Source organism: Dreissena polymorpha, chromosome 3 (genome assembly GCF_020536995.1).
Source record: "Dreissena polymorpha isolate Duluth1 chromosome 3, UMN_Dpol_1.0, whole genome shotgun sequence".
NCBI classification, from domain to species: domain Eukaryota; kingdom Metazoa; phylum Mollusca; class Bivalvia; order Myida; family Dreissenidae; genus Dreissena; species Dreissena polymorpha.
In genome coordinates, this window is record NC_068357.1 from 97,781,464 (window position 1) to 97,925,642 (window position 144,179).

The 144,179-nt window shown below is 35.4% G+C and overlaps 6 protein-coding genes across 9 annotated transcripts in view; 4 read left to right on the plus strand and 2 right to left on the minus strand.

Annotated features, from left to right (window-relative positions):
• Positions 1-2,446: 2,446 nt before the first annotated feature.
• Positions 2,447-3,772, minus strand: LOC127873542 (uncharacterized). Its single transcript, XM_052417424.1, has 2 exons — positions 3,498-3,772; positions 2,447-3,217 (listed from the first exon to the last, which is right to left on the minus strand). Exons 1-2 carry the CDS (start codon positions 3,694-3,696, stop codon positions 2,601-2,603), a joined length of 816 nt encoding a protein of 271 aa, XP_052273384.1. The 5' UTR covers positions 3,697-3,772; the 3' UTR covers positions 2,447-2,600.
• Positions 3,773-10,680: 6,908 nt separating this feature from the next.
• On the plus strand, positions 10,681-22,730 carry LOC127875457 (calmodulin-A-like). The gene is made up of 6 exons (XM_052420519.1): positions 10,681-10,846; positions 15,881-15,908; positions 18,339-18,482; positions 19,072-19,217; positions 19,916-20,012; positions 20,822-22,730. The coding sequence occupies exons 1-6, from the start codon at positions 10,844-10,846 to the stop codon at positions 20,851-20,853; spliced, it is 450 nt and encodes a 149-aa protein (XP_052276479.1). The 5' UTR covers positions 10,681-10,843; the 3' UTR covers positions 20,854-22,730.
• A 2,474-nt stretch (positions 22,731-25,204) lies between these two features.
• Positions 25,205-49,703, plus strand: LOC127875455 (uncharacterized). 3 transcript variants are annotated; one of them, XM_052420514.1, is made up of 14 exons: positions 25,205-26,119; positions 30,569-30,673; positions 32,696-32,806; positions 38,108-38,224; positions 38,873-38,977; positions 39,385-39,492; positions 40,003-40,110; positions 41,810-41,920; positions 43,710-43,826; positions 44,222-44,347; positions 44,734-44,846; positions 47,467-47,569; positions 48,579-48,909; positions 49,298-49,703. In XM_052420514.1, exons 1-13 carry the CDS (start codon positions 25,904-25,906, stop codon positions 48,879-48,881), a joined length of 1,743 nt encoding a protein of 580 aa, XP_052276474.1. In that variant the 5' UTR covers positions 25,205-25,903; the 3' UTR covers positions 48,882-48,909; positions 49,298-49,703. The 3 variants fall into 3 exon arrangements, with proteins under 3 accessions (XP_052276474.1, XP_052276475.1, XP_052276476.1); XM_052420515.1 differs by lacking the exons at positions 25,205-26,119; positions 49,298-49,703 and adding an exon at positions 29,255-30,181 and having other exon boundaries at positions 48,579-49,268; XM_052420516.1 differs by lacking the exons at positions 25,205-26,119; positions 30,569-30,673; positions 32,696-32,806; positions 49,298-49,703 and adding an exon at positions 34,784-34,917 and having other exon boundaries at positions 48,579-49,270.
• A 4,736-nt stretch (positions 49,704-54,439) lies between these two features.
• Positions 54,440-61,844, plus strand: LOC127875456 (neo-calmodulin-like). 2 transcript variants are annotated; one of them, XM_052420517.1, is made up of 5 exons: positions 54,440-54,740; positions 58,135-58,214; positions 58,657-58,803; positions 59,552-59,809; positions 60,502-61,844. In XM_052420517.1, exons 2-5 carry the CDS (start codon positions 58,148-58,150, stop codon positions 60,540-60,542), a joined length of 513 nt encoding a protein of 170 aa, XP_052276477.1. In that variant the 5' UTR covers positions 54,440-54,740; positions 58,135-58,147; the 3' UTR covers positions 60,543-61,844. The 2 variants fall into 2 exon arrangements, with proteins under 2 accessions (XP_052276477.1, XP_052276478.1); XM_052420518.1 differs by having other exon boundaries at positions 54,447-54,740; positions 58,135-58,156.
• A 2,116-nt stretch (positions 61,845-63,960) lies between these two features.
• On the minus strand, positions 63,961-71,120 carry LOC127872435 (uncharacterized). The gene is made up of 6 exons (XM_052415766.1): positions 70,944-71,120; positions 68,603-68,702; positions 67,928-68,074; positions 67,009-67,099; positions 65,008-65,156; positions 63,961-64,260 (listed from the first exon to the last, which is right to left on the minus strand). Exons 1-6 carry the CDS (start codon positions 71,118-71,120, stop codon positions 64,238-64,240), a joined length of 687 nt encoding a protein of 228 aa, XP_052271726.1. The 3' UTR covers positions 63,961-64,237.
• Positions 71,121-102,324: 31,204 nt separating this feature from the next.
• The window catches only part of LOC127872436 (isoaspartyl peptidase/L-asparaginase-like), a gene marked incomplete at its 5' end in the record, with an annotated part of 53,830 nt that continues 11,975 nt past the window's right edge, over positions 102,325-144,179 (plus strand). The window contains 5 exons of the mRNA XM_052415767.1: positions 102,325-102,435; positions 125,527-125,636; positions 125,758-125,957; positions 135,010-135,150; positions 135,344-135,477. Coding sequence (XP_052271727.1) covers positions 102,325-102,435; positions 125,527-125,636; positions 125,758-125,957; positions 135,010-135,150; positions 135,344-135,477 — 696 coding nt within the window. The remainder of the gene's footprint in view (positions 102,436-125,526; positions 125,637-125,757; positions 125,958-135,009; positions 135,151-135,343; positions 135,478-144,179) is intronic.

Below are 144,179 nucleotides of genomic sequence, written 5' to 3' on the forward strand. Positions count from 1 at the left end.
CTTGTCGCGTTCAAGATCGCAATGTAATTTAAGTGCAAACACCAATGTTGCAGTATAGACGTACACGACAAGCTAAGTACGTAGTGTGGATGCATGACGTCACCAAAGATTTATGCTTGAATGCCGAAAGATTGCAATACACAAACTTGGGACGTAGTGAAAGGCTGTGTACGTCAGATTGCAGTTTGCAAATTAAATACATTCTTTTGGAAAAGAAGATACCACTTTTATTTAACAAGCAAATACGAGAGTACTGGGCATTGAGTTTGTTTGGGGTATCATGTGTGCTCTAGATTTTGGAGCGAACAACGTATGCGAGTGCAGATGCGCTGTTTTATGGATGACATGTCACTGTTCCACACGTCAGTAATTTAAAGTACAACAGCGCGCTATCAGTAGTTCTTGACCTACTCCATTGAGCTACTTCGGCTTTCTAATCAACATACGTTAAGAACTTAACCATCAGAAAGACCTGCTCTACACGTTGCCATCCGCTGTATCACGTTTGCCGTGCTAGAATCATAATGGTTATTGTAGCATTCGTAAAACAAACAGCACAGGGTACTTCGTGATTTGCTAACAAAAACAAGGTTGTTGCTCCGTGTGTTTTATTTTGTAACCCAACAATGTTGCTACTTTAGACTCTCTAATTACATTTGTTTTAAGTTCAGGATCTGCAGGAAGGATCTAAGGGTCCGATAAATAAAATTATTTCAATACGACAGTATTGGGTTTCCTGCATGGAAATGCTTTCTTACATCGAAATTATAACCATCGCGTACAAGTTGACCGGACGAATTCGAAGCGTCTGATGGTTAAATAACCAATGTCAAACACATCGGGTATAAGAATTCCGTAATGTAGTATGCGTTCTTTACTTAAAGGTCTGGCATCAACCAAATATCGTATGATTACACCGGTTAAATAAAAACAAAACATTATGATTCAAAAGTAGCTAAATTTACAAAAAACGTTTTTCTCTTCGTTATGATTCAGCAATACTTATCTTCATTAAATAAGTAGATTGCAATCAATATTGAATATTTAAAAGACATTTTTTGACTAACGAGTTAAAGTATTCAAAATTGCTTGACCTTTGTTTTACATTATTCTTTATGACGACATTTTAATTTGTAACGCGACTTTCAACAATCTGCCGTTTATAAATATTTTTCCAGCAGATCGCGTCAATTTAAATATTTGGGCGATTGTTTTATGTTTGAACTTTTCTATGAGAAAATTAATATGGACGTTCGCCGACCTGTTAAAAAAACGTTGCCTTTGCGTGCTGTAGACATACGCATCACGTTCGCGGAAGCACGAGAGCACAATACCATGAAATGAAATCGAGACTACAATACGCAGTGCGCATTAGTATTTACATCCATTCTATACGTAGATGGTGACGTCACTACGTTATTGTCAACTCTATACTATGATGCATCACATTACCCTTGTTTGGGGAATTATGCTTCCGCCAAAGTAGTTCTGCGTAGGAATGAAAATGTTAATAATGAAGGAAAATTCGTTTTTTATTGTGTGTTTAAAACGGGATGTTGATTAAAGAAATGTTATTTAGTTATGTTAAAATGTGATTTTTAATCTCTATTAAGACTGATAGCGATTATCAGAAGCACGATTACCTGACCTACTTTCGCTTTCACCTTTCACTCGTAAAAGAAGTGCTACCCATAATTCATTTCGCGTTAGTACACAGGTCAGTAAGACCGGTGTGTACACAATGATTTACATTGCGACAGCGCAGCGTTGTTTCTTTCTATCGCATCATGTTTTGGCGTCTTAATATAGTACATTGTATAACGGTCGAATTTGCAAGATTCAAGGTTTCGAAATTAATAGCGATCTTCCAACTTACTGTCGCATCGAAATCTCTTGATATCGCATTGTATTCCCTTATTTTCCATTTTATGTTCTAATACAAATGGGCGAAAACGAGAAAATATGGTGCATATGCATATTGCTTTGATGCAAAGTTTCGCATCGAAATATCACAACACCGCATCGTGATTTCACCTAAGCTTAAACTATCACATTAACATATACATGATAAAACACAAATGAAAGACAACAACTATGGCAATAAATGGTTGTTGTTTTAAGAAAAAAAGAAAAGAGTAACTAAATATACCAGAGTATCGAGTATGGAAAAATGTGTGTGAATCTGTGAATGAATGGTGCATGTATCGGATCTTGAGAAGTCAGTCATGCATGTTTATGTTTTGATTGCTGCTTTGTATCTAACCGTATAAGAAAGGTGTAAAGCTAACAATTTGATTGACGCTAAAAAATTACATAACTACATATCCATGAACTTAAATGAGAACAGACATACGAATAATTTGTATGAACTTGAACAAAGCATTATATGTTATTTGCATACCCACAGACATTGATCATCATATGAAAAACAACACGAAAGGTCATCCAAAAACAAAATCCAATTAATTATATTTGATTCCCATAAACAGTACATCCACATAAGGAAAATATGTTATCTAAATCATGTTTTATTAAGAAACGATCCAAATGTATTTCTATATATCATTCACATTCGTCAGACACATTGAGTTAACTTTGCTTTAGATCTTCGAACACACGAAACAAAACATCGCACAATCGGTCGTGTAAGATGGACACTTTAGAGAACCGCATTGAGCAAACACAAAGTAAAACCGCGCTCCATTCTGATCAGAAGCGCTGCTGTCGTCGGCGATTTCTGCAGTCACGTCTATACATACAAACCGTTTATTACTTTTATGAGAATCATGCTCTGTCATTAGGAACCCTTGATATTGAACGCTCCAACCATCGTAGCACGTTTGTCGACCGGGAATCATAATTGTGGTTGTACCTTGAACAAGACACACTGCGCATGGAACTTCGTGATCATGGAGCGAAGACAAAATTGTTCCGTCGTAAACTTCATACTCGGCACCGTGTATAATGCTATAATGCCTGGCAGTTGTGACCGATCTCGCCATGCCCGGCACTTGTGGGACACACAGGTAATCCACGCCTCCTCCTGACTGGGAGTAGTGTGTTCCAGCCGCAAAGCCGTCGTATATACGTGTGACGTTACTAAATGCAGGGCACGTTGAGCGCCCCCATCTGATGTACCTTGATACGCGATCGGCTTTGGAGGTCTTCGCGATCTCGATTGCTTTATCGTGAAGTTGTCCAACATCAGCAAACGTATCTAAACAAAATAAAAATATCTTATGAGGAACTACTCAATTACTTAAATGGCCAAAAATAATAATATAATATTTTCATGGTACACAAGTAAGTTGCGAGTAACAAACGTCAAAATGTTTTAATCAAACAATATACACGTACTTAGACTTGCTATATTTATCGATCAATAATGCTATTTTATTGTCATGCTGTCGAAATAAATTGGTAACGAAAAATATACATTTCAATCGTTAGTACATACATAATGCAAGACCATACCATTTACTGGGGTAAAAACCTACCTTGAATGTCCTTGGTCTTTCTTTGTAGTATCTCTTCAAAAACATCAATGCGCTTCAAAGCCTGTTCCATTTTGAACTCCATTCGCACCATCTTCTCCAGCAATTTCTCCTCGTAGTCGAATCGGAAACACTCCGGCTCTTGCGATGCCTTTACAATAAATAAGTAAATTACAGTAAAAACTATAGATGTTTCATACATTTTTAGATTAACCAATTCAAATAATGAACACGTTAAATCTTTTGTATTTTGTTGTTGTTTTTTTATGATGAAACTGTCGTCGAGAATGTTTTATATATAATACATGGTTATGTCATGTGTTGTAGTTTTTATCTAGTTGATGACACGTACAAAATATGTACGGTGCCCCTAATATCAATGACATGTCATTTCGCACTTTCGACTTTGGATTACAAGTGGGAGTGTGTGAGGACACAAACAATACGAATACGATTTGATTCATGCGGACAACTGATATTTTTTATTGTTTGTGGATAAGTGTGTGTTTGTGAATCAAACAAGTTCAAAACGTGATACTAATAATTGTATTCAAATGTAACAATTAGGTAATCTAGGGTGCACGCACGTCAGCGTCAGCATCGTCTAAGTTATCATACCATGGAAAAATTCTTCACAATGGCGAGCTATGTAAAAGACCGAGCCAGTCCGATTGAGATAGTGTCGATTTTCGAATCGGCACATCTCGCTCATTAGCATTGATAACTTCTCCAGCAGAGTTGTCGTTCATGCCTCACATAGGGTACAATTAAAACGCGTATATGACTCCTATCGGCGGATATGACTGAAAAGTGCGGATATGAACAGATAATGGCTTTTTTAATGTATTTTTCCTTTTTTTTGTTATATGAAAATCGTTCTGTGACAAAAATACACGTCGCTAATGTGTAATGTTACGATAGAATTAATTTAAAAGCGTTTTTCATTGGCATTTTAATTTCAGTAACTCCAAATTAATATCCGCGAATATGAACGACCAGTCAGACCAGCGCTTTTATTAAATTGCTCTATTTTGAGGCAGTCATAACATATTTATCACATATTGTGAATTTTTAATTCAACAGTGATTTGTTCATAACGAAACTGCAAAAAAACGCATAAATATTGCCTATATTCGTTCATATCCGCACTTTTCGTTCATATCCGCGGATATGAGTCAAATACGCATTTTAGACGGACCGCTCAAGGTCATTCAACAATGGCCGCGCCTATGAATGTTCACACTCGTGTCAAAACTTTCTTACAGCATACATCGGCTTGTTTGGCTATTTAGAAACTGTCATTTAGGATATATGAGTTATTTATTAACCAAATCTCCGCTAATGTCAACAATGGATTGAATTCGAAGGATACATTCGATGTGAATGTAGGACTTTATGGACTTTGACAGCTTGACACGGCAAAACTGGTATTTTTAGTTATCAATTTAAGTCACATTTGGCTTTGTGAATTGTATTCAAGCATTTTGCGACTTATTGAATGACTATGATACCCGATATCAACATATCACATGGGATTTGTAGATCACCAAGCTGTCTTGAAATTTTGATTACAAAGTCTTTACTCATATTACGGGTTTGTATTATTTCTTCTTTCTATTGAAGTACAGTCGATTGGTGTATAGCGGATTTTAGTGAGTAACGGATAGGTTAAAAGTTTTTTTCAAAATTCTTTTAATTATGTAAAGATTTATAGTGTTCTATCAATTGAATACAAAATGCCTATTATTGTTCAGTCGATTCATGTTTTAGTTGACGTGTGTCAATGTTTAACTTACAATTGTTTCTCTTTTCGAAAGCAAAACAAGGTCACGTTATGTACGCACCGTTTTTTGTGAAGAAAGGAAAAGTGAAGACGTATGGTTTCCTAAATTTTGCAGATTTTGTTTGGTAAACATTATGTTCATTGATGTAATATTGTAGTATAATGTGTCCTTTCTAAAAGTAAGAATGCTCAGAAACCAAATTGATGCGTACCACATAAAATAAGCATGAGAGCTGCAACTCGTGATTAAGTGAATAACAGACATGTGGCGACACATATTCGGGAATGTGGGGATTGTCTCAAACTAAATGAAAATTCAATTGAAAATGTCCAATACACATGTGGGTGCATCGCTATGAACAGCCATTACTTCATCAATTGTGCAGCGATGTCCATGAACTTGGTATTATTAAACGCAGAAATGAAGTTCTTTTTCTGGAAATGTACATATCTTGCAATATGTTTTACAAATGCTGGGAAAAATTTCAAGAAATAACACAATACACATGTAATCCGATAAAGACCTAAGCGATCCGGTAATTGCTGAATCAGTTTACCCTGAAATTTGCGCTGTAAACAAAAAATATTTGTCGGAATTTTAAAACCGCTGGCATGTTTCAATAGGAAAAACATTTGTCTTTCGAGGTTTAAAGGTTTAATTACTGAATGCATGGTGTTTACATTGAAACGAGACTCGAAGTCCTTAGCTATCCGTTATACACCAATCGACTGTATTAAATATCATTTTTAAGTCATATGAACTGTGTCACAGTAAAAGAGACATTAAGGCGATTGTGGCCAGTTTGGATCCAGATCAGCCCGCAGTCGCTTTAAAGCTGTTTGCTTAAAAGCGGGTTTTCTGACAATAACAATTAGTTTAATTGGATACTGATTAGACTGCCCTTTCCCTGTGACCTGGCTCAAATAATAGTATTGTCATTAATCAAATGATTTTATTTCGAACATTAATCACGTGTTTTTTCTGGTCCCATGGCATCAATGACTCAAGCACTTTCTTGTTGAGAATTGAATACTCCTTAAGGCGATGCTAGGGGGCGTGAAGGATGTTGGATCTTCCATTATCGCTCATGAACTGACTCAATTATACCGAGTCGGCAATATTTGACTTAATTTTTGGTTTGGTTGCTCTGACGAAAAATCGAAAAATTTCAGAATCTTCCTAAAAGCCTAGTGGTAGAGTGTCGTCTTTGATTGCAGGAGGTTGTCCTGCGGTTTTGATCCCCAGAAGCGACATTGAAAACTAGCCAATTGTGTTATCTAAAAGGCTGCTAAACCTGATATACTAAGATAATGTAAATTTTCTCTCACATGATGGTCATCAGTTATATTATATAAAAACTCAAAGCAGTAGTAAACAATGGGACAATAATTAATGAACGCATCTTTCATTTGACTTTGACACTTTGAGTTTGGCATGGCCTAGATTGAAATATGTGACTTGACTTTGGGTCAAGTTCCCCAGGGGTACTACGTCCCCGTACCCCCAATTTGTTTTCCGTAACAATTTTTTTTTAATTTTTTCGTATCCAATTTTGTTTTCGTACCCAATTTGTTTTTCGTTCCAAATTTTTTTCGTACCCAAATTATTTTCGTACTCAATTTTTTTTTCGTACCCATTTTTTTTCATACTCTAATTGTTTTCGTAACCAAATTTTTGTTTGGCATAAATTTTTCGTTTCCAAATTATTTGTGCCACATTTTTTTCGTACCCACATACACAATTGTGATGATGTAGATCGACTTAAATTGATGATTTTATATATCCATCATCTTCAAAAGCATCGTCACACTAGTACTGTCAGTACTTTGATTTATATAATGTTCCCTGTCTGTTGATATTTAAATAATTATACACGGCTTTGTTCATGTTAATACAATCAATGTGTCTATCTGTGCTCATATTAGTACATGTGTGTGTATTTAGTTGATTTATCACCGTCAACCACTGTGTTAGCTTAACTCATTTATATTATGAGTAAGTAAAAACTAGGAAACAAAATATAAAAATGCTTTACAGGCTACCGAAGAATCGAAACATGCATCGTTCACTTCATTCACAGGTCAACACACATTTTTTGAACGCGATACTATGATACGCCAGAATAAGATGCAATTTTGAAGTGTTTTTTTTCTTCACTACTTTAACCATTTATTGCTATAAATGTTATTGTCTTGAATTTGTGATTTACCGGATATCGTGTATGTGTCATTGTGAAAGTTTTGTTACGTATGATGATCGGAAGGAAGTGCACTTAATTACAAACGTACGGTGTTTCGAGAGTGGACTCGTGAAATGACATATTCATGAGAGAATTGCAATGCGATGTTGCGATTTTAAGAAGCGAAATCGCACTATATTTTTCTCAAATTCGCATCATAGTCATGTACATATGCATCATATTTTCGAATTTTCGACCAGTTATGTCATACAACTCAATAACAAAATAACGGAATAACATGCGATATCAAGAGATAAAAATGCGACAAAAAATTGCAAGATCACCTACCGGTATTTATTTCGAAACCTTGTATCTTGCAATTTCGACTGGTATACTAGATCCAACCCCCAAAACATGGTGCGAGAGGAAGAAATAACGCTGCGCTATCGCGATGTAAATATCAAACTCTTGCTGCGTATTGTAGTCTCGATTTCATTCTCTTTGTATTGTAATCTCATGTTTTCGCGATCGTTATGCGTATGTCTACAGCGCGAAACAGCAAGGTGTTCAAACGGAAAATAAAACATGAATAATAGAAAAGTGAACATATTAAATCGACCAATTATATAAATTGATGCGCTCTGCTGGAAAAAAATATTTATGAACGACAGATTGTTGAAGCTCGTGTTATTAATTAATTAATATGTCGTCATAAAAGAATAATGTGAAAAAGGTGAAAGAAATTTTGAATACTTTAACTCGTTAGACGAAAAATGTCTTTTCAATATTCAATATTGATTGTAATTTACTATTTGAATGGAGACAAGTAATGCTGAATCATAAACGATGAAAAAAGGAAATGTACCTGCTGTTGAAACATACTGATTTTGTATTAAACCGGTATAATCATAAGATATTTGATTGATGCCAACCCTTGAGGTAAAGAAAGTTACCAAAGTACGGAATTCGTATACCCGATTCTTTCGACATTGGTTATTTCACCATCGGACGATTCGAACGTGTCCGCGATAAGTATAATATCGATTTAAGATAGAAAGCATGTCCATGGAGGAAACCAAATAATTTCGTATTTGAATATTATATTATCGGACCCGGCTATAACAAAAAATATAAAGATTTTAATGAGTTGTTGTGAAAGTTTTATTTGATCGCGAAATAAACTGCTAATTTTTTCATGTAAAAACCCTTCGCCCCTATAATACGCGGAAACAGCGTATCTTATTTATTGGTGAATACAAAATGGTGATAAGTTCCGTTTCGCATTTCACCAAAGTAATTAAAAAGCAAAGAACGACCTTTGTTTGGCTACTTTGATTATATTCATTATTGCTGTTAATGTGCCTCTAGCTGAGATTATCAAAAAAAACAGACACTTGTATTTTCCCATCCAGAAACATTTATTTGCACAACAAACAGAATTATCTTTAAGGAGTGCACTGGAAAGTGGCGGAAAACTCGATCCATCGCCATAACTTGTATGAAGCCCGTATAATCGTTGAATGATAAGTTCGCTGCTGAACATTTCAAGGTGTTGAAAGATGATAATAGTTATTGCACTACCAAAGTGCTTTTAAGTACTTAAAGGGGCTTGCACGCAGAGTTCTTAATTTTGAAATGTTTTGTAAAATAAATATACCAACAGAAGAGTACTTTGTTAATAGTTGTAAGTAATTATAAAAACAACGTAAAACGACACAATAAAAATATGCCAGTCCTTTGGTATCAAGCCGAGACCTCGAGAAGTTAAATCTAACACATTACCACTGCACCACACAGGCTTTCGAAGTGGGATGATAGTTTAAACGATATATCTGTGGTTGGAAATTATATTTAAAAATGAAATCAATGTTATTTTACAAATTTAAGGCTAGAATCATGTAATAAAAGCATTCACATACGAGTCACTAAGATCTTGCTTTGCAGCATACAATTACATTTTAATTACATGTTTTGTGAAGAATCAAATCACAGTTAATTTATACGTACTAGGTTTTAGCAGTAAACATGTTTTTGTGATGTACTATGCATTAGCAAGAAAATCGTTTATAATTAAACAAATTGATATCCAAACAAGCAACTCCTTTTGTGGCATAAGCCTCATGATATTAAATAAAAGATACAGACTTCTACTTTTGAAGCGTATTAATCGATCAATAAAATCAACGCCCTAATTACTGCACCGTATATAAATAAGCCTGTTTTGGGTCGATTATCAAATGCTTACAAATGTTCGAATCGTCTATTTGTGAATTGTTGGCATACACTTACGCAAAAGTCAGTAACATCTGATGCAGGAAAGCCATGGAGTGTTGCCTTTAATCTTCCCAACATACTTAATCGCTATCGATCCAGATTAGCCATCTGATTTGTGTTATAATGGATTGATCAATGTCATTAAAATATCGATCATAGGTTAATACCCGCAGTTAAACCCTGCATAAAATTTCACTAGCTGTTACTTCCACGTGTGTTCCAATATAACTCGATATTAATTAAAAGTATTACATGTTTAAAAAATATGTCCCTTTGTCGAATGTCGATTCATCGTTTCAGTATTTTTCAAACACAACATACAAACACAGTTTAATACACTGATCGCCAGTTCGTATATGAGTCGCGTTCTGATAAAACTGGGCTTAATGCATTTGCGTAAAGTGTCGTCCCAGATTAGCCTGTGCAGTCCGCACAGGCTAATAAGGGACGACACTTCCCGCTTTAATGACATTTTTCGTTAAAATGAAGTCTCTTCTTAGCAAAAATCCAATTGAGGCGGAAAGTGTCGTCCCCGATTAGCCTGTGCGGACTGCACAGGCTAATTTAAGACGACACTTTACGCAAATGCATTAAGCCCAGTTTTATCAGAACGCGACTCATATAATTTGGCGCATGTCGGTATAAATGGACGAAAGTTCATGAGGTTAATATGCCACGATATTACGCGTTACAGCCATAAGTATATAGTGCAATCAAAAAAACTGTTATGATTTACATTTGTTTAAATTCGTTTGATTATTTAACACTCATTTTTTGTGAAATACACCTCAAAAAGTGACAATATTTAGTAAGAAAAACGAATGCAATGCGTGTAATTGCTGAATATATAATTAGGCCCAATTGTTATAACTTGGATGGATTTGTTTGCGACATCGCATTCTGAAAAAGACTCGCTCTTCAATTCAATGGGCTTTATCGGAGAGAATTTAGATAAACATTGATTGAGGTGATTTAAGCCGTATAACGTTCGAATATTGTGACCGAGGGTTTAACGAAGACAGGTTAAGACATCGTGTATCGAATGTTTTGAGTATGATATTTTATGGAAGTAATAGTTTAAAACATTAATTTGTACCTAATTTGGATAAATCATGGTAAGATATTTAATAATTTACTTTCAGTCTATTCGTTGAACCGCAATTTGTAGCATATGGTTATTTTAAGCTTTGTAGTTCTTATAATGTTTATGGAATAATAAACACATATCTGTATAACTAATCAAGACGTGATGCCTGAGCCGCGAATAGTTTATATGCATTCATGTGCTCAAAGTATTCTATATAATTTCGTTGCTAAGTTTTGATAATCTTATATATTTAATGCGTTGCAAAAGTCTAGTTTACATATTCGCTGCTGCTTTTAATTATATTAACCCATTTATGCCTAGCGTCTAGAAAAAAGGCCTTGGCAAACAGCGTAGACCCAGATGAGACGCCGCATGATGCGGCGTCTCCTCGAGGTATGCGCTGATTGCGCAAGGGAATTTCTGTAAGAAATATTCTAAATATAGAAATAAATATACTAGACATCCCTAATTTTGGAAATAAATTGATCCAATTTAGAAGGATGAGATAGTCCACTAGGCATACCGGTTAATGGTTTAATAATTCCTTCCTCGACAAATTTGTAGTATAAATGTTGGCTATTATGTTTCACCAAAGACACAGTTCTAGTATGTATCTATGTTTTAAATAACGTTTTGATTATCTTCAATATAGGCATTTCTTAGTTCGCATCATGAACATTAAGAATAATGTGGAACAAATAAACTGTTTTACAAGTATTTTTTATCAAAATACATATGAAGCGAAAATGGTGCATGCAATAACATCGCATACAATAAAACGCCAAAATGAATACAACTATTTGGTAAATCACATGTACTTTAAACTTTGCTTCTGTATGTACATGTATACGTCGAAGCCACACAACTTATTTGGCATAGTAAATTTAAGTAAAAATAAGAAACGTATTTTATCTTTGCTAATAAAAATATATCTGGTGGTTACAAGGTAAAAATCCGTCTTTTTGCGCTTTAAAACTCAAAAATAATCGCGTTTGTCGAAATGGACGTACACTTCTAGAAATCCTACTTTCGGTTTTAAAAGTTGTACCGTTTGAAAATAATAAATTACTTGCTAACTAGGCGATAGATTTAATTGTATATATGCCAATTTAAATATGTCTGGTGGTTACAAGGTAGAATCCGTCTTTTTGCGCTTTAAAACTTAAAAATAATCGCGTTTGTCGAAATGGACGAATACGTATAGCAATCCTACTCTCGGTTTTAAAATTAAAAAAATTAATAAATGACTTGCTAACTAGGCTGTAGATTTAATGACAATATTGCACACTTTCAAGTAACATCTATATGTATTGATTAACGTGCATTTCATTACAAGGTGTGTGGCTTTAAAGTGACTGTTCAAACAAGTTTGTCGTAACATTTTAAGTATGTATATTTTAGAATCGTTAAAAATGTATTTTTCAAACATTTCACCTTTTTTTTAAGTTATCGTCCATTAAGGCCCAGTCTCACTATGATGCCGGCGGAGCCCCGGTGCGTGATCCGGCATCTACCGGGATGAACCGGGGCTCCACCGGGATGAACCGGGGAATACCGGGGACAAACGGACCTCCCCCGAGAAAGTATTTAAATGTTAAATACCTCTCGGATGGTCCGAGAGTCGCCGGGAAGGACCGGCAACGACCGGCATGGCACCGGGAACAACCGGGATGGCACCGGGAACAACCGGGACGGCACCGTAGCTCCCCGGGGCCCATACAGATCCCAGCAGAGCTACGGCAACGCCCCTGTGGAGCCCTCTCGAATGCCGGCAGAGTCCCGGTATTGCTACGGTACATAAGTAAACCGGTAAAGCCCCGGTGAGTGCCGGCGGATTTACGGTATACCGGGGCTCTGTCGGGGCTCTGCCGGGACGCTGCCGGCTTTCACCGGGGCTCAACCGGGGTATTACCGGCGACAACGGGGCTCTGCCGTGGCTTCATCGGGGTAAACCGCAGCTTGTCCGGGGTTGACCGGGACTCTGCCGGGCTGTTGACCGGCTTCAACCGGGGCGGCACCGGAAAATAGTGTGACCGCGTTAAAAAAATTCTACGAATCATCCCGGTTCTCGCCGGTCGACCGGCGTTAGCAAATCGGGATGGACCGGCGCTCTACCGGCAATAGTGAGACATGGGCTTTTTACAATTTGTCATCCAAATTTCATAAAGTACATGAATTTTATTTTACTAAAGAATCACCACATACAAGTATTAAACTACAGTGCATGAAACTTGAACAAATCCTGCTACACCAAACACGTTGACTTTTTTAACTTGCATGACACACTTGCCTGTAACGAGTTCAGTCAAATACCGTGCAATTAGCACTTAATCAAAGCACACATTTACTCGTGGTTGATGGGCACTTATCAACATTGCGATGGGTTCGTTTTCCGGAACTTAACATTAGAGCCCTTATTGCTGAGTTGTTTAAACAAGTAACGGTTTCTAGTTTTCCGACTTTATCATTTAAGTAAACTTTAATGTCGTAGGGTAAATATTATTAATTGTTGATGGCTTGATGTCGCTGTGTGAAAGTATCCCTTGCAGAGAAGAACAAATGTGAGCGACTGCGAATCGAATAACGGTACAAATCAAACATGCATATCACCCGCACCATTTACCAAACTTGGAAACGTGATGTCAAACACCAGGTCACTATGTCAATTTCGAGTTAAGCATTTGATCCATCTTGATTTCACATTTTTCGCCAAATAATCTCGAAAAGAGCTCAGAATATTTGTTGTAACATTATCTCGGCCGAGTTCGGAAATAACTTCGGTCGGTTGAAGACAAGTGTCGCGGGTCGTAGCAGTTTTATTGATATGGCTGTAGTAAAACGTTGTGAACATTTATAATGAACATATTTGGCCAATTTTCATGAAATTTCCTCAGAATACTCGTTCGTATGATATCTCAGCCGACTTTGAAAACGGTTCCGGTTCCTTGAAAAATCACGATGGCGGGGCAGATTTTCATAAATGACTGTAGTGGAACCATGAACAAAACTCTACAAGTAATCTTGTTATTCCCAATCAGCATGATACTTGATCAGAACACTTGTTCTTATAATGTCTTGGACAAGTTTTAAATGTGTTCTAGTTCTTGTAAATCATAACCGCCAATTGTGGCTATACAATATCATTGTGCACATTCTTGAGGTCACATTTTGCAAAATGTTCATGAAACTTGCCAAATGTTGTCCAAATGAAGTTCGAAAATGAACCTGGTCCGTTAAAAGACTGGCTTGCCAGAGAGAATGGTATATTTTGAAAAAGATTCTGGTCCGTCGAAAAACATGGCCGCCATGGGGGGCCAGTTCTCCGTGTGTGGTGATCACTTTAGAAGTAGTAAAGTAACTCATATTTAAACTTGCTCAGAACATTTTTGTTATAATTTGTGTGCCGGGTTAGAAAAGGTTTGTGGCCTGTTGAAAAGAGTTGCCGGGGCTTCAATGGCAGTTTACCTTGTATAGCTACAGAGAAACAAAATAACATACGTCGCTCACGTGAGAAGCAAATAATCTTAACTGTAATAGTCACTATTACAGTTAAGATAAGTTGCTTTTCACGTGAGCGACGTATGTTATTTTGTCCTATTGTTCAAAGTGCGCAGATAGTAACAAAAAAGAAAGAACATAACAGGGCCGTTAAACCATTTACTTTGGAAGAAGTATGTACCATTATAACTCGGCACATACTAACTTGTATAGTCCGTGTTTTGCTCAACTCTCTAAGCATAAAAATATGTGTTTCCGGATCTCCACTACTTTAATGAAAATATGTTAATTCAAATATAGGCTAGTATCCGATTCGTACTTAAATAGTACGCCTGGAACCGACCAAAACAATGTCGGACGTGATAGCTTTCTGACAGAAATGCATTTTAACAAAAATCCATTTATAAATCAAAAGACTATTTTAATGCAAAAATAGGTTAATGTCTGTGTATGGAAGCTTTATGCGAATACCGACGTGATCATGCTAAAATCATTACATTCCACTTGTGTATTTTGAACATCAGTGGATTTCGCAAAATCACTTTTTACCGTGATATCTGGGTAACGAAAATACATTTCGTCAACATATCATTGCGGAAGCAAAAAAGACATCGATTAAAGTTTGGATAACGAAACCAATTGCAATTAGTCTTCACGCTTATGATGGAGTAATAAACATGTATATTTATAGGTTTTAAATCTTTTCTCACGTTACAAGTAATAAAGTCAGAAAACAGTAGATGTGTATCCTACTACATTAAGATAAGTTATTCAAATCCAGAATTCCTAACGGGTCTTGTGGGTTATATAATAAGAATTTTTTTAATCAATAAACTTTGAAATATTAATATTTAAGGTATTTATGCATGTGCGTTTTTTATCAAACTATCCTGCTTAATTGAATGTAGATCGTTAATCGCCTTTAGAAGGTTGTTGATGAGCCTATTCGATCAAATTCGTGTTTGGAGCAGGTAATCGAAAAAGACGCTGACTCTTTATATTTTTTGATAGGTTTTTAACAAGTCCGTTTTTTTGTTTACCGACATATAACTGTGTATTTCTTAACCATTCAGCATTTAGTCTAGTATACGGCAGTTGAATGCGTTATCTACACCATTGAGATTGTTTGTGGTTGCTTTATGTCTGTTTGCTTTTTTATTTCCCTTGCAACTATTTTCATAAACAAAAACAAATTTAGCAATTGATCGGTACAAATTGAATATTCTTTTTTTAATATTGTTTAATCCGTTCCTTTTAAATGTTTTTTTAATTAAAGTCGCGCTCATTGTCTTTCATGTAAAGTATTAAATAAAATAAATATGATATGTAATACCGGTAGTCCTATTTAGATCACAATACCAAATGAATTTATTTTACATGTCATAAATTGCTTCTCACAAATAGTTCAACCATTTTCAAACCTATACTTATTTTGGCAGTTGAAAAACAATCATAGCCGACAAACTAAATGTACTAAACTTATAGAAAATATGATATAATATATTTGACATGGTGACGAGGTGTTGTCATAAAATAATGCTCACGTGTGTATTTTATTCTTCAGAGCGACCTTACAGAGGAGCAGATCAAAGGTACGTTATTTGTTGATGAGTTAATATTTGCTCAAATATTGAAAACACGGAAAATAACTGGTGGTATTCAAAAAGCTGTCACACAAGAACTACTAATACTTCTTTATTATGCACGCTACTAGTCAGTACTAGTAAATTCCAATTCTAATTTCTTGTGGAATTCAAATTACATGCGTAAAATTGAAATAAAACGTAGCACAACAATTGTGCACGTTAAATCTCCTATAACAATACCTTTTATCAATAAGCATTTTTAGATAAAAATGACTAAAACAATAAGAAAATGGTAATACCTTTAGTTTTCGGACGCTTTAAATTTTCGGACACTGCCTTTGTGGCCAATATAATTATTTTTCGTGCCTCAAAATTTTCGGGCATTCTGGTTTTCGTCAAAAATCTATGACTCTAAATAACTTTGACAAATAATAATCGATTCAGAACGTAATGCGCCCCTATTACTATACACACAATTGAAGGTGTAAGACTACGACTGACGAACAAAAAAAAGAATTCATGAATGGCAGATTTTGATTTTTATTTAAGTGCATTAATTACAGATTAATAATAGAGTATCGGTAAATCAAAAGCTTATATTTGAACCAGTTGGTCAAAAAGAGCATTGGAGTAACTTTCCGTACAAAAGAGTAGCGATAGTAGTAGTAGTAGTAGTAGTAGTAATAGTAGTAGTAGAAGTAGTAGTAGTAGTAGTAGTAGTAGTAGTAGTAGTAGTAGAAGTAGTAGTAGTAGTAGTAGTAGTAGTAGTAGTAGTAGTAGTAGTAGTAGTAGTAGTAGTAGTAGTAGTAGTAGTAGTAGTAGTAGTAGTAGAAGTAGCAGCAGCAGAAGCAGCAACAACAGCAGCAGCAGTAGTAGTAGTAGTAGTAATAGTAGTAGTAGCAGTAGTAGAAGTAGTAGTAGAAGTAGTAGTAGTAGTTGTAGTAGTAGTAGTAGTAGTAGTAGTAGTAGTAGTAGTAGTAGTAGTAGTAGTAGTAGTAGTAGTAGTAGTAGTAGTAGTAGTAGTAGTAGTAGTAGTAGTAGTAGTAGTAGTAGTAGTAGTAGTAGTAGTAGAAGTAGTAGTAGTAGAGGTAGTAGTAGTAGTAGTAGTAGTAGTAGTAGTAGCAGCAACAACAGCAACAGAAGTATTAGTAGCAGTAGTAATAGTAACAGAACTTTTGTTTTCCCGTCGCCAAAAAAAAATAAATCCTGAAAACAGACTTATTTTGTGTTTCCCCGAGTTATTTTTTTTTTGGCGACGGGAAAACATAACTTGTGTTTGCCCGACTTTTTTTTTTGAGCGGTGATGTCACCTTAGTGCCACAGTAGGTAACTGCTATTTAACATCTTTCAACTGCTATGCTGATGGTGGAAAATTGCGTCCGCGCTAGTTTACCACCGCAGTTTCAAATCGTTAAACATTATGTGCAGTGATCTGTAAGCGCACACCGTGTTTAACCTGCAACTGTTTAGAAACAAAAATGTCATAATAAGTTTTTTAACTCGAAAATATGTCGTCCAGTGAAACGTGTTGATTTTGAGGCTATTAACGCGCATATATCAGTAAATAAGAGTTATGTAACCTGGATGCTTCTTACTGTACACATAAAATAGATCCGTCTTAAAATCAATGTGTCGGTACCAACGTGTTATCAAACTCATATTTATACGCACCTCCGGTGTAGATGTCAGTTCAACTCCCACTGAAAGCGTTACAAACCTATTTTTGACTAGTGTACTTTTTCGAACGATGTGACACTCATCACTCATCAATATATCGTTGTAACTAGACAAATACATGTTCGGAAAAGGGATACTCATTATTCCAATATGTATTTATTTTAAGGCAAATGTTTGTTTCATTTAAGTATGTTGCATGTAATTGAATATTCAGAATTTTTTTTTTTACACAAACATTTGGTTCGGTTTATAATTATCCTTATTTCTCTAAATAAATCAAGATGCGCGTCGTGTTAGAATCTTAGATAACACCTTTTAAGATCGGCCGCTAAACGGATAGTACCGGCGATTGTACGGAAAATCCCGAGTAATTTTGTTCCAAGCTTTTAAAGAATAGACTTGTACAAATAAGAATTGTGATTTGAACAATAAGAAATTGAAAACTACCATTTGCAAATACGCATTTACTTGAATGTAACAAAGCATTGACACGTTTATTTAATTCACAAATTAGAATAAGCTGATAACCATTCCAGTCGTCAGTTATTTTATAAAACTTGTTAAATATAATGTGTAATGTTAACTATGTACTTGAAAAATGGATGTGTATAATTTGACAAAAAAACGTGACAATTCCGCAAGTAATATAATCAGTCATTTATACGTAAAAATGGTCATGTATGTGAATCTTAATTTTACTTACATTCCCTTCTATAACAAACAGTCTTTCTATGCTGACAGCTTTTTGATTGTTGGTAGAGTTTCGCGAAGCATTCGATCTCTTCGACAAAGATGGCGACCAAACGATTACCACGGCCGAGCTCCTGACCGTGATGCGGTCGCTAGGACACAACCCTAGTAACGAGGAGTTGATGCAGATGATCAGGGAGGTCGACATAAACGGTGAGACATCCGATGAGTGCGTCGTCTACTACATATGTTATTTGTCGTTTAAGTCGTGTGCCGTTTGGTGTTTGTGTCTTTTGCATTTCTTGTTTGCATTGTTGATGTCATTACCTGCTGTGGTCGGGCACTTACGGCTGTTTGTGTCATCAGGTTGGAATGTTATCTGCTGTTTTTCGAGTTTTTTTATGTAATACGATGTGACTGTCGTCTTCTATATATACAGTTTGATGTGTATGTAACCTGCGTCTGTTGTCCTCAGTTAAATGTGTTGTTTTTCGTGTGTGATCTGATTTGTTTAACTCTTTCAATGCTGGAACCGATTTTTTAAGGCCGTTGCAAACAGTTTGCATCCAGATGAGACGCCACAGAGCGTTCTTTTAGTATTCTTTGGGAAAAAAATGAAGAAAATGCTAATTTTAGAAATCCAGCAGACGACATTTTAGCAGACAACAAATTTCCCAGCATGCAAAGGGTTAATTGCTGATTAAGCAATACGTGTATGTCATTTCCAATGACACGAGATTGGTTTGTCTGGGAACCATCAAACATTACACACTCATAGTAGCTTTTCCCCAATTACATTCAGGGAACGGAAAGATCGAGTTCAACGAGTTTCTCGCGCTGATGGAGAAGAACCTGCGATGTTACGACTCGGAGGAGCTCATCCGGGGCGCCTTTGAGGTCATCGATCTCCACGGGGACGGCTACATCACCTACCAGCAACTGCGACAGGTACGCTGCGATAAGTTGATGGAACTAATTTGAGCAGGCGCATCGCAAATATTTACACAGTGATAAAGGGTCTTGTTAATAAGATTCAATGTCTGAAAAAAAGTTAGTATATGTTTTTTTACCATGCTTTTTAAGATAACCTAAACTTATTATATAAAGAAAGGGTTGACTAAAATATTTTACTCCATCGGTATTCGGTATTCGGGCCCAATACGTGTTGGACAAAATTGTAGCCATTCAGGAATTATTACTTAAACGCATATTTTAAATGCTTGTTAGAGAAACAAATTGTTTCCAAATTATTAACGAAAACATTTGCAAATCTTTAATTATTTTTTATTTATTTTTTATTATACATAAAAGAAACAATGTATTTAATATTTTCTTTTTCATGTGTGCTATTTTGCTTTTTAATGTTATTCATACATTGTTTTCTTTTCAAAATCTTATTCATACAATCTCTTTCATTGAATACAATGCATATATTTTTTTGAATACAGGTGAATGTCTTTTTTTGTAAAATGAAAAGAATAAATAGAGCTTTACAGTGGAAAAGTCCTTTTAAATCGATGTATTATCTATTTATGGACATCAAGTGTCAAAGGCGTAGATACCGCTTTCATAAATAGTTTTGTTTTCCAGTAAATGAATATGTCTGATACATCGGTATAAAGTATCCATGCTCATTTTCTTGGCAGGTCGTCCATGATCTGGGTCTGGACTACACGGAGGACGAAATGAGAGACATGATCGCCGAGGCGGACACTTCCGGCGAAGGCAGGGTCAACTACCACGGTCAGTACCTATCAGGGTGGCATGTCCAAGTTTCATCCTTTCATGAAAACGGACCAGTGGTCGTATGTTCGTTTATACTCTGCATTAATTGCAATTTTTTCAACATCAAATAATCGCTGCTTTTTGCTAATAGGATCATGGCGCTCTCTAAAACTCAAGATTATTTAGAACAATACGCCTCCGGCAAGTTCGCGAACTCTTATCTATGAAATAAATAAATAAATACATGTCTGTCTATCTTATTTATGAAACTGTGTAGTGGTACCTTAACTAGCAACTGCGCTATATGTGATTTTTTGCCATGCAAAAAGAGGCGCTAAAAATGATAATGATGTTTATTGGTCATGTCGTTGCTATAAATGATAATGTAATGATGATGATGATGACGATGAACAAGACAAAAGAAGAAACAAGATTTAGAACTATGATGATTATGATGATAATAATGATGATGATGATGATGATGATGATGATGATGATGATGATGATGATGATGATGATGATGATGATGATGATGATGACGATGACGATGATGATGATGATGATGATGATGATGATGATGATGATGATGATGATGATGATGATGATGATGATGATGATGACGACGACGACGACGACGACGATGACGATGACGATGACGATGACGATGATGATGATGATGATGATGATGATGATGACGATGATGATGATGATGATGATGATGATGTTGATGTTGGCGTTGGTTATGGTAAATGTGATGAAAAGAAATATAAAAAAGGACAGAAAGTAGTATAGATAATTAAGGTTATAATGATTTTTTTCGTTTGCAGATTTTTTGACAGTGATGACAAACAATCTTTAGTATACGACAATGAAGACCTCACTGCTGACTATACAGGTCCAATAGACCTCACTGATGACTATGCAGGTCCAATTATTATTATTGCAATGCTTCCTACCAAACACTTAGTTTCGCTCCATCATCACCGAGCAAAGTTACCTATTGCAAATGCTGTCAAACTTGGTTTTAAAACTGATATATGGTTTTGATCTCCATTCCATGGAAGAATCTCATCAATAATATCATTGTTGCTTAAATTAAAATTATACAAAAATATGTCGTCTGGATAATGAACGCTCTGACCTTTTGGTGCGTGTTTTAAAGGAGATAAACGACGGATAACAAGGAACTAATATTTCGTTAAATATCGATGTGTAACATTTAGTTATAAGACATGTAAGAAATACAAAAGGGACTAGGTAATAATACCGCAAAACTGGGCTTAATGCATTTGCGAAAAGTACGCACAGTTTTCAAGGATACAACTTTCCGTTTTGATGGAATTTTTCGTAAAAAGGAAAAGTTTTGACCCTAATTAGCCAGTGTATAATGCACAGGTAATATGTGACGCATAAGCATTAAGCCCCGTTTTCTAAGAACGTGGCTTAAATAAGTGTCAACTTAGGTCATAGTATTAATTGCTATTTATTTTATGCTTTCCGGTGGTTTAGAGAGAAATACCAGTGAAAACTAATTGGTATTCCACTGTTTTAAACAGTGAAAAATAACAGTGAAAAATATCGATATTTTTCACTGTTTTACTGTGAAATGACGTCATTTTTTCGACGAAATGACGTCATTAATCCAGCGAAATTATCAAGTTAAACTCATTAACAATGTAAATTAACGGTGAAAAAAGCATAAAATAAAAAGAAAATTTGTTGGATTCGATGGAATATCGATTTTATTTCACTCGTGATCATAGAAAATGTATATTTTCACTCGTGGCTTTGCCACTCGTGAAAATAATGTTTTCTATCATCACTCGTGAAATAAAATCGATATTCCACCGAATCCAACAAATAACCTCTATATATACTGGTTCAGACGTTATGTCAATGATGGAAGAGGCTCAAGCGAACTTAGAAATAAGCGAGCAAGCAAAGGTATGCTATTTCGGGCTCGTTTTATAAAACATCTTAAATTTGTAGTTTTCGATACAAATCGTAGTATCCGAACATCGGATTTCAAATTGTTGCACACAATTATTGTTGATTTTGTAAGATTTCTCTCATTATAAATTTTATTGTCGTAATAGTTTAAAGTAAATTGCTAAAAGTTTCGTTTGTTTTTATATACATAATGAACGTATTATGTTCAGTAAAGATGTTTTATTACAACGATTATTTGAGCCGTGTTCTGAGAAAACTGGTCATAATGCATGTGCGTAAAGTGTCGTCCCAGCTTAGCCTGTGCAACACTTTCCGCATTTATGGTATTTTTAGTTTCCAGGAAGTCCCTCCTTACCGAAAATCATGTTTAGGCGGAAAGTGTCGTCCCTGATTAGCCTGTGCGAACTGCACAGGCTAATCTGGGATGACACTTTACGCACATGCATAAAGCCCAGTTTTCTCAGTACAAGGCTCATTTAATGATTATTGTGAAGTAAATTCTTAACACGTCATATGACCTGAACCCTCTACCTAATAAAAAGCAGTTGTGAATGAATAAATATATGTATAGTTTTTTTCATTTTTTGAAAAACGGTTAGAAATACGTTTTCACTTATCTTTAAATACTTGTCTCGTTAATTATGATAGCATATTTGTTTGAATGTATGTGATATCTTTTGTTTAAATGCATAGATATGTCAGTCACATGTGCTTGTTACATAATGTTGCAAATTTTAACATTACATGTTAATCCGTTGTTAAGAATGATAATAAATATCTAACTGAGCACTGTGTTTTTTGTACCACCATACAAGGCACTGATAATGGTCTTCATGCCTTTAACACTTCACATTTTTACAACCAACACCAAATCTATGGAAATAGATTCAATTTTAAGCGTAAAATCTTCTTGCTGCATTGAAACTAGCGTCACAATCATCTATCGTATGGTCGTCGAGCTGTGAACACGTGTGGACGTACGACTTTGTCGCAATTTTTTTAAACGTACCCTTTGAGTAATTTTCTAAGCCAATGATGCAGTATTTTAATGTAGGTTAATAAAATTTTTAAGTTACTTCTGGTGTAATTTTGGAATAAAAGGGCCATCACCGCATACGTCTCCGCAAACTCTATGTAGCGGTTACTTCCCCTGATCGGTTACTAGATATTCTCGAAATAAATGTTTTGCGTATACATGTATAACCGATCGTGGCAACGTTTCCATAAAGTCGCGTTTTGATAAGACAGCAAAAATACTATCACCTAAGTATATTTGATGAGAACACTTTTGCTACTACATATATTACAGAACAAAGTCAGAAGGTGACGATGAACGAACAATTAAAATGATAATTACAATACGTTCGTTGTAATGAATAGTATTTATCATTTATGGCATAATTAACATATCTTTGTTTTAAATACTCGCCGAAAAAAGTATTGCATTAAAATTGCTCTGACTGTGTAATCAGCTGTTGTTAGTGTACGAATATTTTAACAGTACACATGTTCATAATTATACTGCTATATACATTTTTACTATTATTACAAAATATATTTATACCGATTCAACTACTTGATGCTTGTATATGGTAGGAAGGACATTCAGTACAGATAGTACTAGAGGTAACGATTTAAGTTTTCACTCCAAGAGACTGTTAGCTACCCCGCAACACCTCAGCTACCTTCTAACCACCCGAACAGCACACGAACATGTTAAAATTATAATAAAAATGAAGAGCATTGAACGTGACAAGGACGAGGTTGATGATAACGTTTATACCGATGCTAATGATGATTCTGCTGCTGCTGCTGCTGCTGCTGCTGCTGCTGATGATGATGATGATGATGATGATGATGGTGATGACAAACATATTGATGAATGAAAGCACAGGTTTAATAGATCTGAGTTTTGATCCCCACCGCTTAATGTTCGTGGTAAGAATACGTATTTAAAGAACGTCTCGAATCGGACATGGTATCAACAAAAACTGCTGAGAATCTATAGTAAGGCCATGACTAAAATAAATAATATTGTTCCAGGTCTGAACCTTTAAGCCTGATTAAAATTTCACGATAACATCCTGCTCTTCCTATACTTTGACAAGAATTAAATAAATCAATCTGTACTGTACGGAATAGCTATTTATACTTGACATGACATTGTTTTCTCCTTTACAACAAACGTTCCTGTTAATGATATCGTGTTTCTTTCGCACTGAAAACTGTTGAACCACGATTGACACAAACTTATCACAAAGCATTCCTTTTTCAAATGTCGTAGTTTACTAACATATCGATTGACGCTCAATTGACGTATTTACAATATCAATCATTTTAAAAGAATGCAAGATATAAGGAGCACCTTCAATTGTTTCAAAATACGAACTAATCAAACTTTTGCTTATCTGATTACAATATTAAGAAATAAGTAAACTGCGCTCTGCGAATGTCAACCAGTGTGGCATTTTTAAGGTATCAGCTTTCAAGACACACATATTTATATTCAAACAGCAATAAATCGCGCTCATTAAAAAAAATAGACATATGTGTGATTTGCCGAAACTTTAAAACATATATTTGTTATTTTCTACCAGTTCGGATTATAAATCGGGTAATTACACATTGCAACCAATGATTCTGTATAAGTACAATAAAATAAAAGCATATCGATTTATAACAATCCTATTATCTATTTGTGTTTCTTAATACCTTTCTTACTTGAATCGAAACGGATTAGCATAACTTAAGATTTGAAGCTCAAATGCATTTCTCTATATAATCTCCTTAGCAATAAGGAATTAAAATATCAACATAGGCAAAAACGTTGGGTAAACAAGCTACATACTTGTGATCGCCATTAATGATTTGAGGGTCGTATTCTATTTTCATAGTCAGTGTTTTAGGTATATGAAAAGGATAAGAATTAAGTGCAAGAAAGTGTTCTGGACTATGAATTATTTGTGTGTGTGTGTTATACGGATCCATCTTTGATCTGATTTAAACAACATTGATACTTTAATAGTAAGACATGTGTGCTGTGTTATTTACCAGTTGTTTTAGAAGATATTTCGGTAAAAGCCAAACATAAGTAGTTACTTATATTGACGACAAAGCCAAACTTCAATAAGGAAATTTAATCTAGTGTATCAAAATTAGTGACAGGTTTCAGATATTTAAAGTCAATCCAAGCAGAGTGGGTTATCTTCTTGCGCGTATTGCATATATTTATATCGACGGTTTGAATTTTCCTATTTTAGGCAGAGTTTCGAGCTTACAAAGCTTACAAAAACCGTCCACGACCAAAGACTCCAAAGGTTCCATTAAAGCCCAAAGTTTATAAAATACCTGGAAAGAAAATCTCAAGAAAAGAGTTACAGAACAAAGAACGATTCAACAGACTTAGTTTAGTGCAGAATACAAAGCCAAAGATCGTTAAGAAAACTGGATTAACTTTGCGAGAAAAGCGTGAATTAGAGTCCGATACCGAATATAGAACATCAAATCGACGTGAATCTAACGTAAGCCACGTTACGCTTCACACAGACCGATGTAATCTACAGAATAGACAAGCTAGTGTCAGAGAAAGTAACGCTAAAGCAAGCGAACAAGCGCATCTAAACGAGCAAATATCAAGTGTTTTAGGAGATTCTAAACCTACTTATCCATCGCCGGGCTATAACGGAAAGAGTGGACCTGAAAGTCCATCGAAGGCACAGCCCGTTAACTTCCATAAAAAGAAAAGGGACATCCGAACGGCAGAATTCATCGTAAACAATCTTAAACAGCAAAAGGACGCAGAGGAAGCATTTCAAAGGAGGCAAGAACAAAAACTAAGTAAAAGCAACACTGTGTCACCTTTAAACAACATATCGTATTCGCAAAATAATATTGATGAAGCGGTTGTAGACAAATACAAACATAACAGGCGATCTATTATCGGTGATAGGATAGACGAAATGGCGGAAAATCAAACACAGGACAATGATGAGAACTATGGTGAAGAGCACTATCAAGATCAACGCGACCCATACAATCAGGGTGTTGAAAATGGTGAGGAAGAAAATCGCTATGACAATGGTGAGGAAGACAATCGATATGACAATCGCGAGGAAGAAAACCGCTATGACAATGTCGAGCGAAATGGATACCAAGACGAGCAATATGATAATTTCGTAAGTACCTGTATTAAGTTTATAGATGTTCAATTTCTGTTTCTGTTTTAGTTACGAATGCACTTAACACTTTGAAGACTAGGACACTTCTAATCTTATGATACCTATGCTGGTCCCTTTGCTGTTAAGTGGATACGGACCGGGGTTTATAATCGATCCACTTTTGACCATGTCGGGACTTCCATTTTGCGTATATTTATATTCGCAACTGTCCTTGTAAAAAAAAAACATTTACAATGATTTGTCAGGTAGAAAAGTTAACGTATTTCTAAATTGACACGTATGTACTCTAACTAAAACTGCAATTATTTTGGGTACCGGTAGGCAAACCCTTTATTAGTTCTATACGGTACGTTTGATGAAATATAGTATTTGTCATTCAAACTGAATCAAGTAGAATTTCGTTTATAATTTGACAAAGTAGGAAGTGTATTTTTTATTTGGAGTTTTGAATGTTTCTTAAGGAAGAACAAGTTGTTCCCTATTTAATTAAGCAGACCGTCGTCTCAGTAAGCCAGTGTGTGTTTTCGCCATATGTGTAAAAATGGTTATGTCCCGTTCTGTATTTAAAAGAATGACTTTCTAAGTTTGTTTTACCTGATAACCCACTATGCACTGTTCAGCAAGACAGCATACTACAAGAAAGACAATTTAACAGGTATCACGACAAACTAGTTGGACAATTTGATAAATTAGGACACCGCTGTTGTCAAAGCTATCTAATATTAAAAAGTAGCCACCCGGTTGGCTTAAAAGCTTGATAAATCTAACGTGATAATCTCCAATCACCTTTGCATCTAAGTAAATCTGTTATCTGAACTATATATACTTCATCTTAAGGCAATTGAGACAATACGGGCATGCTGATCCGAAGGTCGGTTAGCTGAGGGTTTATGGATTTATAAAAGGAATTTAAAGATTTCACATATGAACTTGGTGCACGGTGGTCATACAAATTGTGCAGTTTAATCGAATCCTTAAACTTAAAATAAGGTCACAAACGAAATTCGCTAACATCAAATTCCACACCGACACATACAAATTAAATATAAGATAATACACGCCGATGCAGATTTTGACATTAACAACTGTATATGCGTTAGAACAGATATGATGTACATGTATTGTGTAAATGCTACATACAATGTACGCGTTTATTTAACAATCTTTCTTTTTATGCACGCATTTCCGTGCGTTATTTAATCTCAAAATTGGTCATAATATTGCCATTCAAATCCATATATTTACAGTAACGAATGGATGTTGTTTTTACAAACAAATACACAATCTTTCTTACAATAGACAGCAAAATATTTCATGACTTTCTTTCCTTGAAGTTTATCTCAAATCGTATTCATGGTCGCTTTTGTGTAATTTACTAAATTGAGCCAATAAAATGTCCCGTATCACTGACATATCTGTAGGTAATAGCTTAAAGAACGAAAAATCACGATTTATTTCAAACTAGTTCAAAGAGCCTTGATCATGATTTGTTTGTTCAATGAACTAAAAAGCCTTGTGTAAAATAACTATATGTATTATGTTCTGTCAAATAATATTAAAAGTCGATTATGTAAATCAATAGTCCTGAAAAAATTGACCGATTATTTATTTAAATCAGTCATTAAGAAATAACGGGTTTTGATTTAAAAGGTTATACAAATTGCATCTTGATACCTATCACTCTTCAGATTGTAATCGTGTGATATGTGTGCCAGATTATGTCTATCCACTTAATCGCACAACAATAAAGTTGTACATTTAAAGCAAATAATTCAGTCAAAGAATCTCACATATCCTGATATTCAGCTCTTTTTCGCGAATGAAAGGTTTACGAGATATTCGCTCGAAAGATAAAGGTTGTACGTACCGAAGGTATATATGGCAACCCGATAAATGATCTGGATGTCACATGTAAACTTCAGCCAGACCAGAAACAACCTCGTATTGACAACCAAAAAGTTTATTAGATAGTTCAGGCAAGTTAAATGTTAGGCTGTTGTTATACTTGGTATATTGGTTTTTGGTGAATTTTCTTCTTTTTGAAGGAAACTGTTTTTCTGACCATGGTGTTGTTTAGAACATGACATAGTTGTATTCCTTGTGTATATTTATAGTGCATATAGCGTTTTGTTTTAAAAAAAACTTGTAAAACTCTTCGTTAAAAGCAAGGCTTCTGAATAATAGGCTGTGTCGTGCGGTTATCAACCTTGTACATTGGTCCAACATAAAATATCTTATCGTTATCGGACATCTTTCTCTCAGCTTACTGGGCAATGGTTAAGTGCGCAGTTTTAATTTCAGCATTGTATTGATCGCAATAGATACGGATCACAACTCTGTGTCGACACTGCGACCACAGCATGGTGCCTATGCACATGAATATAATAACCCTAAGTCTTTTCATTACTGTCAAATAACGAAAAATTACAAAGGGGCGTTTGCATTTAATTTGGAATGTAAACTCTGCTCTGGTCCAAGAACTATTTTGTGACCATTACCCGTTGATAGATATACACTACTCCCGCACATGCTGATGTCAGCACCGAGCGTGCAATCAAAGCAATTTTATATAAGACCAACTCACTCAACGATTGGCCTAACAGTCTTTAGCATGGCTCTTATGATGAGTTTCATTGATTACTTTGTAAAACATTACGAAAATAAAACATTCTTAAAGTAGTGTTGGATATTGTAGAAGGGTATATTGAAGTTTGTAATTGTTATTGTGCTGTTTTTGTTTTCATTTTGTACTGACAATTACGGTAAACTATCCCCTAAAGGTATGCAAAGGCGTATGAGCAGTTGTAGTTCAAAGAGAAGCAGCACATTAAATTGTAAATCTATGTTTGAAAGCTATGTTTAAATGAATTTTTAAAGCATATAAAATTCACAAAAACCAGATAAAAAGAGAGCACAGTTTCCAATATTCTGGTGTGCTTTTTTTGTTCAATTTATCGGATGAAAATGATTAGCCACTCGATTAATCAAAGTAGAATGACATAGACCAGTGATCCGAAACATTAACTAATCACGGACATAATTGGTGCGGGGCGTATTTAAATGCGGGTTCTTATCTTGCGACGCGATTTTTTCATTACCTGATATCTCTTTTAAAACTTACGCAGGTGAACGATTGTAAATAAACGCGAGACACGGAGGTCGAAACAATTTATTTTACGATATATATCCTGTCATTAGCCTCTGCTAAATTTTACATAGTTTTGTGAAAGATTACACAAGCCTATTCTACTGCTGCTTGTTTTACACTAGTTCAATATTGACAGTTCTAATTGGAGAAGTTATTTATTGGATAGTGAACCGCTAACCCTTAAAAGTGCTCGTGCAAATTGCGGATTTAACGGAGTTAAATTCACGGTTTCTTAAAAACCGGATAGAACGCTACTGTGATATTTTTGTACAATAGAAAAATTCCGAAGACCCGTGTGGAAAAAGGTCTTTTGGAGAAAGGAACTTCATAAATTAAGAAAATTACATCGAGGAGTAGAAAACATGTTATTAACGGATATGCATTAAGCAAACGTGTTTAACGATAGTGAACAAACGGACGTGCCTCATGAACAGATTTCGTTTGAGCAGCATATCATTTTATTTCATTTTAAATCTGCATGAAACTGACTCCGATGGAAAAGATTTAAAGAACCTTTTTTACAGCGAAAACGTCTTTCTCGTGACGTCATTGACAATTCTGAATTCTTTGCCTTCATTTTAATACCAGTGGAACTTCTTGCTCATTTCCGGTCTTACGAATAGCCAGACTCTTAAATGTATACATTTAATCAATACGTATTGAACATCGATATACGTTGTGTTTTTTAATTGCGTCTACCGGGGTAGAATTCATGCGAAACTCTCCGATAAAATTCTCAGGTGTTATCGTTCAATGTATTTGTTTGTCGTCTGAGGCGAATGGCTGTCTTGCAGTTTATCGTCTGCAGCCTGGCATGTTTATCTTTTAAACTGTCTTGTTGACACAGATTATTGCGATAGTCTTGATACGTGCGTTTGTTTACTGGAAGGAAATATACAATTATGAGTTTGGTTAGTACTTAATTACTATCCTGTGTAAATGTATTTCTCAATAAATATATAAACTGTAAACAGAAAATTTAAAATATGAATCTTATTTTGTAAGTTTTGTATCTTTTGTTTCATTCGATATGTTTACAAAAAAAGTCCAGAAGTGGATCGTCATATCGAGTTCGTTATTTAGGTTTGTGAGTCTTCTAGCATACTGGATTGCATTCAAAAAGAGCGCTAGGAATGTTGTATATGTGTTTTTTTTAATATGTCTTTTGAACAAACTCGTATTTTTTGTATTCAAGTTATAATTCAATAGATCATTATGTTATAACCCAAGTATTTCAACCGTTTGCGCTAAACATTTTTCTTTTTGGTTTTTAATTATATTAATGTATCATTTTTTAGGAACTAGATCGACTTCCGCCCATCGACGCGGGCCGGCAGCGGAAGCAACAGCCAGACCAGTCGTCCTATGGCGCGCATAGTTACCCCGGCCGGAAACCAGTCTATGTAAGAAAACAGTTCTATTTCGATATAATTAAAAGTTTCACTGTTTTTTATACGAAGAAGTCCTAAGCACCCACCCGGTGTCTTAAATAGTTTAACCCGAACGCATCCTGTCTTTTAGTGTTCAGTGATGATGACGAAGTAACGCATCATGTCTTTTAGTGTTCAGTGATGATGACGTAGTAACGCATCATGTCTTTTAGTGTTCAGTGATGATGACGTAGTAACGCATCATGTCTTTTAGTGTTCAGTAATGATGACGTAGAGCTTAAGAATCCCTTTTTAAATATTTTATTTAAAATTCCTTAAACTTGATATAATACACTGGATAAAACGATTTCTCAATTGAAGTGGCGGTTAAGGGCTTTTTAGGTTTGTGAGTCTTCTAGCATACTGGATTGCATTCAAAAAGAGCGCTAGGAATGTTGTATATGTGTTTTTTTTAATATGTCTTTTGAACAAACTCGTATTTTTTGTATTCAAGTTATAATTCAATAGATCATTATGTTATAACTCAGTGATTAATGCTATCAACATGGAATATCGTGTTTTAGAATTGTATTATTAACAAATATGTTACCACATCACATCGATATGCTACAAAGCGTCGTGTTTAATAGTAATAAGGTTTTTATGACATATATATTTTGCCTATGGTTTGGGCATGCTTTAATGTTATTGGATGCTTTTCCATAAATTACAAGCGTACCGTCAATAAAATGTGGCCCCAGTACGTTCATTACTTAAGACCTCAATATAGTGTTTCAAATCAACATTATTGTCGCTTATATGCTACATTGACACTGTCTTGGTTTTCTATTTACGTCCTTATTTTTTGTTTTGTCTGTGAATATTTTGAAGAAAAAAAGAAAAGGTGGGAAAAACTTGCGAAAACCATCGACGTCATGAAAAATAACAAAATGACGTCATTATAGTGTTTGTGTCGATGCGGAAATAAAGCGGCTTTAAATTCGACAATGAACTATTGATGGAGAGATGAACAAGATTATTTGATGATAAAAATTGTAACATTTTGCTCAAGGAAGTGGCTATCATATATTTTCATATAAAATCTTTTAAAATGGTATTCATCCATTTTCGAAAAATGAAAACAGTATTCCATGTGTTTCGAATCAAATAAACGCACCTTAATTCGAACTTCCATAGACACGGACGAGGGGAGTCAGTATGAATGCCAAACATTTAGAACGTAACCGATCTTAAACAAATACACTTCAAACTAAAATAATACCTACGAATTTGTTTAAAATAGGCTTTGAAGAAATCCGTTCTTAAGCGTACTATCAGCAAACAAAATGACATTTGCGAACTATTGTTTGTTCATCGCGATCTTCGAATTCGGTGCGACCAACGGTATTAGAAACCTTTATTTTCCTGAAGCCGACACTTGAACACTTGCATGTGCTTCATTATTACCTCTGTTTGAAGTGATAGGATAAGACTTTGGGCTCCGTTATTCTTCCATTGGGTTATTTATATAGTTTGCTAGATGGGGCATCCATGATAACGTTTCTTAGCTCATTTATTCATCTTAAGTCATCACTTTAATGCGCTCACGTAATCGCAAATACCAGTACACAGAGTTTATTTGAAACGTTTGCATATTTGTTTTGTTGTTTTTTATAGCGAACCTCATTTAGTTAGATTTTGTTTTCAAAAAAAAGAACATCCAGATCCCACCAAAAATTAAAACAGTAAAATCAACTTTCTTGATATTTTACAAACAGATCCTAATTTCGATGTTCTGCTTATAAGTGAATTCGGTAAGGGTGCATGGCTACACTTCTTTAACCCAGTTCCTTTTCAAATGGTCCGTACGGCTGGAAAAGCAAATATTTTCGTTGTACGAGTTTATATAGCTTAAACCAAAAGTATTTTCTCTTGAAAACAGACTTACCCAAACCCGGTCTGACTATTGTCAGGCAGACAAACACGTGACTTTTTGTTTAAATCAAAATGACATATTTTATAAAATAATGTTCTACAACTGTTTCCATATTGTAGGACCGGCTCTATGACCCGAACTTCCGGGAGCGCAGAAGTCTTCCTCAGCGACCGGAAACAGTTTACTACAGAGACTTCAAATCTCGACCTCCGAAGAACCTTGAGCACGTGGTGAGCTTAATTTATGATATACAATTAGTGTGTGAGAGTCTTGCACTTTTACTTTTGAGTATTCTAAAAAAATATAAAGTCAGGTAACAGAAAAAAATCGGCTCAGAATAGAATGGATCTTTCTCACCAGTGTATAAATATTAAGGTCATTTGAGGGTTATAGCGGCTCTCCGGTTAGTACATTGGTGGGTACACGCGATTCTTACCTAGGCGACCCGGCCTCAATCCCAGTTCCATAATATGTGCCTGGAGTTAATATGGTGGTCATCATACCGGACAGTTTAGGTTTTTCTCCGGGTACTCCGGCCCTCCCCCAAAGCACAAAACAACACTACAATTCAATATCCTTCAGTACTAACTAAATAGCTGGAAATGGCTTCTAGAATTTAAAAACAAATCGCAAATACTTTCCTGAGTCTGGTAAGTTAGGTATTAAATTAAATAAGTAAATTAGGTAGGAGTACTGGGGTAAACTCCATTTCCCCACATTCTACAGCCTCATGCGCAGGAGGACCTCTTACATTTTAAAATACACAGGAGGGTATAGTAAATATTTCACCCCGAGGCTGAACGCTGAGATTGAAACTACTCTTCGAGGGGGCATCCCAAATGATTTATATCATATATATGTATGGATTTTATTATACCGAAACTTTTTTTTAACAAGTCAATTATTTGATGGTCTGTTCAACTTGTTTTGGCGTATGTATACAGCGGTTCGCGTATTTTAAAGTACTCATGAAATATGTATTAGCTTAGGGATTTGCATGATTTCAATACATTATATTTGTCTATACATGCACTCTTGAATTGTGAAAACAAGTGCTGCGTTGCGTATGTGCCAAGTACGGTTAACACCCTGACTCTGTTGAATATTGTTTTCTGACATTTATTGCTTGTCGACACTTCAAGGTGAAGAACGTTTTCATAAATTATACATGAAACACTTGGCCGATATGCCTGTACTTCATATTTACGAGATTGTTATGCAGACTGAAACTCTTAAGCGATGCGATAAACCCGCTTGTTAAAGTGTATACTGAATTTAAAGTACATTGTACTACCAGCGAAGAAACGAACTCTCACTTGAAGGCAATTAATTTAAATTGAACAATTACTTCAATCAGTGCTACGAGCTGTAAAAGACCGTGTAATTATTAAATTGTAGATAGTTAGGGTGTTATTTTAAGTAAATAGTATTGACAAGTCCCCTGCAATGCCATAATTAGACCTTTTTTAAGAACAAGAAAACGTGTATCCTATTCATTTTCGGAGATGAAGATGTAATGTGCATAGTTATTCGTGCTTTATTTGTAAAATAACGTAAATATGGACTTTCTAAGCCACGACGCTTAAAATTATCATTATGTAAACCAGTTATCTTTAGGAACCGTTTGAAATAAAGTACTTTTTTTTATTTGGAAGTTTCAAAATGATTCGTGGAATTCTTAAGGTAAGAACATGTGATAGGGCTTTCTCATTTAATGTGCGAGTGGTTTGTTGTAGAAACTAATCTGAATCACGCTCTGGTAAAGTCGGATTTAATTCTTTCAGTGCTGGAACCGAATTGTGAAGGCCTTTGCAAACAGTTTGGATCCCGATAAGACACCACAGAACGTGGCGTCTCATCAGGATCCAAACTGTTTGCTATTTTGATAGTATTCTCTGAAAAAAATAGACGAAAATGCTGATTTTAGAAATTCAGCAGTCGACATTTTAGCAGACGACAAATTTCCCAGCATGCAAAGGGTTAATTCATATTCGTAAAGAATCGTCCCCTATTAGCATGTGCAATCCTCATAGGCCCTATCTGGAGTGATATTATGCGCATCTAACATTATATAGGTGTCTATCGCAACCGTTGTTTATTTTTGGTGTTTTCACTTCATGTACACTTATATTGGTTAATGCAGCATCAACATACTAAAACAATATCCCGGAAAGAGAAAAATAATGCATTTGAATATCAACCGTACTTTCGTTTTCACAACTGACGAGACAGAAATTATTCGATGAACGATGTGAGTCTAAATGTAGTTTTCATGCAGATTCGTTCATACGACACAAAGACACAGTTTTGTTTTACGGATCATTTCGGCTTAGAGGACTGGGTGAGTCATGTTAAATATCGACAATTATATATATTTTTTATAAACAACTGGTAGCAAGATGAGTTGTAGATAATTTTTCATTCATCACATTTTAACTAAATCTGTTGACCTATTAAATGGGGCCTTTTCACAGATTTTGGCATATTTTGAAGTTTGTCATAAAATGCTTTATATTGATAAACATTGGATCTTAAAAGCTCCAGTAAAAAATGAAGAATAAATTTTAAAAAGGAAAAACAAGTAGCCGGTACCAGGGATCGAACCAGTAACCCCCGGAGTCCTGGAATTAGTCTGAAGTAAAAACGCATTAGCCCTCTCGGCTATTCCGCCGGATATACACGGTTTAAGTATTTTATACTGTATATAAGCAATCTTCGTAGTTTCGTAAATTTTAACGACAACAACAGAACTCTCCAAATTATTCAATCGTTTCGCGTTGCAACGCTTTATAATTTTTTGGTTTTCAAATCGTCAAAAGATACCTATAATGGCTATATTGGACTATGGTAAATGTTCAGTAATAGTGTTTCCTCACAAATATCATAACTTAAACGAAAATTTGCGAATCTGAAAAAACTTTTTTTCAATTTTGTCAATTTACCAAACCGTGAAAAGATCCCTTTAATTCTTTTCAGCTCAATTTAACAGTGAAACATGCCCATAATATCACTTTAAGGCTGGACTTAATTTTCGTTTAAAAGAAACTTCCTTAAACGAAAAAGTCCGTAAAAGAGCTCAGTGTCGTTCCACATAATCCTGTGCGTTTCTGGAGCTTGTTGTCCTCATGGCTATATAATTTGTATTAATATATTGTATCTAGTAGGACAATACTAACTTGTGTATGTCTTATTTATTTCTATTAAAGTTATTTCATTTTATCGCATTCGTTTTTTTCTTACTGAATTATCAAACAAAAGCTTGTAATGTACTTTCATTTGTCCAGTCTTTTCCCTTAAAGATCTAAATTGTTTTTGTGCTCCTTAACCGCCAATATCGTTTTACGAATATTAATCTGAATCATCGCATTGGTCTGTGGTTACTATGTAGATTATATCTGTTACTATATTGAACCTTTGATTAAGCCAGTCCCGATATTCCGTTAACCTCGCAATTAAAATGTTTTAATAACTGATCCATTTTTGGTCAAGGCTATTTATGAAATTTTCAATTGAACGTGTTTGCTTATCGTTTTTTCATAATCCCGATCGTCTAGTGCAAAGAGTTCTTAAAGTGGAATTGGGGACTCTGCTATGGCTACTTTAAGTATCGCATTACAAGGTTGTTCTTGCATTGGTAGCGAGAAACACATCCTTTAGTGAGGTCACCGACATTCAAAATATTTGTATTTCACAAAAGAGCAACTCAAATATTGTTAGAAGCCATCATTAAGTCGGTTTCCTGATGGCAAAACTGTGAAAATCAGAGGCGTAGAGAGGGTGGGGCAGGGAGGGCAATTTGACCCGGGCGCCAACATAAGGGGGCGCCCGAAAATGATTCATTGTATTCGTGTTGGACTAGAATGTTTAGTGCCAGACACCAGTCTAGTACGATAGAGCGAACGGGTGAACATATAATTAAGAACCGGTTCAGAGCTGACCAGCAGTCCTGTTCTGGAAATACGACCGCAAGTCGTCCATTTTGAGACTAAGCAATAACAGAGAAGGACTTGCTTTTTATAGAGGATCTTTTTCTTAGTTTTCTTTGAAGATTGTGAGAAATTCGTTGTACCCACGCGTAAGTAGAATAGTTTTGAGGAAGGCTTAATTGATCCGAAAAGCATTGCCGAATTTCATTGTTTATGTTTGGTTAACAAATTCCAGCCACACATAAGCATACAGTTCTCAAGCATTTCGTGTAACTAAGATATTAGGATCACTGTTAAGCGGGAATCTAAAACCAAATGGAGAGTGAGATTTGAAGATGTTAAAGCAAGCTTTGATGGATTAAGGGAACAGCTGGAACTGCTTGAGAAACTGAAATACGAATCAGTCAAATGATGCAGAGACATTGATGTTCTGGAATTCAAGTTTCTCGTGTCAATCTATTTCTGGAACGACATTCTCAGAAGATTTTGTTGGTTTAAACAACTTCTTCGGGATCCTACCATGAATTTCAAGGATGCAGCATCTGCATTTTTACTGGATGTTCACAATCTTGTTAAAGGCGAATACGCTTCGCAAAAACTGCTTCAATTTGGCAAATTTCTATGACAATAAATATATTGCGAAGAACAGTTCAACGAGCTTTGAGAATGTAAACTGTTACTTACACCGAGAGGTGATGCCTTACCATTGACACCTTTGGAACTTATTTCTTTCATTGTGTCGTATGGTGATATCTTACCCGATTTGGCAAATTGCCTATTGCTCTGCAAATTATTTTAGCAAATCCAGTAGCAATAACCAGTTGCGAGCGTTCCTTCAACAATTTGATGACCATTCTCTCACACATGTACCTAAGGGTATCGATGGCACAAGATCGTCTCCATGATCTTGCACTTCTCAGTATAGAGAATGAAACAGAATAAAGAATGTAATGCTATCATTGACAAATTTGCGGACATGATGACAAGAAAAATCAATTTAGTATTTAGTATGATGCATTTTTGGAATTGGCGCATGAGTTTGCTGTTGATGTAGAATAGCCGTTAATATCGTTTCTTTTGTCGTTGTAGAATTTACATTTAATTTTCTCCAAATTGGTGGCTTTTTAGCTCACCGTGCTCATGGTGAGCTTTTGTGATCGCCTTTTGTAAGTCGTGCGTCGTCAATATTTGCCTGCTTTGGTGATAGTGCTTTTATGTACATGTAATAATGAGTATCGACTTATTTGCTCTTTTGATGGCAACGAATACTGCACTACAATGTTTCACGGGGAAGGGGGGAGGGGGGGGGGGGCGGGGCGTTCAATTTGTACATTGTATCCGGGCGCCGAATACTGTCGCTACGCCTCTGGTGAAAATGCTTCTACAAATTAACTTTAGAGTCCAAGGTTAATGTGTTGGATAGAAATTGTAATCATAAACAACACAAACAATTTTTATCAAGCAATATAAATGTTTTCGTTATCGTACTTGTCTTGGAATTTCCCACTCATCTTTCCTTAAGAACTTAACTTCAGTTGGAAAACATCTTACTAAAAATTACATAGACATTCAAACGTTTAAACGATCCCTTTTATTCTTTTATAGAAAAGCAAGTTTAAGGATCCCAGCTACTATGAGCCTCGCGGGGAGTACGTCTTAGAAGAGCCCGACCCTGGGGCAGTTCCTTTCAAGGCGCACCCGCCGAAGGAATTAGAACACGTGGTAAGTCAGGATGTGGTGTTTTAAAATAAGTCATAAATAATGACACAGAAGTGAACAACAACCGTGATAAGTGCTACATTAGAAACGTCTAATATTGATGTGAATGTGTTACAATATAGAATTACAGACCACGTGATATTGGTCTTAAGAGTATGAAAATACTTGGTATATGGTTGATGTAAGAACTGTGGTACATGTATATGACTAAATAGAGAATTTAGACTCGAGAGCGTTTATATAAGCCGTAGGCTTTCGATGCAATCGAGCTAAAATAAATAGGTTTAAACTAAATAGAGAATTCCAGTCGTCCAGTCGTTCTTTGTGAATAAAGATTTATATCACGTGGCGTATGCATGGTTTGTTTATTAAAACGCATGGTATATTACTAAATAGAGAAATAAATCATACAGTTAATGAACCAAGAATTAGAATACGTGCTAAGTGGCACATCACGTGTCTACAGAGGTTGAGCATGTCATTATTTACATTACAAAGAATAAGGAAAAAGTGTACAAAATGCGGTTTGCGACTTAATGGAGTAGTTAAGCATGGATTAGATCACCATGGTTAAATTGTGTGCATAATAATGTCTGAAATAGAACAACATTCATGCACTTTTTTCCGATTACGCTTTTCATTTTCCCGCAGCAAAGTCGACTTTTGAATCCTAAGAAGGAAGTACCGGAGCAGCCCGGAAATGAGCGAGCAGTCGCCACGTTCCACGCGCAACTGCCGCAACATCTAGGTCACGTGGTAAGGTCCGCACGTGGTTTGACACGAGTACATTAAAATGGTAGCGTGGTAAAGTAGCAAACCTCGTGAAACATTGCTGTCAATATGCTTTGTGTGGTATGCATATAAGAGGCGGAATAAAGTTTCCTTGTTATGGGAAATTAGGCTTAATGTACGTGCGTCAAGTATCGTCGAAGAAAAGCCTGTGCAGTCCGCAGAGCATACAAGGAACGTCACTTTTCGCTTTGTATTTTTAAAGGTAGTTTCTTCTTAACAATAATAAAGTTGATGTGGAAAGAGTCGTCCCTGATTAGCCTGTGCGGAGTGCAAAGAGTAATCAGTGACGACACTTTTTGCACACTATGCACTTAGCCCAGTGTTCCCATTGATGGACTCATATTTTCTCATAATTCTTAACTTCACTTCAGCAACCCAGGATCTACGATCCCAAATACTTTGCCGAGAAGCCCCAATACGAGGAGGAGGTGGTGATACCGCAGTTCAAGGCCAGACTGCCCAAGAAACTGGGCCACGTGGTAAAGTTGTTCAGTTGTATAAGTTGCACGTGAAACACAGTCCTATTCCGAAAGCGTCTTTATTATGAAAATATAACAGGTAGAGTCCAAATTTAATATCAGGAATTTGAAGAAACTTACCTTGCTTGTCAGCTAAAACAGAAAATTTGATATACTTTAACAACGCGTTTTTCATCATTAAATTTATTGTTATAGTGCTTAAAACGTTTATTAAATTGGAGCCAAAGAAAAGTGTTCAATTTTAGAAACAATGGTAAATACATTGAGTAACCATCAATTTCAGTAATTTACTATTAGAAAATATTCGGTTATTTAGGTCGACAGAAAATGTGCAAGCCAGAAATGCGTGTTAGCTTACTTTGAACATATACTTCTATGATCGTTTATCAATAAACTGACGCGATATAAATGCTACGTACATTATAATGTTATAATTGTTGATTTCCTTTGTTTGTTTCAAAATGGTGATCACCAATCAGTTGGAGTTAATGTACTGATAATTTCTTACAGCAAAGTCGAATATTGGACCCAAAATACTTTCAAGAGAAGCCCCAGCCGGAAGAAGAAAAAATTGACACCGAGTTCCGGTCTAAACCTCCGAGGAAGTTAGAACACGTGGTTGGTATACATATCTACGTAATAGCGTATGTTAGTGGCTAATGCAAATTTGTTTTTGGATTTGTTGAATTTAAAGGATTTGGTTGATTATTCGAAAGCTTGTTGAGTGCTATCAATGCACGGGTTTACAGCTTGTATTTGTTAAGAAAGGTCTATTGATAACATTGGGTTATCAACAATCCATTGCTACAAACGAGTAGATATAATGTCATTATTCACTTTTTTATTGTTTGATAAGGAATGACTTGATGGTTATCAAGGATGTAAAGTTTCCAAATACACAGCCACTCTTTGTTTTCAGTATAAAAACTGTTTCCAAAATGCGCACACATTCTAACTAAACATACATGGAAAATATAAAATTTACTTTTGAAACGCGGAAGTTGAAACCCAGTAATCTTCGGATGTCTTATATGTCGTTAACATAGGCTTGTGCGTGGATTTAATATAAGGAAACACACGTCTGAAATAACATGTCATTATTTTCATGTTAACTTTGTGCAAATAGACAGATATCGTTTCTTTTCCTCGTTGAGAATTAAATGTTTGCAGCACGGGGTAATTATTTGAAAATATTTATATTTAAAGTTGAACATGAAAATATTTATCACTTTGTGATATGTAAGAGTATGTCTTTAAGTACAAGAAGTTAATTTTTGTATGCTCCGCGTTTTCTCCTACGTTTATAGCCTTTGTTTTATACGTGGTTTTTTTATGATTGACAAAGTAGGTAAATTTCAGAGTACGGGTTTCAATTGCTTTCATTAAGCACACTTCTCCTGTAAATGCAACATGTTTGTACTGGGAATGCTGGCTATCATCCAAATAAGTCGGATTTTCCTATCCAGTACAAATAATCTGCAAGTTCATATTAAGCACAGAACAAACACACTTAAGATATAATGCTTAACCAGATTATTGAAAAACAATTGTATAGAGCAACTAAAATAAAGCATTTTATAAGGGATTAAAACAAAGTATGAAACCTACTGAAATTTACGTCAATTTTGTAAGGTATTTCATGTATAATGTGTTGACATTAATCGGATTGTGGTATTAAAACACAAATGACATATGTGCCTTATAGCACGAATGAAAAGGTTATGTTCTATTGAAAAATAATGTTCTTTAATATGTTTAATATTTGGAATAAATCCAAAGCTCGGGTCAATAATAGTGACATTAAAATAACATTAGGGAGAATTAAAGTGATGGTATCATTTTCATGTGCATAACTATTCAGTAAATATAGTATCAAAAAGATAAATTGGTACTGAGCGCATCTTTTTCATGAAGCCATCATGCCTCAAGAAAGAGTTCATCCACTTTTATAACATAAGTGACTCCGTCAGTTGAAAGTCTCCACTGACTCGAACACAAGCGCGTGACCGGTCGTCGATGAGCCGACTTTTTGAACATCGTGTGTCTTATTGACATCGCACTAATCTTTTCTAAATGATTATTAATGTTGTTAATGCATTGATACATTATATACGCAATTTTATTCACTTCTCTTACTTCAGTCTTAAACTCAGCGCAAGTGTTATATGTTTGTTTAAAATACAGTCTTAAGTTAAACATGTCGTAAGATGTTTATTCAGACCGGACACATGAACCCAAACCAGAAAAACATACTCCAACACAAGTATACATTCTTGCAATGTATACCAATTTATTCAATGTAACGATGGGATTTCAGACAAGTCGTATCCTGGAGCCCAAGAAACCCAAGCCCGTGCCCTCTGAAGACGGTGATACCTCTCCCGTACCCAGCTTCCGGTCTAAACCCCCTAAATACCTGCAGCATGTGGTAATGCACATCATCGAACTTGTACCGTCTAAATCCTTCGTGTTCATACGTCCTTTATTCTAACCGCCATAAAACCTTTGTTTACCTTCGGGTTACGTTGCTCGCTCGTCGTCATCTTTTATCTCACATAATACATCAGCCATTCAAGTCCCTGCATCATCTTTTTGTATTCATCAGATATTCCCATTCCTTATTTAAGTGTATAAATCAACAGTTCATGTTCATGACTTTTTTTGTTGTATGGGTGAGTAATGTTCACGCATCTTCAATCTGCAATCAAACGTTATTACATTCTTTGGTCTATTTTCTGTCGTCATCATGCGTTATCTCTGAGTATCCATCCTTGCAAATGAAAATTATTCTCTTATATCTTAGAATCGATTATGATTCCGTGTTCATGAACAATATATGTCCTAACTTCGAGTATCAATCATCTTGGCAGGTTATGCATCAGATCGCTCTTATTTCTGAGTATCAATAATCCGTACAGTTTCACGAACCATTTCGTTCTTATATCAGAGTATCACTAATTCATACAGGTTTATGAACGAGTTTTGTCATGAATAATATCTGTCTTACTTCTGAATATTTTAAACATTTATATAGTTTCATGAACCATTTCTTCCTTATCTGTTTGTTTAAATCATATATCAAGGCTTATGAATTATTTCTCTTTTATCTGTGAGTACCAATCATCCATCAAGGCTTATGAATTATTTCTCTCTTATCTGTGAGTACCAATCAACCATCCAGGTTTATGAATTATTTCCCTCTTATCTGTGAGTACCACTCATCCATCCAGGTTTATGAATTATTTCCCTCTTATCTGTGAGTACCAATCATTCATCCAGGTTCATGAATTATTTATCTCCTATCTGTGAGTTCCAATCATCAATACAGGTTCATGAATTAGTTCTGTATTATCTCTGAGTATCAATCATAAATAAAAGTTAATAAATAATATCAATCTTACCTCTAAAAATCAATCAACCGTCAAAGTTAATAAATAATATATGCATAAGCTCTTGGTATCCATCATTCAGAAAAGTTAATAAATGATATCTGTCTTATCTTTGATTATCAATCATCCATCAAAGTTCATGAACCAGTTCTCTCGTATCTATGAGTATTAATAAACGATTGAGTTACACATATCATTAATGTTTATTCATTCGTTATGTTCATGACTTATTTCTGATAATTAATCATTTTCTCAGTTTCTTAAATTGTCTTTTAGAATTGCGACATCCAAGCGGTGCTATGACTGTTTCTTACCAAAGCTCTATCATATCCATGCCACAATTTCACATCATGTTATAATTAGCCGTCCAGTTTCATACATCGTTTTATTGCACGTATCCGTGTTGGTTATGCCTTCTGCAAGAGTATAAATTAGCGTTCCAAGTTCGCGTATCATCATAAAGTTCCTTAAATTAACCACGCATTGTAATGTCGACACTCTGAATGTTTATCAACCTCTTGCATGTCGTTTATGTGTCTTTCTATGTCAATTTCGACTGTGTGTACCTGTTCATATTCTGCTTCTTTCAAGTCCCATTGCATCATTACAATTCTTCCATTCATATCTCATGCAAGTAAATAAGTGCGTCATTAAGTAGTAAAGACATGCTTTTATCTCTTCGTGGAGTTTCTTTTCAAGTTCATGGTCGATAACTCCAAAATTATTCCTAATAATTACAAATTTTGTTCATATTTAGAGACTATTTATTGTAAATAAACCCACCCCATAGTTTTACCCGATTCTTCTCATACATAACATTCTATTCAGGCAAGTCGTATAAAGGACCCAGCATATTACGAGCCCAAACCAGCCCGACAAGACGACGGGGAGGAGGTCACACATAATGAGTTCAAGGCCAGACTGCCCGGGCACCTGCAGCACGTGGTATGATGTCATTTCTTTAAAATCAGATGATGTCATTAACATCAATCAGTAGACGTAATTGTCACTGTTCAAGGTCACATCTTTCATAAACACAATCTCTGCCGCAATTCTCTTGAAGGTGTTTTTCGTGTCCTCATTGTTATTGTAAATTGATATCTGCTTTACTGTTATCGTCTGCTTTAAAAGGTACGGTAATCGCCCACACATGCATGCCGCATTAAAGAGTTTATCTTCAAAGAAAAGCACACTTGATCTGACGATATCACGTTACATTTATTATCAATAAGACAACTATGCACTTTTAAGGTTTTTTTGGTGTTGTGCGATTTAGTAACATGTTCTTTATTTTACAGCAATTATGTTTAAATGTAACATGTATGTATTTGTGTCGATAGGAATCGCGATTTCACGACCCAAAGTACCTTAAAAAGAAGTCTTCCCCGATCCCCTTCGACGAACGAGAGGCCCAGAATATGAACACGGACTTCAAATCAAAACAACCGAAAGCTTTACAGCATGTGGTAGGCGTTTAATCATGCGTTTTTAAATAGGAATATGTCCTTGTATAGAAGTTTCTTATAGAAGTGCTTTTTCAAGACTTAATCAACGAAGAATTAAAGATGTCATATGTTTTATTCACAACGGTTTGTAGCATTTCACAAGTAACTGTATATTATATTGTCGTGAAAACAAATATAAACATGAAACCGGTGTACACAGAACATTTCAAGGGCGACAACTGTACAATTTGATTATACTAGCATTGTTAACTGCCTAGATCACCACCCATAAAGGGCGGAAATAATGCAAGATGAAAATATAATTAAATACTAGTAAGTAACTTCCTTTTTAATCGTACAGCAAGGGCGAGGATGCACTGTTTAACTCATTCGACGTCTTTTTGCAGCAAAGTCGGTTTTTCGACGAATATAAGTCCACATCACCCCGATATGAGCCGCCATCAATAGAACTGAAACAGAAGGGCAACATTGTCGTGATCAACGTTAAAAAGGATACAAAGTAAGTACCGTGCTTAGTGAAATCTTATGACTGTATTTTTCAAAAACAACACATAATAATAATTATATGCTCACATCTGTAAAACATCATGTGAAAAATTATTCACACACCACAGTTTAGTTATTCACATGTTCTGGTTTTTGTGAAGTCATCGAGTGAGATAGAATTATTTGTACACATACCAAGTTCGAAACCTTTCACATTCTTTATAATTAAAACATGTGACATATGTTATATATTTTATCATGTGTGTCAACGATATGATTTGTGAACATTATGATATTACAATTCTTAACACTTGCTTATTTCTCTATTCAGCTAAGTTTATTGGTTTTAATGTGTATGCAAATTTATACCTACATTTAAATTTATACTTCACGCGTCAATTGTCATGGTTCTGGTCTTAACATCGTACTAATCTCACCATATGAGCAACACCATGCTAAAATGGGTGTTATGCCAAATACGACCAGAGTAGCCCCATATTAACCTGCGCAAATGAGAAGTCTGGTCGCGAGCTACTCTGTACGCAATTGCGAAGTCTGATCGAGCTACTCTGTCCGCAATTGCGAAGTCTGATCGAGCTACTCTGTCCGCAATTGCGAAGTCTGGTCATGAGCTACTCTGTCCGCAATCGCGAAGTCTGGTCATGAGCTACTCTGTCCGCAATTGCGAAGTCTGGTCGTGAGCTTCTTTGTCCGCAATTACGAAGTCTGGTCGTGTGCTACTATGTCCGCAATTGCGAAGTCTGGTCGTGAGCTACTCTGTCCGCAATTGCGAAGTCTGGTCGTGAGCTACTCTGTCCGCCATTGCGAAGTCTGGTCGTGAGCTACTATGTCCGCCATTGCGAAGTCTGGTCGTGAGCTACTCTGTCCGCAATTGGGAAGTCTGGTCGTGAGCTACTTTGTCCGCAATTGGGAAGTCTGGTCGTGATCTACTCTGTCCGCAATTGGGAAGTCTGGTCGTGAGCTACTTTTTCCGTTATTGCGAAGTCTGGTCGTGAGCTACTCTGTCCGCAATTGGGAAGCCTGGTGGTGAGCTACTATGTTCGCAATTGCGAAGTCTGGTCGTGAGCTATTTTTTCCGTTATTGCGAAGTCTGGTCGTGAGCTCCTCTGTCCGCAATTGGGAAGTCTGGTCGTGAGCTACTCTGTCCGCAATTGGGAAGCCTGGTCGTGAGCTACTCTGTCCGCAATTGGGAAGTCTGGTCGTGAGCTACTTTTTCCGTTATTGCGAAGTCTGGTCGTGAGCTACTTTGTCCGCAATTGCGAAGTCTGGTCGTGAGCTATTTTTTCCGTTATTGCGAAGTCTGGTCGTGAGCTCCTCTGTCCGTAATTGGGAAGTCTGGTCGTGAGCTAGTCTGTCCGCAATTGCGAAGTCCCTGGGCCGGTATTCATAAAGCACCTAAGGTTTAAGGAGGAAATTTTCTTAGTTATCAAATAATTTTCCTTAGGTAAGGATTTCCTTAACTTTCGTATTCATAAAGAACCTTAGGTTAATACTTAGGTAAGATTTCCCCTTAAAAACTAAGGCAAAATTATCAAATTTTGTCTGTGCGACGATTCGTACTATTGTCATAACCGCTTCTCCGAAATCTATAATTAGGTAGCAAAATGGCGGACACTTGTTTAGCGGAATACGTGGTAATCAAATTGAACGGGTTTTACTAGTGTGAATGGTGGGTATTTGATACAAAAAGGATATATATGTGAGGTTTACGGATTCGGTATGTATCGAAACAGTTGCCACGTCATTTCTGTATCGATAACATACTTTTCTCGTCGACCTTCTTTTCAACAACAATGAACATATACATAGTAAAATCAAAAACCGAATGTTAATTCGTAAAAATGTAAAATAAGTACCTTTTAGTGATGAAAACACGATAAAATTATTCAAGTGATGAAAACACGATAAAATTATTCAAATACCAAACGTCGTCTGCGTGGTCGCCATTTTTAAGGATTTTCTGTGAAAGTTAAGGTAGGTATGCAACTGCCTTACATTTTAAGGGGAAAACGCTTGACTTAAGGATTTTTCTAATGTTAATTTCTTTATGAATAAGACCTTAGTTTTTTTCTTAACTTTGAGGGAAATTCCACTTAAAACTAAGGTTATTTTATAAAACTAAGGTAAAATTCCACCTTAGGTGCTTTATGAATACCGGCCCTGGTCGTGAGATACTCTCTCCGCCATAATGCCACTCAATGTTTCGCTGTCTCAGCGGACAAGGTCCATTTTCGCAAGGCGCGATACTACTCAAACTTTGCTAAGAATCACCCCTAGCTAGATTCAGCCAGCGTCACGCATCAATGATAAATCAATACATGAAAATAAAATCAAAAACACACATTCTAATATCAAAACCTGCAAAATAACAATTTAAAGTGAACGTAATCCAAAATTGAAGATAATGTGAAAATAAAAAGTGATCCTTAGCAAATTTTGAGTAGTATATTAAACAGTAGTCAAAGTTATCCTACCCATCTCATACTTTTGAACACTGTTTCAAGCTCCCTTACGTTGACTTCCCTTCATGTTATTGTGTTGCTTAGTTTTTCTATGGATTGTGCATGAAACGAGTATAACACGAACTTAACATACTCAAACACGTTTTGTAGACCCAAGTCGCAGGGGAACAAGGATCGACAAGAACGTTCACGGGAGGTTAATGGGTATTCAGACAGTAGCCGGGAAATTTATTCCGATCCAAGAGAATATAAGGTATTCTTTCAAACAATGCCAGAGTTAGAATATGCGTAAAGTTTCAAAATTAATATAACACGAATACTGAAACATAATGTAAAATATAGTTTTGTGTTTCATAGTAAGAAAATAATACCCATATATACAATTATTATTAAAATAACATCACTTTATTTATAAAATATATTTGTTTGAGGTAAATGAAAGAAAAAAAATCACGTTCATTTTTCAAAGAGAGACCACTGTAACAGTTGTCGATTAATCACCCAACACCATTAATGTGAAACTCGTTTGCTTATTGAATTGAATGTCCGCATGAGATTAACAATAACACCGATATATACACTTACTATTTGTAAATGAACCTCGCTCTAGGAAAACGGGGCTTAATGCATGTGCGTAAAGCGTGGAAAGGACATGCTTATCCTGGACGAGATTTGACACGCATGCAATAAGCACCGTTTTCTCAGAGCATGTCTCAATTACATTAAATACATGACGTATTAAAGGGGCCTTTTCAAAGATTTTGGCAGGTATTGAGGTTTGTCATAAAATGCTTTATATTATATATGTAAACATTGGATTTTAAAAGCTCCAGTAAAAATAACAAGAATAAAATTAAAGAAAGGAAAAAAGTAACCCTAACTGGGCTCGAACCACTGACCCCTGGAGTAAAAGTATATCGCTTAGACCACTCGGCCATCCATGCTCATACAATAATTGATAAATTTGATGCTCTATATAAGCAATCGCCGCAGTATCACAAAATATAACGACAAAAACAGAACTCTCCAAATTATTAAATCGTTTCGCGTTTCAACGCTTTATAATTTTCAGGTTTTTAAATCGTCAAAAGATGCATATAATGGGTATTTTAGAGCATGGTTAATGTTCAGTATTACTGTTTCCTCACAAATATCATAACTACATCGAAAATTTGCGAATCTGACACTTTTTTTTTTAATTTTGTCAATTTACCAAAACGTGAAAGGCCCCTTTAACTTACTGACGACGCATCTATTTACAGTCCAAAAACAGACAACAAGGGAGAGAATCGCCAAGAAATAACGACCATCAATTAGCTGAGAAGAAGGAGGTCAAACGATGGAAGCCGCCAAAGAAACCGAAAACAGAAAAAATTAACAAAGAGTTTTTTGATTCCTGGGCCATGACACCAACTCACGTGGTGACGACGCCTGTCAGCAAAGGGAGCGAGGACGTGTTCTATAGAAACCGACAGGAAGTTGCGAACATGTGGGACGGTTTTGTGAGATCCGTCAATAAGACTGGAGTAAAGAACGCGGTCGGTTCCGGTCGACATTACAACTGAGGAACTACATTATGTGCTAAAGAATTGGATTTATTTTATACTTTCCGGTGGTTTATAGAGAAATATTAGTGAATTAAAACTGATAATTTCACTGTTTCAAACAATGAAAATTATCAGTGAAAATTATCGATAATTTTCACTGTTTATGTTAAATGACGTCATTTTTTGGACGAAATGACGTCATTTTCCCAACGTAATTCTTTAGTTAAACTCTTTAACAATGTATATAAACTGTGAAATAAAGCATAAAATAAAAAGAAAATTTGTTGGGTTCGGTGGATTATCGATTTTAATTCACTCGAGATCATATAAAATGTATATTTTCACTCGTGGCTGCGCCACTCGTGAAAATATTATTTTCTATGATCACTCGTGAATTAAAATCGATAATCCACCGAATCCAACAAATATCCTCTATTTATTTAATTGTGTTATCATATTTTTCGAAGCGAGTTCGTGTGAATGTAATGATTATGTGTTCACATGTTGCGCAGCGCGTTTGCGGACACAACATGTTGCTGAGTAGTTTCTTTAGCCCTATCAAGACAGAATCAAATTACGAAATACAGATAAACGTGTGCTAAACCTATAGTTGTATTGGAACACTGTGGAAGGAATAATGTTTAAACCATGCGCATACAGTCATATGGGGTCATTTTGTCATGAACTCACGAGGTCATGAACTCACACTCTTGAATTTCTTAGCGATGCCTTAATTCCGTGTGTTACTATCAGTTAAACATGTGATGAATGCGCTGTTATTACAATTGATTGTTTCTCATGTTTTTCATAAAGATAAATAAGAATAAAGTGATTAAAATATGTCTCTTTTGTTAGATAAAATATACAAAATGAGTATCTTATACAAAAGTACTTACTCGATTTGCTCCTAAAGCTTATAGGGTGGTGCGGTGATCGAGTGGTAACGCTCTGGTCTACCATTCCAGAGGCCCCCGGTTCAATTCCCGGCCGTGGCACTGGAAATTTCAGAAATGCTTCAAGTGTTTCCCACCCAACTAGAGATGTACTGGTATGAAAACCAGCTAATTCTCGCGTGTATTGGTGCTATACACTGAGCACGTAAAAGAACCAAGGTATCTATTCGCAAAGAGCTAGGGTATCGCACCCGGATTCCTTGTATCCAAATACTGTCGCTTCTGCTTGTTGTCTCTTCAGCAAAACCAAAGGACCCCTTTAGAAATAAGTGCTTGCACTTTCATGGGTTATCCTTTCCTTGACCGCAAGGTCAAAATAAATACATACATACATAGCAATCGTATAGAAATTATTCGGTAAATAAATGCCAAATCATTTCAATAAAACTTTTAATGTGAAACATGAAAGGGGCGCTATTCAAGTTGATAATTAGTTAAACAATATTATCCTACTACTAAATGATATTATAGAACGAAACTATAGATGGTATGTAAACGTGTACTTTACATGTTTTCGTTGGTTTACATGCATACTTCATGTACAAAGCGTACTATTTGTTTGGCCTTTAACTTTCGGTTGAATGTCAAATGCAGTTAAGACTTGTCGAATTAACTCGTGACAATGTATCACATTGTAAGTTCTTTAATTTCAATATATACATGCATAGAACGCATACATTTCAAATCAATGTGTCGTATAAGAATAATAGCCGTAAGTCATCAATACAGCGTTTCTAAATATATCGCTTTTTGAGTGAATGCAAAGCGTGCTGTTGCCTTCTGACGTTACGTTACTGCTTCATTCATTCAGTGCAAGGACACGAGTGCCCGGTCAGTGTAGGGGTACACAGTTTGTTATTTGACAATGGAAGCCGGCTTTGTTGTTGGTCTCCTGCTTTGGTAAAACAGGACTTTCAGTTTGAGAACAAAACCTTCTGTGTGTTACCTGGGTGAATAACAGTTGAAAAGCTGATTACATTTAAATCGAGGCATATAGCGATATTTTGTGTTGTTATATGGAATGTTTGAGGTTTATTTTGCGTAACCGGGAAAGATCACAAATTTAGCGACCGTCTAAGGTGGTAAGTCTAAAATTCAGGTCGATACGGCTTAGCTACTAGGAGCCCAATACCCGCTTACTACGCGTATCCGCGCGAAAAAGAGTTGTATAATGTATGCAAGAGATTTGAGTTCTCCAATTATATTCATTCACAAATGGAAACATGATATTAATATCGTGTTAAATGCAATAATTTCGAACGGTGCTATTATAGAAAAGAATCAATAAACAATGATCGTATTGTACGTGTCGCGGAGGAGATTGTTTATGAATGAATAAAATAGTCCACTTTCTGCAGCGTCTTCGTGAAGTAGTATTTTTGCCATTCATAATATGAGGCTACTAATAGATGCGCCTGTCGATAAACAAAGGATAGTCCACGGGCGATAACAACGCAATAGGTTACGCTCTCACATACACCTCAATGACGTAGTACAGGCCGTAAATTGAGGCTATTAATAGATTCGGGAAAAAGTTAACGCTTATTTATATTCTCAATTTATAAAACGTTGAACATCAGTTCAACAATAACTTCAGCGATACGATAGACAAAAACAAAAACATGTTTCATAATCGCTAAACCCGAATATAACAAAAAAATAATAATACGAATGACCTGTTTCGTAACCTCGTTCATGCTGGAAAACGTTCTTTGGTTATCAACAGATAGTGGCGATCTTTTGTATTTACGGGTGCTAGCAACGCATTAGTAGAAGGTTAGTAGAAGGTTTAGCTTGTTTATATTCACATGAGTTCATCAATTACTACAGGCATACTATAGGCAACCTCGTAAATGCTTTATAATCGCTAAAACCGAAAACAACTAAATATATTATATTAAATATATTTATAACAATAAATATCTTTTAAAAATGTAGTCGGCATATACGCTCACTTTGAAATAAAGTTTGCAATTTACTTTTCTAAATAAATAAATACAATTAAACAAAAGTTAAACTATTGTGTTGTGTTTTTCACTTGTAAGTTGCATATTCACCGCATGAAATGTGTGTTAGCATTGTCAAACCACACATTAGTGTGAGTAGATAAAAAATATACTACGGGAGTGCACTTCATATGTGTCCTCATATGCCTTGTTATGAGTATCTTTCTTCACTATCGAAATATATCGTATGTTGATATTTGATTTAAACGCATTTTTTCTTTCGACACATTTAAATCACACGTCAATAGCGCCGTCATGCGAAAATGGGTCTTATGCGTTTCGGCAAGCATTTCTTTAACCCAACATGTGTTTTTGCGCAGTCAGGCCATAGGCGATGCTGTTCGCTATAAAATCACTCAATATGTTATGTTTCTCCTTACCAGAAGGAGAGATAGCTAAGTGGGCTATTTATATGATGGGCGCATATGGAATAAGACCCATTTTCGCACGACGAGGGTCATTACAAATCTCATTGCGAATTGAAAATGCCATATTTAAGAACAATGCGTTTTGATACAAAATTGAATTCAAAATAGCAAACTTGTTAATAATGGCAGCCTATTCACACATTAAGGAATGATTTCCAGACGTGCTGACCAAGTACGGCAAAAATTATGGTATGATAATTAAACGATTTTCTCTTATCGTGACACGATACTATTTCGCTTATGATTGTTTTCTCATCTTGGAGGCGAAAGTGAAATTCTGCGAGATGGATTGTAACGCGTAATTGTAACAGGGCCAAATTCAGAGGTTGTATCTCGAATCAGCTTATTAAATATTCGAAAATATTCATGCGCGTCTGTTGGCGTTATGTAAAACTCACTAAGATGAAAACTGAGTAAAACAGCTATGCCTAAAAGCGCATTAGTGCTCTATACCTATGTTTATGTCAGCGTTGTTGACACCGTGTGAACTGCTCGGGAAACAAGTAAAGCATACACAGCAATGTTTATATACTTTTATTCCTCCATATACAAGATACGAAGATTATTGTATATTTTGAATTTGTATATGGTGTCAAAAATCAAATGTTTTGTACACGGAACTTTCCTTATGAATTTATATTCTTGGTGAGATAGTTATTTGATATTAGAAAAATATTCCTTTAATATGGTGGTGACTGCAAACTTTCTTTATATTAAGTTCTCATTACCATTTTCATCATTCTTTCTATGCTTTCAGAACGTCCAAAAGCATGTTGTTTTTATTTTGTCTAAGTTATTTCTATGAAATAATAAGGATGATAAAAAGTGCACACAAAACTCGACCCGTGCGCTATGACACACACTTTGTAAAGTTGAATGGCGTGTGTTCATTTCAAACTTGCGATTGATTTTGAAAAATGAATTGCGTGTTAAATTATGAAATAGCGAACATCTTCAGTGCCTTCAGCGCTTTGATTATATTACTACGCAAGGTTCGATTCAGTTCTTTCAATATGTTTTGTCTATTATTTTGAACAATTTTAAATGCTTGTTTTGATCACCAAAGATGGAATTGCCACGTAAACCTTTCTACAACTCATCGAATAAATTCATGGTACTTACATAATATTTTCTATCCAGACAAGCCCCTCAACAGAAAATGTTTTGTGTAATTCATTTAACACGTGTAACAAAAAAAAAGCTGATGAAGAGGCTTAAAATGAAGGCATTTGAAGTGACACATTGCCTGATCGACTTTTTTATGTAAAATACAGATTAAGGCATTTATTTCCAGCTTAATTTCATTTTCGTTGATTTTCAATTCTCAATGAATTCGTCCATGAGTAAAACAAATTCGCCCTCATGACGAATAATTAACAGCGATTGGTTTATGCATTCCATAGATTTATAAAAATCAAAAGATAAACATTTACAGGCATGTGTAGAAATTAAAAGTTTCATAATTTTAAGCATATTGACGAAAAATAAATCTGTAAAACCAGGACAAAGTCAAGGTCACTTCAGGCGACTTTAACTTTACACAAAGGGAATAATCAATTATTTGTAAAACTGGGGTCGGCACAATAAACAACGCGCATATATGCATAAGTAAACATAATGTGATTCATAATGTTTGTTAGTTAAGTGAGTTTTTATAGAATTAGTCATATGAGTAGTGTTCTGAGAAAACTTAGCATAATGCATGTGCGTAAAGTGTCGTCTCAGATTAGCCTGTGCAGTCCGCGCAGGCTAAGCAGGGACGACACTTTCCGCTTTTATGACATTTTTCGTTTGAATGGAGTATCTTCTTAGCAAAAATCCAATTTATGCGGAAAGTGTCGTCCTTGATTAGCCTGTGCGGACTGCACAGGCTAATCTGGGACGACACTTTACGCACATGTACTATGACCAGTTTTCTCAGGACACGACTCATTATTACTCACATCGCTATTTAATTATTATCTTTACTTTTGTATCGGATTTATTCAATATAAGCTCGAATTCAATAAAATGCTTAATATAAAGTTGTTAACGGATTAAAGTAAGGTCATTTCAAATGCCATGCAATTTCTTTTACTAACTGATCGAGTGTCTTGTTAACAATTTCAATGCAAATAGAAGTCTGTTATTGATCTTGATTTAAAAAGATCGATACGAGCTCGTACATGTTTAGATAGGGTTTTTTCCTTTATACCAAGTAGATATCGGATATTCCATGGTTCATGAATCTATTACACTGTTGGGTTATTTTAATCGTTGACTTAAATCTCACCTGATTGCGACCGTACGGGGGATACTAAAAATACATGTCGGTATCACTGGAGGGCTTATTTTATTGCATTTTAAGAGGCGTAACTGCACTGTTTGCTCGTTGGTTTAACAATTGGATGGCAATGTCATTTACACATTGATTTCATTTGCAAAAATTGCACGACACAGCGGTAATTCGTTGACAAGTGGAGTTTAAAATATTGTGGAGTTGAAATCATGGTAAGTTAAGCTTGTGTTGAAATTTGGTCTTTGTATTATTTAGAGTTATGATGATTTTCCAATACATTTTTTTCGCAAAAGATTGTATTGATTATTTTTAATATGTTGTTAATCGCTCATGGGCTATTGGCTACGGACAGTCAAAAGGAGGCACAGCTAAAAGCCACAGGTATTAACCATTTGCATGCTGGGAAATTTGTCGTCTGCTAAAATGTCGTCTGCTGAATTTCAAAAATTAGCATTTTCTTCGATTTTTTTTCAAAGAATACTATCAGAATAGCAAACAGTATGGATCCAGATGAGACGCCACGTTCTGTGGCGTCTCATCTGGAATCCAAACTGTTTGCAAAGGCCTTCAAAATCCGGTTCCCGCACTGAAAGAGTTAATTTCATGATATGTTTATATTTAAATTCAATTCAAACGCGTACAACAAGCCAATGTTCGAGCATCAGATTTTACAATTTTGCAAACGAAAAGCAATTACTGAAAAATGAATGTTCATCTTAAACTGTTATTACTTATAATCCGAGTATTTAAATAATAAGAAACAGTGTTGAACTGCTTATAGAATATCAGTTATACAAATATATTAAAATAATTTGATCAGTGATTGTGTTTTGCATAAAAGTGTTTTCATGTATTTAAACCACTTTACAATTTTCCCTAAACATAGTTATTTTACCCGAATGTAATCCAGAAACTTTGCGATAAAAATGTTCCAAACTCGTTATCATTTTTATCGATTTCAAAACAAAGTTATTTTTTTATTTTGATCAGTAATACGCTCATAAAGTCGATTGGTCCAACTTTGAAGATCTTGTTTGTTTTTTAGTACTATTTGAAGACAATGTATGAGTTGCAATGAAGTAAATTGTCATGCTTGTTAAGTTTAGTTGGTCACATATAGATAATCAATACGATTCGCTTTTGACCTGTTACAGAAGTCGATATCTATGTTTACATTCGTCGATTTTTAAAGAGGTTGGTGGCTATATGGCATAAGCAAACATTCAGACTAATTTATTGAAAGTTAATTAAGAGCCAAATGTGGTATTTCTTGTTTAATTTCGTTGTGGCCCAAATTCTCGAAGTTTTTGACCGTTTGCATTTTTTCAGAACATTAATTATTAAAATATAATTAATATGTGTGTATATTTGGACGGTTTACCCTGAAAGACAGATTGGATTTCCTCACAAAATATCATAGCAAAAAGGGCATGGTGTTATAAAGTCATAAAATGACATATTTTCGGTTCTATCATACTTATTCCCGATCTATTAACTCATAGAAAGCTTAGTTTATGTTAATAAAAACATATTTATGCTTTTTTAAATTTTGTTCGACGAATTGATGATTGACGTATCCTATGTGTTGGTTGTGTAAATCTATAATGGTTATATTAAGTTCATCTGTTAAAATATGCATAACGTGATATTATTTAGGTATTTTACCATACAAATATGATTTCTGAATATCGTCGGTATCCATTATAGCTGTTTGTTTAATTACGAAGAATTAAGTTACCAACACGTTTTGAATCACAAAGATCTGAAATAAAATACTCCTTCGATTGAATTCAATTCCTGTGAACTTTGTTCAATCGTAAAACGAAATCTGTCTTTGTCGCAATGTGAATGTCAACATTCTAGAACACCCATAGGATTCCACCCTGAAAAAAAAACACCGTCAGGTCCTTCGCCTAAGGTGAGACCAATCTTCGCTTGAGTGAGGAATTTGAACTTCTTCAACCGAGCTTATAGGATTGTATTACATTAGGCACATTCCTTGAAACGAGAAGAGGTCAGAATATGTGTGTGGTGAAAAATGTAACTGCACACTCCTTTTTGTATTTTTAATCTCTTATGAAATGCAAAAACCAATCAAACAGTGAGACCTCTTCCGGATTTTGAATGCATGATGTTTACATGTTTATCAACATTTTGAATTATATCTACTACAACGACTCAAGTGCTTCCATGACAGTAGCTACTGACCTTGCATCCTCCCACAAACATATCGTCTCGTAATTGTTCTAATACCAGACAGTAGCTACTGACCTTGCATCCTCCCACAAACATATCGTCTCGTAATTGTTCTAATACCAGACAGTAGCTACTGACCTTGCATCCTCCCACAAACATATCGTCTCGTAATTGTTCTAATACACGACAGTAGCTACTGACCTTGCATCCTCCCACAAACATATCGTCTCGTAATTGTTCTAATACACGACAGTAGCTACTGACCTTGCATCCTCCCACAAACATATCGTCTCGTAATTGTTCTAATACCATTAGCGATAAAACAAATTAAACTCAAGAAAATGTCAAAGAAACCCCTTGAACTAATTTTATATATTGTTTCAAAAAGTCATGCTGACTTAGTTCTACATATGGTTCCTTTGAATCACATATATTTATAATTTCGTTTCCTTTACATTGCTAATTATTTTGTCGTGGATAACGTAATACATATTTTGATTGTTTCTGTAATTTAGACGTGTATTCTAATAACACAATGTTAATAATGCGAACATATACCTAACCTCCCTGCAGAATGTCGACTAGTATTTCAAATGAATAATGCCACTTACAATATTTTGCATTTTTGCATAAGAATAACATTTTGATGTGATTATCCGCCCATGCGACTTTTGTTTAACAGGACTTATGTTTAACATTTATACCTCGATGAACCGAGATGGTCAATATTTAACGCATGCATTTTCTCTTTAGTTTAAAACTTAAAAATAGATTGATATCTTTATTGCCTCTCCAGTTAACATGTACATGTATTATTTGTTCATACGTTTAACAGCGCTTATCGTGTACTTGAAATATGATGCATTCTTTATGTTCAGGCCCTATTTAATGCTTATGAACAGGAGATTTTACAAAAGAGGAAGTTACAAATCTGTTTTGAAAATTTAGATAAGATACTTTAGTTACAAAACAGATCACTTTAAAGTCGAGACAAAAAGTGAAGGTTGATGGTATTGAAAAAAATGTAAAATTCAAATATGTACGTACTGTATCTATGTCAGTTGATATGGCAATTTCATTGGTAAAATGCTGATGCTAACTGGTCTATTACTTTGATTTCGATAATAAAGGTATCATAACATGTGTTTTGTGAAGTGAAAGAAACACCCGCTGTAGCAGCGGTTTGCAATTGTTTCCACCAAACAAATCAATGTGAAAATCGAATGTTTGGGGTATTTCGTTTCTCACAATTCTAAAAGTTGTATAATATAGGAAATTCTGGAATATTAATCGTTAAAAACTGACATTTGTCATAAAGATCCTTTCATTCGTTCTGCCATACATATACCGTTAAATAATCAATCAAATTCTATGATAACCCAGACTGGTTTATTCTTACTTTCATTTCAGACATCGCCGAAGGATGAAAAGTGTACGTATGCACTTTTCTTGCCTGTTCATAATGTATTCATTGACAGACAGAACTGCATGTAAGCCTTTACTACTGACTAACTGATAACACCTTCTGGTTTGAAAATGACGTTTTATAAACGAATCTGTGACAACGCCTACTTCGTGGCATTTTCACCATAAATTGTGCAGTTATTTCGTCATTTATGGTACAGGCATTTTCCCAGAATTCTACCTGACGCACATGTTTAAACGATTACTACAACGCGTAGTAAACCGAAAGGAGAAGTTATCATTCTTTACATACATGCTGATATTACATTAAGAACTTTTGTATGCATTTAGTACCATCCATTATAAGATTCTTGCAGTAATCATAGAGATTTATGTTTGGTTTTTGTGTTTTATTTATAACCGGTCAACAAAAAGCACGTTCGTGTTGCACTTATCCCATACAATATAGTAAATAAAATGGTCTTAATATTGGTGCTGTGTCCTAACTGAGTCATTTAATAATTGTAGTGATCCGGGAGCTTTTTGAAGCATTTGACAACGATAACAGTGGCTCGATATCTATAAGGGAGCTGAAGAAGGGCCTGAGATGCATCGGCTCGAACCCCTCCAGGCAGGAAATCAGGGAGATAATGAACGAGATGGGCGTGAAAAAAGGTAACATGTCTACAGAGTTGTTTTTGTGATCATACTGAAATAGATCAGGATATTTTTGGAATAAAAAGGATCACAAGTGAGGTCATTATTTTGATTTCCATGTGTGATCATTTATGTGTACTGGTATTTCATGTACCATGTTTACCCGTTCAATGTTTACTTGACATTTGTATGCACATGGGCTCTTTGGGAACATTGTTAACTTTTAGTGATTGGTAGATTGATATACTACTTTCGGTTTCAGTTCAAACAAATGTCGTCCAGTCTTCACAAACTCAATGAAAAAAACATTTTTCCGATAATCAAACGAATACATTGCGGAATTTTTCAGTTATAACCATAATGATTGATCAACCAGTCCATTGCATTTAAGCTTAATTTGTCCGTCAAGGAAATGTTGGTAATGTTGTAGCGTCTGTCGTTCTTGCATGTTTGCGGTTTGAGTGTGAAAACACAAACAAGACTGTTACATCAAATACACGACCCTATACGACAATTGTAACATTGTCGTTCTTTCGTGTTGGTGGGTTTGAAGGGCAACAACAAAACGACACATCGGAACGACAAACAAGCGACAAAAGACGAGTTAATTCATGATTTTTTTCGTATTGTTTCTTATATTGTCTGTCTTGAGTGCTGTGATAACGTCCATTAAAAACATCAACAGCCGAAACGATATGGCCGAAATCAGCAACAATAGTTAAGATAAGTAAAGAAGAGATGAAATCATAGTTTGGATATGTTACAGGTCAATCAATAAACTACCAGCAGTTCAGCAATTGCATGGCAAAATACTGCACCGATCATCCGCAGACTGACAAGAAAACTGTCGAGAACGATCTTCGGAAGTCCTTTGATATGTTCGATAAAGACAAGAGTGGTTTCGTGGAAAAAGAGGAATTAAGGAAAGTTCTCACGGGATTAGGCGAGAAGCTGACTCCACAGGAAGTTGATGAAATGTTCAAGGTCGCTGATAAAAATGGAGACGGAAGAATAAATAAAGAGGGTAAACAATATTTTGAACCGCTCGTACAATTTATTATGCCGTCTATCAATTGTGAACCGTTTTGTCGACCTCATATAAACATTAAATAGCATTATCAATACATTTTGATGGTCAAAGTCGGGTGTGCAAGAGGATGGGGGTACCAGGCCTCTTAAGACACATTCACTCTTCGTATCTCTTGTTTTCGACTGTTTTCAGTGAAAAAAGTGTTAATCTGATTAAATATGATTTTTATCATTCAATTTAAACAATATATCCATAATCCCGACACTCCCCGAATCGTATGTCGTAATATGTATGTATAGAGTCGTCACTACCATGCCATACATTTCTGAGTTAAAAAAATATGCATAGTTTTGGCCATTTTTACGATATATACTGAATATTTCAAACGCAAGCTTGTATAACATAATGAACAACACGTTCAAGTTTTACCGCTGGTACATTTAAAAGTATGAGCATTACGCCATACTCGCTTGTTTCTATAGACAGGCTGACAGACAGAAAACTAGACTGACACATTGAGAGACGAACAAACAGACGCATAGATACATGTAGACAGTCGGATCAAACACACATGTTTGTTTTCGTGGTTGTTGTATTTTGTCATTTGATCGTTTTTTTTATGCAGAAAGCATTTATGTTTTGTTAATACTTTTTAATAGTCAAACATTTTTTCTCGCTCTTTCCAGAATTCGTGCGATTATTCACGCAAGACATTGTGCAACGGTAGCGGGGAGTCTACATCCGGCTCAGGGAACACTGTTATCTTCTCTTGGAAACGGATCTTCTATTGAGCATGCGCATTTAAAAATATAAACTTCCGCTAGAACCTGTACGACATTTTATGTATATTTTACACATATTTCACGCATGTGTAATCATGGACATAATATCCCAATATACGAATCCAGCATATTAGTAAACCTAGACAGATTATACAGTTTTCACATTGAAGTGATATGCCTTAATGATCTGGGCATATGTTTACTACAGGATAAATACCACTGTATCATAGCATTACCCTGTTGCTTCGCATTCATATTTTTCGCATTTGCCACAAATTATTGACAATGAAGCATATTTGCACGTAATCTTAAATGTATACACTATTGGAAAGAACAATACGTTTTGTCCTGCCTCTGTTGCAAACATTGACCTAATAAAGCAGGGTCGAATAAATTGTCCTATCTCTGGTCAACAGGAAGTAGTGTATTCCTACGCACGCTGTGATACATAGCTGAGTGTAACCTTTCCAATACACAAGGGTGTAGTATTTTACCAATATCGCCTGCTATCGAAATTGTAGACCAAGAGAAAAATATCACATTCTCGATTCGTTTTTATTTCATCTCATATTTTCAATACAAAAGTATTAAAAGGAACAGTTTAAAGTGGATCTATTTTTTACGTGACACAATCGGTAGTTATTCGGTCGTCTGGACTGTTGTGTACATGTAGGAGGCTCGACAAGAATAATACTATTGTTATGTCAATTTATCATTTGTCTTTGATAAAATGTGTCAACGGCATGAAGCAGGATAAATCGAATACATGGTTGGTGCCGAGATGGAGAAAGTTTATCCGGTTCGGCGCGAAAAAGAAAAATAGGGCTCGCTAAAGCTCGCCCTATTTTTTTCTAAGCCTCACCGGATAAACTTTCGCCATCTCGGCACCAACCATGTATTCTCTATATATCACTCAAACACCTTAAGTATGTTTTACATTTATTTAAGTTAAGTATATAACATTTATTTCATGCGTCAACATATTCAATCAGTTGTGTATCAAACCGATTACAATTTGTACGGGTGCATTTTAAATAATGTGAAGCCAAGATATTGATATTCCAACGCACAATAATCAAAATGTTATTTGCATATTAATGTATATATGTATAAAATATGTATATATTATCTTGCATGCAATTGTTTTGTAATGATGTAAGTTGTATAATGAGATGTGACATAAACTTGAAATATTGTAGCATAAAACTAGATATAAATCCTTCATTCAAAATAAATCTTTAACTTATTGTGTGTGTGAACTTACACCATAGAAATGTTTCACAAATAGCCATTTATTTGACAGTGATATTACGCATACAATATGTGTTCGTAAATGGGAAGTATTAAACTCAATATATTCAAAACCATAACGAGAGAAACTAAATTCAATACATCGAGGAGATTTCGGAATGTCATATGATATTCTCATAGACTGGATTGCGTTGCAAAGCATAATAATCAAAGGGCTGAAGGTACTGAATTTGTGCGCTGTTGTATAATCTTAGTCGCAACTCAGTTTTCAAAATTATGTTAGAGTTTTTTTATAGCGCAAGTTTGAAATGACCACAACCCATTCAAATTTATTAAGAGTGTGTCTAAAAACACAGGTCGAGATGTGGTGTGTTTTTTTCCAAATCATTGATACAGCTAATCAGTGTGCACAGGCTAATCTTTTTTGACTTGCATTAAGCTCCGTTTTCCCTGAAAGCAGCCAATATGTACACATTTCAATGATAAACACTAGACTGGCCAATGTTGTCTTACATGCTGTTATATACACACTATGTACTGTACCAGTGAGAACAGGCAGATGCGGTGGTTAGAGAAGACGCTTTTAGCATTCGTCTGCTTAATTTTACTGCAGTTATCCACACAGGCAGTCACGGGTTACGGTTCCTAGCGTAGCTAATCCCATACTGATTTGCAAAATTGCGTCTGCATTATGTGTGAGCTAACGCTCACAAATACAAATACACTAGATATCGCGCGTTACATAAACGTGTTAATCTGTCGAAATTCTCGTTGCTCGCACTTCGGTACCCAGGTATGATCAACTTCGTCATCCAAATCGATAGTTATTGCATGCTTTGTAATTACTAAATCCTTGTTGGATTTAAAAGCCAACATTCCATTTCCCCGTAATCAGCTGCTATAGCATAGAGACAGCAAAACTGTTCTATTTAAAACCGAAGGCCTTAAGTCGGAGCAATTTCGCTTGGCAAACTAACGTGTATTGCGTTGATCGGATGGAGACATTTAGTTCTCAAAATGACTCCTTAGATAAATGCCATCTGTAAGTAAAATATACATGGTGTGACTGCTGTGGACGGAGGCCAAATTTAACTGTTAAAAGCTTGTCATTAATGTGTGTAATGCGACTTTTTATGTCTGGCATGAATCAGAACACACCACGTTTTAAAGTGTGTGTTCATATTTAGGATTTTTATGTTTACAATGTTTACAATTGTGCTAGAAATAAATCAGTCCTGAGGAGATGCTGCATTTGTTTGTACGTTATAAAACACGTGCTTTTCATACAGAGGAAAAAGGTATCAAGCCAACTTTTCTTTTTATTTGGAATGTCCATTATCATCGAAGAATATTGTATAGTTGATTTTTATATGTGTAAGTGTGCGAACAAAAACTGCAGCAATCATTTTTGAGAGTGAAAGAAATATGATTTTATCAATGAATGTGTAACCAATGCGAAGAACACGAACTTGCATAATTTTAAACTCGTACTAAATATATCTACAGAGTAGCATTAATAACAACAAACCACGTGTTTTAACTGTGTGTTCATATTTGTATTGTGTTATTTTTTTATTGATTGCACTAATCAGGCCTTACATAGTATTTGGTCGCGTGACATTTATTAATGAAACATGCAATTTTCTCATGGGGCTCAAATATTTGTTCTTAGCATATGGGAGAAATGTGTTAGCTACGCCTATTACTTTTTGCAGAATAACCTATGGTCTGTTTCATTCTTTGTTCATATGTCAGTTTGAGCATGCCGTATTAGAATCGTATATATATATAAATTATGTATATGAGATTAGCACTGAATTTTTGTAACACGAATAGTTTCATTTTTGTGCATAGGTAACACATCGCTTACATGTACCTTATTATAAATCTTTTCCGGAAAAAAGTCAGCTGTGAAATGTAATGAGTTTAATTTATACTGCTCATAACATGGTGGAAAACAATGAAAACGAAGGATTTCCGAAAGAGATCACATCTTAAAATTATATAATGGATGCCATCTTTTTATTTTATTTTTATAATTGTAAATACACGTGTGCACACATATAAAAAGACATCAGTATATACAGTGTACCCAGCAATCGCGTCGGTCGTACTCAAAGGGAGATGAACTCAATTTACAAGGATTATGAGCATGTCATAAACAAAGCGATGATGTTTCGTAGAGGTGTTACACTTCGACTCTTATATAGATAACTTAAGTCTTTGTGCGATGAGTGCGTCATTTTGAAGGGTACGAATTCCTATCACTAGGAAACTTTGTCCGTTGTAACAAAAGAGGAATAACTCCAGTTTCAATGGCCAAGTGTGATTCGATTCCGTGGGAGATAACTCCAGTTAATAAAAGCTGGAAATGATGAGGTCGACTGGTTCATGCTAGTAACTTCGATGCCTCTACGAAAGGAAAATGCAAAGTATTTAGCAATGCATTCAGTTATGTATTCGGACAAGGAACTGCAATGGAATGATAACGACAATAACAATGTTGAATGCCTTGCTAAGAAACATGTGTAATAGCATGCAAGATCCAACTTTTTGCATCATGACATAAGGAACGGTTGCACAATCAAAGGTTCGTAATTATTATGTTATGGTATACTTTTATAAGAGTCACTGAAAGATTTCATCTGCTATGCAGCTTTAGTCGCAACATATCACTAATTTGATCATTGGTAAACGTTTTGTGTAGAAAACAAGCAACCGTATTTATAGCAAAACCCCTTTTCTCGCAAAAACAGATGTAGTCATCGATGTTAATTCTCAATAATGAATATCGCTTAATAAAATCGTGATTTTAAACGAAAATGTTTCAAGGCGAAGGGTAAAAAACGGTCAAAATTATTGTTCACAACAACCCAAACTGATAACGTGTCCTTTTTAAAAGAATGAATATAAGAAATGTAAAATTAACCTGCAACAGCAGGGCCGGAAATTAATTTAACTGCACATGTAAGACCATTTAAAAGTTTCAAATAAAGTCACTCAAATACAAAAGGGCATTACAACAAGCCAAACATATAACTTCGTTTTGAACAATTTGGTTCGTATTACATGCATCGAAAACCTTCGCCTCTTTTAGGCTTCCTCAAGTTCGTTTCCTTCAAAGAAACATGTTTTCTAATATAAAAAAAACACTCTTACCCATAACGCTCAGCGTTCCGCTCCGGTCAGTGTCAAGTTGGTCAAAGAGTTCGTCCACTTCCTGGTCAGTAAGTTGCTCGCCCATACTGGTTAAGAATCGCTTGAGCTCCTTTCGATCAAATGTTCCGTTTCCGTCACGATCGAATATCCTGAGAAAAATGGAAACATATAAATTTCGGTACTGATCAATGTATGAAAATCGACTGTCCTTTGTATCGCAATGATTTTGGTATTTGTACAACGAACAGATGTGAATATATTTAAAAGAAGAGAGACAAACACAAACCTAGTTCAATCTCACAATTATTCACAGTTATAATATTGCAGTCTTTTTTTAAACTTTCCCAACATATATGCGTCAAATTAAATCGTTACTTATGTTATTATACTTGATTTTGTTATTAATGTTGTTGTATTCCTTGTGGAAGTAGTTCTTATTGTTTCTGATGCTGCTGTTGCATAATTAATTCAAGCTGAACAAGCAATTGAAGAACGATAAGTCTACAGAACGTGACAATACATCGGCAGAAACGATGAAAGCGCAAGATATGGAATACATCGCGGGCTGTTCCGGATCCAACAACCGAGGAATAATGCTGTTGTCGATCAGATCAGATCGCAACACTGCGCATTATGTTGGGAATAAAATCAGGTGTGTAATAAGATCATGTAAGTCAACTTCATCGACTTTTAGAAGGCGTTCACCAACGTTGACCGGCAGCTCCTCTGGAGCCTACTGAGGCAATTTGGATGGCCAGAAAAGATCACTGACACCATCCGGTAAACGTATAAAAATTTACCTGCAAAAGCGTTCATGTCAGAGAGAAGACAGTCGACGACTTAGAAGTGAGAACCGGAGTGAGACAATTGTGCTTATTCTCACCTTTCTTGATCTTGCTGGCCATAGACTGGGTCATGAAGACCTTGATGGAGCGGCAGCGAAACGGGGTGCAGTGGACACTCTGGAAACAGTTGGATGAACTTGACTTTGTCGACGACCTGACTCTTATATCACACCCAACAATAGATGCAGCGAAGATCAATATGTTAGCGAAATTTTGGACCTCTCCATTAACAGGGAGAAGAGCATGGTTTTCAATACAAACGCATCAATCCACACGCAAATCACCCTCCTGGAGGAGGTTGAAAGCTTAATCCTATCTCGGCAGCAATCTTGACAACCATGGTGTAACGGATGCAGACGTCAGAACCCGCATCGGTTAAGCACGAGCCGTCTTTCATCAGCTGAAGAACATCTGGGGATCCAGCGCGATTTGCATCGCCACCAAGATGCTTTTCAAAATCATTAAAGCCAATGTACCGCAGAGACATGGAGAACTAACTTCATTACTATACCGAAAATCTAGGCTGGTTTTCATCATCCCCTGCCTTAGGAAGATCATCAAGATCAGATTACCAAACGATCACCAACGTACAATAATGGGAAAGAAAAAAGGCAGCAGCCCGCTGAAGAAGACGTCCCCCAAAGACGTTTGCGATGTATACGCCGCATCCTTCGCAAGCCTGCATCCTATAAGACAAGGCAATCCTTCATTTGGAACCCCCAATGGAAGAGGAGCAGAGGGCAGCTTAGAAATACCTGTGGTCGAGACCTTGATTCAGATGCTTAGAAGACGGGCAAGACGTGGCGGCAGCGGAAAATCTCGCCGCCCAGAACCGGGGCGCCTGAAGGAAGGTGATCGGCGGCAAACGTCCCTGACGGGCCCACAGGCGAAGATGAGATAAGCTCTTATAAACATTTGTGGATTTATTTGAAGACTTTATGTTACTTAGTGTTAGTTTTTTTTGTTTGCTTCTTTTCGCGCTTTATTCTATTTTTAATCGGATATTTTTTATTTATTTAACATTTTAAATTTTCGTTTGTCAAATTCAGCATCATCACTAGCGTTTTAAATGACACCATGCAAATTATCGACTATATCAACTATTAGTGCTTAAGTTTTTTGCAAAAAATGTTTTCATACAACCATGTTACCTTACCGGAACGCTTCCAAGAGGTCAAACTCTGGATTTTGGTTGCTCAGAAGTTCCTCCTCCATGATCTGCTCAAAAGTTTCGAGGCTGACCTTTCCTGAAAATGGAAATATCGTATTTTGTAATCATCCCTAACATTTGGTGGAATTGCAATGTAAAATATAGAGAAACATTTTTGGTTAAAGGGATATTATGTGCATCTAGCAGTTTATAGGTGTCTATCGCAACCGTTGTTTATTGTTGATGTTTTCACTTCATATACACTTATATTTGTTAATGCAGCATCAACATACTAATGTAATATCCCGGAAAGAGAAAAATAATGCATTTGAATATCAACCGTATTTTCGTTTGAAAACTGATCATGCATGTACGATGTGAACCTATATTTAGTTTAAGTGCAGATTCGTTCATACGGCACAAAGACACTATTTTGTTTTGCGGATCAGTTCGGCTTAGAGGACTGGGTGAGTCACGTAAGAATATCGAATATAAAATATATTTTTATAAACAACTGGTAGCAAGATGAGTTGCAGATAATTGGTCAGTAACAACATGTTAACTAACTCTTTTGACCTGTTAATTCTTTTCATCTCAATTAAACTGTGAATAATGCCCATAATATCACTTTAATAGGAACATCACAAAGTAAAACTTTATATTTGCTAAACAAATGTAAACTATTTTTTATTATGGTTCTTGATAAATTGCAATGTATGTTATTATCAAAATATGTATGTAGACAACCCAACCTCTATTAGAATATGTAAATTGACATATTACCACAATCCTTTTGAGGTAACATCATCACCGTAATTTTATAATTACAAATGTCATCATCATCATCATCATAATTATGTTATCATAACCACAATCTTTGCATTAAAATATGTCGCTAAACAAGTTAACACACTATCGCACATACTTTCTTTGATGTTGTATTTCTTAGCGAGTTCCTTCACGTCTGACACAGTAGGGTTTAAACCAAGGAGCTGTAGCCCCTTACGAAGTTCCTTGGTCGTTAAAACGCCGGATCTGCCAGCGTCTATCATAGCGTAGATGGACTTAATATCTGTGGAAAAACGAGCAACTCATTTTTAACTCAAATATTAGTTTGGACTTTAATTGTAAACTGTGGTTGACTTTTACAAAGAAGAGAACATGGACAAACTTATGAAGTGTATGTCAGTAGCAACATGTATTAAGAAACGTAGATACATGTACTTAAGGTATCTAGTTGACGTGTTGTGGATTTCGTATTGTCCAACAATATTTACCTTGTACTTCTTTAATTCCATAAGGTTCATACATTGTTGGCAATTACTACTGTATATCATTTTGCTCGTTAGACCATATAATTGTCGTTGCATACCAAGTGCAACTTGAAAAATAGTATAATGTAAAATGCTTGCTTTCTGTCAAGTGTTTAATTATAAAACATGCACTTGAATGGCAATTTATTAACGGTTCGTATCTTAATGCCGTACAAATGCCCTTAATATGCAGAGTATTTGCATCGAGATTTCAACGTGAGAGGGCTGTTTATGCTTCGAATGTCTTCATCGTATACAAATGTTTAACATTCAGATATATGACTTACTGGCTTTCTGATCGGGTGTGAGTCCCCCAGTAGTTTGCACAATCGCTTCCTCTTCCTCATTGTCGTCAAATAGACCTGACTCTTCCTCGTTCATTACGACCTACACGGAGAACGTATATTTGTCATAATCATGATCATTATCATCGTACAAATCAAGAACATTAAAGTCGTTATTATCATACTCTTCTTGCTTATCGTCCTTCTCCCGATCATAATCATCAGCAGCAGAAGCAACACCTTCAACAACATCATCTTTGTAGTCTTCACCCTCTTAAATATACTCAGGTATCATCAGTATCATTACAAACCAATACAATTATCAAACTATCAGAAGAAGTAACTAGTTGTAGTATTAGTAGTAGTAGTAGTAGTAGTCGTCGTAGTAGTAGCAGTAGTAGTAGTAGTAGTAGTAGTAGTAGTAGTAATAGTAGTAGTAGTAGTAGTAGTAGTAGTAGTAATAGTAGTAGTAGTAGTAGTAGTAGTAGTAGTAGTAGTAGTAGTAGTAGTAGTAGTAGTAGTAGTAGTAGAAGGAGTAGTAGTAATAGTAGTAGTAGTAGTAGTAATAGTAGTAGTAGTAGTAGTAGTTGTTGTTGTTGTTGTTGTTGTTGTAGTAGTAGTAGTAGTAGTAGTAGTAGTAGTAGTAGTAGTAGTAGTAGTAGTAGTAGTAGTAGTAGGAGTAGTGGTAGTCGTCGTCGTAGCAGTAGTAGTCGTAGTAGACGTCGTCGTAGTAGTAGTAGTAGTAGTAGTAGTCGTAGTATTAGTAGTAGTAGTAGTATTAGTAGTAATCATAGTAGAAGTAGTAGAAGTAGTGTAGTAGTAGTAGTAGTGTAGTAGTAGTGTAGTAGTATTAGTAGTATGTAGTAGTAGTAGTAGTAGTAGTCGTAGTAGTCGTAGTAGTAGAGTGTGTAGTAGTTGTTGTTTTGATTGTTTAGTCGTAGTAGGTTGCAGCAGCAGCAACAGCAGCAGCAGCAGTAGAAGTAGTTTAAGGCAACAGCGCTTTTTTATTTATATAGCCGACTGCGCTGTATTGGCACCGTAAAATCCTAATGAACTTCGTTACAAATGTGCTTAAGTACTAAATTCATACCTTATGTTAACTTCAACCTAACGTATTTCAAGTTTTGTCTTACTGTGATGATCGATGGCGCTAAACAAAAAATCTGGCAATTCCTCTTCAAATTGTATTTTGCGCACTACTGCACCTTCGGTACTCAATAAACACGTGTTCGGTTTGACTTAAAGGTCTTTAAAAATGCACAGTATAATTCGTATCATTCAACACTTTTCACAAATATACAATTTCAAGTCATGCTGATCCTATAGAAAACGTAAACATAATCGGCTAATTAAACCGCTGATACTTTCAAGCGTTCAATCCGTTTATTAACCATAACATGGTCGACTACTTTGCGAAAATAAGCAACTTACCCTGGTTTCATTGTATTAGCCATGTGTCGGATTAATGAACGTATTGTTCCGTTGCAGTATTCACAATAGCACAGTTGTGATACTTGAAGTAACTTATTCAATGATTGTAGAAATTAAAATTTTGCTTTTTTTATCAAAATTTCAAAAAAATAAAAGTTAACTGTACGTAAGAGAGTGAAATAATAACCCTAATATTGTAGACTTGTACAGAAAAGATATTTCGTTTATGAGCAATCATCATTCAACTGATTACATTATACAGCATTACAAAAGCGATACGATTGAATAATTTGGATCGTTCCTGTGTTGTTGTTTTTTTTCATTTCATTTTTTGAAAATATGTTAATTGCTTACAAACAGTATAAAATGCATTACCGAATTCCGATAATGCAGTATTACTGTAATTGAAACAAATAACTGATATCATACTTGGTTTTCTTAAAACAATAAGAATGATTGCTTAATTAAAAATGTAATTTTTATGGTGAGAAAAAACAAAAAGACCGGGCCCTGGCCTACCCCATTCATCCCCCTCACCCCAGAGTGAGGGTATGCCCTGGCGCGAGTCCAATTCATCCCCCTTACTTCAGTGTGAGGGTATGCCTGGCCTACCACATTCATCCCCCTCACCCCAGTGTGAGGATATGGCCATGGTCTACCACATTCATCCCCCTCACTCTAGAGTGAGGGTATGGCCCTAGCCTACCACATTCAACCCCTCACCCCAGTGTGAGGTTATGCCTTGGCCTACCACATTCATCCCCCTCACCCCAGTGTGAGGGTATATCCCTGGCGCTGGCTCAATTAATACCCCTCACCCTAGTGTGAGGGTTTTCCCTGGCGTGAGCCCCATTCACTCCATCACCCCAGTGTGAGGGTATGTCCTGGCGCTGACCCTTTTTATCCCCCTTACCTCAGTGTGAGGGTATGGCCCTGGCCTACCCCATTCATCCCTCTCACCCCAGTATGAGGGTATGCCCTGGCGCTTGCCCCATTCATTACCCCTTACCCCAGTGTGAGGGTATTGCCCTGGCCTACCACATTCACCCCCCTCACCCCAGTGTGAGGGTATGCCCTGGCGCTGACCCATTTCATCCCCCTTACCCAAGTGTGGGGGTATGGCCCTGGCCAACCACATTCATCCCCCTCACCCCAGTGTGAGGGTATGCCCTGGCGCTTGCCCCATTCATTTCCCTCACCCCAGTGTGAGGGTATGCCCTGGCGCGAGCCCCATTCATTACCATCACCCCAGTGTTAGGGTATGTCCTGGCGCTGACCCCATCCATTCCCCCCTCATCCTAGTGTGAGGGTATGCCCTGGCGCTGGCCCCATTCAACCCCCCCTTACCCCAGTGTGAGGGTACGCCCTGAGTAAACGTGCGGAATTCACGTTTGAATTTACGACTTTCTGAAGTAATAGCACATGTGTGGGCTCTATACATAACATTTGTAGGTTGCTAAACATTCAAAGGGTAAAATTCAGAAGTAGGAGTAACAATTTCTCTTTGTGCGATTACAGGGTACTGGAGAGATGATTGTCACACTCGAACGGTTCGAGAGTCTTAATAGGTGAGCTATGTTTTATGTGTTATCTAGTCTACAACTAGTATTATTCTTAAATAGCTCTCAGAACAATAAGATTAATACATTATACTCTTTTAAGTTATTTACTTATTCAAGAATGTTTATAATATGTCGCTCAAGGAAAGGAAACGTGAGATCTAGAAATGCTTATTAAAACTATTTCTTGTTTAACATTAGTGCACATTCAGTACAAACTAGACAAAGGTTTTTTCGTTTTAAAAGGTACTAAGACATCTACTGTATACTTGTGTATGTACCTTGTTAACCTTTAACATACATCCGTATATGATAAATTGTAGTAGTACTTCCAGCGGATCATTTGTACATGCTGACTATTTTGACGGTGCAAAGATAATTTTTGTCCAGTTATCAGTAAAAACTAAGAACAAACGGGCTGGTTTATTTCACGATTATGTAGAGGGCTGCACAATAATATAAAATCTTAATGATAATCGTTAGTTGTGTAATTATAGTTTGACCTCGCCATGCGTCTTTAAACGGACTACTTAACATAAGGAATGCATTATTTTTAGTATTTTCAATAACCACAATTTCCGCAAGACGCGTTTTAGCACATTCTACTGTTCATCATCATCAGCCTCATCAGCATCAGCATCAGCATTATTATCATCATCATTATCATCATCATCATCATCGTCATCAACAATCTCTTCGCCAGTTGGTCCGTTGGGGGGGGGGGGGAATGAGGGACGACGATACAGAAATCCTCCTCCAGTTAGATCTGTTGTGTACGGAATACCGTTGGGGCCATCGTGGTTGTATCTTGAGAAATGCTTTTTAATAAAAGCTTAAAGCTTTATTTCCATTGACACATGAGTCAGAGCCATGAAACTTGCCATAGTTGTTCTCAATCATCTGGGGGTGCTTCGCATTCAACACCCATAATCCTAGGGGCTAAGGCCAATGTCACACATTGAGGTCACAGGTCACAAATTTGATGAATTATTCATTATTCAGTCATTCCTTTACTGTGCATCACGGGCTTCTGTAATGAATGTCCACAATTGTTCTCCATTATCTAGCTGAGTGTCAAATATAAGATCCAGGTTGCTAGGGTCATGGTCAAAGTCACGCACAAAAGTCAAAATCACACATTTTGAGTAATTATGCCTTATTTGGTAAGGATTCTACCAAACTAAATTGGATTCTCAAAATGTCCTGATGTAATTGTTTTTAATTATCAGACAGTGCAAGACCTATGTGTTTTTGACCAAAGTCAAGGTCACACATCAAAAGTCACACCTTTGTAGAAAAATTTATTATATAGCAATTATTTAACTATGAATCAGTGGTTTCTGTAATAACCTTCCATAATTCTTCTCCATCTTCGTCCTTGCTGTGTTTCATATGTAAGATTCATGTCTAGGGTTAAGGACAATGTTCATATCTAGGTTTAAGGTCAACGTCACATATTATTATTCATGTAAGGTCAAACGATTTACTTCATTCTTTCTTCACTTAAACCTTTTCTTTAAGTTCTACACCCACACAAAATCAAAATTTGCGGGCCCCGGATATCAATTCAACGAATTTGCTTGTTAGTTTGGAAGATAAGTAAAGTAAATAATTTGTTTGGAGGATAAGTAAGTGAATAATTTTTTGGGAGGATAAGTAAAGTGAATAATTAGTTTGGAGGATAAGTAAAGTGAATAATTAGTTTGGCGGCTAAGTAAAGTGAATTATTAGTTTGGATGATAAGTAAAGTGAATAATTAGTTTGGAGGATTAGTAAGGTGGGATTATTTATATAATTTAAAGTACATGTATAAGTTAAGTGAATACTTGGTTTGCACGATTAGTTAAGAAGAATAATTAATTTGGAGGATAAATAAAGTGAATAATTAGTTTGGAGGATAAGTAAAGTGACTAATTAGTTTGGATGATATGTGACGTGAATAATTAGTTTGGGGGATCAGTAAAGTGAATTATAAATTTGGAGGATAAGTACAGTTTATAATTAGTTTGGAGAATAAGTGAAGTGAAGTGAATTTTTACTTAGTTTGGAGGATAAGTAAAGTGAATAATTAGTTTGGCGGCTATGTAAAGTGAATTATTAGTTTGGATGATAAGTAAAGTGAATAATTAGTTTGGAAGATAAGTAAGGTGGGATTATTTGTAAATAATTTAAAGTATAAGTTAAGTGAAAATTTGATCTGCAGGATTAGTTAATAGGAAAAATAATTAATTTGGAGGATAAAAAAAGTGAAAAAATTAGTTTGGATGATAAGTTAAGTGTAAACTTAGTTTAGAGAATTGGTAAGAGAAAATAATTAGTTTTGAGGATTGGTAAGAGGGAATAGTCATTCTGATAGTGCGTTTGAGGATAAGTAAGGGGGAATAATAACTTAGGAGGCAAGAAAGTGGGGATATTAGTTCAGAGGATTGGTTAGGGGTGAATAATTATTTTGAAGGATTGGAAAAATGTTATTTTTAGTTAGTTAAGTGGATTGTTTAGAATGAGCTTAGTTTGAAAGATAAGAGCTTTGGATGATTTGTTTGCATGTACACATTGGAATAATAAATCAATTGTATCAGTGTAAAAAAAAATTTATACATTTTAAATTAATTACCAAAGACCACGAACTGAGTTTAAATAAGTTATTTAAAATTTGACTTTTATTTGGAGATAATATACTCTGGAGTGTTTTAAGTTATACATTATTTTAGGACAATATTATGCACTTTAGCAAAACATGAGTTTTAAATGTAATCTAACTACATAACATTGTACATCATGTTCAGCTTTTTATCACTGTGTTTAATCTGGTGAAAAACCTCAGCATTCTAAATGTCTATAGGGGACCTGCGAGACTGTTACAATCTGTAAACTGCACACTGTCTATAGGGGACCTGCGAGACTGTAACAATCTGTAAACTGCACACTGTCTATAGGGGACCTGCGAGACTGTTACAATCTGTAAACTGCACACATGCACATCAAACCACAATACTTTGTGATAGGAAATTGAAGTCACACTGTGTTATTTATAGCAAACTGGCAAATGTCGGTAGCCTATTTTGGCTTGCATATGTCACATATGTGTGGCTAGATAATGTAACCCTTACCCTTTGATCATGGACACTATACTATTTTGGTAGTTTTGTTTGACAATTAAAGACAAATGGCATTTACCGATAGGTTCATTCATTTATTTCCCTAAAATTCATGCTATTTGCTATCTTGAAAGCGATACTGTGGTTTCAACATAAGGCATTTATTAATTATACATTCCATCTTCACCTAACATTTACTACCCAGCTCTGACCCTGAAAGTCTTGGAATGGAATTTACCGTTAATCTGTAATTGTAAGTGGGCCAACATGTGTGTCCGCATCTCCCTACACTGAACAGTTTTACATCCTATGCTACTAAGACGCGGTGATGTTGCCAATGTTCTGGGAGATTATGCTCAAATCAACCAATGGGGAAACATTATTGTATTCATTCGGGTCTGCTGGCATTATGTAAAAGGTCTTTGAAGGGGAAAACTGGGTTAAACAGCTATGCCGAAAAATGTTGGATTGATTATTTGCGAGCCATTCAAAAATACACCTGTGAATAGATATAGATCTCTGTTCATATGATATTGAAAAATTGTGATTTTATCAAATTGTTTTCATAAATACTGCAAAAAACGGGTCCAGTTGATATTACAAACAAAACCGTCAAATTAACGTGTACATATTACAAATATGAGTTTGTTCTCTGTATTGAAGAGAATTCGTTTTGTTTTCCAAGATGCCGTTTGCTGCATGAAAATGTTTGCGTTGCAAGTTTACTAATATCACGGGTATGTGATCTATTATCAGTGACATTAAATTTGTTCGTTCAGAGACACATAAAATAATACAATATTTGTTATTATTACCTGATGCCTTATATAAATGATAATTAATTATGGTTTGCTATTTCCTTGTCGAAAAAGTAATGTTGCAATGTTTTAAACTGATACCGGTGAATATTTCGAACTGTTGCCCGCTCGTTCTATGTTTGAACTTTGATCAGGTAATAAAACAGTTACTAGTATTTCATGGATGTTTGGTGAACAGTCAAAACTGTCGTCCCTCGGTATATGGGCTGACATTTGGAATTTTTCCAAAGTCATCCCTGATAATTTGGGACAACAGTTTTGACTGTTTACCGCGCATCCATGATATAACTGTATAGTGTCATAACTTAGCCTCTCTTTTTACACGTTTATATAAAGGAACACACTCTACATCTATTGATTTGGAGAGTTTTGTGCAGAACTGTTGCATCTGCCCATAATGTTATTGAGACACAAATGCTTAACACTCGAAATTTGGCTAGTATTGTTGAAAATGGAATACTGCATCCCTATAACTGTCAATCAATTTCAACATTTTACTGTCTGCTGATTAGGGTCAATAATGGACGCTGTTTTTTCTTGTCTGATTTTATAGCCGTTATTTTGTCATATTCACAATGGCAAAAAAGTATTTTTTTCCAGATCCAGTCCCAAAATTCCCAATTGAGCATTTGATTTTCATACGTTTTGAAGTAGAAGTATTATTGAGAATAGAAATAGATAGTTGAAAGCTGCAATGGATTTATTATAATAATTATTTAGACAAAACACACTGCTTAGCTGGGCTGGCCATCCATAATTGGCCAGCAGCTTCTTTTTACGGCTCAAGGCCTTTTGCGGCTACGGCCAATTATAGACTTCCGGCCCAGCTGTGACGCTTGTTAGCGTATATATTACTTTTCATTAGCGTATATATTACATTTCATTATTTTTTGTTCCTTCACTTAAATGTATTTCTGTACCAGCTTTCAGTACTTTTATTTTAATTCAACTGATCACGAAATTATGACGTATCTTGTGTGACATGATTTATGTCACGCAACACACCGGTTTAAGCTAGACTCTTTAATGACAACAATTCCGATGTTTTGGTTTATGTTACAGTAAAATATTTATTTTAAAAGCATCGAACACCAACCAAAACGTATTTCGGACTGTGTGTTTGTCATGTTTAATTGAAAACTTCAATAGAATAAAATAAATCGCTAAAAATAAGTCATTGATTTCGTTAATCTTCTTTTTGGTCAGAATGCTTTAAATTCGCAACAAACGTTACAAAAAGGTGTTGTTTGAAATAAACTAAGATAAAGGGATGGAAAACCAGAAAATGGAAGTGCATATCATTGTTATTGTATTATTATAAGCATTGGACTGAAGTTGTAATTGAGGTAAGCGTGTCATTTACTAAATTTATATGTTGGATGACTCGTGTTAAAGCTTGAAGAGTGTCATCAATCTAATCTACATTACAGTTTCAGTTGCAGTCTCTTTTTTTTCATTATTCCAATTGTGTGCTATGTTTAATTATCATAATATTTTAGCCATTCGGTGATTTGAAGCTTTTGTTCAGTTGAAATTGCGCAATCCGATTATAGCAAGGTTGATATAATTTATATTGGCCCGCCGGATTCGAATAACGGCCTGCTGGAGACATCATTTTGTAGTACATGGAACGATATGTAATATTCAAAAGTTATGAATTAAGCGACAATACTTTTCTCCCAATTTTAAGGAAAAAGATGCATACATTTCTATTTTCAGGATATTTGTCATATTCCCAAACACCTGGTTTAGGTCTATGACAAGACTCAATGTATAAAATGGCTAAGTAGTGTCAGAAGAATGTTTGTTTTTGCAATAAATTAATTTATTTGTTTCTGCAATAGATTTAAAGCATGCCTTTTTGTTATGGATTTAATATATTGTTAATAATTTGCTGTTTTTTGCATTATTGTGTTCCATTGCGTAGTATAATTTTGTGTTTTTCTATAAGCAAAGAAATTGTAAAATATATGTATTAGTCTCTCTTATTTAAGCAGGAGTTAATTTAATTTGCGGTATGCCTTTTTGACATGGACTTTGTCGACTTTATTGTTACCATCACACATTGTTTTAATTAGATTTAAGACTGATTTTGATGAAAATAAAATAAGATTTGTCACAATTTAAAACTAGAAATGGCGCGGCAGAGGCCGACGCGTATCCCCACGCCGAATGTTTGACCTAGGTGTGCCCCAGGGTTGGTAATGGGGCCATGCATAGCTGAGATTGACCGTATTGTCATAAGAGAAGTTCATCATCAATTAGAAGTGAATTGGTGTAGAAATGAAGAAGTTATAGTAAAAGGCAATTTTGGGTGGGTGTGACATCTGTGGGCAGGGCGCCCCAGGGTTGGTAATTGTGCCATGCATAGTTGAGATTGACCGTATTGTCATAAGAGAAGTTCAGTATCAATTTGAAGTGAATCGGTGTAGAAATGAAGAAATTATAGTAAAAGGCAATTTTGGGCGGGTGTGGTCTATGTGGGCGGGGCCCCACGGTTGGTAATGGGGCCATGCATAGTTGAGATTGACTGTATTGTCATAAGAGAGGTTCAGTATCAATTTGAAGTGAATCGGTGTAGAAATGAAGAAATTATAGTAAAAGGCAATTTTGGGTGGGTGTGGTCTATGTGGGCGGGGCGCCCCAGGGTTGGCAATGGGGCCATGCATAGTTGAGATTGACTGTATTGTCATAAGAGAAGTTCAATATCAATTTGAAGTGAATCGGTGTAGAAATGAAGAAATTATAGTAAAGGCAATTTTGGGTGGGTGTGGTCTATGTGGGCGGGGCCCCAGGGTTGGTTATGGGGCCATGCATAGTTGAGATTTACCCTAATGTCATAAGAGAAGTTCAGTATCAATTTGAAGTGAATCCGTGTAGAAATGAAAAAATTATAGTAAATGGAATTTTTTGGTGGGTGTGGCCTATGTGGGCGGGCGCCCCAGGGTTGGGATTGGGGCCATGCATAGTTGAGATTGACCCTAATGTCATAACAAAAGTTCAGTATCAATTTGAAGTGAATCCGTGTAGAAATGAAAAAATTATAGTAAATGGAAATTTTTGGTGGGTGTGGCCTATGTGGGCGGGGCGCCCCAGGGTTGGGAATGGGGCCATGCATGGTTGAGATTGACCGTATTGTCATAAGAGAGGTCCAGTATCAATTTGAAGTGAATCGGTGTAGAAATAAAGAAGTAAATGTAAAATAACCTAAAAAAATGAGTGATAATTTCTGACGCGGCCCCACCCCAACCGCTATAACTTTTGACCCAGGGGTCAGATCAAAATTCCAAATAGTGCAGGGTCGCACATATGCTCATAGCTACCATGTGTGTAAGTTTCAAGGTTCTAGTGCTTTTAGTGTAGGAGGAGATAGTGGCCAGGACGGACGGACAGACAGACGGACGGACGGACGGACGGACGGACGGCGGAGATAACCACAATATCCCCACCTTTTTTTCAAAAAGCGTGGGGATAAAAATTCATGAGTTCTTTAAATCCAGTAGATTTCTAAAAATAATATAAAATATTCCACAAGCTACACACTTTACTGCCTCAATACAGGTTTTATATAAGTTAACATCACAGCTATATAATGTAGTCTATGAACTTAATGTTGTCCTATTTCAAATTCCAACTTTGTTAATAGAGAGTAAATATGATTGATGACAGTTGAAACTGTACAGTATGAAAAAAGAGAGTATTAAATGTCCCCTTTCCCATCTATTTCGAGCTGTGCATTAAATAGTGAGTCTCAAAATTTGTGTCTTGTATTTATATAACATTCAGATAGCACTTTGTGCAATGAGATGTTTAGGTAAAAACATACTTATTTTAGGTACAGAACTTTCATTGGATACTTTAAGTATATCGTCTACAAATGTAGTGTTTAAGTGTTTAGCAACGTGACCATGTCAATTGTTGAGTTACCCAACCGACTCACTAAAATTCTCGCAACTCATATTTGTTTAAGCCTTTTGACAGGAGTCTTTTTTTTATTCACGAAAACGACCAGCGTTCGTATTTTCGGTTATTTTTTTTTCCTTTCCGCTCATTTATGTTTGATCCTAAAACGCTCGATTTAGGTGCGCTTTCGGATTTTAATCCCCGCCGAAATTTCGGAAGGATATATAGTAATAGTCTCCGTCCGTCGGTCCGTCCGTCCGAAACTTTGTCCAGAGCAAAACTCAAAATCTATTCAATGGATTTACTTTAAACTTAGAATATAAACAGATGGCAACTAGGAGAAGTGCAGTGACCAAGAACCATAAGTATATCTACCTTAGTTTTTGAATTATCTCCCTTAATATAATTTATAAGTAATTTTTTGTCCGGAGCATAACTCTGAATCTACCAAAGAGATTTACTTGAAACTTTAAATATAAACAGGTGGCAAGTAGGAGAAGTGCAGTGACTAAGACCCATAACTCTATCTACCTTAGTTTTTGAATTATCTCCCTTTATTTAATTTCAAAGTAAATTTTTGTCCGGATCATAACTCTAAATCTACTGAAGAGATTTACTTGAAACTAGATAAACAGATGGCCACTAGGGGTAGCCTTTCGGCCGTAGTGTTTAATTATCTCCCTTTATTTAATTTCATAGTAAATTTGTGTCCGTTTTGTCCGGAGCATAACTCTAAATCTACTGAAGGCATTAACTCTAAATCTACTGAAGGGATTAACTTGAAACTTCAAATATGCACAGATGACAACCAATAAGAGTGCAGTGACCAAATATCATAACTCTATCTACCTTAGTTTTTTAATTATCTCCCTTTACTGAAGAACAATAACTTTTTATAGTCTTCTTTTTTAATTACCTCCCTTTCTTGTATTTCCATATATTTTATTCTCTACAGCATAACTCCAACACTATTTAACTAATTGATCCTTGAAATATAAATAGATGAAACAGGTGCCATGTTTTACAAATATTCTTCTTCTCTCTAAAACAAATGTTCTCATACAAGCAAACATATTTCGGCGGGGATGGTCATGTTAACATGGATCTTGTATCATTAATTTCTTGAAACATGGCGTCGTCGACTTTGTTATCGAAGACGACGAAATAATCTTGAGCGTATCTGTCAAATTGCAAAGCGGAGATACCACTATCTACCACTACCACTACCACTATGGCTATTGCTATAAGGAACACTGATTGTTTAGGTGTCAACTTTATTTTACGAAATAATTTACGAAATGTTCGTTGATTTTAAGCGTTATAGAGGCTTTAAATATGTTATCATCAACCTTGGGCACAATTAAATTGAACAATCAACCACTTCTACAGTTGGACAAAATGCATTGTTCAAGTCTGCCTTCCAAAATTTCTGTGGACAAGGATTCCTTTACAGGTTTGTTATTGACATTTTACCAGAAAATCTGAAAAATTTTGCTTCTTTGTGTTTTAATAAACCCTTCATTATTTCTGATTTATATATCAGTTCTGATACATGTCTTGTATTATTATGAATATTAAATTAGGCAAAGCTGGCAATTTGTAAAACAGACTATTAAATAATAGTGCACTTCATTTTTGCATGTCTACCACTTGACCATTCAATAATGACTTATATTACACCATATTGGACAGTATTGGATAATACCTGCATTGAGTATCTCTGTGAATATACAGATCAGTTAACTGAAAATATAACAGCATACATATAACAGTTGACATTTTGGCTTCAACAACTGTTTTTGACCAGACAAGAATGGAACATGTTTGAATTAGTTTTGTGAATAGATACACGACTCGCACATGGCTTGAAAAATCTGATTGGACAGTCAACCATGTCGTCCATCACTTCAAGCAGTGATCTCGTCAAATTACTGTTGAGGATCAAATCACTGTGGCTGAAGCGAGACTGTGAAAAGACTTCCTAAGAAAAAAGAATGACAATACGTACATCAGTGTTAAACCTGGAAAATAAATGTTCATTGAAGTCAGTTTGCCTTTAATTATGCACAACATGTCCTTAAATACATGAAGTACCCTCTAGGGTTTATCATATTTGTATCATTTTATTCCATATACCAAAAAAAGAACCTACATAACCAACTTAAACAATTTGGGGCGGGTAACTTCAAACAAAAACACAAAATGTATTAAGGTCAGCCTTAGTTTGACAAAATTAGCAAAACCTTTTGTAAGAATTTGACTGTCGGATGTTATTGTATTGGGGTGTAAACCAAAACTGGTATAATTGCTTTTGAAGGTGTTATGAACAGAAGCGGACTGTTGCTTTGGGTCTGTCAAGGTTTTTGGACAGATAAGCTTCTTGAAATTATCTGATGCGTCAGAGAGCGTTGACACTAGCCATTTTTTTTACTTGTAGTTTTTTTTAATGCTTTGAGGTTATTTAAACTGTCCGTATTCTCTGACACTTAGGTTGCTGGTTATCAAGTAAGAGTGATACTTTAGACTCAATTTTGTGTTCGGGTTTTAGCAAACATGATTCAGACTTCTCTACCAACATTGTCATCTTGATTCTAGACGAGCAGTTGGTAGATCCTGTCTTAGATGTAATGAAAGAATCATGTTTGTATACGGTAATACTATCATGTCACTAGCCTAAAGTTATGCAGGATGTGACAATTTTGGATAACAGGAACAACTAGTGGGTTACAATTGGTAGTCCTGCATTTGGTGGCAAACCAGGAAGTACTGGCTAAAAGATCCTGATTCCTGACCTGAGATACACCCAAACATGAGCGAGCAAATGAAAAAAAGGAAATATTTTGGCTTATCATTAGTAGTCTTACCATGATAAGAAATTAACTGTTACATTGGCTGATAAGGCTTGTTTGCATGTTTTGTCATCAATTTTTTTTCCAAAGTCGCCGTGGTGTAATGGATATGGTGTCCGCCTAGCGACCGGGAGGTCACGGGTTTGATCCCCACCGTGGGAGCGTTCTTTAGATCTCTCCCAAAGACACCAAGTACTGGTTCTAGGCCCAGGAAACGGACTCGAGGGCATTTATATAAGCCTTAGGCTTTTGATGCAATCGAGCTTAAATAAATAGGTTTAAACTTTAAACTTATTTATTTTTGTGGTACGTTCAGCCGCAGAAATTGGCACCACTAAATTGATTTAAGCGTGACCAGCTAATGAAAAGTTATGTTGGTAATTGCAATTTGATGATGTATACAGAGGACACACATAATCAAATTAATGATCCAGTTTAAACTTTGATTATATTTCAGAATGTTGGGAGAGTAGTATCACACAGAATATTCTTTAAAACGTATTCAAAGAATATTACAATTGATAAGTTTTGGTAACATGGAAATTAATCAGTTTATTCTTGCATTAGACATTCAGTTACACTGTAGAGCAAACCTAAGAGAACTTAAATTACAAAATCATTTATACGAGTATTAACTATGGAATTCTACACTTGTGTATATTTGCTTAATTTAACCAATTAGTCACCAACTTACTGATTGTTTTATTTCTGTTGTTGTTTGCCTGTCTCAGTTCATTATTTATATTTATTTATGAAACAATTTTTGAGTTCTGATTTGGTAAAGCCCAACATCAGGGCAACAGTGTATGGCCACTGCAGGGTTTTGAAATAACCTGGCACACATGTCCTGTGTAATAAGACACACTGTCTTGCATGTAACTGCTAAGGTTAATGTCAAATGTAGCGGTCAGAGGTTGAATTAGGTCATTGACAGCTTGAAAATGCTAGTTTCAGCCATCAATAGGAGACCTGTTGTGTGTACCACATGTACCTCTATGGTCAAGATCACATTTAGAGTTCAAAGGTCAACTCAAGCCCTAAAACTACTTGCCTGTGCTGTAAATTTGTACTCATAATTTAATTAACAAATGATTAAGCACTTATGACCACTATGAGGAGACGTTAGTTTGTGTGTCAAACCTGTCCGCCTACCTCAGAAGTCACAGTCACGCATGAAGGTCAAAGGTCAAATCTGGCCGTAAATCTGTTTTTCCAGGCTGTTACTTTGTCGTTTATCGTTCATGTATAATTTCTAATTCTTTATCACAAATGACTATCATGAGGAGATTGAGCTTCTCCTGTATCAACTGTCTCAATTCCAAAACGGTCAGGGTCAAACTAAGAGGTCACAATTCAAATTTGGCAAGATGCAGCTTGTTTTTTTACATAAGCATAGTTTTGAGACAAAAGTGTGGGGACGTCAGTGTCCTATTTTATTTCATTTTGCCTTTTTAACTATGACAATTAATCACTTTTCAAAAGACCAAATTCAGTCAATTTTCACTATACTATGACTATCAATCACTTTTTACTTGACCCGATTCAATCACTTTTTACTAGACTATGACTATTACTAACTTTTCACTAGACCAAAATTAATCATTTTTCACTAGACTATGACTATAAATCACTTTTTACTGGACCAAATTTAATCCTTTTCACTATACTGTGACTATATATCACTTTTCACTAGACCAAAATACAATCACTTTTCACTAGTCTATGACTATTTATCACTTTTCACGAGACCAAATTCAATAAATGTTCACTATACTATGACTATTAATCACTTTTCACTAGACCTAATGCAATCAATTTTCACTATACCATGACTATCAATCACTTTTCGCTAGACTAAATTCAATCAATTTTCACTAGACTATGACTATTAATCACTTTTCACTAAACCCAAATCGATCACTTTTCACCAGACTATGGCTATAAATCACTTTTCATTAGACCAAATTCAATCCTTTTCACTATGATATGACCATTATTCACTTTTCGCTAGACCAAAGTCATTCACTTTTCACTAGACTATGACTATTTATCACTTTTCACTAGACCAAGTCCAATCACTTTTTACTAGACTATGACTATAAAGAACTTTTCACTAGACCAAATTCAATCACTTTTCACTAAACTATGACTATTAATCACTTTTCACTAAATCAAATTCACTCAGTTTTCACGATACTATGACTATTAATCACTTTTCACTAGACCAAATTCAATTACTTTTCACAAGAATATGACTATTACTAAACTTTGACTATTAATCGGTTTCACTGGACTAAATTCAATCACTTTTTACTAAACTATGACTTTTAATCACTTTCACTAGAGCAAATCCAATCACTTTTCAATAGACTATGACTATTAATCACTTTTCACTAGACCAAAGTAAATCACTTTTCATTAGATTATGACTATTAATCACTTTTCACAGAACACATTCAATAAAACTATGAGTATTGATCAATCTACACTTGTTAAATCAACTATGACTACTGAAAAATGTTCACAAGACCCAATCTTATGACTACTGATCATTTGACACTAGATCCAATTATATCAACCATGACGACTGATAAATTTATGAACAATTCAGTTCCATCAGCTATGACCTCTGATCAATTTACCCAAGACCAAATGTCATCAGACTATTGATCAATTTACACAAGAACCAGTTGAATGAACTTGGAGTATTGTGATTAAGCAAGCAGTGGTTGGTGATCATCATCCTAGCACACTAGGTGTTTGGTTTCTTACAAGGGAATAGCACCAGTCTTAAAACGTACTCTTAAATACATGTATGTTGCTGGCAGTTTTAATAATAAAATGTGTGTCTTCTTATATCATATGACAGGCAAGATAATCCCAGGATTCGAGGACACACATATGGTTCACACTGTTTTTAAATTCTTCTTGGATTACCCTGGACCTATAAGATGTGACATTTTAATACATTATGACATGGTTCGGTGACAATGTAATATATTACAACATGGTGAAGTGACATTGTAATACATTATAACATGGTGCTGTGTCATTGTTATACATTATAGCATGGCGCTTTGACAATGTAATACATTATAACATGGTGCTGCGACAATGTAATACATTATACCATGGTGCTGTGACATTGTAATACATTATTACATGGTGATGTGATATTGAAATACATTACAATATGGTGCATTTTAAGTCGCCAATGTGTAATGGATATGGCGTCCGCCTAGCGACCAAGAGGTCACGGGTTCGATCCCAACCGTGGGGGCGTTCTTCAGATTTCCCCCAAAGACACCAAGTACTCGTGTCCAGTAAACTGGTGCCCAGAAAACACCAGGCCGACTCAAGAGCGTTTTTATAAGTCCTAGGCTTTCGATGCAATCGAGCTTAAATAAATAGGTTTAAACTAAGTGTTTTTGTTCCCGCCTTTTAAGAAGAAGGGTTATATTGATTTGCTGCTTGTTGGTCGGTTGGTCTGTCTGTCGGTACACAAGTTCGTTTTCGATCGATAACTTGTGAAAGGAGGGATCTATTGGCTTAATTGCTCATTTCTCATTTGCATTTGGCGTTGACATAAGATTGTCCCTCTTGAACTTGGAGTCACTAGGTCAAAGGTCAAGGTAACTGTCACACTAAGAGTGATATTGTTTCCCATCAATAACTTGTCAACTAGTTCATGGATTGGCTTGATACTTCCCATGTGCATTGGTCGTGACAGTAGATTACCCCTATTAAAATCGAGGTCACAAGGTTAAAGGTCAAAGTCACTGTTGACCCTTTAGGTTTCCTAGCGCCAGTAACATAAGTGTTAAATTGGTTTCCGTTTGATATGTCATTAAAAGATTGAGTGCTGTGTGTCAAGGCCCTGTTTTTGACCCAGTCTGTGAAAATGGTGCTTAATGCATGTGCAGAAAGTGTCCGGCCTTAACTGGATTTTTAGCTAACAAGAGACTTCTTTTAAACGATAAATGCCTTAAAGCTGAAATTGAGGTCCCTGTTTTTTAGCCTGCGTAAACTTCACATGCTTATCAAGGATGACACGTTACACACTTGCATGAAGTCTCCTTATCAAGGATGACACTTCTCCTTATCAAGGATGACACTTTAACACTTGCATGAAGTCTCCTCATCAAGGATGACACTTGACACACTTGCATGAAGTCTCCATACCAAGGATGACACTTTACACACTTGCATGAAGTCTCCTTATCAAGGATGACACTTTACACACTTGCATGAAGTCTCCTTATCCTAGATTATGGCTCATATATAATACAGCTGCTGTTTCTAAGTTATGATTATTTCCTGCCATTATAATATAAGAAAAGTGATATGCAAAGCTATAAATTGCAAAATCAGCAGGAGGCTTTAGGTACAAGTTCAATTATGGGCTTAGGTATGAAAAGGTAAAACCAAACTGTGCCTACATCTATCTCAACATGAATTCATGAAAGATTCAATGAATTCCAAAAACTTAATGAATGTCTGTATAATAATACACTTTAAGGTTGTTATATGAACCAGCTGCTTATATCAATTAAGTAAATCATGAGGTAGCGTTTTTTTGTTGTTTACTTCTGACAATTTCAAATAATTTCAAAATATTGAAAGGTATACAGACAGTGATCTAAATAGTGCATGAGTCAGATGGCAATTATAACTTTAAGAGTTGTGTTTCAAAGAAAAGTGCACCATCTGTTCCGTAGCTGTGTTGAAGCGCAATAAGACAAAAATGCTTCATTATTTTTGTTGGTACATATTTATACGCAGTTTGCACTTATTGAGTTTTAATTGTACAAACGTTACCCAGGGCTCATTTTTACCCACATATCAGACATGGAGACCATGAGCACTGCCTTTAAACGCGACTGCATACTACATTGTGCAGTTAAGAACGTCTAGAACGACTACTGCATTGAAACATGCAGCTTGTGCAGTGGTGTGCACATGTTATTTACCTCACTGCCTCGATTTGTGCATAGGTTATTTATATTCACCGAGTTTTATGTTCAGCTCGGATTTTGAGGCCGACTTTGAATCTTGAATTCAAGTATGTTTGGCGTTTCTTTTTGTGTGTGTAGTTTTTATTGATTATTTTTAATGTTGTAAACTGGTATAGATATTTACTGTCTGTGTTAATCATAGTATGTGTCAGCTATGCTTTTGTTTAATATTTAAAGTCGATTTACTGAAAATGTGAATATATGAGAGCTGATTTTAAGGTAAACACATTGTATTGTGTTTTCTTTCATACAACTATTTTTATCAGTGATATTATTATTATTATTATTATAATGGTTATTTTGAATCTTATAGCACATAGGAAGCAAGATTGTTTTGTTGATTTTGGTTTCTTTACAAGACTTAAGTGTTAAACACAAGTTGTTCAGTGAATGCATGTCATACAAATGCTTGAAGTAGTATTATGCTAATTTCAATGTGTCCCATGATTCTCTGAAAATTATGAACATGCGCACTAGCGCATGAAAACCATTGCGGATCTACGTCTGCGCTCAGATTGAACAAAAAGTGTTGCGGTGGCTTTATAAAGGTTGTGTAACTTGATTAGGTTTTGCTTCAATAGAAATGGAGTAATTGCTGCACCTGATAGTAAGTATGCATCAGGCTTTTCACCGAAAGGTCAAAGAGACGTCTGGCTTTCCAATATTCTATGGTGTCTTGTTTTGCATGTCTGAAAAATGGCCGGGGCGCGTTCGTGTACTTTTTAGGTTAAATTCACAAGATTTTATACAAATGATTTTAAGCATGAGGTGCGGGAATGAATTTACATTGAATTTCTTAAAATAAATCTTTGAATGATGATATAAATTGTTTTACGCTGCTGATATTATTTTTCTGTAAATATAATTGCGCATGCCTGTCGGATCGGTTAAATCAGTTGCCCAGAATGCATTTGAAATGCAGCAAGGATTATTTGATGGTTTGATTTATAGAGGAATTTTATTTAAAGTTTGTTATGAATTTCAAGACAATGAATGTGTCTGAAAATTCTGGTATTAACAATTTATGGATTTAACAATTAACAATTTATGGTTTTAATATTATTACTTAAGTGCTTTTCTTTTCAATCTGTTGAGGGCGCCATCGTATATTTAGGGTAATCGGCTTTATTATGGCGCTTAAAAATGTGTGTCTCATAAATAAGTAAAATTGTTCTTCTATATAAGACAGTGCGTTGCAAGTAAGATTGGTATGGCTAACGTTAAGGTCAAAGTCATACTTTTAGGTCAAAGGTCAAATTATTTTGTAATAACTTTTTTTAGTTCAATTTACCCCAGGATGATGAATTATAATATGAACACAGATACTTGTGAATCCTTAAAAAAATGGTTGGGTATCATACGGCAACACCCCACAATCAAAGTTGTATTGATAACTCAAAAATGACTTCAAAGAAATATTGGTACATGTGTGATATATCGTACATTACAGTTCAATTTGTTTAACTTACACTTTTGTTTGTATATACCTGTGTCGTGTCTATTAAAGGGACCGTCAACCACGAATGACGAAAAAAGAAAAGTTCTAAAATACCGTATTTATTTACAATTGTTAGTTTATATTAATTAAAATATCACGACTGGTATATTACATTACTTGAAAAAATATTCATATTTTCAGTATATTCGGTACTAACATTTCGCGATGTGAAATCGAAAGTACATCGCAAAAATACGTGACATAACGATATACAAACTATAAATAACGCAAGTAGATTGATCATTTTATATATAAAATATACACAATTTACTACGCATACACAATTTGCATTCCTGGGTTTACCACGTGACGATGATGATCAATCTACTTTCGTTATTTATAGTTAACTGGTAGTTATCTGGTACCTGTGCCCAGTAAAATGTATTACTGAATATACTGAAAATATGAAAACTGAACAACTTTTTTCAAGTAATGTTACATGCAAGTCGTGATATTTTAATCAATATAAACTAGTAATTGTAAAAAATACGGTATTTTAGAACTTTTCTTTTTTCATCATTCGTGATTGACGGTCCCTTTAAATTATCCTTAAAACATTATTTATTGACAATTGATCAAAATGGGTGCACATATTATTTTACTTATGTAATACTGGCGTTGTGTGATTCTGTAATGGTCAAGCTTGACTTTGGATACACACCTCTAAATGTCCTCTCAGTGTCTGCAGATTTTCTAGATAATTAATCATAAAAGGCTTGATCAACTTCTGTTTACACTTATTTGAATTTCCATGTTCCAAGTGTCCTTATGTTGAAAGAGTTAGGTGTCTCTTTTGACTGGAATTTCCTAAAAACCTGAGTTCTGAACTGGACCTGATTAAATGCCTGACATATTGTACTCATTTTAAGTAATATAGTATTTTACAAATAACGCATCTGTAATCTCTTTAGAAAGTAATATTTAATTAAAAATCTTTCTTTCTAGATTCAAGTTTAAAGGCTTCATCGCCAACCCTTAGATACTGATGAGCAGCAAACAGCATTAAACCTGAACAGACTGAGAGTTACTCGCAGGCTGCTCTGATTTTATGCTGTTTGCACATAGCCATTTCCACTTTGGCTCTGAGTGGAAAAGGGTTAAGTTGCTTTGGTTGCATCTTATAACATCATGTTGACAGGAGGTTGGGGACAAAATCCAAATGATACTAGTAATCCAGAAGCTGTGCATATTGAAAGCTTAAGTATGACTACCGTTACAAGCAACCAGCTGTTGACACACTGGAGTAGCACCTTATCTTGAAGAGTGTTTCAACTCATGTTTAACTTAAAAATAAGTCTTTTTTGTTAATTATTTTAGATACATATGTTTCATTAATGATATTAAGCATTCTTTAATGTATATTTTATTAAGATGGATGCCAAAGTTTTGTTGCAAGGATATATTTTGGGCTTATGTTTGTAAATGTTTTGACCATTCTTAATAGTTCTGCTCATAATTTTCTCATGGATTGAAATATTTTAAAATAATTAAGCCAAAATGTGAACCTAAATAATGCATTTCAGTTTGCATTCAAACTAGAATGAGAAAAGTAATATAATTAATCTAAACATTTTGCAAGAATACTGACATTTCTCTTACCTTTTTCAGGAGTGTCATTTGTGTAACACTAATAGGATCTTCCGTCGTCCGGCACTTTTGTTTCCGGAGCCATATATTGGCGGTGCTTTGGCGGATTTCATTGAAACTTGGTATGAGTATCTATATGGATAAGAAGATGATGCACGCCAAATTGCATTTTACACATTCTGTTAATAACGGAGTTATGGCTTTTTGTGTCTTTAAAAATGCTGTATAATATAAGCTTAAAGCTTTATCTACATTAACACAGGAGCCAGAGTCATGAACCTTGCCATTGTTGTTCTCAATCATCTGTCGGGTACTTCACATTCAACAACCATATTCCTAGGGGTATGGTCATGTCCCTTTGTATCTTGTAAAACAAAATGCTTTTTAATATAAGCTTAGAGCTTTATCTCCATTAACACATGAGCCAGAGCCATGAAACTTGCCATGTTGTTCTAAATCATGTGGGGGTGCTTCACATTCAACACCCATAACCCTAAGGGCTAAGTTTAACACATGGAGGTCAAAGGTCACAAATGTGATGAAGTATTCATTATTTAGTCATTCCTTTACTATGCATCAAGGGATTCTGTAATAACTGTCCACAATTGTTCTCCATTATGTAGCTGAGTGCCAAATATATCATCCAGGTTGCTAGGGTTTATATGGCGGGGAATATCAATTCAATGAATTTGCATGTTGTACTGGCATCTTTTGGTAGCCATATAGTAATATGTTGGGATGCAATGCAGCGGCCATGATTTACATACGGTGTGGTTGAATGACTTAAAAATAAAACGGAGTTTATTTGTATTGATAATTATCGAGCTATTTAAGGTATTCGACCATAAAAATAAGAAAACAATTAAATATGACAATTCTATTTTTAATTATGAACGAGGCATTATGACATGAATATCTGGCACCAAATACTATGCTGATATTATTGTGATTGCAATGTACTAGTTGTAAAACGAAAAGCCGTTCAAACTTTAAAACATAATATTGATATAAAAAAAACGAATTTGTCGTAAGATATGTAATGGTATAACAGTGTGAAAAGTAAAACTGCAATACCCATTGACGGTAATAGAGTTGGTTTGCATGCAGTAAAATTAGTTTTTGCAGCTCAGCTCAAAGTGACTCGGGAGGCGGAAAACTACAACCCAAGTGGGGAGGCGGAAAAACTACAACGGGCGAGGCATGGTATGGTATTGCGCAAGGGGGGGTTAGAGGGTTAGGGTTAGGGTTTGGGTTAGTGTTAGGGGTCGGGTTATGGTTTGGGTTAGCCTAAACCCAACCCTAACCCTAACCCGACCCCTAATCCTAACCCTTACCCTAACCCTTTTTTTGGGTTATCACCCCTGACCATGCCTTGCACGTTGTAGTTTTCCGTCTCCCAAGTGACTCAGCTTCATTTGTTGGTGTTAATTAAAACACTTATTTCTACACAAACTATTTAAACAAACATTGTGTAATTATTATTTTATACAAAATATTTATTTCTGATTTATTTTTAAATATCCATAACAAAGTGTACGTGTTCGTGTACGTATATGTTGATTGCTATGTTTCAGTCTACGTTATAACTGATTTTGACATATTTAATATGATGGTGCATTTTTATAAAGCATTTGTTGCAAAAACAAAGCAGACAATACAGGTGTACCATGTTCATGTTGTGCGTAATATGTTTAATAGAACAATGGTAAACCGTAACTTTCTAATGCTATAAACACGTTTTAATGAAATAAAGATATGGTTAAAGTTCTAATTATGGATATGAACACAAATATTTGTTGTAAAACGAACGACTATGTTGGGGGAGCAAGCAATTAACAATTATGGGGTACTTGCCCTAATACAAGTGATGATGGTGCCTAGACTCCCACTTTTTGCGATGTATGCGTCAAATTTATTGGTAAGAACTCACATACTATGATGTTGTACCCGGCGAATAACTCTAGTTACAATGAAAGGTGCGATTCGACTCTAAGACTCTGGTTTTGGTCCAATTAGTACGTCGAATTAAAAGGTAATACTTCCTATCACTATGATGCTTTGTCCGTCATAATCAACGAGGAAAAACACTAGTTTCTATGACGAGCTAAGCTTCGAATCCAAGCGAGATAACTCCTTTTACTACGACATTGTAGATGATGCGTTTGACTGACCCATGCAAGTAACTTCGATGCCTCTGCAAAAAAGGAAATTGAAATTCATATTGCAATATATCAATATATATATGTATTGAGCCAAGATTTGCAGGCATAATGCTACACTGATGTGGTAAGGACAGTACCAACGTTAAATGCCTACTTTAGGAACATGCATACTATCATGAATAATCCTACTTTATGCAGCACAAGGAACGGTTGTACAATTAAGTGTGCTTAATTATTATGTTATAGAACACTTGTATAAAAGTTACTATAAGAAATCATTTGTAAGGTAGCTTTGGTCACAAAAAAATAATAATTTAATAATATGTACTCTTTTTGTGTAAAATAAAAGCAAGTGTAATTCAAGCACAATTTTTTGTCACAATGTTTCATTTGCATAATAAATATTGATTTTTCAAATTCGGAATTTATCTGATAATTTTGTCAAAGAGAAGAGGAAATTACAGTTAAACATATCTGTCTCAGAATCCCAATCTTACGAGACCATGAATAGAACTAACTGTAAACTGGAAATATGTATAAAAAACAACTAAGTTTTTAAATCTATTCACTAAATACAAAAAAAATCATTTTACAACAATGATAACATATACATTACATTTTTGTTCCTATTTATTTTGTCCCGACTCCATCGAATGCCTAAGGCTTATTTAGCCACTCTCGAGTCCGTTTTCTCGAAAGAGCATGCTTTATTTAGTACAAGACCTTCTTACCCATACCGCTCAGCGTTCCGCTCCGGTCAGTGTCAACTTGGTCAAAGAGTTCGTCCACGTTCTGGTCAGTAAGTTGCTAACCTAGACTGGTTAAGAATCGCTTGAGCTAATCGCGGTCAAGTGTTCCATTTCCGTCATATCACATATCCTATGAAAAATTAAAACAATTTAAAATTGGTAGTGGTCTATATATGTGTATTGGATGTCTATATTTTCCAAATATTTTTTTTCGTTTTTACCATGAACAGATGTAATTATATTAAAAAGAAGTGAGGAAAGACAGTTACAAATCCAGGTCAATCTTCGGTCGTAACATATAGAAGGTTCTTCAAGTAGAAGTAGAAGTAGTAGTAGTAGTAGTAGTAGTAGTAGTAGTAGTAGTAGTAGTAGTAGTAGTAGTAGTAGTAGTAGTAGAAGTAGTAGTAGTAGTAGTAGTAGTAGTAGTAGAAGTAGTAGTAGTAGTAGTAGTAGTAGTAGAATTAGTAGAAGTAGTAGTAGTTGTAGTAGAAGTAGTAGTTGTAGTAGTAGTAGTAGTAGTAGTAGTAGAAGTAGTAGTAGTAGTAGTAGTAGTAGTAGTAGTAGTAGTAGTAGTAGTAGTAGTAGTAGTAGTAGTTGTAGTAGTAGTAGAAGTAGTGGTGGTGGTTGTGGTGGTGGTGGTGGAGGTGGTGGTAGTGGTGGTGGTGGTAGTAGTAGTAGTAGTTGTAGTAGTAGTAGTAGTAGTAGTAGTAGTAGTAGTAGTAGTTATAGTAGTGGCAGTAGCAGAAAAAGTATAATCATCAGCAACAGCAGTAGTACTAAAATTAGTAGTAGTTATTATAAGTAGTAGTTTACACCATTACACTATTTCCCATACGCAACAGCAGCAGCAAGAAGATATATAACTGTCAGTAGTAGCAGTAGTAGTAGTAGTTGTAGCACACTGGTGGAATCTTGTGATTAGGAACTGATTAAATTACCTCATGATCGACAAATTTTACATAACAAGGGGCTAAATACCGAGAAGTTGTCGTTTTCAATAGGGAGACGTCATTAGTAGAGCAGAACTATGGCCAAAACAATGTTTTATTTCTCGGATCCCGTCGCAAACATTTGAAAACGGCCTCTTCAATTAGGGATCGCTTGCAAAAAATCTTTAATAAAAATGTTGTTTTTGATATACAGTGTTAACATTTCTTTTTGTCGGCATGGTTTCTTTAAATCAACTGATGGCAAATAATCGCATAAACCAAAAAATTTCATTACAGCTTATCTTCCCATGGTGAGCTTCTGGCGAACTCAAGAAGTTTTCAACCTCTGCCGTAGTCTCCTAAGCTAAATCTACCTACTGCCCCTGACCATTCTTGGAATACGTCTGTTCCAACCTTTGCGTTCAAGTCGCATTGAACAATCAGGATGTCTTGCCTGGGTTCCATGACTATAATGCGCTCTAATTCTTCATAGAATTGTTCAATCTCCTCGTCTTTGTAGTCAGCTGATGGTGCGAAGACCTCGGTGATTGTGAGGTTTCGCCGATATACGGATGGAAATGAGTCTGTTGGAGACTGGGGGTGCAAATGATGACGCTGTTGACTACCTACTTCCTAACGATGAAAGCAACCCCGTGAAGATGTAAAGAATCCTCACCGCTGAACCATATCTAATGCCCTACGTCTGTTGATGTTTCTCCAAATCCTAGCCACCTAATCACAGCTAGTCCGATGGTATCCCAGCGGTAGCGTCAGTTCATGCGTCAGTTCATGGACCTTGTCACATGCATTGAGTGTTCTTACGTTCCATGCTCCTATGGTTGTTACCTTTGTAACCAAATTGATCGATGGATTAGCTCCAGTAGCTAACTTGTCGACTCACCCTGGAGACTGGCGGTGAAGTGCGCGGTCGTTGTTATTCCGAGCCCCGACCGATCGAGCTTAGTATTATGTTGTTTTGTCCTCGTAATTTCCTTGCATTGGGCTTAAGGCAATCTTTGCGGCGCCCGTCTCCGCTCCAAGAATTTGCAACTGGCTAACACGCTGGATCCAAACAAACCGTCCAGAACAGCGACCTGGCATGCTCCAAACGGGACAGTGCACAACCAGATCGATTTCATATTGGCGCCGCAATGGGTCAAGTTCCAGCATCAATTAAGCGAATCAAAGAACGTTTCTTGGCAGTGATCAGTGCTTAGTGCTTTCCACCATCAAGCTGAAGTTAAAGAGCAAGCGCATCACGAAGAAACGTCGCATTAGAGGCAGGTTTGTAGCCTGAACATCTTAGACAATGACATCGACACCTTCACCAGCAGCATCAAGGATATCCTACTGTCATCGGCGGAAGAAGTGCTTGGGAGACAGAGAAGGAAGAACAAGTCATCGGTGACGACCGAATAATATATAGCTATGTGACAAAAGCAGATAGCTGAGGCATGAGAAGTACACCAGCCTGGACTCTTGGGCAAATTACCAGAAAGCGAATAGGGAGGTAAGGAAGAAGATGACAGAGGCAAAGGAGGAATGGATTGCAGAACAATCATCGACAAGGAGATGATCGCAGGCAGCAGTAAGAGGGCCTTCAGCACCCTCAAGACCCTCGCGAGGACCAGTCAGCCCAAGGCCACTGTTATATCAGACGCTGACGGGAATCTCTTTACCGAGACTGCCGCAGTCCACTGAATACTGCAGTGACGTCTACCACTACGCGCTTCAACCAGACTCCAATCTTCTTCTGAACGATCCTAGCCAGGCAAGGAGCGGACGATGATAGTCCGTCCATACTTAAGGAAATGTTGAGGAGATAGGGCGCAGTCTGAAGGCAGGAAAACCTCCGAGAGTGGACAACGTCCCTTCCAAGCTAATTAAACACGGAGGAGACGCAACGACTGTTGCAATGACGGCACGATGCCAACAGATCTAGGGGAAAGGATGCGACCCAATGAGTTGACCGAGTAACTGGCCATACCCCTACCAAAAAAGGGCAACCTCAAGATGTGCGAGAATAACCGCGACATCAGCCCAATCAGTTACCCCAGCAAAGTCATTCTACGCATCATCCTTAATCGACTGAAACGTAATGCTGAGAAAATGCTGACCGGAAAGCAGGCTTGATTCAAAGCTGGGTGAAACACAGTGGAACATGAGTTCAACTTGAGAATCATAATTGAAAAATACCCGAAACACCAATATGAGCTCTTCAACAACACCATTGACTTTAACAAAGCTGTCGACCGCTAGTGGCATGATGACCTATGGCATGTAATGAGAGGATTCACCATTGACGAAGACATGGTACAAGTCATTCAAGAACTCTACGGAAACACCAGCAGCGCAGTACTTCTCAACGGACAGCAGGGACAGCAGGGAAACTTCTTTAGGACATCAGTGAGCGTCCGTCAGGGTTGTATGCTCTATCCTGTCATGTTCAACCTTTTCCTGGAGAAGATAAAGCAGGAGACTCTCCATGACTACCAACCCCCTATCTCCAAGGGTGAAAACCCCATCTCAAACTTGAGATTTCACGATACATTGTCCTCAAGGGTAGCACAAGCAATTAGTTTCAAGATGTCAGCAATAGACTATGAAACAGCAGAAGCATACGGGATGAGGGTAAGCACGGAGACGTCAAAGATCATGGTGAACAGCACGACCAACACCAGTGCAGACATCACCATGAATGGCGAGAAGCTAGAAGAGGTGACCATCTTCAACTACTTGGGCGCAGCCCTGTACAAGGATGGTACGTGTGCCGCCGAGATCCGAATAATAATTGCCTTTGCGACCGACTGAGCAGGTTGTAGACAAGCAGTTTCATCAGCTTCCCCTCCAAGGACAGGCTCTTCAGTTCCCTCCTAGTATTCATCCTACTATACGACTGCAAGACATTTTCGCTTCACGCGGATACAGAACACAGGATACAGGCATTTGAACATAAATGCCTCCGAAGACTGCTCCGAATCCCCTGCACGTAGCACAAGGCCAACGAGTACGTCCGGAACATGAGTGCAACACTTTTTGGTCCGAAAGAGCCCTTACTGGCGACCGTCAAACGGCGAAAGCTGGTTTGGTTTGGACACGTCGCCAGGCACGACTCTCTGTGCAAGACTGTTCTGCAGGGCACGCTAGAGTGAGGTCGACGTCGAGGCCGTCGGAAGAAAAGCTGGATGGACAATGTGAAAGAGTGGACATCCTTCTCATTGATAAATTACTCTCAGAAGCACACAAAAGAATGTTGTTGATGATGATGATGATGAGGAGGAGGAGGAGGTGGATCTAATCTACACGTGAAGGTTACGGTGTGCATACCTGACCTGACATCGTATTAAATATGAAATTGTTATTTCATTTATTTTTCTATGTCAATGTGTACACTTTGTGCATCGATAAAATAAATAGTAATAGTTCTGTACAGTATTTTGGGGTAATTTAATAAATGACACATTCATTAAAATAATCTTCGTGTTACGAATTTCTCAATTACTTTCAGATGGCAGCGTCGTGTTTGTGAGTCTTCTTATTCCGACATATTAGACACAAATCAACCCACGATATAAGCCATAGCAGGTGTGCAGCAGCTATCAAATCAATTAGAAAGTGAGCTCAATCATTTTAATCAAGCGACTGAAAACGATAAACGACTTTCTTTGAACCGAAAAATGCTCAAGCCCACTTAACGCGCACGGTGTGTTAAACTGTCAGGTTACTAGTTACCGATTAAAGATACGTTTTTTAGGTTTGTAGAACTTTAACTGCCAAGACGCTGGTTTCTGAGGGTACATATATTAAGGTGAATGGCATTGTCCTAGAATAATATCATATACCTTTTTTATTGTTAAAATCAAAATAAACTGATTTATGTCGAATTGGTCCATAAACAAAAACCCAAACACCAACTTTAGAAACATATCTTATATTTTTCATTGATTTTCAACATTTTTAAAAGATAATGTTTGCATATTATATAATAAATCACAAACATGCTTAGATTTGAAAAATATATGGTTTTATATCTTAAATACTTAAGAGTCTTTATGCACAACGTTTAAATATCGGTATAAGTACCTGTAATTAAGCTGCATACTTACAAAAACGTAAGTATTGTGGTCTTTTCAAAAACATGATGTCCATCATGTTTGTATGCAAGGCCTAAAAGATGTTCCAACTAAATGGTCAATTCTGATAGATTTAATAATTTGAATTACCATTGCATATGGTGTTTTTCTTTAATAAATAACTGAGGGACATGTATGCAATACATGTACATGTAAATAATACAGAAAGACATATACACCCATCTCAAGCAAGGTGTTGAAACGGCTTTAAAAAAACATATAGTTACCATACTGTTTGTTTAAGTACGGACACATAAAAGACAGCAATGTTTACGTAACTAGTACTATTCAGATCTAACCGTTCAGTACTTGTTGTTTACATACATTACTGTTCAGTACTTGTTGTTTACATACACTACTGTTCAGTACTTGGTATTTACATACATTACTGTTTAAGTACACAATATAACTGATCAACACTGCCAGGTGTTAAAGTATACGTTAAAGTTTTGTCTTTCGATGTTCCGGTTCTCGGACAACTTCATTAAAGATAGTTAATGACACATTTTAGTATATGTTCTTAAAATAAAAACGCTTTGATTTTTGTTACACTTACGTCAAATTATATAGAGAGGCGCTCGACTTTTCTATCGATATCGGTTCAACATTTATCTTCATCGAAAGTACGAATTTCATGGCTATACTACAAAACAACAGCACACAAAACATAAGTAAAAACAGTCCGATTGACATTACTGATAAAAAAGGGTTAAACTCTTACAAAATGAGGTGTTTTTTTTTACTAAGCATCATGGAAATGTTTGTATTTTGTTCATGTATACGTACGACCGTCTTTCTTCGCTTTAAAAGTACACGTGCAGCAAGACTGAAACTGAAAATAAAACACACTCATATATGCCCGTAACTTCACGGCAAGACGATAGTGATTATAACTTCACGATATCGACAATGGTCTTACAAGGAGTTTTGATTGTTGTTCGTGTTTGTTAAAAAATATGATTCTTAAAAAATATGGGCTTTTTATTGTTTATAAATGTAGGCATGCCATTTGATTAATTTTACCGCAATTTCAAAATTAAAATATTATAAAACACACATGTGTGACCTTTACGAAAAACTAAATATGAACAACGATTTTTTTTATTTATTTATTTTTCCACCACATTTTATTTCAAAATTGCAAGCAAGTACATATACAATATGCATTGTAACAATGATGATATGCAATACGACACAACACACAAAAAAAAACAAGCATGCAATGCAACCAACTCATATCTTAAGTCATGTATGGTAGTAGTCAAAACAAAACATATAAGTTAGTGAAATGTCTTGAAAACTTTACAATTATATAAAGTTGTGTGTTGGAAAGAAAGAAAAACATGTACAAAGTACATTTAGGGAAGAAAAATACATCTTTCAGTTTGAAAGCACAACAAAGAATGCGTGCATTGTTATAACAGGTGATAAAAGCATTGAGAAAAAAACATCTTCCAGTATGAAAGGACAACAAAGAATGTTTACATTGTTATAACAGATGACAAAAACATTGAGAGGCAATAATACATAAATGTATTTATATTGCAAAGTACATAAAAAGGAAAACAAAAACATCTTTCAGTGTGAAATGACAAAAACAATGTGTACTTTGTAATAACATATGAAGAGGCAACAGAGAAGCAATAAAATGTGCATATAGTTATTGTTTATAACACATACTTAGGTCCTACATTTGATTTTAATAACTTTAAATATTATTTGTAAAAAGTACTTTAAACTACAACAATCATCAAATTTAAGTTCTAAGTTGAGAGAACATAGCATTAAACTGTTCCCACTCACTATCAAAAGAATCTAATTTATTTGTGAAATTGATATTTTTCTCAAGTTATCATATTCGTACTTAGTGTATATCTTTGCTCCTGGAATGCATTTATTCATTTTACACTTGTACAAGTATAACTTAATAAACAAAATAACATAAGTTAATGCTTTAGCAGATTTACTTGAATATCCAAGTAGAAAGATGGTCATGTTAATGAAAGGAAAAGATTGTTCTGGTTACATTTCATTAATAATTGCTTTAGATATCTGACATTCCCAGAATAAATATTCTAACTTGTCTTCACGTTGTATGCAAAAAAAAACAAAATGGGTCATCAGTAATTTTCATTTTATTCAAAAGACTGATTATTCCTAATATCCTGTGAATTAACCTATATTGGAACCACTGAACCTTTACATCACTGGTTATTAAAAAGGGTAGCTCAAATAAACAATGCCATTCTTTTTCATCAATATTAGTATTGAGTTTTGTACACCATTTTGCTTTAACTGATGGGTTTTCATTACTTTATTTAGAATGGTGTATAGTCTTTTTGCACCGGATTCTTTTTTTAGTACAAGTTGAAATAATTGGGGCAAAAAGGGTTTGATCATTTGCTGAGTAGAGCAATATAAACAGTATTTTTTTCACAAATTTATCAATTGCTCTTGTCACTCCTGTGAAATGAATGAAATTTATGTTTAAATTGTACATTCTATTTAATTCACCAAGAGAGATAAAGGTTCCATTTTTTAATATATCACCTATATATTGAATTCCAGCCACAAACCAGGACTTAAAGAAAAAACTTTTATTTCCTAGCATTATATTTGGATTATAAAAAAAGAGGATAATACAAGAAATCTTCTGTGTTTACTTCCAATTTACCACAATAAAGTGAGAAGTTTTTTTAAACATCTACCCAAAAAGGGTTAGAAATTCTGTAAGATATATTGAAGGCATAATGATATCTGCAATTAAAGAGTTTTTATGTATCAAAATAGAGTTTTGAGATTTCTTTCCATTTCCCTTCAAGGAATGAATTTTTTGTATCAATGTAAGTTTCAATGCTGAAATAAAAGCATCCAAATTGATCATTTTTAATCTTCTTTCATTATACTCCTTTACTATTGTTGAAAACATAATTTTACTAACCCAAATAAAGCTCATCAGAGAAGATTTTATTGAATTTAAAATAGTATCATGTGGGTTTGGCATTGATATGAACAAGTGATTGAATAAAGAAACAATAAGTGTTTTTACAATTACTATCTTTCCAATTGGTGTTAAAATTCTTCTTTCCCAGTTTTTCAGAATATTTTCCATTTTGACAATGTTTTCATCATAATTGATTTTAATCATTTTTACAGGTCAACATGGAAATTTATTCCTAACATTTTAAAGCTGTGTTGCATCCAATTAAGTTTCCATTTTGTTTTTATGGTGTAACAACTAAATTTGTTTTTTCCAATCCATACAACATTTGTTTTATCAAAATTTACATTAAGACCTGAGATATTTGAAAAATCCTGTATAACAGTAAGAGTTTCATTTAAGGATTTTTCAGTACCGTCTAATAAAATAGTAGTATCGTCCGCAAACTGGGACAATTTATGTTCAATTTCATGTTTCGTAATACGAACAACGATCAATAGTTGTGCTGATACCAAGTGTCCTTTAATCTAAATTTCGAAACACTTGCGTTTATCCTGCCCATCGACTGGTCCGTTGGGGTTTTATTTAACGATGGCTTTCAGTCATATGGTTCCATGCGAACCTGAAAAAAAACGCCACCGCCTGTTGTTCATATGAAATCCATTAGAAGTTAATTTTTAAAAAATCACGAATAATTAAACCGTAATAAATTAATATATCTCATCTCGCATTTACAAAGGACTTAATGAAACGGTTAACCATTCACTAAAGCTCAAACCCAAGCCCCGTACCCTCGATAGACGTGTATACACCTACCCCAAACCTCCACCCACATCCCTACCCACACCCACAACCCACCCCACACACAGTCAGGCTCTTGAGATGGCTGTACCATATTTATATTGCAAACGTTTTACAAATATGCATTGTGGCGAAAAATATACCAATATGATGTGCACTCATGTCGTCATTTGTATTTGATTTTGACATCATTGACAAACGCTGGTCTAAACGCTCATTACATTTTAGGAGCTTTGAGACAACCAGCCTCAACCAGCCTCCCGTACACAACGTTTTTTCCTCTGTGCAGAGGTGTGCCTCATTTTACCAATCAAAATCGAGGGTGTGCTCGCGGCTACCAATCAATGCAATAGTGTGAGCGAGGTGTGTACACAGTCAGTGGGTATTATAAACAGAGGGATAATTGAAAGGTATGTTAACTTTTAAATAGCTTGGAGCAAAGAAAATTGTACGTGTAAATGCATTTTTTTAATTTAGTTCACGAATTAAAAATGAGTTCTTCGCGTAATTTTCAGGCTAAAGGTTGATTTTGCACAAAACTTGTAACTACCATAGGGACCGTTAAGTAAAAATATTCTATTATACTACATATATATACAAGGGATACAACTGTGAAAATTCCTGCACACAACCATGGTGTAAACAATAGCGAAATATTTGCTTCCAAACGCAATAAATACACCAATTAAACTGTATTACAACAGCCAAGACATTTATCTTTCAGAAAATAATACACTTGGCAATAAAGTACAAGCTTTTCATTGTACTCAGAGAGAAAGTTTCATTCGAAATGCTCAAAAATCCTTACTTGGACACAGGTGTGCACAGCTGAAAACTGAGAATTCTAGAAGTAACTTTCGTATTCCTTTGTTATAAAGCTCTTTTACTGGTTCATATTCTTTGGATAGTTTTTTTCATAGTAAAATAGAACATAACTACTATTTAGTGAGCATATTTTGCTAGAAATTCATATCAATCTGCTTTAATTTCACAATGACAATGTTTTACTTTCATTTTGGATAGTTCACATGTATTTCTAACATGCGATTTGTTTGGTTGAAAGTCCACTGCAGTAATAAATCCAGCCATTCACGTTCCACGTAACATTACCTGACAAATTGCATACAAATCCTTGAAGATAGTAGAAATGTAAACAAATTTAATATTTACGGTGTTTTATATATATGCAGTTACATGAAATTATGGAAGGTGTCTACTTTGATTAATAAAGTGTCTATGGATAATAAATCAAGGTAAAATTTGCTCAACTTCTCTGTAATTATTAAATTATGAAACAAAATGTGTCAAAGTGAGTGTGCACACCTGTGTCGCATTTCGAAAATTTTACCGTTTTTCATGAAACTTTCGTTTCAAACACAACTATGAACACATTTACTAATATAAACATAGTTATTATCTGATAGATAAATGTCTGAGCTGTTGTTATACAGTTTTTTTGTGTAATTATTGCTTTTGGAAGCGATTTTTTTGCTATTGTTCAGACCATGATGTTGTGCAGAAAATTTGACAGTTGTATCCCTTGTATATATGTATATAGTATAATAGAGTATTTTTTACCTAACGATCCCTGTGGTAACTACATGTATATGGATAAGTTGTTTGTGGCGTGTTTTTACCGTATACGAAGCTGCGCTGAACAATGTTTAATCTAGTATGACCATATGATCTTAAACAATAATAAGACATTGATCACCCCAGGAAACCCGATACATTGTGATCAGCGTAATACCATTCGAGCAGCTTTGTAAAATAGCGTGAACTTACATAGGGTAAGTTAATTGGAAAAATTAAAAAAAGTCCAATTTTAAACAACTGTGTATTAACATTGATAACAAAGGTATTGGCTTTCATGTAGAAAAAAATCCTGACACATTTTCTTTAAAAACAATGAACGAAATGTGGCTCCCTGAAGTAGAAGATCGGGCAAAATGTGCCATGTTCAGGCATTTAGGGGAGAAAAACTAAAGAATTTATACAAATTTACACATAATCTCTCAGCAGGGTTTCTCCAGAAAACTATGTATTGTGGAGAAATTTGCGTTTTTAACGACCATGTTGGGAAAACATGGATACCATCTGGAGAAGAATATGAAACATTATGTGAGCAGCAACTTTATAATTCTTTTTCGTGACAAAAAACCTGATTTCCAGCCATTTTGTTGCAATTTCTTTGCTTTGTAGACCCCTATTGTAAGTGTATGTGGGCATATTTGCATACGAATGTATTTGTAATGCTTTATAATACATTTTATGATATTCTTTGCATTTCATCCAACATCATTCTACAAACTTGAATCCTTTGTCTGATATATAATGTGGTTATACTATGTCCACTTTTAATAGATATGTAAAGCTGATTTTTATCTTAATTGCTTACTCGTTTGCCATTTTGTGCTAAAATTACAATTTATCACAATGCTAGTGTTGCCCCCCCCACACACACACATTATAAAACCCACAGACCCTATGTCTGGGGGCTATATAGGAATCAGGGGGCTATATAGAAAGTTTGTCCCGTCCGTCCCTGTCCCAGAACGTCACGTCCGTCCCGATTTTTTGTCCGTCTGTCCGTCCCGATTTGTTTTCATGCAATAACTTTTGAACAAATGCACATTCAACCTTTAAACTTCATATGTTCATGCACCCTTTTGAGCTTTATATATATACTACATCGTCTTTTAGGTCACTTGGTCAAAGGTCACTGTGATCTCTTATAGAAAACTGTAGCATAGGGTCCAGAATTGAATTGCTTCCACATACAACCTTCAAAGTTCATGTGTAGATGCACCTTGATGACTTTCACACGGCACACCCTGTTTTAGGCCACTAGGTCAAAGTGATCTCTTATAGAAATCTTTATCATTGACTGTATAATGTAAGTATTTCCACATACAGCTTTCAAAATTAAATGTTGATGCACCTCTACGAGTTTTACAGGTCATACCCAGTGTCAGATCACAAGCTCAAAGGTCAATATGTCATTTCAACCTCTTAAAGAAACTTTAATGTTGGCTCCAGAACAAAAATGCTTCCATCTACAATCTTCAGACTTACTATGTATATACACCTGACCTAAATGAGTTCTACAATATCACACTACATTATTTGGCCATTAGGTCAAAGGTCAAGGTCACTGTGTTCTCTGATTAAGAAACATAACATGTACGTTTCCTGGGTTCTACAAACCTCATATCTATGGCAGTTAAAAAAGGTTCTAAATTTTTCGGTAATCAAGTAATGACAAGTTTTTTGAGGCTTTTAAAAAGTGAATCAATGAGTAAGGATTGCGATCATCAATACCACCTACTTTAAAACTGTGACTAATAATAGCGTTTGTTTAATAACTGATATAAGAAAAAATCTAAACCTGATGCAGATACAAAGGCTTAGTGTTACAAATTTAATTTGCAGCACAATCTATTAAGATACAGTAACTAACAGTTACCGATTTTTTACAAATTTAATGACATTGGAATATAAAGTCTGCATCTACGTTTGTCCAAATATAATCAATGATTGCTTACAAGTTATCTTAAGGTTTTAGTTGTACTGTAGCCATGGAAACCAAACGTCATGCACACAATAATTAATTTAAAAGAGGTGAAACAACAATAATTTATTTAAAAGATTTGATACTTCAAAGTTATGTTTAATGAACAGTAAACTTTGCAAACAATAATACACAACATTATTAAAAATGCATTTTTTTCAAACTCTTAGCAATTCAGATATAATAATAATTCAATGTCAATAACAATTTATAACAAATCCAAAACATCTCATAATTAAGTACCTACATAGACAAACATACTTTTCTCTGTTTTGTTCAATTTTTAATAAATTGTTCAATTAATTTTACAAATTTCATAAAACTTATCAAACAACAAAATATTCAGGAATCATAAATATTAAACAGCTAGTTACATTACAATGATTAACACTTTGTGGTTTCCATGGTAACTATTTTAAAATTAATAAATGCATGCACTTATTTTATGCCGCTATTGTGTAATGGAATATAAATTATTTAAAAGTGCATAATAAAGTGAGTATAGGTAAAATGTCTTCTACATTCAAACATATTACATCAACACGAGTGCTATAGTAACTCTACAATCTATCATTGCCATTGCACAATATCAAAGACTGCTCATGATTGTTTATTTGTTACAGCAACTAGCTGTAAAATGAGCTTTAATTAGTCCCATATTGGTTGGAAACTTGCATTGTTACATCTGCAAGTGGGATAGACAGGAATAGTTGCTTTTGCACTGTTCACAGTGTTCCATTTCATCGTCTTAATATATCACAGGCATTGAGCAGAGATGCTTAGTGTTTGCTGGTGATATGGTATTAATAATTTATCAAACTTCTTCTCAAGAAAGTCATATATTCCTTGACATCTTCATGATCTTCTGCACAGAGACCCAGTCTGGCTTTTAATCTTCCAGCTAGCTTGTCTGATGTTATTTTGTGCTTGAACAAAAATAAGATGTAATCAATAGTCAATAGTCATGAAGTTAAGCAAATTAAATTCATAATACTTTATCTATTGGCAACATAAATATCGCATTTCACTAATGCAGCGACAGAAAATGATCGTAGGAGAATTAACAGATAGGTAATTTCTCCCAAAAAAAGTAATTTTATTATAGACAAATTTAGAAATGAAATATCTATATAAAAAAAATGCATTATTACCATATTGAATTTCTCATTCAACCGTAAGAAAAAGTTGACGAACTTCATTTATTAAATTAAACTGTAAACAAAATGTCACAGGAGCTTAGAAAGGTAATGGTAGCCATTTTTTACTTTCTTTTTTGTTTGAAAATATGATGTTTTTTGTAATTATTTTGTACATTTAACCATAACAAATGAAGTTGATTAAAAGAATAACACTTACCTTGCTCACAGACAGGTTAAAAGAAAATAATATATATAGCATCTATACACTGTATCGACAAGATACCGCCAGTGAATTGAAACAGGTAAATAAAGATTTTCCCAGCCAGCCGTTCATATCAGTTTATCACTAACTTGTATACATTTCTCTGTAATTGACCTTTCGACAGCCGATTGATTGACAGGCTTATTAACCAATCAGATTACAGCATAGATTAGGCCCGTTACTATCCGCCATTTTGTCCGTCAAACTCGCCGTTGTCCGACACATAAGCTGATACGTAATTCTGTGTTTTAAACAAAGAAAATGGTTGAAAGGTGCTGTTATGGCACTTGTTATTCAGACACAAGGTATCCAGAACGGTTAAAAGATGGAAGAACGTTTTTTCCGTTCCCTCAACCGGGTACTAATCTTGAAAAATTCAAACGTTGGATTCGTCTTTGTGGTCGTCCACACGAACAGCTTAATCTCAACATATTAAGCGATCGCCCGAAAGCAAAACACAGTCGTTATAATAAGATACTACGCGAAAATAGAAAATGTAAGTTTTGCAACGGACACGTTATAAAAAAGAGTATAACTTTGTACTTGTTTATCCTCTATATAGACAAATTAGAAAGGAACATTTAAAACCATTTTTCAAAGGTGGCCAACGTTAAATAAATTTGACATTCTAATGCAGTCGGCAAATAAATAAGACATTATAAACTTTGCTAGATTTTTTTAATGCTAATGAAATCGTAATAATAAAGACAATCAGTTATTATTTTTAATAATATCACATAGAATAAAACATTTTTTATTTCTTTCGGTTTAAGTCTTCCAAATTTAATGTAAGTTAAGAAACTATTTTCAAATGCGCAAGTAATTATCAATAGGGGCCAATAAGTGTCATTTTACACCATATGTGGGCTTTCTACTAATCCGTTATCAAAACAGATGCCGCAAACTGTGAATGACCCTTTGAAAACCCGGTCTGATTAGCGAGTTTTTTTGTACATGAAAATTCTTTCAACTTTTTATATTTTAAACATTGCAGAAGATAGTTTTCGAGGAAATAATAATATATAATAATATATTGTGTATGTTACTTTTTTGACGACTTTGACTTTGTTATACGATTATAACAATGCGCATGGGTCATTTTGACCAAACGCATTGTAGATATGTGTTATATCGGATTTCAATAAAAACGTTCTTCGTCTTCTATTATAATAAATTTACTTACCTGTGCCACATTTGCGATGTTGCCATCGGTTGCAAAAATTAACGGCTTTTAATTAAAAAACTGAAACATCTATTACTCAAGGAAAAATATTGTGACTAACGAACAATTCATACTGTATGCGATAATTGGCGATAATTTTGCCGACTTTGATGATAAATTTAACGGCTTTTAAGTAGACTAATAAAAAAGTTTTGACTATTTAATAGATATGATAATTATATTCAGCACCACTATTCAATGATAATAAAAACTATTGTATGGCCTTTCTGGTATACCATGAGGCCTTTTTGGTTCACTTATGCGGCCGATTCGCGTAGCCATTTTTATGACGGACTTCGGCGGAGTGACCCCCCTTGAAATCGGTGGGCGTGGCTTCACTCTCGCTGTCGAAAGGTCAATTATGGTGTTTTATTGATGTGTTCCTAATTGCAAAGCTTCAGGATTTGATGAAAATGTTTCCATGTTATTAATTATTTTTTTATCTTAAGTCCAAATTTATGCATTAAAACACATATGTCGAATACTGCCGTTATTAGGTTCACAGGTGGTTAGCGTGTGGCTATGATATTAATTAGTGAAAACATCATTTTGAATGATAAATAATCATATTATAACGAAAAATTAACTTTTCTGAAGAAAAAAAAATTCACTATCAAATATATATATAACAAGGTATGCAACTCAAAATCACCCCAAAACGGGGTGCATCGCTTTGAACAGCCATATCTTCATCAATTGTGCAGCGATTTTCACGATCTCGGTCTTATTCAACGCAGAAATGAATTTCCTTTCTGGAAATGTATATGTCTTGCAATATTTTTACAAATGCTGGGTCAACTTTTAAGAAATAACACGATACACAACACGCATGACCCAGTTGACAGTGATCATGTATTCTTTATGAATGAAATCTCCAGTTGTAAAGACACACCTCCGCATTGGACCAATGAAATCACTCGTATGTTTAAAATGTCAGTTAGTTGAAATGTATGTAAACAAAGGTTTCAAACGGCGCTGGACAGTTAGTCTTGATGCAGAATGTAACGACAAGAACGGTAATAATGTTTTTTCATACGTTTTATTGAATTATGGTATCGAACTACATGAACTTTGTAGGGAAGTTGCCCTTTACTCCGTGAAGATTTCAGTCTTAAAGACAGCATGATCACTGTCAACTGGGTCATGCGTGTTGTGTATCGTGTTATTTCTTAAAAGTTGACCCAGCATTTGTTAAAATATTGCAAGACATATACATTTCCAGAAAGGAAATTCATTTCTGCGTTGAATAAGACCGAGATCGTGAAAATCGCTGCAAAATTGATGAAGATATGGCTGTTCAAAGCGATGCACCCCGTTTTGGGCTGATTTTGAGTTGCATACCTTGTTATATATATATTTGATAGTGAAATATTTTTTTTTTCAGAAAAGTTAATTTTTCGTTATAATATGATTATTTATCATTCAAAATGATGTTTTCACTAATTAATATCATAGCCACACGCTAACCACCTGTGATTAGGTTCAGAACATACATAAGCTATAAAAATTGCAATAATAAAAGATAGTATTACAAATAAGAATCAATAAATGCTTAAACGGGGCTTTTAACAGTTATTAAATTATATTCTAAGGATGAATGCTTTTAACATTTATTAAACTATGTGAATTCCAAGATTATGTAAATTACAATAACATTTATTAAAATTATTTAAATTACAAGATTATGTAAATTACAAGAAAAGATGGTATTAAAACTAAGAATCAATTAATGATATATCAAGGCTTGTAACATTTATTAAATTATATTCTAATGATGTAGGCTTTTAAAATTTATAAAATAATTTAAATTACAAGATTATGTAAATTTCAAGAACATTTATCTAATTATTTAAATTACAAGTTTATGTAAATTACAAGAAAAGATAGTATGAAAATTAAGAATCAATCAATGCTTAAACATGGCTTTTAACAGTTATTAAATTATATTCTTATGATGAAGGCTTTTAACATTTATTAAATTATGTAAATTACAAGATTGTGAAAATTGCAAGAACAGTTATTAAATTATGTAAATTACAAGATAATGTGAATAACAAGAAAATATTGTATTAAAACTAAAAATCAGTAAATGCTTAAACAGGGCTTTTATCAGTTATTAAATTATATTCTTAGGATGAAGGCTTTTATCATTTATTAAATTATGTAAATTACAAGATTGTGTAAATTACAAGAACATTTATTTAATTATGTAAATTACAAGATAATGTGAATTACAAGAAAAGATAGTATTAAAATTAAGAATCAATTAATGCTTAATCAGGGCTTTTAACAATTATATTCTTAGGATGAAAATTATGTAAAATACAAGATTGTGTCAATTACAAGAATATTTATTAAATAATGTAAATTACAAGATAATGTGAATTATAAGAAAATATAGCATTAAAACTAAAAATCAATACATGCTTAAACAGGGCTTTTAACATGAATTAAATTATATTCTTAGGATTTATTAAATTATGCAAATTACAAGATTATGTAAACTATAAGAACATTTATTAAATTATGTTAATTACAAGATTATGTAAATTACAAGAAAATACAGTATTTAAACTAAGAATCAATAAATGCTTAAACAGAACTTTAAACATGCATTCAATTATATTATTAGGATAAAACTATATTCTATAAACAGGTTATTGACCTGCAGATGGTAAATTCTTTATGCATGTGTGATTATGTGGTGTAAAGTGATTATTTATTACCGTTGCCGATAAGCATGGCCAATTGTTGAGGATACTTCTTTTCCCCATTCAACAGTTGTAAACCACTAGTTATGTAGTGTATTTGAGAGTCGTGTCTCTCATTGTTTGGTGGCACACTACAGTTTTTTTTTAGTCTCGGCCAATCTCGTACACAAGCAGGAGCGAACCAATGTCTGGAAACTGGTCACCTCGCAAATCTGAAAATAAACCAAGCACTTTTCCTGAATGGTTCAGGGTGTGCCTTCTGAAAAATCAGTAACATTCAAATCAAATGAGTTGGGGCAAAATGTTTTAGTATTGATTATTTCAAATCAAAACCTCAGAATTATGTGTGTTTCCGAGCCTTTTAAAGCCAGTTTCAACATCAAATTGCCACTTTCATGCAGAAGCAAGGTGCCTGGAAACCATGTTTTTACATTGGTAACTTACCAAGTACTAAACAGCAATGGAGAAAATTGGGGGTCAAATGATTAGATTTTTGTAGTAGTCCAATGTTCGTACGCCCTTTCAAATTTCCAACAGAAATACTGACCGGAGCAAGCATTACACCTGTTTTCGAATGACATTAATTCTACTTCCTGTATGCAGCTATAGTTACGATACCAATGTTTTGGTAACCTACAAACATCCAAGAAAAGTCACCACAACTCAAACCTGACATTCATTATTATTTAGGCACTCAAAATTCGCATTGGTGGCTTAAAAGTGTGGGGTGCAGCCTTTACCTGTTTCGCTGGCGCGGGCACATTGTCGATACAGTCTATAAACTAGCCGTGGCTAAATTCGTTAAAAGGGGAGTAACAAGTCAGCTCATTGAAATTAAAAGGTCAAAATCAACTATTTGTTTGACAGATAATTCCTTCCATGGAAAGTCTGTGACGATTCTTTTATCATTTTAATACGCTAAACAGTTAAATCACAGCAAACATTAAGCAATCTAAACAAAATTAAGCGCAAGTTTAGCGACGTCATTTAAAATGAGTTTTTCTCATTATGACGCTTGCCGAATTAGTACCAAAAGTCTCAGAACACGCCACGATTAAATAACTATACATACAACCCCCACATACACTTATTAAAATATCATTATATGTACCTTAGCAATTAATTTATGTGACACCGTAGTCAAGTCTTTCTTTATATTTTCCAAAATAGTGTTGGTAAAATGAAATAAAACTGGAGCATGTTGAAAAGGTACTAATGATAATATCTAAGGCATTAAAATTACATTCGTATGCAAATGTGCCCACATAACTTACTAAATGCCTCTTCAAAGCAATGAAATTGCAACAAAATGGCTGGAAATTAGGTTTTTTGTCACAAAAAAATAATTATAAAGTTGCTGCTCATATAAGGTTTCCTATTTTTCTCCAGATGGTATCCATGTTTTCCCAACATGGTCGTTAAAAACGCAAATTTCTCCACAAGAAATAATTTTCTGGAGAAACCCTGCTGATATGTTATGGCAGACATGTGTAAGTTTGTATAAATCCTTTAATTGATGTAGTGGCTTGCAAATTAAAGCGGTTTTTCTCCCCTAAATGTTTGAACATTGCACATTTTGCCCAATCTTCTACTTCAGGGAGCCACATTTCGCTCATTTTTTCAGAACTGTGTCAGGATTTTTTCCACATGTAGGCCAATACCTTTGTTATCAATGTTAATACACAGTTGTTTGAAATTGGACTTTGAAAATTTGTAATTTTTCAAATTTACTTAGCCTATGTAAGTTCACGCTAAATTTCACAAAGCTGCTCGAATGGTATTACGCTGATCACAAGATATCGGGTTTCCTGGGGTGTTGATTTGAATTCAGAAGTCATTATTGTGTAGTTTATAAGCGATGAGAATAAATGTAAAATAAGGATCTTTGTTCATAGACCAATATTATTACTTTACAAATATGTAAACAAAACGACGTTTTGCTTGTGAAATGCTTAAATTAATCATAACTAGAAATGGCGCGGCAGAGGCCGACGCGTATCCCCACGCCGCATGTTTGACCCAGGGGCGCCCCATGGTTGGTAATGGGTCCATGCATAGTTGAGATTGACCGTATTGTCATAAAAGAAGTTCAGTATCAATTAGAAGTGAATCGGTGTAGAAATGAAGAAATTATAGTAATAGACAATTTTAGGTGGGTGTGGCCTATTATGGGCGGGGCGCCCCAGGGTTGGTAAAGGGGCCATACGTAGTTGAGATTGGCCGCATTGTCATAAGAGATGTTCAGTATCAATTTAAAGTAATCGGTGTAGAAATGAAGAAATTATAGTAAAAGGCAATTTTGGGTGGGCGTGGCCTATGTGTGTGGGGCGCCCCAGGGTTGTTAATGGCGCCATGCATAGTTGAGATTGGCTGTATTGTCATAAAAGAGGTTCAGTATCAATTTGAAGTGAATCGGTGTAGAAATGAAGATATTATATTAAAAGGCAATTTTGGGTGGGCGTGACCTATGTGGGCGGGGCGCCCCAGGGTTGGTTATGGGGCCATGCATAGTTGAGATTAACTGTATTGTCATAAGAGAGGTTCAGTATCAATTTGAAGTGAATCGGTGTACAAATGACGAAATTTTAATAAAAGGCAATTTTGGGTGGGCGTGGCCTATGTGGGTATGGCCTATTATAGGCGGGGCGCCCCAGGGTTGGTAATGGGGCCATACATAGTTTAGATTGACCGTATTGTCATAAGATAAGTTCAGTATCAATTAGAAGTGAATCGGTGTAGAAATGAAGAAATTATAGTTAAAGACAATTTTGGGTGGGTGTGGCCTATTATGGGCGGGGCGCCCCAGGGTTGGTAATGGGGCCTTACATAGTTGAGATTGACCGTATTGTCATAAGAGATGTTCAGTATCAATTTGAAGTAGATCGGTGTAGAAATGAAGAAATGATAGTAAAAGGCAATTTTGGATGGGCGTGGCCTATGTGGGCGGGGCGCCCCAGGGTTGGTAATGGCGCCATGCATAGTTGAGATTGACCGTTTTGTCATAAAAGAGGTTCAGTATCAATTTGAAGTGAATCGGTGTAGAAATGAAGAAATTATAGTAAAAGACAATGTTGGGTGGGCGTTGCCTATGTGGGCGGGGCGCCCCAGGGTTTGTAATGGGGCCATGCATAGTTGAGATTAACTGTACTGTCATAAGAGAGGTTCTGTATGAATTTGAAGTGAATCGGTGTAGAAATGAAGATATTAAAGTAAAAGGCAATTTTGGGTGGTCGTGGCCTATGTGGGGGTTGCCTATGTGGGCGGGGCGCCCCAGGGAGGGTAATTGGGCCATGCATAGCTGAGATTGACCGTATTGTCATAAGAGATGTTCAGTATCAATTTGAAGTGAATCGGTGTAGAAATGAAGAAATTATAGTAAATGGCAATTTGAGTTGGGCGTGGCCTATGTGCGTGATGCCCTAGGGTTGGTAATGGGGCCATGCATAGCTGAGATTGACCGTATTGTCATAAGAGAGGTTCAGTATCAATTTGAAGTGAATCGGTGCAGAAATGAAGAAGTTAATGTAAAATAACATTTAAAAAATGAGTGAAAATCTCTTACCCGGCCCCGCCCCAACCCCCATAACTTTTGACACAGGGATCAGATAAAAATTCCGTCACTGTCACCGTCGCACATATGCTCATAGCTACCATGTATGTAAGTTTCAAGGTTCTAGTGCTTATAGTGTAGGAGGAGCAGGTGGCCAGGACGGACGGACGGACGAACAGACCGACGCACATCAATGCAATATGCTCACTTTTTCTCCAAAAAACGTGGGCATAACAAGTATACAGTATAACTATTAATATAATTATCTGGGCAAAGCATCGTCCAAACAAAACATGCTGTTCGTTAATTGTATTCATTTTAATTATCTTGACATGAATGAAGATAATATTTGGTTATATATGGAAAAATAAAACGCAGTAACGATCTAGTAAATGTTGCATTTTGTATCTAGCTTTTCAGTTACTAATGAAGCAAGTATGACGAACATTTGTCAACATATTTTATGACAGTGGAACTCAATTGTGTGAAGTACTCTACCAGTAAAGTAGTTAGTTTCCGAAATCGTATAATTATTACTAGTAAATAAGGAGCTATTATTACAGAGCGGTAATGACAACATATTAATAAAATGAGTTTCTAGAAGCATATGTGAGTTGAGGTCTTTATTTGTCGTTAAGCGCTAGATTGGTCAAGTGAACAAAGATCAAGAAGTGAAAGTCGAGTCATGAAATATCTGGTTCGGTTAAGTCTTTGGTCAATACCGGTTGGTTTTCAAGTGTTCAAGTGGTGGATTCGCGGAGATCCGGAAATCAACTATTCACTCGATCGATGGTATATAATTTATTACGTCAGCGATGTTGGCTGGCCAGTATTTTCATCAATTATATTGACATGGCGTACACGCGGCAGCGAAATTTAACAACGCTTAGTACTGTAATATAAGTATTGATTTGTATCCCGAATTCACGCTGTTGCTCGTTGAATCTGTATTTGTTTGGAATGATATTAATTAATTCACTTAATTACCATTTATTAGATTTCATACAAGTGGTAGTGCATATGAACATTTTTCATTTCTTATTAATGTTAACAGATATTCAATCCGTCCATCCTTTCCTCAACCAACCAAGCCGTCCATCCCAATATGTATCGAAACTAGTGTTTATTTCTAGATATTTAGTCCATCGACGTTTCCTCCATTTTTCGTCTTTCTTACATCACGGTGTAGAAGAATATCGGTCGCCTTTCTGTCAAAATGCTGCCTATATGTTCATTCTTCGCTGGCTCTCTGTCATAAACAAGAAGAATAAAAGAATTGAATATTGTATGTGTGCCCTTTTTTAGCTGTAAATATTTCATTTTTGACGATGCTGCGAAGCATCGTCTAAGTTATCATATCATGAAAAATTTCTTTACAATGGCAACCTATGTAAAAGACCGAGCCAGTCCGATTGAGATAGCTCGATTTTTCTTATCGGCATACCTCGCTGATTATCATTGATAAAGGTATAAGAAGCTCAGCTATAAATAGGACAGCATATTCTGGGAAAAGATTTAATAATAGTTTGAAAACGTTAATTTTAAATCAGTTATATTCAATCCATTATATGTTTATAGATCAATGAAACAACTATTCATTTTCTGTATTGTATTTGACATTTGTCGTGATTCAGTAAATAAATTGCGAATTAAACGTGTATAATTAACTTTCAACGCGATCATGAGTGTAAAGAAAACGAATTATTTCGAACCTGCCATTTGTAAACGTTGTAGCGACTATGGTATATAAACAGCATAATAGCCATATCATATCTGTGATACTCGCTCTTCTGCGTGCTTTCTCATTTTGCATATTTTATAAACTTTCAAACATAAATTACAGAGCCACATCAGTGCACATACTATGTTTGACAATTCATTCGTTTGTTGGATATTGTTTGCTGTTTTAAACACATGTTAGGTCATATCGCGGAGATTTAGTTAACCTTACCATGTGTTCATGGGCGAACTCACGTATTCAAGTGCTCTTCAAGTACGAATGTGTGCTCATATCCACTTTCGATCGGGAATCATCATGAAATTATTGCCGTAATTAACGAACAAACATGCCTAAGCTTATTGAATTAGAGAAAAAGAACAATAATCAAAAGAGAAAAAGTATATGTTCATGCACATGGGATTGTGAAATCACGTCCGTACACATAGCATCATTAACTTAGGAAAGGAAACAACGAAATATAAAGTTTGGTATGATATACATGTAAAATTAAAGAGCATGGTGTAATTAAAGAGCATGTCAAGTTTTGAATTTATATGCTGAAACGTAATTTTATAACCCACATACATTTTACTGTAACAGACAGTTTTTTAAGATAAGTGTTACAGAAAATACACGTCGAATACCTTTTTAAAGATATTTCTTGTTATATTTGATCGAGAATGTAACCCGCCTCCCAGTTTCGCTGAAAGAATCAAGTTCCCCACGGGTACTACTTCCCCGTACCCCCAATTTTTTTTTCGTAACGTACATTTTATGTACCAAATTTTTTTCGTACCCATTTTTTTTCGTACCCAAATTTTTGCTCGTAACCAATTTTTTTTTCGTACCCAACTTTTTTCGTACCCAAATTTTTTTCGTAACCAAATCTTTTTATGTACTTATTTTTTTTTTGGCGTAATTGTTGTACCCAAAATTTTCGTACCAATTTTTTTCCTACCCAAAATGTTCGTACCCACATACACAATTGTGGTGATGTAGATAAACTTAAATAGATGCTTTAATATCAATCCTCTTCAAAAGCATCGTCACACCAGTACTTCAGTACTTTGCTTAAATATGTTTGCACACAATTTTTTGCTTTTGGCTATTGGCGAAAATTGAAAGATAAAAATTGCTATCAAATGAATAAATGTTGATACCAGGGCTCAGTGAACCAGGAAGCAACTAGTCCGAGTCAATGGACAGGGACGGAATGATACTTATTGACTGATTCATCCACTTGTAAAAAGCCGTTTTAAAAGGACCAAATATACAATGGGCCTTTTTTATAATCTGAGCCTAGCCGGCGACAAGTTACATGACTGGTACTAGAAAATCCATGGACTCGTGGCAGTTTACCGAATCTTTCGTTTTTGCATTAAATACTGTAAACACGTTGTGTTCATTATTTCTGCAATTCATCAACGCGATCTTCATTACTGACGGATTTATACATGTACATTAAGATACTTTAAATATGTAGCCGATAGCGTTAGTCAAAATAATTACGTTAAAAGTCCCCTTTTGCCTTAAAAGTTTGATATTTACATCCAATATTCTGACATTTTAAATTTTTACTATCAATACTTTTAACAAGTGTTGAACTCATTTTACTGAGAAAAATAAAAATGTCCCGTGCCAGAAAAGTGAGCCGATCGAGAGGCTTTCCGTGCCACAACGGAAGCGAAAGTAGGCATTTTTTAAGTAAAATTGATGAACATAACTATATAGCGAACATTAACGTAAAGATTTGATCATTAAAAAAATTATCAATAACACTAAATATTTGACATATTACGAAAAAGATTTGTTAAAAAGTCATCAAAGTGGCATGTATGCACGATTGTTCCACCACCCTCGTCATCATTCCATCTTCGATAGAGTTTGTTATCAGTGTTTGGACCTGCGGAATACTGTGAACCTGTAGCTGGATATATGCTTCAACTCATGAACCACCTCTTTTTATGCACACATGTGTTTACGGGTTTTAATTTTAGATTTTCTTACCAATTTTGCGAATTCCGAGCATCCATTTTTCTCGTTTATGACAGTGAGGCAGCGAAGAATGAACAGATAGGCAGCATTTTGACAGAAAGGCGTCCGATATTCTTCTACACCGTGTATATAATCGTCATGATTATTGATACCGATGAGCAAAAGACTGCAATCCACTCTATGTTTGGTGGCATGTGAGGTCAATAAAGTCGTGTTTATAAACTATTTACCTTGGGGTGAGTCTAAAATATACAGTCTCGCTCTAACAGCGAATATGTGATAAGAAAATGCACGGTTTCAATGTATTCGTTTCAATACATTGTAAATGTAGAGGGCCTATCCCACATCCGTAGCGAACGTGGGATCCCGAGTGTTTTATTCAGAGCGATCAATATTGTAATATAAGACATACATTGCATCATTTAATATGAAATCGCTTCCCCGATGACAGAAGATACGAGACGTTTAAAACATCGTATTTACCGTCCTGATCTTTGCATGTGTATAGTGAAAATTCGAATTTATTTTCTTATTGTTTTTGAATGGCAATTATAGAACGCCATGGCTGCCTTAACATGACAACGTATATTACATGACTAAATGTATCATAACACGATGTTGATTTTACATTATATGATGTTACTTTGGCATTATACGTTAATAATTAATGATAGTATAATTTACCATAATATGATGCTCCCTGTCCATAACATGATGCTCACTGTACATTTTATGGTGATAAGTGTCCATTATATGATGCTCACTGTACATTATATGGTGATAAGTTTCCATTACATGATGTTCACTGTACTTTATATGGTGATTAGTTTCCATTATATGCTGCTCATTTCACAATACATGGTGATAAGTGTCCATTATATGCTGCTCACTGTACATTATATGGTGATAAGTGTCCATTATATGCTGCTCACTGTACATTATATGGTGATAAGTGTCCATTATATGCTGCTCACTGTACATTATATGGTGATAAGTGTCCATTATATGCTGCTCACTGTACATTATATGGTGATTAGTTTCCATTATATAATGCTCATTTCACAATACATGATGATAAGTGTCCATTATATGATGCTCATTTCACAATACATGGTGATAAGTGTCCATTATATGATGCTCATTTCACAATACATGATGATAAGTGTCCATTATATGATGCTCACTGTATATTATGATGCTCAATCTCGATTATATGACGCTCGTTGTCCAATATATTATGCTGACTCTGAGTCTCCATTATATGGTGCTCACTTTTCATTATATTATGCTCAATTTCGATTATATGATGCTCACTGTTCACTATATGATGCTCACTCTTTCCATTATATAATGCTCACTGTTCACTATATGATATTCGCTCTCCATTATATGATGCTCACTCTCCATTATATGATGCTCACTTTCCATAATATGATGCTCACTGTTCACTACATGATGCTCACTCTCCATTATATCAGTATATGATGCTCACTCTCCATTATAGGACGATCAATCTCGATTTTATGATGCTCATGTTCAATTATATGATGCTCAATGTCAATTATATGATGCTCATTGTTCATTATACCATGATCAGTGTCCATTATATTATGCCGATTGTCCATTATTTGATGATTATTGTCCATTATATGATGCTCACTGTCCATTATATGTTGCTCATTGTTAAATATATGACTCAGTATGATGTTTGGTCGGTTTGTTATATTTTGGTGCTAGTTCGTACTGTGGCATAAAGGTGACATTCACTCCTCTTTTTTAAATTGCACTCCTCTTTTTTCTATCTCGTGGCGTCCAGTTACTGAGTCGAGGCCACAAGATAGAAAAAAGAGCATTGCAAAACTTAATAAAAGATGAGTGCAATTAAAAAAAGATCGATGCAATAAAAAGGAAGTGTGCATTAAACAAAAGAGGAGCTTACAACAAAGGGACGTAACCGTGTGGAAACGCACACGTTCATTAGACGGCTAATATAAACATTGATGCCGCGAATTAAATCTGAAAGCAATGCAACATTTAAATTAATGTTTAGAAATAATTAACAATACGTTTCGGACATCGCTTCTTCAAAGAATCCTCCACTTATATGTTCATGTATTATGTATGTGCGAGAACTGAGACTCTTGATAAAAAGCATGTGCTTGCTCGCGCTACTACATGTAGTACAGTAAATTCTTCATTTTGCCGAGAAATATGTCCATCGTATAATGAAATTTGCACATCATAGTATGAACAATGAGGATCAGATAATGGAAAGTGAGCATCATATACCGAACAGTGAGCATCATAAACTGAACAGTGAGCATCATATACTGAACAGTTAGCATCATATATTGAACAGTGAGCATCATATACTGAACAGTGAGCATCATATACCGAACAGTGAGCATCATATATTGAACAGTGAGCATCATATACTGAACAGTGAGCATCATATACTGAACAGTGAGCATCATATACTGAACAGTGAGCATCATATACTGAACAGTGAGCATCATATACTGAACAGTTAGCATCATATACTGAACAGTGAGCATCATATACTGAACAGTGAGCATCATATTATGAAATGTGAGCATCATATACTGAACAGTGAGCATCATATACTGAACAGTGACATCATATACTGAACAGTGACATCATATACTGAATAGTGAGCATCATATAATAAACAGTGAGCATCAAATAATGTACAGAAAGCATCATATAATGAAAAGTGAGCACCATATAATGTACAGTGAGCATGATGTAATGTACAGTGAGCATCATATACTGAACAGTGAGCGTCATATACTGAATAGTGAGCATCATATAATAAACAGTGAGCATCATATAATTTAGAATGAGCCTCAAATAATTGAGAGTGAGCATCATATAATGGAGAGTGAGCATCATATAATGTAGAGTGAACATCATATAGTGAACAATGGGCGTCATATAATTGACATTGAGCATCATATAATATTCACCCATTCATTCATTTATTTCATATTTTAAAAATTGGTACAACATGGTACATTAAGCATATATTACACATAAAATAAGTTTTATCTGCTTATCGCATAAGAAATAGCAAACCAATCAATTAAAATAGCATCACAGTTGATAAATCAAGCAAACAGAGATACAGGTTTATAATAAATTAATAAATTATATAACTAAATCTAAAAATTGGAGACAGTAAAATAATAATACTGTTATTGGTAAATAAATGTTATATATATATATATATATATATATATATATATATATATATATATATATATATATATATATATATTTATTTATTTATTTATTTATTTATTTATATATATATATATATATGTGTGTGTGTGTACTAAAAATTAAAACCATGTCACAAACATTCATTTAAATACAAGGATAGCACAAAAAAGGAAGTAAATCCTTATTTCCATTGTGGTCCGTAATAAACAAGACTATTGCCAAGCAATATTGTCCCCTTCCGGCTCCACCATTGTCAGAAATTTCACGATTTTCAGATTTTTTTATATTTGTCGCCATAGCAACCAGATTTTTGACGTAGGAACAAAATGAAATGACGTGCATAATGCCCCTATTGCCATTTATCCATGTTTCATAGACAAATATTAAAAACTTTTAAAGTTATCGCAGGATCCAGAAAATCCCAATTTTCAGCAGTATTTCTAGTCTATTTGTTTCAATAGCAACCAGAATTTTTGACGTAGGAACAAAATGAAATGACGTGCATAATGCCCATATTACAGAAAAGTGTGACTGACTATTAACACACAAAAACAACTAGAAAAAACAACTAAAATAGTAGCAAGCAGGTGGGTTTTGACGCTGTAAATTGGGGAGGTTCTTTGTCTGTCTTATGTGTTGTGGCATTTCATTCCAGAGAACAACCTTGATATGCAAATGACCGTTTTACCGAAAACTTAAACCTTGGGCAAACTTAAACCTTGGTCAAACAATATCTTCCAGTATCATCCCTGGAAGCACCAACTGACACTCTTAACATGGAGGGATAGTTATGAACTGAACTAAGTGGAATGAAATGCTCATTTAGGTACCCTGGTAATCTACCACTGTAGATTTTGAATACATGACAAAACATGATTTTATCAACCGTTTTAGAGACTGGTAACCAGTTTAGCTTGATAAAATGACTTTGATCTATATGAGCCCTTGCTTCAAGTTCCAACACAAACATGATCATTTTGTTCTGGTGAACTGTAATTTATTCCTAAGTTTCTGAGTCAAGCTGTTATACAAAATTGAACAACCATAATCAAAATGATACTGAATGAGGGATGTGACCAATAACATTTAAGAGTGGGCTTTAAGGAACTTACCCTTCCTGTACAAAAACGTCAACCTAGCATTAGTTTTCGTGATAGTTGATCAAGCCATTGAATCAAAAGATAGACTTTGATCAAGAGTGGCCCCAAGATACTTAACACAATCCTTAGCTTCAATAGGTTTACAATTGCATACAACATTAAGATTTGGTCCAGACTTTAACCTTGCTTTGGAGCCAAACAAAACAGATTCAGTCTTACCCAAATGCAAAGATAGTTGATTACAAATTAACCATTCACTTAGAACATTCATTTCGGAGCTCAAAACTGATTCAAGTTCAGACCTATCCTTACCACAGACCAAAATACCAGAATTATCTACATACAGTAACAGCTTATTTTTTTCCTGCACCAGACATGTCATTGACGCAGATAAGAAACAACAACGGTCCTAGAGTAGAGCCCTGGGGAACACCACATGTTATCGCTGCTCGAGAAGATTGACTACCACGGACATCAATAAATTGATGTCGATCCGACAAATATGAAGTAAACCACTGAACAGTAACCTTTGAGAGACACAACGCCTTCAATTTCATCAATAGAATTCCATGATCAAAAGTATCAAAGGCTTTCAGCAAATCCAGCAAAACCATACCAACAAGATTGCCTTTATCCCTTTTGAACCTAATGTTATCTGTAAGATGACTGAGACATGTGTCAGTAGAGCAACTTTTTCTGAAGCCAGACTGGAAAGCATACAGGACATTATTTGAAGACAGTTATTCTTCAACCTGATCAAAGATAACCGTTTCCAATGCTTTGGATATAACACTAAAAACTGATACTGGGCGATAATTACCAACCTCCGTCTTGTCATTTTTCTTAAATAATGGGACCACTCGAGCTGACTTCAGGTCATCCGGTACAGAACCTTAGATGATGAACAAATTAATTATGTGGGTAAGTGGGGCTGAAATCATTGGGGCAGCATCTTTCACAAAATGAGAGGGGAACCGTCTAACCCAATAGCTTTATTTGAAATAAGAGAATTAAAATATTTTAAAATCTTACTTTCAGAGACAGGGGAAAAACTAAAATTATCAGCTTTGACACCTTTAGAAGAATGCAAGTTAAAAACAAAACTACTACCAAACATATTTTCACATTTTGGAAGTTTTTCAACTAGCTTTGAAGCAACTGTAGTATAAAAAGTATTGAACTTTCAGTAACTTTACATTTATCAAAACAAATTTCATCATCTATCTTTAAACCAAAATTACATTCTGCCTGACCCTTTTTAGATGGAAGACCTAAGTGTTTTAAACATTTCCACAAGGATTTATAATCTGACTTGTTGTTATCTAAAGATTCTGTAAAATAATTGTTCTTAGCTTCAAATATAACAGACTCTGCTTGATTTCTAAATTTTTTAATTTGTTTCAAATTTTCTTCATTTTTGTCCTTCTTGTACATTGAGAAAGCTTTATCACGTTCCTGGATACAATGTAGAACATCAGAATTAATCCATCGTTCAATTCTTTGTTTCAGTCTACTTTTTATATAATATACAGCGAGCTGATGGAAACTTATCATCATATAATATACAATGAACATCATATAATGGACCGTGAGCAACACATAATGGACCGCGAGCATCATATAATTGTAAATTATCATCATAGTATCATTAATTATTAAAATAATGCCAAAGTAACATCATATAATGAACTAGAAATGGCGCGGCAGAGGCCGACGCGTATCCCCACTCCGCATGTTTGACCCAGGGGGCGCCCCAGGGTTGATACTGGGGCCATGCATAGTTGAGATTGACCGTTTTGTCATAAGAGATGTTTGGTATCAATTTGAAGTAAATCGGTTAGGAAATGAAGAATTTATAGTAAAAGGCAATTTTGGGTGGGCGTGGTCTATGTGGGCGTGGGCACCCCAGGGTTGGTAATGGTGCCATGCATAGTTGAGATTGATCGTATTGTCATAAGAGATGTTCAGTATCAATTTGAAGTAAATCGGTGTAGAAATGAAGAAGTTATAGTAAAAGGCAATTTTGGGTGGGCGTGGTCTATGTAGGCGGGGGCGCCCCAGGGTTGGTAATGGGGCCATACATAAATGAGATTGACTATATTGTCATAAGAGATGGTCAGTATCAATTTGAAGTAAATCGGTGTAGAAATTAGGAAGTTATAGTAAAAGGCAATTTTGGGTGGGCGTGGTCTATGTGGGCGGGGCGCCCCAGGGTTGGAAATGGGGTCATGCATAGTTGAGATTGACCGTATTGTAATTAGAGATGTTCAGTATCAATTTGAAGTAAATCGGTGTAGAAATGAAGAAGTTAATGTAAAATAACATTAAAAAATGAGTGAAAATCTCTGACCTGGCCCCACCTCAACCCTTATAACTTTTGACCCAGGGTTCAGATCAAAATTCCAAATAGTGTAGTGTCGCACATATGCTCACAGCTACCATTTGTGTACGTTTCAAGGTTTTAGTGCTTATAGTGTAGGAGGAGATAGTGGCCAGGACGATCGGACGGACAGACGGACGGACGGCGGAGATAACCACAATATCCCCACGCTTTTCAAAAAGCGTGGGGATAAAAATCAACATCGTGTAATGTTAAATATAGTCATGTAATATACATTTTCATGTTAAGGCAGCTATGGCGTTCCATATAGTGAACACATTTCAAATTAATGTAGGAATACATATCGTGTTTTGTTTCAGGCAAAAGAACCATTTTCATTACCGGTTGTCTGTTCTGTGAAATCTGGAACAACATTGACAAATACAATTATCGGTTCCAACTGTCAGTCTGTGTGCTATAATAAATGGCCATAGGCAAATGCTTTGCTGATTGCCAATAAACTGAAACTGAAACTGAAACTGCTATATATTCTGAGAAAGTGAAACAGAAACTGCTATATGTTCTGAGAAAGTTCATGTTAATTTATTTTACTATTTTCAGACAACGTGTACGTTTACCGCCGTTTTCTTCTCGGTACTGATAATAACTCAGAGGCGATATAGCAAAACGTGCAACAGCGCCGCCGAAAAATTCTTCAAAGGAAAAGGAAGGTAAACGGACATTCTTCAATGATATATTCACGATCAAGGACATTTGCACACCCTGTTTTGGGGAAATTTGAATAAAACACCGTGCATTTATCAATAGCGAATTTTAATTACTTTAATTAAGCCAACTCACCATGACGATGCCGGTAATCATGGTCCACGGAGGGGCTTGGACGATCCCAGAAAAGCTTGTGGAAGCGTCAAGAGCCGGGACACATGCTGCGGCGCGCGCCGGATATGCCGTCCTTATGCGTGGAGGCAGCGCCATCGATGCTGTCCCTGCATCCATACTAGTGCTTGAAAATGACCCCACTTTTGATGCAGGTATTTACTTTAATTTGAATACAATATAATATATTATAATTCGATGTATATATGTATACAATATTAAATCATACTGTATATTATCTCACATTATTGCATAAACTCTTTCTATAATGCCCTCTGGTGGGGTGCAGAAACTTGGCAAAATGAGGGCTTGAACGGAAGAAATCGTGCATTAACAAGGCGATTCACGTGTCGTTCAAGCCCTTTTATGTGTTTTTCATATCCATAATCTGGTCCACACGCAGTTACTTCCCTTCTCCAGTCTTCGACGACTTTCCAAGCATAAGTGGGGAACTGCACCAGTTTCCTCATGCATGCAGGAATAATGGCAATGCCAATTCCAATCCACTTTTCAACTTATTCCATCTGCACTCTCTTGACAACAGCTTTATTGTATTGGCACGGTCAATGAAGTTAAGGTTATTTACTCAACACTTTCAAAAGACTATGCTGTAAATTTAAGTGATTATGTACCTTCAACGATCCTGCTGTAAATTCCAAAATAATTCCTCATTTCTAAATTTGCGCGGCTGCATTTTAACTTTGCTTTAATCCACTGTTTAAACACTTTTTAAATCGTAAACTGCCTATCCGAAGGTAAAGCCTCGTCATTTCGGATGATGACCGAGTGAGGCATATGTAAAACACAACCTTGAACTGTATTGAAATAATCGAATTATTTTGTCGATGTCGAATGAACAAAACATTGTTTTCAATGTTATTTAAATTTATTTTGGTATGTGTGATTTGTTTATGCAATAATAGCGAAAATACACATTTTCTCGGACATGATCATCTGCGGGCGCTCGAAAAATCCGTTCCTGTCCTCGTGCTACTCGAAAACGTGTATTATCCCTATATACGGATGCATTTGGCATTCTTTGCCTATATGAACGATGTAGGGCCGTAAAAAATGATGAGAGGTCACAGTATACTAATACCAATCCTTTCATGATTTTATGTTAAACCTTAAACCTTTGGTCATTTCACCGCTTGCCGTTCGGCATTGTAGACGCTATGTAGCATTTACCTATTGAAATTAGGAACCATCAAAGTGAAATACCTATGTCCCTACTGTTTATTTATTTACTTCTTAACGTAATGTAACAAATACTGTGATTGATTTAACGTGACTAAAGCATCACTGATATACGTCTTATCCGCACTGATAGACTGTGATTCAATTCACATGACGTTATCATCACCGATATACGTCTTATCCCAAATGATGGACTGTAATTGATTTAACATTACTTAAGCATCACTGATATACGTCTTATCTCCACTGATAGACTGTGATTGATTTTACATTACTTAAGCACCACCGATATACGTCTTGTCCCCAATGATATACTGTGATTAATTTCACATGACTAGCATAACCGATATACGTCTTATCCCCACTGATAGACTGTATTGATTTAACATTACTAGACTGTATTGATTTAACATTACTTAAGCATCACTGATTGACGTCTTAACCCCACTGATGGACTCTGATTGATTTCACATGACTTAAGCATCACCGATATACGTATTATCCCCACTGATAGACTGTGATTGATTTCACATGACTTAAGCAATATGCACTCATTTTAAAAATGTTATGGTATGAAGTTCTTTTTACTAAGCAACCACAGTGATTTTTTTTCAAACATGTTGATGTGCAAAATGATCATAATCAGACTGTAGGTCTTGATGTGCAGTTTTTAAATTAGTTTGAATTTTAAAAATATCTTTACTATATATATATAAGTTCAAACGTTATGCAATCTTTTCACTTGTCTATAATAAACTTTTTGGTGATTTTTTTATGGTTTTTTCACAAGGAATCCATATGTTGCATTAAAAATACTTTATCTCCACAAACAACCAATAAGCTATTGAGGTTCAAAAGAAACATTTATAGTTTATTGTCCAGTAAAAATCAATACCGCAGACAAATACAAATAGCATAATAAAACGCTTTTCAGGGGTTTCACTGGCCCAAAAAAAGTTGTCGCCACTTAATCGCTGTGTGAAAACCGCCCGTAATTCAAAATTAATCAACAAGGACAATCATTTAAGGAACCTTACTACATTAATGAATAATGGCATTTACTATATTTTTATTACTCTGAGAAGTATGTTAATACAAAACAACAATAAGTACCTTCATAAGTCTTAATATTAAATGCTTTATTTTCATATAACTAACATTTTTTCCACTTGATAAACCAGATAACCAACATAATATAATAACGTTAACAATAATGTAACAGTATGCTGCATAAATGTTTCAGAATTATTTATTAAAACCTAGAATCACACAAATATATATCATCTGAAAGGAAAAGTAAATCAAACATCAGAAAATAAAGCATATCAATTCAAATTGTTAAACAGTTTATACATTTGGTCATTTGGACATGATATACATGTTTATTATCAAATTTCACAAATTCTAAAACAACACCTTTTGTTAAAAGGTTTTCTGTTAGTTGTGGTGGTTGATTTCCAGGTTCAATTAAATGAATATTTTTTCATATCTTTTTCGTTACAGAAAGACCCAGAATAATTGCCACCATCCATTCTTGTTGTCTGAAATAACACAAAATATATTTGTACAAACTATATACAACAAATCAACACATAAATGTCACTATCTTTATATATGTCCGAATTTTAACATATCCGAAATATAGTACATCGAGTTAAGGACCTACTTTTGATTTCAGAAATAGTTGGTATCTTAATTAAAATATATCGTTCCCAGAACATTTTAATAATGGAACTGTTAAACACAAATGCCTGTTGAAACAAGTTAACATGTTTTTTGTCATGGTATTGATAAAAGAAATAGCGTCCCTAATAATCCTTATAATTATTGATCTTCGTGACAGTTTATCCCAGGATAACATAATTGATAGTTCAATGTCATAAAGGAGCTGTTAATTTGATAATAACCCCCCATAAACTTGACTATTTTGTTTGGACATTCATGGTTTGAAATCGTTTTAGAAACTGTTGATTTTGCGATTTTTGAACTTTTGGTACGAACCAGTTCGGAACAAAACCAAAGTTTCGTACACATTGAAAATAACGAAAAAACACATATTATATGCACAAATTCCTCACTACAACTACATTAAACAACACATAAAATTTTATTCTCTAAAATATGACCGTATTTGTGCATAAAATATGGAATGTTTAAAGTTGATAGGCGTAAATGGATTTCGCATTTCGAGCACCTGTTAAATTAAAATCGTTCTTTTCTTATTGCTTTTATAATATTGTTTAGTCATTTTAATACTATCAATTTGATAAAATTGTAAAGAAATAATAAAATATTTACTTACAAATCGATTCCATTCAGGATTTTATTTGACGGTTGCATAATTATTGGGAAATTAGCAGACGTTGCTGATGAAAGCGTTGTAGCGTTCATCAACTTCTTGCACAAACAATGATGGCGAACTTCTTGCACAAACAATGATGGCGTTGCGGTTGGTAAATTCCAGCACATGTACACAATGAAGGAGGTTCGCGTATTAATGTGGGTAATTAAAACTGGGTTTATTATGATGATTTATAACTCATTTGAACTTTTTCTTAAACCCGGCAAGCGTTTCGTGTTTAAAAGCCACCTTTTGGCATCCGAATAAAAAAAGATTTTATTTTTATTTATTTTTTTGGTTTCGTCAAAAATTGGAGTCGGCAGGTCCAAAAATCATTTTATTAAAAAATTCTGGCCTAAGGGAAATGAATCCATGGAACAAATATAAGAACATAACGGTTGCGTTAAAGGGACCGTCACCCACGAATGACGAAAAAAGAAAAGTTCTAAAATGCACAATTTGCATTCCTGGGTTTATCACGTGACGATGATGCTCAATCTACTTGCGTTATTTATAGTTAACTGGTAGTTACCTGGTACCTGTACCCAGTAAAATTTATTACCGAATATACTGAAAATATGGAAACTTGACAACTTTTTTCATGTAATATAATATACCAGTCGTGATATTTTAATCAATATAAACTAATAATTGTAAAAAAAATACGGTATTTTAGAACTTTTCTTTATTCGTCGATTGCGATTGACGGTCCCTTTATAGGGACCTTTTCACAGATTTTGGCTTGTATTGAAGTTTTGCAATAAATGCTTGAAATTAATAAGTGTAGACATTGGAACTAAACAGTTCAAGTATAAAACAAGAATTAAATTAAAGAAAGAAAAAAGTAATCCGCAACTAGGCTCGGACCACTGACCCTTGGAGTAAAAGACTATTTCTTACACCACTCGGCCATCTGTGCTCACATAGTCAGAGGAAGTAATCACGTGATAGTGAAAATGGCGACGTCCATTCCGAGGCAGGTATTTTTCGCCGTTTTACACCCTTTATTGCTTGTGTTATTTTTTAATGACGCTCATTATCGAGCCATATCAACAAGAAAGTTATTGACATTTATTTCGTATTAATATTCGCATTATATCTCGACTTTACTCGCTGCAATGTTTTTGCGGGATGACCTTATTACTATGGAAGGGAATTTCCGCCAGTGCATGCATGATGTTAAATGACATTCTTATTTTAACAACTGTCATGTGCATTCTGTAACATGGTAGTTGCATTTCGCCTAGTTACATTACCTGTACAAGCACTTCATATACTTGTGTCATATTTATAAGTTTATATTTACTTCATATATATCTTTACTGCGTGTGTGTTATTGACAACTGCAGTTACCCTTTTGGACTGTGTATGAATGCTAATTCTAACGGCGTTCTTTGTTTTACTATGTGCATTTGGCTATGTTGCTACTGAATTTAACAAGCTGTTAATATCTTTGTGGATCTATATTTCTTCTTAAGTCGATTGCTAGTGCGTCTCTGATTTAGGATTAGTTTTCGGTTTTGCATACACCTCCATTATAAATAGTTCACGTTGCGAAAAGGAGAACCAGTATTCAAAAACATAATTCCAGCGCAAATTGCAGCGTAAATAACTATTGCCGGGAGATCACTCTAAACATCAAAATCAAAATCTCCGGTATCAATCGTGATATATCGACTATCTCTGGAATCCTCCGTAAAAAAATGCCTCATTTAAATACAATGAATATTCATTATGTCGAAATACCGTCTTCCAATAGCCTCATTTACTTAAAAGCGGTGAGCGGGTAAAAACATAGCCGTCGCGGCGACACGAATTACCATTAGCAATTTAATGTTGATGTTTTTACTTTCTTAACGCATATCGACTGTTTTGTTGAGAATCTCGAACATGTTTTAAGAAAATGATAAGGAAACATTAGGCATTTTTCGTCGAAAAAAATAAGACGATGCCTCACCCTCTAGTATCATTTGTCTGACTGCGGAATGAGGACGCAAATAAAGGGTTGAAGGCGTTTTCTTTGTGTGATAATGACACTTAATTGTTTCGTGTCATCGATCTTTAGTAATATTTATTCCGGATAAGTTTTGTTCTCGTTCACTAACTACCTCTAATTGTGTATTCAAGTTACATGTCTGCTATTTACACTATAACTACCTACCCCCTAACTCACATATACCGATGTACTAATTTAGTAGTTTTAAAGACCTATTCGCTAATAAATAAATAACACCGGAACCACGAGGCTCGACATGACTTTGTGAAACAAATGACTTGAGACGTTGATTGTTTTGTATTTCTTTGTTACTACGTTAGCCCCGTCACACCGGACTGGCGTCCTTACGGTGACCTAAGATTGTGTTTCTGGAAATTTCTGATTGTCGTAGTAAGGACGCCAATGACTTTTTCGGTAAAAATGCTGTTTTTCGCCTTCCCGTCACACCAGCGTCCTGGTTTTTGGCGTTCTGTCCATATCTTTCCCATCACACGCAACATTCGTATTTGTATATGAGCTTCAGTCTGGGAAAACGTGGCTTAATGCTTGTGCGTAGTGTCGTCCTAGATAATAGATTAGCATGTGCAGTCCGCACTGGCTAATTAGGAACGACCTTTTTCGCCTAGACTATATTTTCGATTAGAAAAAAAACTAAATGAAATTCGATAGGTACTTTAAACGATACTTAATACACGCATTAATTACATTTGTAATGCACAATATTATCATATATATTATTAAAGTAATAAACATATATTCCAATAATTACTTAAAAAATTGAAAAGGCAACTTGTCATTCATATGACCCAGTGTATTAAATCTATTACCGAAAGTTGTTACAGCAGGCATTACAAGTATAGTCAATAATAAGCCTATACATGAGTGTCAAGCTGAATGAGTTATATGGCCAATCAAGGGATACTAAATACACATGTTAATATCAACTATAACTGGTTTACCGGTTCAGATCTATTTTGTTAGTTTAATATTGTATTGGCAGGTTTAACGCCTGAGGAATTTATGTGCGAAAATATTTTTTTAGGATGCGGTTTCAAAATCATGCTACTTGACCGCATTTAAAATATTTACGGTTTTCCAGAAAAGATTTTCGAAACCGAAAAAAAAGAAACTCGTTATTTGATTGTATCTATTCTTTTTATATTAAACGCTAGGAAAATCTATCGACACGCCCAATTTCTCACAAGCGTTAAAGTGAGCCTTATTCTGGAGAAACTGGGCCAAGTTTTCAGAGACTATGCTCTGAAGTGCGCATAGGCTAATCCGGCACAACACTTTCCGCCTTTATGGTATTTTTCCTTTAAAGTAAGTATTTTCTAAGCAAAATCCTGTAATGATTCGGCCCCTATAAGCCTGTGCGGAATGCGTCGGCTAGTCTGGGTTGACACTCTAGGACTGCACAAGCTAGTCCGGCGCAACATTTTTCGCTTTTATGGCACTGTTCCTTTAAAGAAAGCGAACATCCAGTTTAGGCGTAAAGTTTCGTCCCTGATTAACCTGTTTTGCCTGAGCCGGCTAATCTTGAATAATACTATAGGCATATGCGCGTTTGGAAAACGGGGTTTAATAAATTTGCGTAAGGTGTCGTCCCATATTAGTCTGTGCAGTCCGCATATGCAGATGTCCATCCGTACCTTCGGTCGTTCCTTCGTTTGTCCGTGCGCCCTTTCGTCCCTTATTTAGTCCGTCCGCTCGTCAGTCCGTCAATTCGTTCGTCCGTCCGTCAATTCGTTCGTCTTGAACACTATTTAAACTTGCTTTTGGTTGTTCGTTCTGCAGTCGGACGTTTCCGCTGACCGGGTTTCTTGACTGTATTGTGCCGTGGAATTCATAATGCCTTCGTTCATCCGTGCGTCCGTTCGTTTGTCTCTTCTTTCGTCCGTCCGTTCGTTCGTCCCTTCTTCTGTTCGTCCGTCTGTTCGTTCGTTCGTCCGTCTACAGTTTCCGCTAGCGGCTGACAGTTTGTTCATTTAATACAGGTTATTGTACCAAACTTTTGTTTTCGGCTACTTTTTTGGCTACAGTTTCCGCTAGCGGCTGAAAATTTGTCAAATAAATGGAAATAGTTCACCGTGTTCTGTTTCTGGCTACCTTTTGGCCACACGTTTAAAATGGCGCGATGGAGAAATGTGTAAGGGTATATATGTAACAACACCGTGCATAAAATTAACATTTTTACGAACACTACCGATAACTACCGAAAATTAATAGAAAACTCTGGTTCCCCGTCTCTTTTATGAATTCAGTATTACTAATGCGTTCGTCTTAATGCAGTCGGCATTCGGCTTACCTTATGTGAGCTGCTGCCTTGTGCTCAGTCATTTCGCTTAGTAAAACTTACAATAAATATGCATTTTCACGCATTACTTAGTATTAAAATGATGATAGTTCAGCAACAAGAAGATAGGCACATGGACTTTTTAACAGAAATGATTCATTTGTCATTTACTCGCAAGAATACATGATTTGCATACATCGAGTAAACATTAAAACGAAGTTATCAAGTAATGTAACACTAACTGATACAAAAAAGCATAAACACGCAAGGAAGACGCAGTTATTTTAAAACAAATTAAACAAAGCAAAATGCAATGGTCATTTAGCAACATGCATGTAATCGCGGGTATTACCAATTGTAATATATCAACATGGTGTTGTCATGAAGTAAACTACAATTGTCATTAAGCAAAATGAAAATGTAATTTAGCAGCATGCATGCACTGGCGGATATTCCCTTCCATATTTTACAGCTCCACTATAAAAACGTGCGGGAAGTAAAGTCGAGATGTAAACCTAAATACGAAATAAACGCTAATCACCCTTTTACTGATAAAGCTGGTAAGTGAGCGTCGTTTAAAAATTAAACACAAGTCATAAAGGGTAAAACACGGCGAAAAATAACTGTCTCGGCATGAACGTTGCCTCTTGACTATCATGTGATTATCCCATCTGATAGTGAGTCGTGTATTTTATAATTTATATAAGCAATCCTCGTAATGTCACAAGATATAACGATAACAACAGAACTTTTCAAATTATTTAATCGTTTCCCGTTTGTAACGCTTTATAATGTTCATGTTTGTAAATCGACAAAAAAATGCATACTATGGATATTTAAGAGTATGGTACATGTTACGAATAACCGTTTCCTCACAAATATCACAAATAAAATGAAAATGTGAAAATATGGGGAAAAAATCATTTTTTCAATTTATCAAAACGTGACTATGTCTCTTTCAGCAAAATGCTGCTTTTCTTAATAAAATTTTGATCCAATTATAAAAATATACCTTCGCAACAACAAACATTATGCATCCATCGAAAAAGCAAGTACTCGCATTTATCTTTCTTATTAATTTTATGTTAGTAAACATCCAAATGTTGAAGGTTTTAATGTGTAGGACACGTGTATTTCGATACACTGTAAAGATTACATACGATATGAAAATATATAAAGATATATAAAACGGGATCTTTGTTTTAATTCTTAAACCTAAATATGAAAAACACCACAATCAGTTAACGTTTCCAAGGACACCTTCTACGGTTCACTGTGAAGCCTGACTGAATTATGCACGTTTATGTGCAAACACAGGCTCGGTCTCATTTTGGACCTCAAATATACACATGTAGCATTATTCGCATCTGTTTACAGGCACTGGTTCTGTGCTGACGAGAAATGGCGAGGTTGAGATGGACTCCGTCATCATGGACGGCAAGACGCTTGCTACCGGTGCCGTCGCCTGCGTCCATAACATAAAGAACCCCATCGATCTAGCGCGCCGTCATGGAGAAGGTACGTGTGCGGGTGCGAATAAGACAAAAGTATGTACTTCGCGTATGTATGAGTTTGAAACCACATTCCTTCAAACCGCAGTCATTGTAGTCCTGAAATGTGTTTTGAGATTACGTTTCTTTTCCCGACGTGTGTGATTATGATTGTGGAAAAGGTTCCAGTAGAGACTGGTGTGTTCAAGATTGTGGTTAAGTCCCAGACCCCGACGCGTGTGAACGTGATTGCGTTTACGCTCCCGGCCTCGATCTAGTGATTGTAATTGTGGCCACGCTCCCTGTCCAGAAGCGTGTGGTTGTGATAAAGAACCCGGACCTGTCGCGTGTGACTGTCAGTGTGGTTCAGTAGACGTTCCCGACACGTGTACGTTTTTTTTATGTTTGAAGTTACCACGTGTGATTGATATTGTGGTCAAGCTCCTGATCCCGACAAAGCGATTGTGGTAAAGTTTCGTGTGCCCAGAAGTGTGTTTGGTTTAAAGATCATATTTCCGATTTCTGTGATCGTGATAAAGTTCCCGGTCCCGATCTGATCGTGGATGTAGATTTCGGTCCCGACGCGTGTGATTGGTGTTAAGGGTTTTCCTTAACCGCAATTCCTCCGACTGAAAATCTTAAGTATTCGGTCCCGACTCGTGTTATCGTCATACTTTAACGGGAAAAACGGGGGGGGGGTCTTCAACGAAAAACCCTTACTTAAATAAAATGTCTATGTGCAGGCCATTAATATCACCACGCACGCACACACACCCGCACACGCGCGCGCACACACACGCACACACACACACACACACACGCACGCACGCACGCACGCACGCACGCACACACACACACACACACACACACACACACTCACACACGCACGCACGCACGCACGCACGCACACACGCACGCACACACACACACACACACACACACACACACACACACAAACACAAGTGAATACACGTAAACACATCACAACAGTTCAATTCATTTCGCTTCACTTTATATGAAACGATTTATTGAGTTGTTGTTTTTATGCACCCTTTCGAAGAAAAGGGGGCATTTAGTGATCGGACTGTCCGTCTGTCTGTCCGTCTGTCTGTCTGTCTGTCTGTCCGTCCGTCTATCCGTCACACTTTGCGTTTAAGTTTCGAAAAATGCTCATAACGTATCTGTCTCTTGAGATATAACCTTCATATTTGGTATGCATGTGTATATGGACAAGGCCTTTCCATACGCACACAAAGTTTGACCCCTGTGACCTTGACCTTGAGGTTAGGGTCCGCGTTAAGGTTTCGAAATCTGTGTTTAGGTTTCGAAAAAAGCTCATAACTTCTATCAAGCGTGTATAGGGGGCATAAGTCATCCTATGGTGACAGCTCTTGTTTCCATTTTTTTCGCTTAAATTTTTGACGGACGTTAAACTTGTGAACACTTGAACTTATAACTAATATAATTTGTCAATAATCAAGAGTTAAATTATAATATGTATGTCTCAAATTCTCATATTTATTAGAGACTCAAAATGTAATGATCTGTTTTAAAACCACTGCTCAACGTATAGGGATGACGAATAATAGAAGTACCGAATGGTTTTGTACGGAATGCATTATTATGCTCCCCTACGAAGAAGAGGGGGTATATTGTTTTGCACATGTCGGTCGGTCCGTCCACCAAATGGTTTCCGGATGATAACTCAAGAACACTTAGGCATCGGATCATGCAACTACAAAGGTACATTGATCATAACTAGCAGATGACCCTTATTTATTTTTAGGTTATTAGGTCAAAGGTCAAGGTCACAGTGATTCGAAACAGTAAAATGGTTTCCGGATGATATCTCAAGAATGCTTAGGCCTAGGATCATGAGACTTCATAGGTACATTGATCATAACTGGCAGATGACCCTTGTTTATTTTAGGTCACTAGGTCAAAGGTCAAGGTCACATTGACTCGAAAGAGTAAAATGGTTGCCGGATGATAACTCAAGATCGCATAGGCCTAGGATCATGACACTTCATAGGTACATCGATCATAACTGGCACATGACCCTTATTGATTTTCATGTTACTAGCTAGGTTAAAGGTCAAGCTAACAGTGACTCGAAACAGTAAAATGGTTTCCGGATGATAATTCAAGAATGCTTAGGCCTAGGATCTTGAATATCCATAGGTACAATGGCTGCCACTACAACTGACAGCCCATTAAGGGGGCATGCGTATTTTACAAACAACCCTTGTTTCGTAGTAAGTATACATATCAACTAATGAAAGGAAACAAATTCATTATAAATTATGTTTAATACCGAACATAATATAACATGATTGATATTTGTCCTACAGCTAATATATTGTACTTATGATTTCGGAATTCATTCACAAAAATGTACAAAATGTATGTGCAGGGTATAGACAATGTGCTTATACAACGGCTGCCTTATGTAATGGTAAATATTTATTAATTGAATAAGTGGGAATAAAGTTCAGAATGGAAAATCGGCACACATGAATTTTAAGTAAAAAAAACAACAACAAAAAGCAGTGATTTCTTTTTCCAAAAATTAAAGCCGATATTCGGCTGCTTCCCAATTGCAAAAAAAATGACGTTTTTTCCCAAAAATCTGACCAAAATTTCCCAAAAAATGACAAAATTTTCACAATAAAGCCAATAAGGCCAGCATTTTTATATTATTTGTTTTACGGGAAATTATTCAAAAAAATTGAGTCGGGGGGGGATAAATAAAAATAAAAATAAAATCATGAAAAGTGAGCGGTCTACCAAAAAAATAAAAAATAAACTGTCTAAACTGATTATTTATTTTATTTTTGAAAATTTAAAATTAAGCCAATTTAACCATATGTATACTTGCATTAACCTTTAAGTGTTTTATATATCTTGTTACACTGTTGTAGAAGCTTTTTTATAATAATAGTAAACATATTTTTATATATATTTATGTGTGAAAGAACCTTTCGCATGTATTATACTTTATTGCTTCAGTAGAGACCATTAACCACGCCAGGTGTGTAGTGTGTTATAGTGATCATTAAACTTTTGTTGAGTGTTAATCATATGTATGTTTATAACAAATATAGCATGCATTTGACTTAAATAAAAAAGAATTGAAAACTTTTTAAATTGTTTAATAGCTTTAAATAACAACCAACTTTGTAACTTTCATCCATGGAAAGAATATGCACACTAAAAATACTATTTAATATACAACAGACTTGCTTTATATCATGATAATTTGTATCAATCATGAGAAAAAATGAGCCACATAACAGGAAATTGGACCTTAGGGCGATTGCGACCAGTTTGGCTCCAAAAGAGCAGTCTGATCAGGATCCAAACTGTTCAACATAATTGTCATTCAGTCAGTACTTCTAAAGATGTTAAGCGAACACTCTGGATCCTGATCAGACTGCGCTTGAATTGATCTTGATCCAAACTTTGTGTAATGAAAGTTCTAGTACATAAAATGTGAATATTTTATTTAAGAAACCGTGAGTTGTAGACTTATAAAAATATGTGCTGCATTTCATGTTATATTCAAAGAGAGTTATAGTGTTTATATATGTAAAGTGAACACAAGAGGCATGACTACAATATTTGGTGTGTAACATCGTTATGAGGTTCTCTTTGAAGTTTGTTCAAATCATGCATAAAATTTGCCCTCCCTATGGGTTTCTGTTTTGCTTATAAATATAAATAATATAATCATTCTCTGAAACCGCAAGGCCCTTTGGTTTGTTGCGTTGCATGCCAACCATATAGTGGTTCTTTGCTAAGTTTCCTCAAAGCATGTCTCCGTGGTCAAAACTGTTTGCGCTTCAGGGATCAACTGATTTATATAGATTAATGTCTTTGATAATCCCTAACAACACAGACACCGCAAGGGTCAAGGGTTCAATATTTGGTGTTTAACATGTTAGTGTTTTCTTCTTCTAAGTGTGATCAAATCATACATTTGGAGTTAAAAATAACCCGTCATTGTTTCGCATGCGTAATATTTACTTATATAATAAATAGTTAAACAATATTTTTCTCTCAAAACGCATGGGTTAGGTGATAATTATTTTGTATGTGACATTGTATGGCGGTTATCTTCGTTGGTTTTGTATCATGTCCATTGGCTTCACATTTGCCCCAACAAAATATTGAGGTAAAAGACACAATATACCTAGAAACCTAGATTTATTTCATTGAACATATTCTTAAGTGAAAGCCCTATAAAGAATTAAATAGCACATGTAGCAAGGATTTAAATTGTTCTAGTAGAATTACTCTGCTGACTGTATATGTATAACTTACTCGCAAGATTAATTATCTATAGAGCACAACTTTTGAACTATGTAATTATATATTTTATAATAGTATTTTATTTTAAAAAATTCGTAAAAGACTCACAGTATTGTCAAAATAAAATGGTGTAAACTTTTGCACATATTATTTTGTTCCTCTCTTATTCACAGTTTAAGTTCAAATGAAAATTTCTATGGAATGTGTTGTCTGTATTATTTTATGGAGAAACAGCAATAACATGTTTTGGATATATAATAAACAGAGAGAGCTATATAAATGTGAAGATAATAATAACCCTTGGAACAAATACATAGAGCCGATTGAGCACCAGGGCCCTTGCTACACTTTGGGGGATTGGGGCCGGGGCCCTTAGAGGGGGGAATTTCACGTCGTTTACGGCGAAAAGGGGAATTTTACAAGATCTTTTCACCAATCATTCAACACTTAATATTGCTCTATTGTTATGTAATTTACATAAATATACATTTAATCAAAGGTTTATAGCAAGATACCAGCTAGCAACATAGGTATAAAAGTATTAAAAAAAAATTGTTTTGGAGGGGGCAATTTTAGTTGAAATAGGGGAAAAAAGTATACTATTTTAAGTTGGGAATGGGGCCGAATTTCGGCCCCAAAAACGGCCAAACGAGGGCCCTGAGCACATTTATCAACAGAGCCTGAGGTGTGATAAATTTATTTGCATTCCTTGCAGTACAAATTTTGCAGTATGAAAACATTATTTACAGTTAATAGAACATCATATTTCGGCTAAATAATAACTCATTTTTGAAAAATAATGTCAAGAAAAATAAATAAAACTTTCTTGTGACTTTGACCGACATACGAACATCGGGACCAAATGTTGTTTTCTTCAGAAGCTGTGTTGCATACTTTTTTTCTAAATAAAGAATATATATGGGTGGATGGGGAATGGGATTATTGATGCAAGTACCTGTGGTTCAGTCCTCATGTTCATTATAAAAAAAAAACGTAAAGTAGTACTTCTTGGACATTTACGGGATGTTGATTTTTATCTATACAAATATTACAGGATATGCATTTTAATAAATACGCATATTTATTAAACCTACCCAAAACTTTTTAAAACACAGAAAGTTTTCTATGGTGACATAATTGCATCATCTGCCAAAACTCATTATTTTTTTGAATTTCGTATCACATAATATGGGCATGATGTCAACAATGGTGTTCTGAAGATTATCTTTTCTAATTGAAATTGTTCTGCTCCGTTTTTAATTAATTTGATTTTAAAATATGCTACATTTGTCTCGTTGATGTTGATGTTAATGTCCGCCATTTCGGAAATGCAATATGAAAATCATTTGTTAAATACTCACCGATTGGCTAATAGCGTGTGGTATTGGCTGCAATAGCCAATAAAAATTGCTGACGCTTTACAAGTCGAATTGGCACAACGAAACAACCTGTATTATAAACAATTTTTGAACAACACTTTCGGAAATCTGCGCATTTTTTTCTAGTTTTGGATAAAATACTAGGTCGGCGGGTGAAGTATAAATAAAAAAAACGAAAGTGACTTTTATTTTTATTTAAATTTGTCGAAAAATAGGGTCGGTCGCTCCCGTAAAACAGATAATTAAAAAATGCTGGCCTAAGATTACAATGTCATTAAGCGTTAATTTCGTAGATCGGTTGCCGGTCGAGCTTGTTGAGTCTTCGCCAAACGACAACTGACTTACGAATGTTCGCGAATGTAGCCGAATACGATTTTACAATGCTATCCACATCTCTCTCTATATTGCGGAGGATACCGACGATAGTCGATGTATCCCGATTGTTAATGCCTGTTTTTACACACGTCCAAGCAGACGAGAAATTTGCGATGAGCAGTGAAAATGATACATAACATTAAAATTAACAACGGATAGCATATGGTTATTAGGAAATAATTTAATGCGTGTGTCAATTAATGAAAAATACTACGTTTGAGATGAAAAACAACAAATATTTATTAGAAATCTTCACAGTGAATGACGTGCGTCACGGAAATCAGTGTTGGGAAATTGGAGTTAGTCTACTCACAAAGTTAAAGCATTTAAGATGAGTATCGTTCGAAAATGGAAAGCGACAAACATGATTCGATTTATATGTTAGTGGATCTTTGTATAATCAGATGCATATTCTGCTTTATTATGTTTGTCACGCTGTATAGTTTGGTGAAATAGCATTGAACTGAGGATGTCAAGTGCAAGATATTGAAAGGTAAACGAATGAAATATATTATGTTAACTCCATTTAATACAACATTAACACAGCAAGAACACTAAAGTGTGTTTGTTAATATTTGTTAACGTTTTCACCATATGATATTTAAAAAAAAATTAATTGCTGAATTAAATTCATACTCTTAAAGAGGTTATGTTTAAATCATAATGGCATATTTAAGAATCTATAAATTATTGCAAGTTTTATATGCATGTGGAAGGATATTAACTAAACGTTGTCTTCATTGTAAGAAGACATTAAAGCAACACTTTATAATATTAAAATGCTGTCAAACATGAACTTAGCCATTTTAATTCTGTTCTTATAATCATATTTATAATGTTTCCCAATGAAATGGTTTATCGCGCTATTTTTCCCAATTTCATGGTTTATCGCGCTGATATTCCCAATCCAGATGGCACAGGCTGTAACAAAAAAAAGCAAAAAAAATCACTGAAAAGCTGATGATGCAATATTTTCCGTTTTTGAATGTACGCATTTAAGGATAACTCATTCTACTTTGTTTACATGTTTTGCGTTGTTTTAACGCGAATAATATCTATTGAAGGATCTTTCAATGCTATATTATTCTGTAAATTGCGGTTATAATCGTTCTGTCAACTGGATATTTTTGGCATCGAATTCTGACCATATGTGATCAATATTATCCCACTATTTACTGATAACTATTGCTCACAAACCTTGACTTGCGTGATAACAATCGAACCAGATTTTCTATGTAATACATTGGTTTAAAAGCAATACACAAAAAGGTCTTTATGTTCATGTACGTATATTGTCAAGTAAGGCAATAAACTTAATAGATTGTGAAAACAAACCAAGGGTTTGCCAAAGGTTTCTTAATCCGTATTTCGTTTAAAACCATACCAATTTTATGTTATTTAAGATTACTTATGGCTGTGATGTTTTCGAAAGAAGTGAAACATTTTACAATGTTAAAAAAAGAAAGCTGAACAGCCTTTAAACGTTTAAAAGAAATGACCAACACATGCATAGCCTCATATTCGTGAACAATTTATGCCACTAGACAGTTCACATTTTAGAAAACTGTATTACATTATGCTCCCGATATTGTCTCGAAATAAAACAGTTTACTTAGCTTTTGTCACTGATACGAGTAAGTTGTGATAGAAAAACTCTTATTTCTCCGGTTGTTTTGTCTTCTCCGACATGGTTGATAGGTTTAGAAAACAATGCGGGGAATCACGTGGTCAGATGTGAGAAAAATGGCCGCCGATGCCTCGATTTGATGGAGAAATTGACTCTTCAAACAGGAACATCTACCTTATTACTTACTTGTTTTTAATCGGATGATGCCTATCATAGGACCAGCCGGAAGCGATTTCAGCGAGTATCAAGCGTTTTCCTCTGGTTGGTCTGAGTGTGGAGATAACTCATGGTATATTTCGAGATTTCCTAAACCGTCAATTGACATTTAACACGGACTAACAATAATATCACTGTTTTCACACTAATAAGCACTGTTTAGGTACCAGTTGTTGATGTCGACGCATTTTGGTTGACAAAAAATGGATAACTCGATTTCTCGTGGCGTTATTTTCAAGGTAAAGTTGAGTTTCGATTGGTTTTGACGATTGATGTTGAGCACGCACATGGCCCTTATACCAGGACAACTTCTTGAACAACCTGATATTGGCACGCACATGTCAAGGAATACCGTTTTCTCCGCCCAATTAGTCTAAAACAACCTCGTATTAGCTTGTTCTGGTACATGTAGCGATACATATATAATGTAAAGGCACTGTAAATGTTAGTTTCGTATACGAAATTAACTACCTGGACCATCAAAATTTTATTTTCAATAGGAATTTTATTGCTAGCCTGTTTCGGTGTAGCTGCTTTTTGTTATGGCTTGTGAGTATTTGAAAATGTTGTTTTTCCTCCAGACAGTTTTATTAATATATATTTTTGGATTGCTGTTTTTTGCTTGAAGAAATCCCTTCAGGATATTGTCATTTAGGTTTCACATTTCAATTCACAAGGTCACATTTGCAACCAGGTAAGTCATTACTCTATTATGTCCTTTTAATTCAGGAAAGTTATCTTATCAGTTAGGGTGGGTTCTTGGTAAGTACTTAGTGATATATAGAGCAACGCGGTTAAAATTTCTGTTACTATTTAATACGGTATACAATAAGCACGCATCCTTAAAGTACATTAGATGAACAATCCTTACAATCATGTAATAGACATAATTGATACATGTATACAAATACCTTTTATCCCATTTTCACCGCGACATTGACGGTATAACACGTTGTGGAATATACTTGCTTGTATTCAACACTGTGGAATATACCTGTCGCGTGCACGGACTACTTTTTAAATGACGTCATGCGATATGCGCTAAAATTAGGTCGAAATTGTTTGGTTCATTGATCGAATTTTAAGGTCACCCATGAAAAGAAAATGTGCATATTTTGCAGAAAAAAATATATATGATATATTCACCAA

What these genes read in the sequence shown, in the direction of transcription:
- LOC127875456 (XM_052420517.1), top strand. Translation starts at nt 58,148, where the DNA reads ATGAAAAGTGTACGTATGCACTTTTCTTGCCTGTTCATAATGTATTCA. An exon ending in ATTGACAGACAGAACTGCAT is followed by an intron (nt 58,215 to 58,656) that starts GTAAGCCTTTAC and finishes TAATAATTGTAG; the next exon opens with TGATCCGGGAGCTTTTTGAA. An exon ending in CGGAAGAATAAATAAAGAGG is followed by an intron (nt 59,810 to 60,501) that starts GTAAACAATATT and finishes CGCTCTTTCCAG; the next exon opens with AATTCGTGCGATTATTCACG.
- LOC127875455 (XM_052420514.1), top strand. Translation starts at nt 25,904, where the DNA reads ATGGCGGAAAATCAAACACAGGACAATGATGAGAACTATGGTGAAGAG. An exon ending in CGCAACATCTAGGTCACGTG is followed by an intron (nt 38,978 to 39,384) that starts GTAAGGTCCGCA and finishes ACTTCACTTCAG; the next exon opens with CAACCCAGGATCTACGATCC. An exon ending in CGAAAGCTTTACAGCATGTG is followed by an intron (nt 44,348 to 44,733) that starts GTAGGCGTTTAA and finishes GTCTTTTTGCAG; the next exon opens with CAAAGTCGGTTTTTCGACGA.
- LOC127872435 (XM_052415766.1), bottom strand. Translation starts at nt 71,120, where the DNA reads ATGGGTCAGCGCCAGGGCATACCCTCACACTGGGGTGAGGGGGGTGAA. An exon ending in CACACCCGATCAGAAAGCCA is followed by an intron (nt 68,075 to 68,602) that starts GTAAGTCATATA and finishes GTTTTTCCACAG; the next exon opens with ATATTAAGTCCATCTACGCT. An exon ending in GAAATACAACATCAAAGAAA is followed by an intron (nt 67,100 to 67,927) that starts GTATGTGCGATA and finishes TTCCATTTTCAG; the next exon opens with GAAAGGTCAGCCTCGAAACT.
- LOC127873542 (XM_052417424.1), bottom strand. Translation starts at nt 3,696, where the DNA reads ATGTATGAAACATCTATAGTTTTTACTGTAATTTACTTATTTATTGTA. An exon ending in AAAGACCAAGGACATTCAAG is followed by an intron (nt 3,218 to 3,497) that starts GTAGGTTTTTAC and finishes TATTTTGTTTAG; the next exon opens with ATACGTTTGCTGATGTTGGA.
- LOC127875457 (XM_052420519.1), top strand. An exon ending in TACAGAGGAGCAGATCAAAG is followed by an intron (nt 15,909 to 18,338) that starts GTACGTTATTTG and finishes GATTGTTGGTAG; the next exon opens with AGTTTCGCGAAGCATTCGAT. An exon ending in AGGCAGGGTCAACTACCACG is followed by an intron (nt 20,013 to 20,821) that starts GTCAGTACCTAT and finishes TTTCGTTTGCAG; the next exon opens with ATTTTTTGACAGTGATGACA.